The sequence below is a fragment of the Crinia signifera genome, chromosome 2 (genome assembly GCF_055691185.1).
Source record: "Crinia signifera chromosome 2, ASM5569118v1, whole genome shotgun sequence".
Taxonomy (NCBI): Eukaryota; Metazoa; Chordata; class Amphibia; order Anura; family Myobatrachidae; genus Crinia; species Crinia signifera.
Genome location: NC_139218.1, coordinates 389,327,132 through 389,471,310, shown reverse-complemented (window position 1 = coordinate 389,471,310; position 144,179 = coordinate 389,327,132). Strand labels below are relative to the sequence as shown.

The 144,179-nt window shown below is 47.6% G+C and overlaps 1 protein-coding gene and 1 long non-coding RNA gene across 3 annotated transcripts; both read right to left on the bottom strand.

Moving 5' to 3' along the window:
* Nucleotides 1-25,882: 25,882 nt before the first annotated feature.
* On the bottom strand, nt 25,883-30,339 carry LOC146058201 (uncharacterized). Its single transcript, XR_014469833.1, has 2 exons — nt 27,702-30,339; nt 25,883-27,597 (listed from the first exon to the last, which is right to left on the bottom strand). It is a non-coding gene; the product is annotated as an uncharacterized LOC146058201 (long non-coding RNA).
* Nucleotides 30,340-30,567: 228 nt separating this feature from the next.
* Nucleotides 30,568-98,836, bottom strand: RAB30 (RAB30, member RAS oncogene family). Of its 2 annotated transcripts, XM_083170321.1 has the most exons (5): nt 98,672-98,836; nt 41,522-41,622; nt 40,016-40,099; nt 34,053-34,236; nt 30,569-33,186 (listed from the first exon to the last, which is right to left on the bottom strand). In XM_083170321.1, the coding sequence occupies exons 2-5, from the start codon at nt 41,612-41,614 to the stop codon at nt 32,936-32,938; spliced, it is 612 nt and encodes a 203-aa protein (XP_083026447.1). In that variant the 5' UTR covers nt 41,615-41,622; nt 98,672-98,836; the 3' UTR covers nt 30,569-32,935. The 2 variants fall into 2 exon arrangements, with proteins under 2 accessions (XP_083026449.1, XP_083026447.1); XM_083170323.1 differs by lacking the exon at nt 98,672-98,836 and having other exon boundaries at nt 30,568-33,186; nt 41,522-41,693.
* Nucleotides 98,837-144,179: the final 45,343 nt, after the last annotated feature.

Sequence of the window (144,179 nt, the reverse complement as noted above, 5' to 3'; positions counted from 1 at the left end):
TTTCTGATGACACCATTTGCGGCACAGTAAGTAGACGTATTTTATTTTAAATTTTTTTTTTTAAACCAGATAAATATAACAGCAAGTACAGTATAAAAATTGTGAACATGTAAAATGAAAAGGGGGGGTATCGCCCCCTGCAACTGACCTCTCTGTTGGGCACAACAGAGAGGTCAGTTGCAGGGGGCGATACCCCCCCTTTTGGTTATACATCGTCAATTTGACCTTCTCTGTGGCCCTAATTCTGGTTCTTCTCAGTGGTGGAGGTATACTGTTATCCGCCTGAGAACACAGTGATCAATATTCAGACATCGCAAGTGCATTTACCACATTTTTTGTATTTGGAACTTTTGGTTGGCATTGGTAATCCCTGGTATCTACACTGTTGTAGTCTTTCTGGCGCGGATTATTGTAATATTTTTTTGTTGTCTAAAATTAACGAAATAATAGCATTCTGCCAATCCACAGCGCCAACACCAATAAAATACTGCATGTATTCATCCCTGGTTAATTTAGCACGCATAGATGCATTTCTGGTATTTAAATTAGTATTTGGTATGTCTGGTATCTAAATAATTAATTTCCAGAGATGCCAGTCATAACGCCTCTTCAACTAGCTCACTTTCATCCATGGCAGCAACATGGTGGTGTGTGGGCTGCGTTCTTCTGCGTAGATATAAAAATATATGGAAGTCTTAAAAATCGATAGTGATACATCATTGTCATCTTGTTTTGTTACAGCCATCGCTATTTGCCGAGGAGGAATCTTCGGCATCGCTGGAGGTGGCATCACAGCTGCCTTCACCGGCCCTCTGCTCCACCCCCACACCAACCGCCACGACCAGCGCTGAACCGCAAACAAGCGCTCAACCTCCAGCAGAAGCGCCATCAAGAAGAGGGCGCAAAAGGCCGAGGCAGACTCCAGATGCTGCGGACGTGGCAACCACCAAGATCCTGGAGTCTGCCAACAGATTGATGACCATGGAGGAGGATGATGCGGACCGGGTGGGGAGTGTATTGGCTGACAATTTAAGAAAGTTAGACCCGGCTACAAGGGTGGAGGTAGAGCGCATATTTTATGAAACGCTGTACCGGGCCCGTGTGGGGACTCTGTCCCGGCACACACGGCTCACCGATGAGACCCCTCTGCCTAGGGTTGAATTTCAACCCATCAGCCCTGCCCCTATACCCCAACAAGCGGTATTTCACCCGGTGCAATATCCGCACTACCAACATTTCCAGCCACCAACTGGGCAAAGGCAGCACCAACCGGCAACGTTGACTAATACACTCCCACCAGGTCCACCTGGTGGCCCCTTCCAGAGTTTAGTGGAAAGTCCATCTCCCTCCCAACCACCGATGGATACAGGGGATTATGGGGTGGGACAAGTTTACCACCAGATGTAAATATTTTATATAGTTTATTTAATTGCATTATTGTTTTAATAATATAGTTTAAATATTTTTATGTTTAAGTATTTCTTTATTATTTATTTCCTTGTTATTTATGTTATATTTGTTATAAGTTTATAAGTTAATAATTTATATAAAAATTAAAAATTCTCTAATCTAGTTGGTGTCCGTGTGAAAATATCATTTACCATGCAGGTTGACTATAGGGCAAAGATATACATATGGGGTACATGCATGTTGTTTCAATATTTACCTTCATGTATTGCTCCTGGAGACTGTACAAAAGTACCAGGAGAAATTGGCATAGAAATAGGTGTGGTGGAGCAACTACTTGCTAGTACATAAACACCAGTACTGGGTACAGTCTGCACTTCAGGTGTCGTGGCATTGTGCCCTCCAGGAATGCCTGGCACCTGAGTACTACCACTCACTTGCCGTGATTCGGCCTCCACCTCCCCCTCCTTGCTGCAAGAAGACGCAGAGGACAACTTGTGTAGAACTGTGAGTATACAAATTTTATTGGCAAAATATTGATTAGTACACACCAAAAAACAATATATTTACAATGACAAAAATGTATATTTTCAAGCAATCATGTCATTCTGCCACTCCACAGCCCCAACACCATTGAAATAATTCAAGTACTCGTCTCTTGACAACTTTGCTTGCGTTGATGCATTTCTGGTGTTTAAATTATTTGCCAAAGCTGTCAGACCAATAGGCTCGTCAACAACTTGGCTGTCGTCCACTGTAGCCCCCAGTTGTTGTGTGTGCACCGCTTTTCTGCGCATGTAGTTGTGCAGCACACACCAGGCCAGCACCACTTTGTCAATCTTATCTAGGCGCAGATTGATGGCACTGTGAAAAATTCTGAATTTATTACTCAGAATCCCAAACGCATTTTCAACCACTCGCCTGGCACGTGACAGGCGATAGTTAAAAATGCGCCGTTCCCTGTTCAGTGCCCTTTGTGGGTAGGGTTTAAGGACATTAGGGTGCAATGCAAAGGCCTCATCCGCCACAAAAACAAAGTTCAAACCGTGCTCATTTTCAGTCCGCTCTGGCAGATTCAGTTCATTTTTTTTCAGTTGGTCGTGGAAAAAGGTATTCTCCAGGGCTCCTCCATCTGAAACTCTACCATTTTTCCCAATGTCCACAAATATAAACTCGTATCGAGCATTAGCGATGGCCATTAGAACAATGCTGAAGAACCCCTTATAGTTATAATAAAAAGAGCCACTCTTTGCAGGGGGCATGATTCTGACGTGTTTGCCATCGATAGCTCCACCACAATTAGGGAAATTCCAAAGATCACGGAAATCACGTGCAATATTTTGCCACTCCTCCTTGGTCGATGGAAACTGCAATATAAAAGTATATGCGTATTAATAATCTGTTGGGTTGATTTTAGACCCATCAGCCCTCCCCCATTGCAGCCTCAAAGCTATTACCCGCCTTATCAAAATGACCCCCCACCCACTGGTGTAAAAGTTTAAATTAACAGGCATTGTAAAGATATACATATAGGGTACAGGTATGTGCACAGCTATACATATGGGGGACATGTATGTAATTTCCATATTTACCTTCATGTATTTGTCCTGTAGAACTTGGACGATGGCATCACAGGTGTCTGGTATTATCAACCCCAGCGCTTGAGATGATATTGCGGTGGTGAATCTCAGGTCGGCAAGGGTCCTGCCTGTTGCCAGGTAACGCAGCGTTGCCACCAGTCTCTGCTCTGCAGAAATAGGCCTCCTGAAATAGGTGTCCTCTCTCTCTATTAAAGGGGTAACCAGTGTCAGCAGCTCCATGAAGGTAGCGTCATCCATACGGAGATAATTTCTGAAATCATCAGGATTGTTCTCCCGTATCTCCTGTAGCAATGGCATGTGGGAGAAGGTGTCTCTCCTCAGAAGCCAGTCTCTGGTCCAGCAGCTCCGATTCTTGGTCCTTTTTCTTTTTTTAATAGCCTGCAATCTAATGGCCATAGCAGCCAAAATGCACGCACGAGCCTTCCTTCTCCTCAAGCTCATAATTAAAAAGGCCCAAATGCACCGATAGACGAACGAACGTACGTATATCCTGCACAGCTAGCAATGGATCTGAATAGTCACGGCTCTATTCACTGTACTACACGAACGATTCTTTGTTCCGTGATCACGCCTCGTTTTGGTATGCTCTTTTAATCCAGCCCATTATGATAATGTTGTGTACATTTTTATCGTGCGAATAGCCAGAACGGGAGAGTGTGTACGGTGGTACAATCTTTTTCTTGCGATTGTTTGGACGGGAGTACATCGGACGTCGCAAGTAAAATTGTACATATGTGTACGCGCAGATCGTCGTATGTTTCGGACGGCCGAACGTGTATTCGGTCGATCGAACGGTCGCAAGAAAAATGAAATTGTACATATGTGTACCCAGCTTTACATTTATAATTGCTGTTACACTGACACTTGCATCTTTAAATACACATGTATGCGAGCTTTATTACATTCAGTATTGTCTATTTTATGCTCCTTGTGCGCTTCTCCTATATTTTCCTGCATGTACTCTATCTATGGGCATAGATTGGAGATCTAGCTGCACTACACATGGACAAATTACATTTGGACAGATCTACAAGTTTACAGTGGACTTTTGCGCATTTATTGGACATTCTGTATGTATATATATAATTTTAATATATAATTTTTATTATTTATTTACAGTTCCTTATATAGTGCAGCATATTTCATTGCGCTTTGCAATTGGAAACAGTGATAAAACAAAGTGGGTGGTAACAATCTGAAGCTTTACCCATTTTTAAGCTGATGTGTGATGGCATGCAGTCAGTGGAGGCGTAAGCTGTGTGATGGCATGCAGTCAGTGGAGGTGTAAGCTGTGTGATGGCATGCAGTCAGTGGAGGTGTAAGCTGTGTGATGGCATGCAGTCAGTGGAGGTGTAAGCTGTGTGATGGCATGCAGTCAGTGGAGGTGTAAGCTGTGTGATGGCATCCAGTCAGTTGAGGTGTAAGCTGTGTGATGGCATGCAGTCAGTGGAGGTGTAAGCTGTGTGATGGCATGCAGTCAGTGGAGGTGTAAGCTGTGTGATGGTATGCAGTCAGTGGAGGTGTAAGCTGTGTGATGGCTTGCAGTCAGTGGAGGTGTAAGCTGTGTGATGGCATGCAGTCAGTGGAGGTGTAAGCTGTGTGATGGCATGCAGTCGGTGGAGGTGTAAGCTGTGAGATGGCATGCAGTCGGTGGAGGTGTAAGCTGTGTGATGGCATGCAGTCGGTGGAGGTGTAAGCTGTGTGATGGCATGCAGTCGGTGGAGGTGTAAGCTGTGTGATGGCATGCAGTCCGTGGAGGTGTAAGCTGTGTGATGGCATGTAGTCAGTGGAGGTGTAAGCTGTGTGATGGCATCCAGTCAGTGGAAGCGTAAGCTGTGTGATGGCATGCAGTCAGTGGAGGTGTAAGCTGTGTGATGGCATCCAGTCAGTGGAGGTGTAAGCTGTGTGATGGCATGCAGTCTGTGGAGGTGTAAGCTGTGTGATGGCATGCAGTCTGTGGAGGTGTAAGCTGTGTGATGGCATGCAGTCAGTGGAGGTGTAAGCTGTGTGATGGCATCCAGTCAGTGGAGGTGTAAGCTGTGTGATGGCATGCAGTCAGTGGAGGTGTAAGCTGTGTGATGGCATGCAGTCAGTGGAGGTCTAAGCTGTGTGATGGTATGCAGTCGGTGGAGGTGTAAGCTGTGAGATGGCATGCTGTCCATGGAGGTGTAAGCTGTGAGATGGCATGCTGTCCGTGGAGGTGTAAGCTGTGTGATGGCGTGCAGTCAGTGGAGGTGTAAGCTGTGTGATGGCGTGCAGTCAGTGGAGGTGTAAGCTGTGTGATGGCGTGCAGTCAGTGGAGGTGTAAGCTGTGTGATGGCGTCCAGTCAGTGGAGGTGTAAGCTGTGTGATGGCATGTAGTCAGTGGAGGTGTAAGCTGTGTGATGGCATCCAGTCAGTGGAAGCGTAAGCTGTGTGATGGCATGCAGTCAGTGGAGGTGTAAGCTGTGTGATGGCATCCAGTCAGTGGAGGTGTAAGCTGTGTGATGGCATGCAGTCTGTGGAGGTGTAAGCTGTGTGATGTCATGCAGTCGGTGGAGGTGTAAGCTGTGTGATGGCATGCAGTCGGTGGAGGTGTAAGCTGTGTGATGGCATGCAGTCTGTAGAGGTGTAAGCTGTGTGATGGCATGCAGTCAGTGGAGGTGTAAGCTGTGTGATGGCATGCAGTCTGTGGAGGTGTAAGCTGTGTGATGGCATGCAGTCTGTGGAGGTGTAAGCTGTGTGATGGCATGCAGACAGTGGAGGTGTAAGCTGTGTGATGGCATGCAGTCGGTGGAGGTGTAAGCTGTGTGATGGCATGCAGTCTGTGGAGGTGTAAGCTGTGTGATGGCATGCAGTCAGTGGAGGCGTAAGCTGTGTGATGGCATGCAGTCGGTGGAGGCGTAAGCTGTGTGATGGCATGCAGTCGGTGGAGGTGTAAGCTGTGTGATGGCATGCAGTCGGTGGAGGTGTAAGCTGTGTGATGGCATGCAGTCGGTGGAGTTGTAAGCTGTGTGATGGCATGCAGTCGGTGGAGGTGTAAGCTGTGTGATGGCATGCAGTCGGTGGAGGTGTAAGCTGTGTGATGGCGTGCAGTCAGTGGAGGTGTAAGCTGTGTGATGGCGTGCAGTCAGTGGAGGTGTAAGCTGTGTGATGGCATGCAGTCGGTGGAGGTGTGAGCTGTGTGATGGCTTCCAGTCGGTGGAGGTGTGAGCTGTGTGATGGTTACCAGTCGGTTGAGGTGTGAGCTGTGTGATGGCATGCAGTCAGTGGAGGTGTAAGCTGTGTGATGGCATGCAGTCAGTGGAGGCGTAAGCTGTGTGATGGCATGCAGTCAGTGGAGGTGTAAGCTGTGTGATGGTGTCCAGTCAGTGGAGGTGTAAGCTATGTGATGGCATGTAGTCAGTGGAGGTGTAAGCTGTGTGATGGCATCCAGTCGGTGGAAGCGTAAGCTGTGTGATGGCATGCAGTCAGTGGAGGTGGAAGCTGTGTGATGGCATCCAGTCAGTGGAGGTGTAAGCTGTGTGATGGCATGCAGTCTGTGGAGGTGTAAGCTGTGTGATGGCATGCAGTCAGTGGAGGTGTAAGCTGTGTGATGGCATGCAGTCGGTGGAGGTGTAAGCTGTGTGATGGCATGCAGTCAGTGGAGGTGTAAGCTGTGTGATGGCATGCTGTCTGTGGAGGTGTAAGCTGTGTGATGGCATGCAGTCAGTGGAGGCGTAAGCTGTGTGATGGCGTGCAGTCGGTGGAGGTGTAAGCTGTGTGATGGCATGCAGTCAGTGGAGGTGTAAACTGTGTGATGGCATGCAGTCGGTGGAGGTGTAAGCTGTGTGATGGCATGCAGTCGGTGGAGGTGTAAGCTGTGTGATGGCATGCAGTCAGTGGAGGTGTGAGCTGTGTGATGGCATGCAGTCTGTGGAGGTGTAAGCTGTGTGATGGCTTCCAGTCGGTGGAGGTGTAAGCTGTGTGATGGCATGCAGTCAGTGGAGGTGTAAGCTGTGTGATGGCATGCAGTCAGTGGAGGTGTAAGCTGTGTGATGGCATGCAGTCTGTAGAGGTGTAAGCTGTGTGATGGCGTGCATTCAGTGGAGGTGTAAGCTGTGTGATGGCATGCAGTCGGTGGAGGTGTAAGCTGTGTGGTGGCATGCAGTCAGTGGAGGTGTAAACTGTGTGATGGCATGCAGTCAGTGGAGGTGTAAGCTGTGTGATGGCATGCAGTCGGTGGAGGTGTAAGCTGTGTGGTGGCATGCAGTCAGTGGAGGTGTAAACTGTGTGATGGCATGCAGTCAGTGGAGGTGTAAGCTGTGTGATGGCATGCAGTCTGTAGAGGTGTAAGCTGTGTGATGGCGTGCAGTCAGTGGAGGTGTAAGCTGTGTGGTGGCATGCAGTCAGTGGAGGTGTAAACTGTGTGATGGCATGCAGTCGGTGGAGGTGTAAGCTGTGTGATGGCATGCAGTCGGTGGAGGTGTAAGCTGTGTGATGGCATGCAGTCGGTGGAGGTGTAAGCTGTGTGATGGCATGCAGTCGGTGGAGGTGTAAGCTGTGTGATGGCATGCAGTCGGTGGAGGTGTAAGCTGTGTGATGGCATGCAGTCGGTGGAGGTGTAAGCTGTGTGATGGCATGCAGTCGGTGGAGGTGTAAGCTGTGTGATGGCATGCAGTCAGTGGAGGTGTAAGCTGTGTGATGGCATGTAGTCAGTGGAGGTGTAAGCTGTGTGATGGCATGCAGTCAGTGGAGGTGTAAGCTGTGTGATGGCATCCAGTCTGTGGAGGTGTAAGCTGTGTGGTGGCTTCCAGTCGGTGGAGGTGTAAGCTGTGTGATGGCATGCAGTCAGTGGAGGTGTAAGCTGGTGATGGCATGCAGTCAGTGGAGGTGTAAGCTGTGTGATGGCATCCAGTCTGTGGAGGTGTAAGCTGTGAGATGGCATGCAGTCAGTGGAGGTGTAAGCTGTGTGATGGCATCCAGTCTGTGGAGGTGTAAGCTGTGTGATGGCATGCAGTCGGTGGAGGTGTAAGCTGTGTGATGGCATCCAGTCTGTGGAGGTGTAAGCTGTGTGATGGCATGCAGTCAGTGGAGATGTAAGCTGTGTGATGGCATGCAGTCGGTGGAGGTGTAAGCTGTGTGATGGCATGCAGTCAGTGGAGGTGGAAGCTGTGTGATGGCATGCAGTCGGTGGAGGTGTAAGCTGTGTGATGGCATGCAGTCAGTGGAGGCGTAAGCTGTGTGATGGCATGCAGTCAGTGGAGGTGTAAGCTGTGAGATGGCATGCAGTCAGTGGAGGTGGAAGCTGTGTGATGGCATGCAGTCAGTGGAGGTGGAAGCTGTGTGATGGCATGCAGTCAGTGGAGGTGTAAGCTGTGTGATGGCATGCAGTCAGTGGAGGTGTAAGCTGTGTGATGGCATGCAGTCAGTGGAGGTGGAAGCTGTGTGATGGCATCCAGTCGGTGGAGGCGTAAGCTGTGTGATGGCATGCAGTCGGTGGAGGTGTAAGCTGTGTGATGGCATGCAGTCAGTGGAGGTGTAAGCTGTGTGATGGCATCCAGTCAGTGGAGGTGTAAGCTGTGTGATGGCATCCAGTCAGTGGAGGTGTAAGCTGTGTGATGGCATGCAGTCAGTGGAGGTGTAAGCTGTGTGATGGCATGCAGTCAGTGGAGGTGTAAGCTGTGTGATGGCATGCAGTCTGTAGAGGTGTAAGCTGTGTGATGGCATGCAGTCAGTGGAGGTGGAAGCTGTGTGATGGCATCCAGTCAGTGGAGGCGTAAGCTGTGTGATGGCATGCAGTCGGTGGAGGTGTAAGCTGTGTGATGGCATGCAGTCGGTGGAGGTGTAAGCTGTGTGATGGCATCCAGTCAGTGGAGGTGTAAGCTGTGTGATGGCATCCAGTCAGTGGAGGTGTAAGCTGTGTGATGGCATGCAGTCAGTGGAGGTGTAAGCTGTGTGATGGCATGCAGTCTGTAGAGGTGTAAGCTGTGTGATGGCATGCAGTCAGTGGAGGTGGAAGCTGTGTGATGGCATCCAGTCAGTGGAGGCGTAAGCTGTGTGATGGCATGCAGTCAGTGGAGGTGTAAGCTGTGTGATGGCATGCAGTCAGTGGAGGTGTAAGCTGTGTGATGGCATCCAGTCAGTGGAGGTGTAAGCTGTGTGGTGGCATGCAGTCAGTGGAGGTGTAAGCTGTGTGATGGCATGCAGTCGGTGGAGGTGTAAGCTGTGTGATGGCATGCAGTCAGTGGAGGTGTAAGCTGTGTGATGGCATCCAGTCAGTGGAGGTGTAAGCTGTGTGATGGCATCCAGTCAGTGGAGGTGTAAGCTGTGTGATGGCATGCAGTCAGTGGAGGTGTAAGCTGTGTGATGGCATGCAGTCAGTGGAGGTGTAAGCTGTGTGATGGCATGCAGTCTGTAGAGGTGTAAGCTGTGTGATGGCATGCAGTCAGAGGAGGTGGAAGCTGTGTGATGGCATCCAGTCAGTGGAGGCGTAAGCTGTGTGATGGCATGCAGTCGGTGGAGGTGTAAGCTGTGTGATGGCATGCAGTCGGTGGAGGTGTAAGCTGTGTGATGGCATCCAGTCAGTGGAGGTGTAAGCTGTGTGATGGCATCCAGTCAGTGGAGGTGTAAGCTGTGTGATGGCATGCAGTCAGTGGAGGTGTAAGCTGTGTGATGGCATGCAGTCTGTAGAGGTGTAAGCTGTGTGATGGCATGCAGTCAGTGGAGGTGGAAGCTGTGTGATGGCATCCAGTCAGTGGAGGCGTAAGCTGTGTGATGGCATGCAGTCAGTGGAGGTGTAAGCTGTGTGATGGCATGCAGTCAGTGGAGGTGTAAGCTGTGTGATGGCATCCAGTCAGTGGAGGTGTAAGCTGTGTGGTGGCATGCAGTCAGTGGAGGTGTAAGCTGTGTGATGGCATGCAGTCGGTGGAGGTGTAAGCTGTGTGATGGCATGCAGTCAGTGGAGGTGTAAGCTGTGTGATGGCATCCAGTCAGTGGAGGTGTAAGCTGTGTGATGGCATCCAGTCAGTGGAGGTGTAAGCTGTGTGATGGCATGCAGTCAGTGGAGGTGTAAGCTGTGTGATGGCATGCAGTCAGTGGAGGTGTAAGCTGTGTGATGGCATGCAGTCTGTAGAGGTGTAAGCTGTGTGATGGCATGCAGTCAGTGGAGGTGGAAGCTGTGTGATGGCATGCAGTCAGTGGAGGTGTAAGCTGTGTGATGGCATGCAGTCGGTGGAGGTGTAAGCTGTGTGATGGCATGCAGTCGGTGGAGGTGTAAGCTGTGTGATGGCATCCAGTCAGTGGAGGTGTAAGCTGTGTGATGGCATCCAGTCAGTGGAGGTGTAAGCTGTGTGATGGCATGCAGTCGGTGGAGGTGTAAGCGCCAGGCTATAGGTAACGGCTGTTGAAAGGCTTTGTTCATGGTTTGGTATCATAGCTTTTTTCCCCGTTTTGGCTGCTTTGTCGGGATACACCGTCATTAAAAACCTCCAGAAGCTGTTATGCCTGAGGTGAAGACCACATCGGACAGGAAAGAGGGGACTTCCAGCCAAAATTCAGCTAACACATTCAGGCACCAAAACCTGTAGAATCCAAGTGGCCCAGGGGAGGCTTTGGGCACATAGGGCCTGATTCTTTCTTTCACTGCTTTGCGATTGGGAAAACGCAGCCCGCGGGACGAGTGATTGCCCGCCCCCTGCTGCACGAATATCCGCACCTGCATGCGAATGGATGAATTTATATAACATGTAATTGACGCCGGCATTGTTAACTGATAATTTCCATATCTCTCACAGAGATGTTGGCACTCAAAGGGTTAAGACACGGTCAGTGTTATCTGGTCAATCAAAATGGTCTCCTAGGTCCAAATGGAAGTCAGGTTGGGTACACACTGGCCAATAGGTACTCAAGCTCAGCCACCCGCCCCCCGAAAGGAAGGTGCAGGCCTGCGTTCCCATGGGGATGGCCAGCGTTTTTCTGGGGGCACCGATTTGTGGGTCTGCCCAGGAAAACGCCCCCTGCCTACCTCCATCAATTCGTGTCCAAGCACCAATCCCCCCCCCCCACGGCATAAGGACTCAGCGTTGACTGTGCAAGTCGACAAATTTGTCTGCCCATGCGCAGAGCTCAAACATCAGTCCCCGGTGCGAATACGCAGGGGACCGAACATACCAGAATTGGGCCCATTGTCCAATGTGATGTGTGGTCGCATGCTATGTCATTAGATGTGCATAAACCTCAGTGGTCCGCGATCCGTGTCATCCTGGGGTGTATCTGACCTAACAAGGAAAAGAAGAGCGGTAATGAATGGGGCTGTAGCTTAAGATAGATGTGCAAATTAAACCGTTAAGTTTATAAACATTTATTACACATATAAGGCAGAGGAAAAACAGACATATAGGGGGAAATTTACGAAGCTGAATTCGGGAAAAAAAAATCGTATTTGCATACGAAAATACGATTTTTTTTTTTTGGTGTATTCTTATATGCCAAAAATACGAATTTTTGTATTGATGGGACATTCGTATTTGTATTTACAAATACGAATGATTACACCATCGTTAGAATACGACAGAAATCACTATTCCAAAGAATGGTGGTTCCTGATTTACTAAGTGGCCATATTAAAAATATGGCCGCTAATTGGTGTGAAACGGACGCGAATGGCCGGCCAAATACGGCAGGAAAATACACTTTATTTTCCAGTCGTATTTGGCTTTAGCCTGCATGGATCAGTCAGGTCCGTGCAGGCTTCAGTGTTTAAAAAATAGAAAAATAAATGAAAAAAATGGCGTGGGGTCCCCCCCACAGCCGTAACCAGCACCAGGCTGAAAGAGCCGGGCTGGTAATAAAAAATCAAATAGGGCAAATAGGGGTTCCCCGATTTTTTAAAACCAGCCCTAGGCTCCAGGTCCGGGGCTGGTTCCCAAAATACGGGAGACAAAATGACAAGGGGACCCCCGTATTTTAAGAACCAGCCCCACGCCAAACTAGCCAGCAGGGTAATGTCACAGCCGGGGGACAGTTATTATATAAGGTCCCGCGGCCAAAACATCACCCTACCGACCAGTCAGCCTGGCCAGGGGCCCTGGATTTCCTTCCACAGGTCCCCATATGGATTTCTTTGGATCCAGGACCCCAGACTCTTCAGCCCCGGACCAAGGCCCCGGACCCCGGACTCTACAGCCCCGGACCCAGGAGCACCGGACCCAGGGACCTACCGACGGGATCAAGATAGGTAATACCCCTTTTACACCGCCGAAAAATCCGGGTCAGCGGCGGGTCAGACCCGGATCTTCGGCGGTGTAAATCCCTAACGCCGTGTCCCATTACACGGGACTTCTACCCAGGTCCTGACCTGGGTAGAACATGGCTAGGACCTGGGTAGAGGGCGGTGTAAATGGGAACGCCGGGTCGGATGACCCGGCTCCCATTTACATGAATGGGGAACGTCCAACCTGCGGACCGCAGCGTCCACAGGTTGGCTGGGTTGTCAGCCTGACACTGACAGCCGGCGCTGCTGTCTGCTATACCCTGCAGACAGCAGCGGGGGAGGGAGGTGAAGGGATGCCTGTGTGCGGCATCCATTCACCTCCTGTGCGACGGCGGGGGGAGTGTGCGCGGGGACTGAGGGCAGCCCAGCAGCTTACCTTAGTGCTGGGCTGCCCCCAGCAGCGTTCCGGTCCGGCGGCGGCACGCGGCGGTGATTGGCGCTTGGAGATGACATCGCGCTGTCATCTCCAAGCTCCGGGGGCGCGGGTGCGGGTCGGGCTGTCCACCCGGTGTAAATAGCACTAAACGCCGGGTCGCACCCGGCTTGAACCTGGGTCTAAAAAAGCCGGGTGCGACCCGGCGTTTTGGTGTAAAAGGGGTATAAGTATCAGTATGTGTGGGCTTTGGATGTATTAAAGTTTTATTTTTCTTGTGTCAGTGTGTGTTTATTTGACTATTGTTCATACTGTGGAACTACAAGTGCCAGTGGGCCCTTTAATGCCCCGCATGCTGGGACTTGTGGGTCTCCAAGTCCCAGCTTGCGGGGGAGGCTTGCTGGGACTCATAGTTCCACAGTATTAAACAATAGTTACATTTTTTTTTTACACCAAGATCAGCCTGGTGGCCACCGCTCCAGGGCCACCAGGGACAGCACCAGGCTTCAGCCTGGTCAGGTAAGTCTCCACTCCCTCAGGGCCCCTGGACAGGCTGACTGACTAGGGTGATGTTATGGCCGCGGGACCTTATATAATAAGTGTCCCCGGCTTTGACATTACCCTGCTGGCTGGTTTGGCCTGGGGCTGGTTCTTAAAATACGGGGGACCCCTAGTCATTTTGTCCCATGTATTTTGGGAACCAGCCCCGGACCTGGAGCCTGTGGCTGGTTTTAAAAAATCGTGAACCCCACGCCGTTTTTTTTATTTATTTATTTATTTTTCTATATTTTTTTTTACACTGATCCGTGCAGACTGCCTGTACGAATTCGTATTCGTGATCGCGTCATTACGCTAATACGAATCATTACGCCATCGGAGGGTTACAAAGCAGTCGTATTTGTCTGCTTTGTAAATTCCCCTCCGGAACACGACTTTGCATACCGCTGAAATAGCCATATGCCGTCGTAGTCATTCGTATTAAGAAAACAAATAGGAAATTTTGTATTCGTATTTTTAGTAAATTTCCCCCATAACATCCAGCTGGGCAGGGGCTGACACAGTACCATCCAGCTGGGAAGGGACTGACGCAGTAACATCCAGCTGGGCAGGGGCTGACACAGTACCATCCAGCTGGGAAGGGACTGACACAGTAACATCCAGCTGGGCAGGGGCTGACAAAGTAACATCCAGCTTGGCAGGGGCTGACACAGTAACATCCAGCTGGGCAGGGGCTGACACAGTAACATCAAGCTGGGCTGAGGCTGACACACTAGCATCCAGCTGGGCAGGGGCTGACACAGTAACATCTAGCTGGACAGGGGCTGACACAATAACTTCCAGCTCGGGAGGGGCTGACGCAGTAACATCCAGCTGGGCAGGGGCTGACGCAGTAACATCCAGCTGGGGAGGGGCTGACGCAGTAACATCCAGCTGGGCAGGGGCTGACGCAGTAACTTCCAGCTCGGGAGGGGCTGACGCAGTAACATCCAGCTGGGCAGGGGCTATCGCAGTAACATCCAGCTGGGGAGGGTCTGACGCAGTAACATCCCGCTGGGCAGGGTCTGACACAGTAACATCCCGCTGGGCAGGGTCTGACACAGTAACATCCCGCTGGGCAGGGGCTGACGCAGTAACTTCCAGCTCGGGAGGGGCTGACGCAGTAACATCCAGCTGGGCAGGGGCTGACGCAGTAACATCCAGCTGGGGAGGGGCTGACGCAGTAACATCCCGCTGGGCAGGGGCTGACACAGTAACATCCCGCTGGGCAGGGGCTGATGCAGTAACTTCCAGCTCGGGAGGGGCTGACGCAGTAACATCCAGCTGGGCAGGGGCTGACACAGTAACATCCAGCTGGGGAGGGGCTGACGCAGTAACATCCAGCTGGGCAGGGGCTGACACAGTAACATCCCGCTGGGCAGGGGCTGACACAGTAACATTCAGCTGGTCAGGAGCTGACACAGTAACATCTAGCTGGGCAGGGGCTGACACAGTAACATCCAGCTGGGCAGGGGCTGACACAGTAACATCAAGCTGGGCTGAGGCTGACACACTAACATCCAGCTGGGCAGGGGCTGACACAGTAACATCTAGCTGGGCAGGGGCTGACACAGTCACATCCAGCTGGGCAGGGGCTGACACAGTCACATCCAGCTGAGCAGGGTCTGACACAGTAACATCTAGTTGGGCAGGGGCTGACACAGTAACATCCAGATGGGCAGGGACTGACACAGTAACATCCCGATGGGCAGTAGCTGACACAGTAACATCCCGATGGGCAGGGGCTGACACAGTAACATCCAGCTGGGCAGGGGCTGACACAGTAACATCCAGCTGGGCAGGGGCTGACACAGTCACATCCAGCTGGGCAGGGGCTGACACAGTAACATCCCGATGGGCAGTAGCTGACACAGTAACATCCAGCTGGGCAGGGGCTGACACAGTAACATCCAGTTGGGCAGGGGCTGACACAGTAACATCCAGCTGGGCAGGGGCTGACACAGTAACATCCAGCTGGGCAGGGGCTGACACAGTAACATCCAGCTGGGCAGGGACTGACACAGTAACATCCAGCTGGGCAGGGACTGACACAGTAACATCCCGCTGGGCAGGGGCTGACACAGTAACATCCAGCTGGGCAGGGGCTGACACAGTAACATCCAGCTGGGCAGGGGCTGACACAGTCACATCCAGCTGGGCAGTAGCTGACACAGTAACATCCCGATGGGCAGGGGCTGACACAGTAACATCCAGCTGGGCAGGGGCTGACACAGTAACATCCAGCTGGGCAGAGGCTGACACAGTCACATCCAGCTGGGCAGGGGCTGACACAGTAACATCCCGATGGGCAGTGGCTGACACAGTAACATCCAGCTGGGCAGGGGCTGACACAGTAACATCCAGTTGGGCAGGGGCTGACACAGTAACATCCAGCTGGGCAGGGGCTGACACAGTAACATCCAGCTGGGCAGGGGCTGACACAGTCACATCCAGCTGGGCAGGGGCTGACACAGTAACATCCCGATGGGCAGTAGCTGACACAGTAACATCCAGCTGGGCAGGGACTGACACAGTAACATCCAGCTGGGCAGGGGCTGACACAGTAACATCTAGCTGGGCAGGGGCTGACTGTCACGGCCTGGACTGTCTGTGTTCCCGGCACTGACCTGGGTGCGCCAGTGGAGGGCGCAGGGAACTGGAAGCGAGGAGGCTTGAGATAGCTGGAGCTCATGCACGGAGACAGGAGAGAGCTGAACTGCCGGGGACACAGAGGATTGGCTGAGACCTAAGGTAGAGGCGCGGGGTCTAAGCCGACAGTGGTATTCACCAGGGACCCCCGCAAGGGGATATGGACTTAGCTGCAACTGCCGACCAGGTCGCGGCCCTCTGCCCAGGTTCCCCTGTGACTTTAGCAGAGTTTGGATAACAAGAGTCTTTAATGGGGTACGAAAACCATCGATGGTGATCGATGGCACTGAATGCTATACAGCAACACGGAGGGTTCTTGAGGGTAGTGGGATGCGGCCTGGAAGCCGGGGATGACGTGAAGGTAACACAGGGGGACACTGGAGACAATGAGAAATACCGGAGCGGCTAGGGAGCCGATACTTGAGATCACTGGGGATCGCTGGAGCGGCTAGGGAGCCGGTACTTGAGATCACTGGGGATCGCTGGAGCGGCTAAGGAGCCGGTACTTGAGATCACTGGGGATCGCTGGAGCGGCTAAGGAGCCGGTACTTGAGATCACTGGGGATCGCTGGAATCACTGGGGCGGCTAGGGAGCCGATACTGGGGATCACTGGAGCGGCCTGAGAGCCGAGAGGAGACGGGCACGGAACCCACGGATAACCGGACACTGAGCAAGTAACCTGGGCTGCACGAGAAGACAGGATCACACGGCAGATGGAAACACGTGGAGACTTCTGGCAGGAGTAGAATGACCAGGACGCTGAGAGTAACACAGGTGACAGCGGACTCAGGAAAACCGGACCTCTGGAGCACGTGGGGAGTCTTGACAGGAGCTTAACACTGGAGAACTCACAGGTAAACTGACGAGTTGTTCAAGACAATGAGGAGACTGTGAGCTGGGTATTTATCCCTCCAGGTGATTAGGGAATCAGACGCAGGTGATGGAATTAGCCGCAGCAGCAGCACACAGACCAGGAAGTAAGATGGAGTTTACCTGGATCATGTGACCCGCAGCTTGATCAGGGAATACACCTGGAGCTCACAGTGATGCAGGGGCGACTTGGAAACAAAAGACATCACGCCAGGGATTGCCGACTGTGCCGGCAGCTGACCTACGGAGGACACTACCCCAGCGTGCCGGTAAGGGGCGCATGCGAGCAGTGCGGGAACCGGGGTTCATGACAGTACCCCCCCCCTTTAAGGGTGGGCACCGAACACCCTTTGGGCTTACTTGGATTGTCTTTATGAAAGGCTGCAATCAAACGGGGAGCATGCACATCTGCAGCATTGATCCAGCTTCTTTCTTCCGGGCCATAGCCCTTCCAATCGATGAGGTATTGGATATTTCCATATCTTTTGCGAGAATCCACCACCTTATCGACCTCGAATTCAACCCCTCGATGGGTATAAACTCTGGGGAGCTCAGGAGTAGTACTTTGGAACCGGTTGAGAACAAGAGGTCGCAGTAAGGATATGTGGAAGGAATTTGGGATCTTCAGGTATGGTGGTAGCTTCAGCTTATAAGCTACGGGATTGATCCTTTGGATCACAGGGAATGGCCCAATGAATCGGGGGGCGAACTTCATGGACGGGACTCGGAGGCGGAGATTTCGAGTGGAAAGCCAGACCTTGTCGCCAGGCTTTAACTGAGGAACTGCTCTTCTTTTACGGTCAGCAAAGAACTTGTATCTCTTTGAGGCTTTCTTGAGAGAAACATGTACATTTTTCCAAACTTGCGAAAAATGTTTGAGGGTGGAAGATGCGGCAGGCACTTCCAAAACTGGTAAGGGCTCAAAGATCGGTGGTCGAGGGTGATGACCGTAGACTACGTAGAAAGGAGAGTAGCCAGTAGCTGTGTGGTATCTGAAGTTGTGGGCAAATTCAGCCCAAGGCAGCCACTTGACCCAGTTGTCTTGTGACGAGGACACATACAGGCGCAGAAATGCTTCTAGGTCTTGGTTAACTCTCTCTGTTTGCCCATTAGACTGCGGATGGTACGCTGTGGAAAAGTTCAATTTCACTTTCAGGGCAGAACAGAGAGCTCTCCAAAAGCGGGCTACAAATTGCACTCCACGATCGGAGACAATATCTGTGGGAAGTCCATGAGTTCGAAAGATGTGTTGGATGAAGATCTGGGCGAGCTTGGGAGCAGAGGGCAGGCCAGTCAATGGAATGAAATGTGCCATTTTGGAGAACCGGTCTACCACCACCCAGATGGTATTACATTCTTGAGACTTTGGGAGTTCAGAAATAAAGTCCATGGAAATGTGCGTCCAGGGACGCGTGGGAATGGGCAATGGAAGGAGAGTACCTGCAGGGGACTGACGATGGACTTTATGTTGGGCACAGATAGGACATGAGGCCACGAAATCCTGGACATCCTTTTTCATGTGAGGCCACCAATATGACCGGCGAAGAATTTCCAGGGTTTTGTGAACACCTGGGTGACCGGAGAAGGGCGAGGCGTGAGCCCAAGACAAGATTTTGGGCTGGAGCTCAGGTAAAACTAGCATCTTTCCTCGAGGTGGCACAGGTGACACATGGGTGGCCGCAAAAGCAGTAGGACTGATGATGGGACGTTGTTCTTGTAGCACTGTGTCATCTTCCATAGAGCGGGACAGTGCATCGGCTTTTACATTCTGGGACCCAGGACGATAGAAAATTTTAAAACTAAATCGTGAGAAGAATAAGGACCAGCGAGCTTGGCGGGAATTAAGACACTGGGCGGTCTGGACGTACAGTAAGTTCTTGTGATCTGTGAAGATGGACACGGGAAACTTGGCCCCTTCTAACAGATATCGCCATTCTTCCAGTGCAAGTTTAATTGCCAACAACTCCTGATCGCCAATGGAATAGTTTTTCTCGGCAGGGAGGAATTTCCGGGAGAAAAACCCACAGGGGTGCTGTTTGCCATCGTCTGTGACTTGAGAGAGCACAGCCCCAACACCCACATTAGAGGCGTCGACTTCCAAGAGGAAAGGTTTGTCTGTGTCTGGCTGCCGGAGAATGGGTGCAGAAATGAAGGCTTGTTTTAGCAGGTGGAATGCGGACAAGGCTTCTTCGGACCAGACAGCTGGATTGGCACCTTTTTGGGTGAGGGCTGTGATGGGGGCGATGAGGGTGGAGAATCCTTTGACAAATTTTCTGTAGTAGTTGGCAAAGCCAATAAAACGCTGGACTGCTTTGAGAGTGGTTGGTTGGGACCAACTATCGATGGCTTCAAGTTTTGCGGGATCCATTCGCAACTCTGAGCCGGATACGATATACCCTAGGAAGGGTATCTGGGGAACTTCGAATGTGCACTTGGAGAGTTTACCGTACAATTTATTAGCACGTAAACGGGACAGCACTTCTTTGACTTGAGACCGATGAGACTGGAGATCTGAAGAAAAAATCAAAATATCATCGAGATATACAACAAGATATTTGTATAGGACATCTCTAAAAATTTCATTGACGAATTCTTGAAAGACAGCAGGTGCATTACTGAGACCGAAGGGCATCACTAGATACTCGTAATGCCCATCTCTAGTGTTGAAGGCAGTCTTCCATTCGTCGCCTTGGCGAATTCTGATTAGGTTATACGCCCCTCGGAGGTCAAGCTTGGTAAAAATTTTTGCCCCTTTGATACGATCAAATAGTTCAGTGATCAAGGGAAGAGGATAACTGTTCTTGATGGTTATCTCATTGAGGCCTCTATAATCTATGCATGGGCGTAACCCTCCATCTTTTTTTTTCACGAAAAAGAATCCTGCACCAGCAGGGGAGGTAGAGGGTCGGATGAACCCTTTCTGGAGATTTTCTTGAATGTATTCAGACATCGCTTTGGTCTCAGGGATTGACAGGGGGTAGGTACGCCCCTTAGGAGGGGACTTCCCAGGGAGGAGATCGATGGGACAATCCCATCGACGGTGTGGAGGCAGAACATCAGCGGCTTGTTCACTGAAGACATCACTAAAAGAATGATATGCTGATGGAAGACCTGGAAGGCTTTTGACTGTGGAAGATCGGACTGGAGTTACTTCAGTCAAGCAATGTCTCTGGCAATAATCGCTCCATTCCACAATTTGGAGAGATCTCCAATCGATACGAGGGTTGTGGAGTTGTAGCCATGGTAATCCTAACACAAGATCATAAGAAGATTTAGGAATGACCAGGAAGTCCATACATTCTTGATGAAGTACCCCTACGTGGAATGAGACAGGGACTGTCCGATACACAATATCACTTCCGCGGATCCTGCTTCCATCCACCGCTGTGAGGTAGTGAGGCTGGGGAAGAGGCAGGATTGGGATTTTGCACTTCTTTACCAGCTCGGCTGAGATAAAGTTCCCTGCAGCCCCGGAGTCTGCCAGGGCTGAAACTTTCAGGGTACCCACAGGGGACACAAGGGCAACAGGTAGAATTAAGTCATTGGTGGGAGGAGCTTTACTGAGACAACCTAACCTGACTCCCCCACTGCAGGTTAGGACTTGGCGTTTCCCGGACGCTCGGGACAGGACCCAATGAAGTGACCGGGGGCGGCACAGTAGATACATAATTTTTCTCTTTGTCTCCTGGACCGTTCATCTGTAGATAACCTAGATCTACCTATTTGCATAGGTTCTTCTGTGGAGGTTGTCGCAGGACGGTGCTGAGACGGAGGCGGGACTCGGGGAACTACTTTCTTTAATTTTTCTAAACCTCGCTCTCTTAGGCGCAGGTCTATTTTAACACACAAGGAGATTAAATCTTCCAGCTGCTCGGGGAGATCTCGGGTGGCAAGTTCGTCTTTGATGCGCTCTGAGACGCCCAACCAGAAGGCGGCTGTTAGCGCCTCATTGTTCCATTTGAGCTCGGAGGCAAGGGTCTGAAACTGAACCACGAATTGACCCATGGAACGAGAGCCCTGTTTGATACGGAGAATTTCTGTAGAGGCTGACACAGGCCTTCCTGGCTCATCGAATATCCGTCGGAAGGTAGAGACGAATCTCTCATAATCGGTGAGAATTGGATCAGATCTTTCCCAGAGGGGTGATATCCAATCTAGGGCAGAACCTGACAGCAAGGAGACAATATATGCTATCTTGGTTCTGGCAGTCGGAAAGTTCTGTGGTAAAAGTTCAAAGTGAATGTCACATTGGTTTAGAAAGCCTCTACAGGCCTTGGGATTGCCATCATATTTATTAGGAGTAGGCAGCTGAAGACGAGGGAAATATGTAGAAGCATGAGTGGCAGGCTGATTAGATACTGGTGGCGGAGGTGGCCGGAGGGACTGCTGGAGAGAATCCAGATGAGTGGACACATCCTGGAGGTATGTAATCACCTGCTGCTGCGTCGCTTCTTGCGTCTCTATACGCGAGGTGACATCTTGAAGCGCCGCTGGCCCCACACTATGGTCGCGTGCCGAGTCCATCGGTCTTGAACAATCTGTCACGGCCTGGACTGTCTGTGTTCCCGGCACTGACCTGGGTGCGCCAGTGGAGGGCGCAGGGAACTGGAAGCGAGGAGGCTTGAGATAGCTGGAGCTCATGCACGGAGACAGGAGAGAGCTGAACTGCCGGGGACACAGAGGATTGGCTGAGACCTAAGGTAGAGGCGCGGGGTCTAAGCCGACAGTGGTATTCACCAGGGACCCCCGCAAGGGGATATGGACTTAGCTGCAACTGCCGACCAGGTCGCGGCCCTCTGCCCAGGTTCCCCTGTGACTTTAGCAGAGTTTGGATAACAAGAGTCTTTAATGGGGTACGAAAACCATCGATGGTGATCGATGGCACTGAATGCTATACAGCAACACGGAGGGTTCTTGAGGGTAGTGGGATGCGGCCTGGAAGCCGGGGATGACGTGAAGGTAACACAGGGGGACACGAGACAATGAGAAATACCGGAGCGGCTAGGGAGCCGATACTTGAGATCACTGGGGATCGCTGGAGCGGCTAGGGAGCCGGTACTTGAGATCACTGGGGATCGCTGGAGCGGCTAAGGAGCCGGTACTTGAGATCACTGGGGATCGCTGGAGCGGCTAAGGAGCCGGTACTTGAGATCACTGGGGATCGCTGGAATCACTGGGGCGGCTAGGGAGCCGATACTGGGGATCACTGGAGCGGCCTGAGAGCCGAGAGGAGACGGGCACGGAACCCACGGATAACCGGATCACACGGCAGATGGAAACACGTGGAGACTTCTGGCAGGAGTAGAATGACCAGGACGCTGAGAGTAACACAGGTGACAGCGGACTCAGGAAAACCGGACCTCTGGAGCACGTGGGGAGTCTTGACAGGAGCTTAACACTGGAGAACTCACAGGTAAACTGACGAGTTGTTCAAGACAAGGAGGAGACTGTGAGCTGGGTATTTATCCCTCCAGGTGATTAGGGAATCAGACGCAGGTGATGGAATTAGCCGCAGCAGCAGCACACAGACCAGGAAGTAAGATGGAGTTTACCTGGATCATGTGACCCGCAGCTTGATCAGGGAATACACCTGGAGCTCACAGTGATGCAGGGGCGACTTGGAAACAAAAGACATCACGCCAGGGATTGCCGACTGTGCCGGCAGCTGACCTACGGAGGACACTACCCCAGCGTGCCGGTAAGGGGCGCATGCGAGCAGTGCGGGAACCGGGGTTCATGACACTGACACAGTAACATCCAGCTGGGCAGGGGCTGACACAGTAACATCCAGCTGGGCAGGGGCTGACACAGTAACATCCAGCTGGGCAGGGGCTGACACAGTAACATCCAGCTGGGCAGGGACTGACACAGTAACATCCAGCTGGTCAGGAGCTGACACAGTAACATCCAGATGGGCAGCGGCTGACACAGTCACATCCCGATGGGCAGGGGCTGACACAGTAACATCCAGCTGGGCAGAGGCTGACACAGTCACATCCAGATGGGCAGGGGCTGACACAGGCTTTTCAGGGTAGCCAAACCCCTGTCAGCCAGGCTATATAGGGGAGTGATTCCAGTTTGATCGCTGCCCTGTGCGTTCACACTAGGGAGCAATGGTCCGCGACTGTGCATGCTCATAAACATTTATGCGCATGTGCAGCCGCATTGTGTGAGCAGCCACAACAAATTGATTATTCGCCGGCCGCTAGCACACAGCAGCGGGGCGGAGGGCTGTGGTTGTGTCCATGGGAACGCCCAGCTTTATGTGGGTGTGTTCCCATGAAAACACTGTGATGAGGGCGACTGATGTCAGCTGCCCTCCCGCTTCCTGCACGCCCTGTGCGGGAAGGGGACGGGCAGCTGACATCAGTCGCCCGTTTATGCGCATGCGCAGTTGTGAACCATTGCTCCCCAAGGACTGTTGGGAGGTATTCTTCCATATACTTATATACTGTATGCAGTGATCTCACATTCCTGTAGATGGCAGTAGATCTCTTTATGTTCACATCAATTCATGAAAAGGTTCATTATATTTTGCTCAATTTACACAAACTTCGTTCCAGGTGGAAACTTTGATATTTCATCTCTCAGAACATTTACCACTGCAAACTTAAACAAGAACATAATAATACATTATCTTTTGTAACCTGGTTATTGATAATGTTATATCCATTATGCGTGGAGTTTGTATATTCTCTCCGTGCTTGCGTGGGTTTCCTGCCACATTCCAAAAATATACTGGTAGGCTAATTGGCTCCCAACAAAATTATCCATAGAATGTCTGTGTGTGCATGTACATGTGGTAGGGGATATAGACTGTAAGCTCCACTGGGGCAGGGACTGATGTGACTGTCCAATTATACTCTGTACAGTGCTGCGGAATATGTGTGCGCTATATAAATAACTGGTAATAAATATATATATATATATATATATAGTGATATGAGGACAAATGTAAACAACAGCGATAGATTACCGGGCTGCTGCACATGACGGTACATGGAGGGGAGAGAATCACCGCAGTCACACGGACTCCATAATGAGAAGCCACACAGACAAAGCGTCAAAAGCCGACGTTTCAGATTTTACTCCTTTTTTCAAGACCAACAACCAACTGTCACAGCCCTCCGGACCGCGAGGTGTACTTACTGGGTCCGGAGCGGCAGGTGTCCGGCCGGTCCCTTCTCTGAGGGGAACTCCAGGTGGTGGTGAGCTGCTCTCCTGCAGAGGCGAGGATGCAGCGGGGAGTGCGGCCAGTTTCCGGGTTGGTTCCTAGTGAGGCGCGCGCAGGCCATATAGAGGAATCCTTAAAGTGCTAGCGCACAATTAGGTGAGGCTGTGGCAGGCATACAACCTGCTCCAGTGTCCCTTGTGTTTTGTATTTTCCAGACTTCCAGTGATTGACCTCGGCTTTTCCCTTGACAACTCTCCTGCCTTATCCTTCTGTACTGCTACTAGTGTTTACCTGTGTATGACCCGGCTTGACCTCGACCCAGCTTTTGCCTCACCCTTTCAGTACCTGCTTTGCCCTCTTAATCTCAATCCGGATAGATGACCACGGACTTTCTATACCCTATTGATTATATATATCTCAATGGGGTATAGCATAGCACTAACTATTGCACTTTTCAGCCAACGTCCTGATGAAAAGACTGAACCAGTCTTGAAACATCAACATATGATGCTGTATATATGAAGCACTGCACCTTATAAATATGGTTTAAACACCTAAGCCCAGTGAGTGCCGCCTATTTCTTGTAGACCCAGCCATAGGTCACCTGCATTATATATATATATGGGATGCAGTCACTTTCCCGGCGGTCGGAATCCCGACGCTGGAATCCCGACCGACGAAATCCCGGCACTTTGTCCCTCTGTGGGTGTCCACGACACCCACAGAGGGAGAATAAATGAGTGTGCCGAGCGCGGGGATGATACATCCCGCCGTTACGATCGCATTTTACATTACATTACATTTCGCCCAGATCGCATTGTAAATACGATCATTGATAAATGGGCCCCTGAGGGGGAAATTCTAATTGACTCAGTAAGCTGCAAAGCTCCGAAAAGCCTAAACTGACTTTTGTTTCTGTTGGATTCTGCGGAAGAGGGGGAGGGATCTGACGTCACAGGTATCGGGGACACCGATAAGACTTTGGGTATAACCCAGGTGTCCGCCCCTGCCCGCTCCCTCTGGAGCTAACGGCTCGGCGAGCCCGCTCCCTCTGGAGCTAACGGCTCGGCGAGCCCCACCATTGGAATGGGCCAAATTCGGCCCTGTCCAATCAGTACTGAATCACCCCCAACGCGGCACAAGGTAGTACACTATCTCTCAGTTGTTTTTCTGTTATAACTAATAGACACAGACATATAAATATGCACACATAAATCCTATTTAATTTTAATCTTAGAGGCAGTTTTAAACATAATAGGTGAATCCATCGCAGTTATAATTTGTCACCTCATTTCTCCCGAACAATCGAGTTATATAATGTCCATGGCTTTGTTTAATATTCATGGGCACATATCTGTAATGAATCCATTATGTATTCATGAGTCCGTTGTGTGCGCAGGCAAAAAGAGAAGCGGCCGGAATTAGACAGCAAATTGCATTATGCTGTATCACTGGGAGCGTTTTATCCAGCAGCAGATGGGCAGAACTTGTTCTCTTGTACAAAACAAATTAAACTTTATTGCTATTAATTTTCTGAAAAGCAAAAAAAAAAAAGTGTGGTTGCAGAATAAGTAATCACATTGTGCGTATCTTTATAGAACTGCAGATGGATTCAGCAGAAATCTGTACTGATAGGCAGAACTAGGGGATGCCGGGCAACCAATCGCCCTCCACCCACCCCCAATCCCCTCTCCAGCATACAAGGGGTTGTGTACGCTAACATACCCTTGCATGCGGCCAGGGCCGCCGAGAGGAGGTATGTCGGCCCCGGTAAAATTTGGGCGGCGTGGCCAACTGCCATGGTTAGGCCACGCCCCTCAAAATGATTAAGGGGGGTGAAAAAACACTCTAAAGTCGAGTGGGGAGTGTTATTGGCCTTCAAATGCTGTGCTGGCCCTTCTGGCATTTGCCACATGGCCATTCCAATCGGGTGGAAGTGCCCGGTACAAACCGCAACCACCGTTTAGCTAAAATGTATCACTGGATCTCATGGAGCTGCAGAAAAAAACTTCAACAAACTTTATCAGTCCTTCACAAATGTAATTGGTATTTTTTTATTATTTATATATATAAAAAAAAAAGATTTCATCCAAAGCTCCTAAATAATACAGCATTAAGGAACAGACAAACACATACCAAATACATTCATAATAAATGTGAAATAATATAAAAGGTTTAACAATGTCGCTGCTCCGAGTCCGCTGCGTCCCGGCATGTTACTGTGAAGCAAACTGATATAAGGTTACGTAAACGATCCCAGAATTTGCGCGTCTAAGGAATTTCACTGCGGGTAACATTAAAACCAGTGTATGAGGAATGCTCCACCTGCAGGTGTTGATAATGCCCCGCCCCATTCCACGCCCTCTTGAGTAATATCACATCATTATGTTGATTGAGTGGGCGGGGCTTGCAATATGCACTTATAACCCCACAAATGGGAATCAAATTACATTGTTTATATCCATGTGAGAGTCATATGTAAAAGAATATGAATTGCTGTATATGCCACTCAAAAACAAAATTAAAATGGACCCATCGTTTTCACAGTATACTTTCAATTATTTAATACGGAAAAAAAAAAAAAAAAAAGACAGTCGACTCTTGATGTTACTTTTACATTACTCTTAAAGCTGCAGTGGCAGTAGATCTATTTTTTTTTTTTTCATTTCCTTTTTGAACTGCTGGATTTCCTGCTCAGTCTGTCTCATTCCTCATTTGCATATTGGTGTTAATGACATTTCCCAGGCAACACCAGCAGGAAAGGGGGGAAACACGTAAGAAATAAGTCAATGATACTAAGAAAAATATATTTCTAACACAAATGGCTAGCAATATATACTGTATATATTACAAGTTGCATCAAGGAGAGGAGGCAGCCATTTTCTATCTTGAAGCAATATTCATGACAATGCAGCTTTACTGTATGGGCCCCATTAAAAAACCCATAGGGCCCTAGGCTAGATATGGATTTTGCCCAGCATTCCCTCATACACTTGTAGAATAAAAATGGGTTATAGAGTACGTCGGCCTTCTGGGACATAGGCAGGAGCCTTGGTTGCCTAATGGATGACCTAGATCTGTGACTGACTAATTACATGACTGTAATGGAGTTTTATTCTAACATTAGACTTGCATATGCTTAATAAGTAAATATGGCTTGTTTTTCTGATCCTCTCTATGTTTGGGGATGCATTATCCAAAAGTGATTGTAAAACTAATAAAAGACTAGCTGGAATTCCTTTGGGTGCAGCAATGAGATACAGCCTGTAGGTGGCGCTATGTGCTCTGTTTATTATAATAGTTCCCCTCAAGGACATTTAACGGTGCATGTTTCCAGCTCTCCTCAGAGATTCACAAGTGAAGTAATTAGCTCCACCTGTGGATCTTTTAAAATGTGATCTGAAAATGTATCGAGTAAGGAGTACACCTGTGTGCCTGTTGGGCGACCTGGAAATGTGTCAGTGAGTAATGAGTACACCTGTGAGCCAGCTGGGTGACCTGGAAATGTGTTAGTGAGGAATGTGTACACCTGTGTGCCTACTGGGTAACCTGAAAATGTGTCAGTGAGTAATGAGTACACGTGTGCAGCTGCTGGGTGACCGGGAAATGTGTCGGTGAGTAATGAGTACACCTGTGCGCCTGTTGGGTGACCTGGGAATGTGTCAGTGAGTAATGAGTACACCTGTGCGCCTGTTGGGCGACCTGGAAATGTATCAGTGAGTAATGAGTCCACCTATGCACCTGCTGGGTGACCTGGGAAATGTGTCGGTGAGTAATGAGTCCACCTATGCACCTGCTGGGTGACCTGGGAAATGTGTCGGTGAGTAATGAGTACACCTGTGAGCCAGCTGGGTGACCTGGAAATGTGTCAGTGAGTAATGAGTACACCTGTGTGCCTGTTGGGTGACCTGGAAATGTGTCAGTGAGTAATGAGTACATCTGTGAGCCAGCTGGGTGACCTGGAAATGTGTCAGTGAGTAATGAGTACACCTGTGCGCCGGCTGGGTGACCTGGAAATGTGTCAGTGGGTAATGAGTACATCTGTGAGCCAGCTGGGTGACCTGGAAATGTGTCAGTGAGTAATGAGTACACCTGTCCACCGGCTGGGTGTCCTAGAAATGTGTCAGTGAGTAATTAGTACACCTGTGCACCTGCCGGGTGACCTGGAAATGTGTCAGTGAGTAATGAGTACACATATGCGCCGGCTGGGTGACCTGGAAATGTATCAGTGAGTAATGAGTGCACCTGTGCACCGGCTGGGTGAGCTCGAAATGTGTCGGTAAGTAATGAGTACAAATGTGCACCTGCTTGGTGACCTGGAAATGTGTCGGTAAGTAATGAGTACACCTGTGCAGCTGCTGGGTGACCTGGAAATGTGTCGGTAAGTAATGAGTACACCTGTGCAGCTGCAGGGTGACCTGGGAAATGTGTCAGTGAGTAATGAGTGCACCTGTGCAGCAGCTGGGTGACCTGGAAATGTGTCAGTGAGTAATGAGTGCACCTGTGCAGCAGCTGGGTGACCTGGAAATGTGTCAGTGAGTAATGAGTACACCTGTGCAGCAGCTGGGTGACCTGGAAATGTGTCAGTGAGTAATGAGTGCACCTGTGCACCTGCTGGGTGACCTGGAAATATGTCAGTGAGTAATGAGTGCACCTGTGCAGCAGCTGGGTGACCTGGAAATGTGTCAGTGAGTAATGAGTGCACCTGTGCACCTGATGGGAGACCTGGAAATGTGTCAGTGAGTAATGAGTGCACCTGTGCACCGGCTGGGTGACCTGGAAATGTGTCAGTAATGAGTGCACCTGTGAAGTAACCTGGAAAACATAAACTGTTGGCAGTTTTTGAGGACCAACTTTGGGAACCATTGGTTTAAAGAAAGACATACACATCTTATGAGGCCCACACATCCAGCCTGTACCTGGTAAGTTTCCCGTTCTGCCAGGTTCAGGAGATCAGAGAAATCCAACATGTGTGGGATCAGGCAGTCTGTGATTTTCTCCAATTCCCTGAACTATTGTTGATCATCGATGGCAATGGGCAAATCGGACTGGTGATCAGAGGATTGGCAGAGCGGGAATTGGATCAGTAGATGTATGGCCCGCCTTATCCTACAGGGTGGCGTATACACCAAGCCTCCTGCCTCACTTGTAATCAATTTTACTTCCAATTTTATGATTCATAAATTCCACTTAATGAAACAAGTGAAGTTATTAATTAACAGCAGTGATTAATAAATGTTGCCTTAGGCCTGGTGACCTAGATGTAGGGGAAATATATTCCAGGTGATTTCTTTTACAAAATAAGCCCCAGAAAAGGGAATTACGTGTATGCGGTATAATATCAGATTGTGTGGAAATCACAGAACATCACCGAGTATTTCTGGTGCACAGGGAGAATGCACTGTAACCGTAGCAACCAGATACAAGTTAGGCCACAAGGGACTGTTGAATCGTTGCTACAGGTTACCACTAGGAGACAATTGCTGATAGTCATTTTCTTCCATACATTACCAGATTCTCATTCCAGACAGCCAGCTAGCGGGATGGATGAAAAGATAATCTTAGGCCGGGTACAGACACCTGCACGATATCGGCGCGACTTGTCAAATCGCTACGACAAATCGTATGCACAATTGCGCTCTAATGCATGTTGCACCTGATATCTTCTGATTGGCCGGTCTGCACAGCCAATCAGAAGATATCCTGTTCACTGTGGTGCAGTTACAAAAGGACAAAGGGAATTTGTCATGACCATTGGTAAGATTGCCCTTCGCCCCAATGTGTACCCAGCCTGGCCAGCTTTAGAGAACAAATGTTATCCTATATAATAAAAGGCTATGCAGCTCCTCCCCTCGACAGGGGGAATTCAAGTGTTGTGTGTGCCGACAGCCACTGTTTAGCTCACGATGGAGCAATTAAGTTGGTTCTCCGCTCGGGTACAGACGGGAGCCGATGCTGATATTACCATTATGACAGCTGGTAACTAGTAATTGTATAAATCATTAGGAGATGATCTTTAGCATCTATTGTCTTGCATGTTGTGTGTGTGGCTGAATACTGTATACAACACCCCCCAGATCCCTGCACTGACCTGATCCCAAAAGATTACTCACTATAAGAGCGGCATTCACGAGATCAAGTGGGTCCCCCAACGGCAAGACAACGAGTCAGCATAGCAGCACCCGGCAATAACAAGATTCGGGGAACCAACCTCATCCCTTAAACACTACACAACTGGTAAGTCATCTTTTATTATTATTATTATTATAGTAAAAAGCTCATCAAAATGACAGCTTCTGCAATGTACTTTCACTTTGAGCTGTGACAGTTCTTACTTTCACTAAAGGTGCCCCTACACCAAGCCAATTTGGGCCGGTTGCGACGAATCGGGCCATGAAATCGTCCCAAATCTGCTCAGTTTGATGCGGGGGGGGGGGGGGGGAAGCAACTCATAGTAATTGCGGGCAGAGGGGTCCGTCCAACCGGCGACAGCCACTGGGGGGCTGGAGCTTGTAGCAGCATTTTGCCGGGCAGAGGGATGCGGCTGCTGAATATTTTGAAATGACTGGCCGGCCGTTGATAGGCTGAGACTCTCAGCCAATCAACGCCCTGCCAGTCATTTGAAAATATTCAGCAGCCGCATCCTGCTGCCGGCAAAATGCTGCTACAAGCTCCAGCCTCCCAGCCGCCGCCACTCGGATGGACCCCTCTGCCCGCGATTACTACGATCGGCCCGCCCCCCGCCACCACCACCAGCTGGCCGGACCCCGCTGCCCTCCCCCCGCCACCGCAGCAGCTCTCCGGTAGAACTACATGCAATAAATCGCATGTGATTTATTGCATGTAAAAATGGCACATCAAGTGCCAGATCACATGTGAGCCTCCCGGGAGGGGGGGTAAACTGGTCCTTAGGACAAATCGGGCCAGTGTATGGGGGCCTTTAGAGCTGTGTGTTTTCAGCCCACAAAGTCTCCACCCCACCCCAGTCCCTACCTGCTCCTACCTCCGATCCTTTTCTTCACAGCTCCCTCTCTCCAGTTCCAACAAGTTTGAAACAGATCAGTGTCCCTGCAAAAATTGCTTTCACTTTTACAAAGGAGTCATTTGGCCCATCGAGAGACCTCTAGTGGTCAGTGGTGGTACTTCACCTCATAGAGGCAAGGAGTAGTTAGCCTTTTGCATATATAGATTACTACATTCCAGCAATTATGTCATTTTGGGAGGGAATACGTTTATTTTAGGTGGAATCATGGTTTAGAACGTAGTTAATGGCATTCATCTGGTTTATAAAGTATTTAGTAAGTTACTTAAAACTCTGACATGATTCAGCGTTTCTTCCCAAAAATGCGTTTTGTCCTCTAAGAACTAAAAGCTCCCAGGGTGTCAGGTCCGTTATAGAAACCTTGTCATGCCAGAAGAATATTATCCAAGTTTAGTAGTACACAATACACAGATATATCAGCCATTATGGTTATGAAATAACATGGTGCAAGGGGCCATGCTGTGCCGTAACTGGGACCACTGACAGTACACTAGGACCAGGGGGCATTGGAGGCTACTGGGACCCTCGCCAAGATGGCCGTGAAGACTAAACTGCTGTTGGATTAGAGTAACTCGCATACCAATAGGAAGATATGCTGAACCCCCAAAGGCCAGATGCTCTGTACCCATCCGTCCTCTCTCGGCACCCCTAGTGTAACCACCTATAACAACTAATCCCATACCAGCTGTTAGCTGCTGATATCAGCAGGAAGTAAAACCTCTTTGCATTGGGAACTTCCTCCTGAGTTTTACACCGGCAGCGGATCCAGAGATATCAGGGACAAATGGTTGGGGTGATAACCTCAATCGTACACATGGGAAAGTGAGGTTAAGTGACGAGGTTACACTGACGAGACATACAGTACTGTCTGTATGGTGATAGTTAGATCTGATGTGCGCACTACCACCTTTGGCAAACCGCGCTCCATAGGAACTAAATATTTACATTTTTGCAGTATAGATGAGTGATCCTGTCTTCGGCAACCCCCCCCCCCCATATATCTGGTGAATCACTGTGCACTGTAATGTGCAATAAATAGGTCATTGTTGCTGTAAACCTCCGGTAAGGATCAACGCTCCCGACAACGATTAATCACATTCATTTTGTGCCACGCCCATTTACAGCTTAGCCATTCTCATGGAGATTCCGCATTGTACGGTCCGTATATAATCGGCAGCTAGGTTCAACTATGTTTCTAATTCCTCTATATTATTAAATAAGCCCTAAATGTGATCATCGCGCTTAGTTCAAGTATGTACAATATTTTACCATTCACTGCAAGGCAAGTATTCTAATGTGTCCTCCGGGGTTCCTCCTAGCTCCGGCCTATCCTATTACACAGCACATTTCTCCCCTCGGTAAAACACAAGACATTCTTTCCTCTATTTGGCAAAAGGCTTGATACTGGCATCCAAGTTGTGTGCTGGAGTTTCTTACGGGTTATAAATGCAAAATCAGAATCAAACTTATTTCCCGCAGTATGAAAGTCAATGAAAAAGCTGCTGTTAACGCTTCAAGCAAAGCATTAAAAATTCAGTTTCGTTTAAAATCCAAAAGAAGCATCCCTGGAGAAAGATCACTTTCAGTCTGAAACGTTGAATCCAGCTCTTTAAAAGTGGTGCTAGCATTCCAAATAATAACATTATAAAACTTGTTTCTTGTGTATAAGTTGCCTTTTCTCTTGGTCTGACAGTTATGTCCTGGACTTCATTGAAGACGTTCTATCTACTTAACATAAACAAAAAACAAAAAAGAGAGAGTAACCCTGACTGTTACGCACCGTTACGTCATATATGTATATAGTTTTGTTCTAGTTGTACCCATGACTTGCTGACAGGACTCACAGCTTTTCTGTCCTGCCCTGAGCCGTGTGTCACGCCGGCTTGCGGTGACCTGCGTGTGGTCCTCTATGCTGAGACTCTGAAACTGGCCTGCGATGGGCAGAATCGCTGCAACGTTCTTCAGGGAGAATCCATTTCCTCAAAGACTCTCGGCCCACGCTGAATGTTTTTGTTAGCTTGCTTGCTTGGGAAAACATGAAGCTCTTGACTAATTAAAGTTACAGCAGTTCAAATAGCTGATGTTTTTCCCCTCTCCGGGCAAAGAGGAGTCTACACTGTTTACCAACGCGTTTTGCCTGGCCTCGCTGATCAGGCGGCACGCTAAGTCTAGGAACAGTTTCTCCACGTTGTCGGACTCTTTGGCAGAGGTTTCAAGGTAATACATGTTTTGGGAACCTGCAAACTCTTCGGCCCTTTGCTGGGAGACCTCCCTTCTCTCTGCCAAGTCAATCTTATTTCCTGCAATGAACACAGACAGGAGACAGAAGCAGATAACAGTGTCAGCGACATACTGGGATGATCTGGAACATAGAATCTGGGGACAAAGGCAATCGCCCCCCCATTTTGCAGAATCCTGCGCAATTCAGTTGAAATAGTCACTAGTTTTAAAACTTTCATTTGTTTAAAGACTCCCGCTGAAATGACACATTAGGCACACTCATTTATCTTTGTATTCATGCACCAAGTAGTTAATTAAAATCCCTTTTACACCAAAAATCCCGGATCCAAACTGGCATTTGGAAGAAGGATCCAAGCCGGGTCGGATCCGGGATTTACTTAATTTACTCCTGTAGACGGAGGCAGCGCTTGGAGATGACATCATCTCCAAGCGCCGGGACCACGGTGATCCCTGCTGGATACACCGATCGCCCTGCTGGGGGCAGCCCAGCACCAAGGTAAGCTGCTGGGCTACCCCCAGCGCCCCATGCATCCCCCCCCCAGCCGTCATCCTGGAGGTGAATGGATGCTGCACACAGGCATCTATTCACCTCCTCCCCTGCCGCCGCCGCTGTCTGCAGAGACACACCTGTCCGAGCATCTTGTAGTTTCTATTCTACCATGGCGCCATATTGCCCTGTGTTCCTATATGCAGCCTGGGAGTGATAATCTCATGATAAAGGGGTCTATTCATGACGCAGTGAAAAGAGTGGGGAAGTTACCCATGGCAACCGATCAACTCTGAACATTTATTAATTGCATTCTATAAAATTATGGCTGGCAGCTGATTGGTTGCCATGGGCAACTTTTCCACTTGCTCAATTCTCCATTATTATCCCTGCTTCATGACCGGAGGATCCGGCATTATGTAAAGAACAGCGACTTACCCACAAGCACAGTGATGACTTCATTATTAGCGTACTGCTCTATCTCCCGTAGCCATTCCGGAAGGCAGCGGAAAGACTCCTCGCAGGTGATATCATAGGTTAGGATCAAGGCATTGGCACTGCGGTAATAGCTCTGTGTGATGGAACGGAACCTCTCCTGCCCGGCCGTGTCCCATATCTGCAGCTATATAACACAGGAGAAGAAAAGAGGGGTGGCGTTATTTTTGGGGGGAATTGTCGGGAGCCATACAGGAGCAGTTCTGCCCACTGTCTGTACTGGGATAATACCCTGCACCTCTGCTGCTGTCTGTATTCAACCAACAACCCTTCCACATGTGTGAGGACTATTTTACTGTGAGTATCTGTAGTAACACAGTCCAGCTGCAGGATTTATGTTGTGCAGCTGCGCAAAGCTACTGGCACCTTAAATAATAGTTACCATGTAAAAGTACCATATGTCACACAAACATGGCCGCAATCACTGCAAAAAAAGGCACAATCCAGTGACACTACAGCATGATCGACAGTATGGGTTAAAGCAAGCGGGTGACATTCTATGCTATGCGGTAAAATCCGCATGTTTTTTATCACACCCAATCGCACTTTTGAAAATCGCAAGATTGGCCCGTTTTTTGCATATTTAACGAGATGCGAAAAACGGGCCAAATAGTGCGATTTGGTGCGATTTCTTTAGTCCTGAAAATGTGCGATTTTCAGGTCTGAAAATCGCACGTTTGCAGGAAATCGCAATTTAAAAAAAAAAAAAACAGCGCGGGGTCCCCCGCCAGAGCATAACCAGCCCCGGGCTCATTGAGCCGGTGCTGGTGACATAAAATCAGGGTCCCCGACAAATAGGGGTCCCCTTGATTTAATGAAACCAGCACCAGGCTCAAGGTCCGGCGCTGGTTCCCGAAATACGGGGGACAAAATGACTAGGGGTCCCCCGTATTTTAAGAACCAGCACCAGACCCAACCAGCCAGCAGGGTAATGCCACAGCCGAGGGACACTTATTATATAAGGTCGGCGGCCAAAGCATTATCCCCCTGGCTGGTCAGCATGGGCAGGGGTCCTGGGGAAGTGGGGACCCCCCCAATGAAGGGGTCCCCTCCCTCCAGGACTTACCAGCCCATGCTGAAAGTCCGGGGCTGTCCCCGATGCCCCTGGGCGGTGGGCATCGGGCTGATGCAAAGTGTAAAAAAAAAAAGATTAAAAACTATTGTTTTCTACTGTAGAACTATGAGTCCCAGCAAGCCTACCCCGCATGCTGGGACTTGGAGAACCACAAGTCCCAGCATGCGGGGCATTAAAGGGCCCGCTGGCACTTGTAGTTCTACAGTACAAAAAATAGTTAAATAAAACACACTGACACCCTGAAAAATAAAAGTTTAATACATACATAACACACACACTGATACTTACCTACCTTGAGCCCGTAGGTCGGTCCCTGGATCCTGGGTCCGGTGCTCCTGGACAGAAGAGTCCGGTTCCGGGGCCTTGGTCCTGGTTCCGGGGCTGGTCCGGGGTCCTGGGCTCCAGGGCTGATGTCTCCGGGGTCCAGGATCCGAAGTAGTCCAAAAGGGGTTCCTAAGGAAGGAAATCCTACTCACCTGGTCCCCGGCGACGACCTCGGCATCCTCTCCGGCAGACGCGCTGCCGGAGAAAGTCGGCTCCTGATTGGCCGCTAGGCGGCCAATAGAATCATTCTGAGGGAAGACGCGGAAGATGAAACATCTCTGCGCCTCTCCAGTCCGTGAGCGGGTACCAGCCGGGAGCAGCGCGTCTGCCGGAGAGGATGCCGAGGTCGTCGTCGGGGACCAGGTGAGTAGGATTTCCTTCCTTAGGAACCCCTTTTGGACTACTTCGGATCCTGGACCCCGGAGACATCAGCCCTGGAGCCCAGGACCCCGGACCAGCCCCGGAACCAGGACCAAGGCCCCGGAACCGGACTCTTCTGTCCAGGAGCACCGGACCCCGGACCTAGGATCCAGGGACCGACCTACGGGCTCAAGGTAGGTAAGTATCAGTGTGTGTGTTTTATTTTTCAGGGTGTCAGTGTGTTTTGTTTAACTATTTTTTGTACTGTAGAACTACAAGTGCCAGCGGGCCCTTTAATGCCCCGCATGCTGGGACTTGTGGTTCTCCAAGTCCCAGCATGCGGGGTAGGCTTGCTGGGACTCATAGTTCTACAGTAGAAAACAATAGTTTTTAATCTTTTTTTTACACTTTGCATCAGCCTGATGCCCACCGCCCAGGGGCATCGGGGACAGCCCCGGACTTTCAGCATGGGCTGGTAAGTCCTGGAGGGGTGGGACCCCTTCATTGGGGGGGTCCCCACTTCCCCAGGACCCCTGCCCATGCTGACCAGCCAGGGGGATAATGCTTTGGCCGCGGGACCTTATATAATAAGTGTCCCCCGGCTGTGGCATTACCCTGCTGGCTGGTTGGGTCTGGTGCTGGTTCTTAAAATACGGGGGACCCCTAATCATTTTGTCCCCCGTATTTCGGGAACCAGCGCCAGACCTTGAGCCTGGTGTTGGTTTCATTAAATCAAGGGGACTCCTATTTGTCGGGGACCCTGATTTTATGTCACCAGCACCGACTCAATGAGCCCGGGGCTGGTTATGCTCTGGCGGGGGACCCCGCGCTGTTTTTTTAAAAATTTAACTGTTTAAACTTTTTTTACACCAGAACCCTGCACAGATCGCAATGATCTGTGCAGGGTTCTGGCTAATTCCCCCATCAGAACCTGGTCTGATTTTTGGGCGAATTATAGACACAGTTTATACAAATCGCATACCATTAAATATGCGATTTGTATACTTTTTAATGTGAAAACATCTGGATGCGATGTGCTGCGAAAAGCCAAAATCGCACTTTTTTCACATTTTCTCAGCTCATTAAATATGCGAAAATGGAAAAACATGCGATTTCGGCCGTTTTTGCGAAAAAAATCGCAAAAAAAAAAAAACAAAGACCGCAAATCATAGAATGTCACCCCGCATGTCCAAACTTTGGCCCTCCAGCTGTTGCGAAATTACAAGTCCCATCGGGATCAGTATGAAATCCCGGTGGTCGGAATCCCGGTGGTCGAAATACCAACGCCGGAATCCCTACCGCCACAATGCCGACAAGGGGGGGGGGGCCGTGGATCCCCCCCCTTGCGGGCTCGCCATGCAGCGGGCCCGGTGCCTCGCTACGCTCGGCACACTATTTTATTCTCCCTCTCTGGGTGTCGTGGACACCCATAAAGGGACAAAGTGGCGGCATTGCGTCGGTCGGGATTCCGACCGCATCCCGTCCCATCATGCCTTGCCACAGTTTTGCTATTAGGGGATGCTAAAACTATGGCAAGGCATGCTGGGATGTGTAGTTTCACAACAGCTGGAGGACCACAGTTTGGACATGCCTGGGTTATAGGATCGACAGTATGTAGATCAGGGGTGTCAAACTCAAATTCATCGGGGGCCGCATCAGCACATTGGTCACCCGCAAAGGGCCGGTACACATTCAGAAAGGGGGCGTGGTCATGAACAAATGGGAGTGGCCATGGGCAAAAAGGGCGTTACCACGTCCCCTTTCCGAATGTGTACTACTACAAGTATCATGGTGAGTAGTAGGCTGCCTACCTGTGTCCAACCAGGACGGGGAGAGGGAGAGCTGCTCTTCAAACTGTCTCCTGCACGATTTTTCTTTTTGCTGGTGGTGGCTGCCAGGGGTTAATGTCTGTTGCCAGGGATTCCAGCTCGTTGCCAAGGGGTTAATGTACATTTACTCCTGCATTATGCTTACTGTGTGCTCAGGGGCTTTTGTCTGTGACATGTCTGTTACTGTACCTCCAACATCCTCTGCTTTATGTGCATTGTTTTTTTTTTTTTTTTTTATGTCTGTAAGCGCCTTGAGTCCTGCTGGAGAAAGTGCGCTATATAAATCTTACTTACTTACTTACTTACTAATGTACATTTTCAGGGGTTCTTGCTCTTTGCCTTCGGGGGGGTTAATGTCTGTTGCCAGGGGTTCTTGCTAATTGCCATGGGGTTAATGTCCATTACCAGGGGTTCCAGCTCGTTGCCAAGGGGTTAATGTCCGTTGCCAGGGGTTTCAGCTCGTTGCCCAGGGGTTAATGTCCGTTTTCATGGGTTCTTGCTCGTTGCCAGGGGGTGTTAATGTCCGTTGCCAGGGGTTAATATGTGCTTGCCCACCCACCCCACAGTTACTGCTGCCTTTACCTGCGCACAGAATGTTCAGCGTCTGACAGGAAGAGCAGCTCTGCACGTCACCAGGAAGTCGCAGAGCTGTGCTTCCTGTCAGACACTGAACATTCTGTGTGCAAGGACGGAGAGGCGCGGGGGGCGGGCAGCGGGGGCGGATGGGCAGAGGGGGGGGGGTGGACGGAGGCAGGGGGCCACTTGAAGAGGTCCGGCGGGCCGGATTCGGCCCGCGGGCCTTGAGTTTGACACCCGTGATGTAGATAGTCTCCCTGGTGCATAACCCTAGCTGTCCCCTCCAGCAACCTAACCCTAAACATCCACTCCAGCAGCCCTAACCCTCCCTCTGGTGCCTACCACCTCTCTCCCCCCCCCCCCCCCCAGTGCTCAAGTGTCCCCCCCCCCAGTGCTCAAGTGTTCAATCCTAACCCACTCCCCGCGCTGCCTAACCCTAACAACCCCCTTCCGCAGCCTAATCCTCAGCCTAGTGCCTAACACTCAGTTCCTGTAGCCTCTAGTTCCAAACCCTAATCTCCCCTCCCTTCCCATAGTCGAACCCTGCTCCAGTGCCAAACCATAACCCTCCCCCTTCTGCTTCACCCTAACCCCTCACCCCCGATGCCTACTCCTACCCCTACCTGCCACAGCCTCACCCTCCGCCAAATGTTTAACCCTAAACACCCCCAGTGCCTAAACCTTACCATCCCCTTCTGTAGACTGAGCCCTCCCCCTGGTGCCTACCCCTAACCCTCCCCCAAGAGTACCTTAAAAATCATGAAGTACCATGAGAGACCATGTATCAGGCTTTTCTGTGTGGACAATTTGCATGGTGACCTGTTGACTATTTATTGTCCGTCTTCCATCCAGAGATCATTTACATCATCTGAGCTACAGAATCGATTTATCAGTAGGACCCAGAGTCTGAACCCTAGTCAAATTTAAAGGGACCGATTCAGACCTTCTCGTTGGGCTGCCAGTTTTTGGAGCCCAGCGAGCAGGCATACACCGCCCAGCTCAAGTGAAATCCTGCCCATTTGCGTTCACAGCCTCGCATGCAGGAAAATCCATTCGGAATCACTCGCCGTTTAATGGATCCCCCCTTGTTCGCTCGTAAGTTCAGACGTACTCGGCACTGTAAAGGCCGCGGGGAGAAGGAGGACGCTGATGACCACTAGTGGTCGACCGTAGTATTGTCAACTTAACATGGCCGATCCTCTATCCCGGAACCGACATATGCTGGGGTAAATTTACTGATGGGAGTTCATTTGAAAGATGGGATCAGATGGGTTGCTATGGGCAACATTGAACCTTCAATAGAACTCCCATTTTATTGAATTTACTAAATCCTGGTAATGGATGAGAGCAGATGACAGTTGACCATTTGTTTTGAAATGCTGGAAAGCTGCCAAAAACGGTCATTCAGAAATTACCAGGTTTTTGTTCCAACCGGCCCAATCTGACAATCGATCTGTAGATGTATGGCCAGCTAAAGATAGGAATTCTATTGACGATAGGATTTTGCCATAGAAACCAATCAGATTCTGTCTATTATTTCTCTATTGCAACATATAAAATGATAGACAGAATCAGGTTGCTACGGGCAACACCACTTCTTTTAATTTTTAGAAGTCTGAGTAAATTTACTCCTTCAATTTATCCAGACCTCATCCCTCATATTAAAATTTCTCATGAGCTAGAAAATATTGGTGCTACAAACAAAACAGACTAATAATAATAAAATAATTATAATAACTCACCTTTATTTTTTCTCCTTTAATTTCCACAGTTTTAATCATAAAATCTACCCCGATGGTGGCCCCCTGGCCTGGCGGGAAGAGCCCCTGTACATTGGAAGCAATACAGACAACAATTAGGTGCCGGTGAAATGTTTTTGGGAACCCACTTCTTTTAGTGCCAGTTCCATGTGTAATACTGTACAGCAGGCATGTCCAACCTGAGGCCCTCCAGCTGTTGTGAAACTACACATCCCAGAATGCCTTGCCATAGTTTTGCTATTAGGGAATGCTAAAACTATGGCAAGGCATGCTGGGATGTGTAGTTTCACAACAGCTGGAGGGCCGCAGGTTGGACATGCCTGCTGTACAGGATCGGTGTGTGAATATATGTATGCGTGCGTGTGAAAAACATGTCCTTTTCCTTTACAACCCATGACATCACTGGTAATCAGAGATGACATCATCTATCACAGCTGCCATGTAAGGACGCACCTTGTCCGAGACAGAGGAAGACCGTGAATGTTAATGATATTGGGCTTTCAGTCTGGACGATATTACAAACGATCCAGCTCAGAAGGAAAAAAAATAGCGATATAGTTTGCAATCTCACTACCTAACTGTCACTTTTCAAACACACCAGTAACATGGTAGTAAGGAGTTCATTGGCTGCTACTTTATCTCTTCTACTTTATCTATCTCCGAGTCTTAGTACATAAACCCCATAGTCTGTAAACCCCACAGAGGCCTAGATGGATGTAAGCGGCTCAAATACACTGGACAGCGCCATGGCACATGTGTGCGCTACAGAAATATATGCCCATAAATAATTCATTGTAGGATGGAGTGCTCACCAAAAAGGCGATTTTATTGGCAGATCTATAGCGAGCATTGGGTGTTTTAGGGCGGGGCTTAAATGTTGGACGGTATGAGGAAAACACAGTGTCATACCTCCCAACAGTCCCGATTACAGCGGGACAGTCCCGATTATCAGGGCCTGTCCCGCTGTCCCTCCCGCGGCCGGCAGTGTCCCGCGGTGAGGGGGGGCTGTTGGGAGTCCCCCCTGTAGGCTGCTAAGCAGCGGGGAATAAACGCCCCCGAATTAGGCCACGCCCCCGAAATTTTCAACCCGCCGGCGGCCCGCAGGAGCTGCGTCGCGCTTCCGACTGGTCCAAAGTTGGGAGGTATGCAGTGTATTATCCCTTATCATTTGTATTGTATTCTCTACTTTGGGGGAGATGTACCAAACCGTGGGGACAGATAAAGTATCAATCAGCTTCTGTCCATTTTCAAACACAGCACGTGGCATGGCACGGTTAGAAGCTGCTCTGTACTTTACTTCTCTCCACATTATCTCTCCAAGCTTCGGTACATCTCCCCCTTAGTATATAAGACACTCATGGTGAAAGTGCATTACTTAGCGCACTGCTCACAGATTACCGCTTGGAAATGTTCCGTGTGTCACAGTGAAAGCACAACAAGCTGGAACACACAATAATGTGAAGGGAAAAGCAGCGTAAGGGAACTCACCTGAGTAAACCTCCGTACTAGACAGGTCTTCCCTACTCCAGCATTTCCAATTAGTACAATCTTGAATAGGAAATCATAATCTTCCATACTCATTTACACAGCTGTGGAGACACAAGCGGAGGAGAGAGAGTCAGCGTGGGGGACAGCCGGGGTTACACTAGTCTTGGCATCGCCTGATCAGTCACTGGGGAACTTTATACCTCCATGTAAACAGGACAAAGGTCTCCTGCTCAGCTAATTGTGCAATGTGTCATTGTGGAACTGATAGTGCAGCCAGTGACGGCCTCTGGGAGCTCTGTGGTGTAACATAAGTGCAGCGCTGGTCGTGATAGGTCTGGTAGGGTTGGGATCATTTGGTCTATTGCATTATGGTAGAAAGTCATTAGGTCGAATCCATTAGGTCGACATGCTAAAAGGTCGACATGATTCTAGGTCGACATGGGAAAAGGTCGACATGATTCTAGGTCGAAAGGTCATTAGTTCGACAAGGTCATTAGTTCGACATTGTCTATGTCGACATTCACAAGGTCGACATGGGGTTTTTCACTGTTTTTTTACCTGAATGTCAACACAGTCGACATGGACACAGTTTAAAGTGCACTGCATCCCCTCGCATTGCTCGCTGCGCTCGCTATGCGTCGGGCACGGTGCCTCGCTACGCTCGGCACACTATTTTATTCTCCCACCACGCCCTAGTGGATGGTAGGGCATGAAATACCGCAGTAGACCAAATGACCGCATCCCGTCTGGTATTATTGCTGCAAATAGATATAGACAGTTCCATCCTCGGTATTGTGTCCATAGTCACAGTCCTGCAAGGCTCCATAGTCACAGTCCTGCAAGGCTCCACAGTCACAGTCCTGCAAGGCTCCACAGTCACAGTTCTGCAAGGCTCCACAGTCACAGTCCTGCAAGGCTCCACAGTCACAGTCCTGCAAGGCTCCACAGTCACAGTCCTGCAAGGCTCCACAGTCACAGTCCTGCAAGGCTCCACAGTCACAGTCTTGCAAGGCCCCACAGTCACAGTCCTGCAAGGCTCCACAGTCACAGTCCTGTAAGGCTCCACAGTCACAGTCCTGCAAGGCTCCACAGTCACAGTCCTGCAAGGCTCCACAGTCACAGTCCTGCAAGGCTCCACAGTCACAGTCCTGCAAAGCTCCACAGTCACAGTCCGGCAAAGCTCCACAGTCACAGTCCGGCAAAGCTCCACAGTCACAGTCCGGCAAAGCTCCACAGTCACAGTCCGGCAAAGCTCCACAGTCACAGTCCGGCAAAGCTCCACAGTCACAGTCCTGCAAAGCTCCACAGTCACAGTCCTGCAAAGATCTATAGTCACAGTCCGGCAAAGCTCTATAGTCACAGTCCGGCAAAGCTCCACAGTCACAGTCCTGCAAAGCTCTATAGTCACAGTCCGGCAAAGCTCCACAGTCACAGTCCGGCAAAGCTCCACAGTCACAGTCTGGCAAAGCTGTATAGTCACAGTCCTGCAAGGCTCCACAGTCACAGTCCTGCAAAGCTCCACAGTCACAGTCCTGCAAAGCTCCACAGTCACAGTCCTGCAAGGCTCCACAGTTACAGTCCTGCAAGGCTCCATAGTCACAGTCCTGCAAAGCTGTATAGTCACAGTCCGGCAAAGCTCTATAGTCACAGTCCTGCAAAGCTCTATAGTCACAGTCCTGCAAAGCTCTATAGTCACAGTCTGGCAGAGCTCTATAGTCACAGTCCTGCAAAGCTCTATAGTCACAGTCCGGCAAAGCTCCACAGTCACAGTCCGGCAAAGCTCCACAGTCACAGTCTGGCAAAGCTGTATAGTCACAGTCCTGCAAGGCTCCACAGTCACAGTCCTGCAAAGCTCCACAGTCACAGTCCTGCAAGGCTCCACAGTCACAGTCCTGCAAGGCTCCATAGTCACAGTCCTGCAAAGCTGTATAGTCACAGTCCGGCAAAGCTCTATAGTCACAGTCCTGCAAAGCTCTATAGTCACAGTCTGGCAAAGCTCTATAGTCACAGTCCGGCAGAGCTCTATAGTCACAGTCTGGCAAAGCTCTATAGTCACAGTCTGGCAAAGCTCCACAGTCACAGTCCTGCAAAGATCTATAGTCACAGTCCGGCAAAGCTCTATAGTCACAGTCCGGCAAAGCTCCACAGTCACAGTCCTGCAAAGCTCTATAGTCACAGTCTGGCAAAGCTCCATAGTCACAGTCCGGCAAAGCTCTATAGTCACAGTCCGGCAAAGCTCCACAGTCACAGTCCGGCAAAGCTCTATAGTCACAGTCTGGCAAAGCTCTATAGTCACAGTCCTGCAAAGCTTCAGTGTACAGTAGTTCATTTAGCATTTACTCCCTTGGATGCATATGTCTGTGGATCCCTGTTGCCCTGCCCATGTACAGTATGGAAACGTCTGACTTCTAATGGGTATGGCTGCGAGCAGGTTTCCTATATGTCCCCTATATATCTATTTAGTCTGGTCCATATTCAAACACAAGAGACACTTCTAATTGCCCAGACCTTACCCCTCCTTCACCCCATCTACGTGCCCGGGCAGTGGCTCAAATCATGACCACAATAGCTGTAGTAGTCAATGAATTTACTAGTGCTGCGGCCACACCATGCAGTATAAGGTGCAGAAGGGGTGTGTGTGTGTGTATTATCAACACACTTGAGCAGAGAGACCAGAGAGCAGCTGCCAACAAGAAGAGACAGGCGTTTTAACATGAAGTGGGAGAATGTCAGTTCTGTCTCCTAAAGCTTTTATTTATGTACCATCACCCAGTCACTGCCCAATACACTTTCATACATCCGTGAACTTTTTTTTTTTAATGTTGAAGTGACGGTTATAGCAATATTAGCTTACTATAAAACAATTCATAATTAAAAATCTACGGAGAGCCTCCGCGGTATCGCTGCTTGTTCCTAAAAGGACAGCGGCATTCCAATAAACTATGGCTGCCTCCACCATGTAAGGGAAACTGGTACATTTTATTATTGCTCAATTTACCTAGCCCTGCCGTGCTGATTGCAGATCATTGGTCTAATAAACCAGGTCACGCTCCTCATCTATACCTGTCCTTGCTAGACCCATGCAGTATCTGATTTCAATTAGGCCACTAAACAAATAGCTTGTTTTACTCAGTCCCTCTGATTACTTTAATGGAGAACACAGCGAGCCCGTATCATTTGATAATACGAATGTCGGGTGTCTTCAGGTTGCCATGGCAACAATATCCCCACGACTTTCAGCCAATGACATCACGTGCATCTGGTCAGTGAAAGCACGACGGACTCCTAGAACAATTATTTGTAGTGCAGTTCTAGACACTAGTGGCTTGGTGCCACGTGAGTACTGCACCAGCAGGCATAGCACATCTTTGGCCTCCCCATTTGCCACATGCAGATCTCAGTGATTTATTAATGTATATTAGCAAATATGTGCTGTGTGCGGGCAAAACAAATAGCTAAAACCACAAGTGAAAGTGTATGTGACATATACCTGCCATAACCTGACGCACATTTCAAGATGGTTTTTTTTGTTCATGCATAATTTACATAAATTTTGTGACCGAAGAAGATGCATCAGCCTCTAAATGTCAAGGGGGGGGGGGGGGGGAGATGTAACAAGGCTTGGAGACGCGGCCTGGCTGCTGCTGAACCCTGATAAAACAGAGGTCCTTATGATAAATCCTACCAACAGGACTGGAGGCTCAATGCTAAAATACCCGGAACATGTGCGGAATCTTGGCAATGTTCTGGACAGTGGCTTGTCATGTAATCATCACATATCAGCCACAATCAAATCCTCGTTCTTTCATCTGGGGAACGCAGCCAGAATTAAGCACTTAGGAGGTCATTCTGTTTGACTCGCAAAGCTGTGAATATCGCAGTTTTTCAAGCCAACTAAATGCCACCCGAACCAACACCCGCCACCGCTCGCTGACCATCACATGGTTTGTTATGTGACAACATAGTGGCTGCCTCCTCAGCGCCTGGCTCTCGTTTTCTCTGGAATTTTCATTCCATTATATATTTCTCTGAGCTGGCCATGTATCAGGTGATCAGCCATAGGCTACTAAGGTTTCTAGAGGTGACACTGGATCTAAGACAGACAATATAGTCCTATAGATTGTAAGCTTGCGAGCAGGGCCCTTCTACCTCCATGTCGGTTTGTATCTACCCAGTTTGTTTAATCACTGTTGTTTCCAATTGTAAAGTGCAACGGAATCTGCTGCGCTATATCAGACACTGTAAATAAATAAATATGGCTGGCTGAAGGCCATTAGACGGCATCAAGAGTACACTACTCTGACGGGATGCAGTCAAAATCCCGACGGTCAAAATCCCGAATGGGTCATAATCCCGACGTGGACAAAATCCCGACGTGGACAAAATCCCGACATTTAATATCCCAACAAGGACAAAATCCTGACATTTAAAATCCCGACAAGATCAAAATACCGACATATAGAATGTACAGGTGAAACAGTCAACATGACTTTCCGTCGACGGGTCGCAAGGTCGACATGGGTTTTTTCACTGTTTTTTGACCCGACATGTGCCGACAGGCGGTATTTCATGCCCTACCATCCACTAGGGCGTGGTGGGAGAATAAAATAGCGAGGCAAGGGGCTGCGGTTCACTTCCAACTGTGTCCTTGTCGACTGTATCGACATTTGGGTAAAAAAAACAATGAAAAAACCCATGTCGACCTCGCGACCTGTCGACGGAAAGTCATGTTGACTGTTTCACCTGTACATTCTATATGTCGGTATTTTGACCTTGTCGGGATTTTAAATGTCGGGGTTTTGTCCTTGTCGGTATTATGACCCATTTGGAATTTTGACCCTGTCGGGATTTTGACCGTCCGGATTTCATACCGAATCCATTCAAATATTTTTTTACCTCACAAAAATAGAGCAGTAAGTTTAAAATATATTTCATTGCCGACCTTCCCACACTGCCCCGAAGACTCCCAAGTACTGTATATCACCCTTCCCGATCTTGTTTCCATGACTTGAGGAATGGTTGAGGCCTTGATATATAAGCACATTATGGGCCAGATACACTAAGTTTCAAAAAGTGATAAAATGGAGAGTGATAAACTACCACCCTATCAGCTCCTACCTGACATTTTTCCAACAAAGTTTGTGACAAGATGAGTTGTGATATTGCTTGAAGAGAAGTCGGGAGATGAGTCAAGATGTTACCATCGTGAGTAAGGTTGGCCTTCCAGGGAAGCCCCACACTCGCTAATATTCGCAAGCCGTACTAAACAATTTACCTGATCGTAGGGTTTTCAAAAATATAGCAGCCCAGCGATCAGGTCTGAATTAGGCCCATGGTGGGGTCTCCATGTTCCCAAGGACCTGCGCATGGAGTATACTCACCTGTGCCATCCGCTAGAGGAGGACCTTTCTCTGTTCATCTGCCCCCACCCTCTTGGTTCTCACCCTGCACTGTGCATATCTGTATAGTCATTAGCTCAGAGCGATGGTGTCTGTACTTCCCAGGACACTAGGCCATTGTGTGACTGTTGTTATTATTTCCCACTGTCACTGTTTGCGTTCCCTCCGCTGTATTGTCTGGGTCAATAGAATGCATTATTTGTGTTTTATTGTCCCTGCACAGTACTACAAACACCTTGGATCAATAAATGATCATAATAAATAATAATAAGTCCTAAGCATACAAGTATATGTATGCTATACGCTCCTAGGACAGATATGCGCCTATACCAGCATGCGCACATTGTAGCCACTCACTGCAGGAAGTAGAAGTAGCTTTCTGTGTGACAGGAGAAAGATGGCCGCCTGCTTCCCGCCATCGCTCACCAGAATCCACCCTTCTGTACCGAGCCAGGTGACAGGGATAAAGACATCATCTTATACCTAATAATACATCTCCCTTATCGGTCTCTAATTCCTCTTGTCTTGTTCCCCATATTACAGGCACGGCTGTCACAGGGATGTCACCGGTATTGCTGTAGAAAAATGACACGTTTTATTCCAGCCCAGCAATCTTCCTGCGGGACTCCTCCGAGGAGATGGATGGAGACGAGACGCTTCCTTCAGGCTTGGGCGAAGGCAGACCTGCTTCTGTTTGTCTAAGTACTCGGTGATAGGTAGCCAGACATTATGGGGCCTACACCGGCAGTATAAGGTAACGGAGGCTACCATGGTCAGGGGGAAGGCGTTTGAGGTACCCAGTGCACTTGAATGTGTGGATAGAAGGTCTACAGGTCGACAATCAATTGGTCAACACTGACACAAGGTTGACATGCACTAAATCGACATTGACACAAGCCACACAAATCAGTGTTGAGATGGACCCCCAATTAGTGTCGCTCCCCTACCGCTGGGAATTATCGTTCCCAATCGAAGTCTACGTCGATGTTTACATATAAAAAAGTCCAAAGAATTCAGTAAAAATAAAAACCTATGAAAACTCAATTCGACCTTTTGTCAATGTCATTTTAGCGTTACACAATATTCTGGTGAGGAAATCCAGCAGTAGATTTAACCCTGTCACCTTCAGGCCGTACAGACGGTACACTTCGGGGGGGCGGGGGGGTCTGTAGACTTCTGGCTGCACTTCTCCAGCCCTCATACTGGGAGCAACCAGTAATTCAGGGGCAGATGTATGAAGCAGTGATAAGGGAGACGTGAGTCAGAGGAGAAGTGGCCCGTGGTGACCAATCAGAACTGAAGTAACATCTAATTTGCATAGTATAACATTATACAGAGCAGCTGATTGGTTGCCAGGGGTCACTTCTCCCTTATCACTGCTTCATACATCTACCCCTCCGAGCGGATAATGAAGGAGCAGGAGACGGATATGTCTGGAGAAGAGCACATCCACGTCTTCAGTTGGGATGTGTGGTGCTCTGCGTCCCCAGCTGGGATATGAAGCATCTGATGTCTCCGCTAATGAATCAATGAGGCATTCTGGAGTGCGGAGCGTTTCGGGGCATAAATATCTTCCCGTAATTGCTAAACTGCATCATTTAGCAGCGCACACAGTGCCCAGATTGTGCCGTCAGTGCTGCAGTTTAGTTACCGCTGATGGAAAGCCGCATTAATATTGTTAAAGTGACTGATATGAGCTGTGACATTACCCTGCTCCCGTGCAGGCGGTGTGTGGCTGATAGCGTCTGCTGCTGGCTCAGTACATGAGGAGATATACACTATGGGCGGTATTCAATGTCCTGAATCGTTGGTCACAGTGATTCAGATTTAACATTCGCCTGCCAATCGCCGTTTTTTTGCTGTGAATCGCCATGCATGGGGATTCGTGGGGAGTCGCCGAGTCACCCTATTCAACGTGGCTGAGAATCGCCGCCCCTAACGGCGATTCTCAGCCAAACCGGCGTTTCCCTATACAGCCTCATTAATGTAGTCAGTTGGTTAAAAAATTGCAGAAAAATGCCAGAAAAATGCAAATTACCCTGGACAAACGCTTCCCATACAGCAGACGGCAAACGCTGGGTAATCTGCTCAATGGCCAAACGAAGGAGTGAGGTGGGGAGGAGAATCATGGGTAAGTGAGGTGCACCATGGGTACGAGCAGTGCTTTGTGGGTGAAAAAAAAAATACCTGAAAAAATTAAATATATATTTGTATAGCACTTCTACGACCATGACATCACACAAGGGCAGCAAATAATAATACATAAGACTTGCATAGTTAAATAGAACCCTTAAAACCAATTATTTCACATGTTCCTATAAAAGTTCACCAGAAAAAGATGACGAGGGACACTCGGTGAGGAACGGCGATATGAAACAAGAAAAAGGAATCGCCACCTTCTCATTGAATACACTTTTGGCGATTCCCCTCAACTACCGTCGATTCCCCATGAAAAATCCTAGAGACAAAAAACGGCGATTTGTAGAGAATAACATTTGGCGATTGGTGCTTCATTCACCGGTCGTCATCGGCGATTACAGCTCATTGAATAGGGTGATTCGCATTTGTAGCTCCAAAAATCACCGTCAGACACGAAACAAACACAGAATCGCCATAAAACTTGGCGATTCTGGCTCATTGAATACCGCCCTATGTGTTACACCAGCAGCTGCATCATACATAATACATGGGACTGCCCTTATCGCTTCCTTTACCCCATCACAGCATTTATCATCACTTACCAGCCTGTGCCCCCCGTATCATTTACCAGCCTGTGCCCCCATGTAATTTACCAACCTGTGCCCAATCACCGTTTACCACTCAGTGCTGGAGTGAGGTGACGGGAATACGCACTGAGCATGCTCAGACACTGACATGGATACGCAATGGGAATGCTCAGGCACTGACAGAAATGCGCACTGAGCATGCTCAGACACTGACAGGAATACGCCGTGGGCATGCTCAGACGCGGACAGGAATACGCACTGAGAATGCTCAGACACTGACAGGAATACGCACTGAGAATGCTCAGACACTGACAGAAATGCGCACTGAGCATGCTCAGACACTGACAGGTATACGCACTGAGCATGCTCAGACACTGACAGGAATACGCACTGAGAATGCTCAGACACTGACAGAAATGCGCACTGAGCATGCTCAGACACTGACAGGAATACGCCGTGGGCATGCTCATACACTGGGCGGTATTCAATGACTTTTATCGCCAGTCACGGCGATACTGTTTTTAGATTCGCCATCAATTCGCCGGCTCTTTTGCGGCGATTCGCCATGCATGGGGATTCGCCGGGACTCGCCGAGTCACCCTATTCAACGTGGCTGAGATTCGCCGCCCCTAACGGCGAATCTCAGCCAATCCGGCGTATCCCTAAACAGCTCCATTACTGTAGTCAGTGTTTAAGAAATTGCAGTGAAATGCAAAAAAAAATGCAAATTACCCTGAAAAAACGATTCCAATACAGCAGACTGCAAAAGCTGTGTAATCTCCTCAAAGGCCAAACGAAGGAGTAAGGTGGGGAGGAGATTCATGGGTAATTGAGGTGAATCATGGTTAATAACAATAAATTGTGGGAGAAAAAAAAAATACCAGAAAAAAATGTAATATATATTTATATAGCACTTCTACAACCATAAAATCACACAAGGGCAGCAAATAATATTAGATTACACTTGCAGAGTTAAATTGAACACTTAAAACCAATTATTTCAGAAGTTCATATAAAAGTTCACCATAAAAAGATGACGAGGGAAACTCGGTGAAGAACAGCGATAAGAATCAAGAAATAATTTCGCCAACTTCTCATTGAATACACTATTGGCGAATCATGGCGAATCCCAATGAAAAATCCTATTGACAAAGCCCGGCGATTTGCAGCGAATAACATATGGCGAATTGTCCTTCATTCAACGGTCGCCATCGGCGAATATAGCTCATTGAATAGGGTGATTCGCTTTTGGAGCTCCAAAAATCACCGACACACACGAAAAAATCACAGATTCGCTATAAAACTTGGCGAATCTGCCTCATTGAATACTGCCCACTGACAGGAATACGCACTGAGAATGCTCAGACACTGACAGGAATACACACTGGGCATGCTCAGACACTGACAGGAATACACACTGGGCATGCTCAGACACTGACAGGAATACACCGTGGGCATGCTCAGACACTGACAGGAATACGCACTGAGAATGCTCAGACACTGACAGGAATACACAATGGGCATGCTCAGACACTGACAGGAATACACCGTGGGCTTGCTCAGACACTGACAGGAATACGCACTGGGCATGCTCAGACACTGACAGGAATACGCCATGGGCATGCTCAGACACTGACAGGAATATGCACTGGGCATGCTCAGACACTGACAGGAATACGCACTGAGCATGCTCAGACAGAGACAGAGGAATAACACATGGCCTTGCTATTTAGAATAAGCTGCTGTAGTGTCACTGTCTAGCCATCATTCCTTATCGTTACTGAAAAGAGTAAAGCCTCATACACACTAGAGGATTTGCTCAGGGAGCGATATCGTAATGCCGGAGCTCCCAGGGAAACGATATAGGCCTTACACTGAACGATATATAACTATGTCACACACACCCCCCCCCCCCCCCCCCCACTGCTAGCATGCATTGTCGACGATACAGTCAGCATGCAGCACAGGCGACAGGGAAGGGGTGTCGTTATCGAAGCGCATACACACTAGACGATACAAACAATTATCGTTAATAATATAATTATCATTCATAACATTAATGATATCTATGCCCAATTTAGATATGCGCACCCATGTGGTGACAGGAGGCCATCGGCCACTTCCGCCCAATGGCTTCCCTGTGTCCACCCCCTGTGTGTCATACTTACAGATGCATCTACAGCATCCGGACACAAGGTCCTTATAATACCTGACTGCGTAATGATCATACCTGGTAATTATTCCTCAGCAGAGGATGATGTCACTAGTCAGCTGTTGCCTGGATACACATACTGTATGTTCTACTGTACCATACACAATAACAGCAGCCTCAACGCACTCTTAAAGGGAACAGTCCATTTACAGTAAAAGGCATAAGCGGAACAGAATAGATGACACACATTGATTGGGACGGGGTTGTCCGGATAAGTGATTTGAATGCCTTCAATTTAACCAAATTACAGTTAGAATTTATCCCCGGTCCCCAAGAATAACCTTCCTTATTAAATTGCTATCAGCACTCATTATATAAAATACAAATGTGTCCTCATACACACATCTAGCCTTAATATGGGATGAGATGCCTGGCGCTGGGGAGTCGCCCGGTCCCGTGCACCTCTGCTAACGTCAGGCATTTTTTCTTGCCACAAATACTGCTTAGTTGCAATGACAAGGACACACAAGGACACTGTGCTGATCCATTTGATATACAGATATAGGGGCAAATTTACTAAGATCGAATCGGTGTCCATTCAATCTTAATTACGTCCGGGAACCCTTGATCACAAAATTTATGATCAACCGCATTCTTTTGATTTGCATTTGCATGAATGCAGCTGAAAATACAATGGAAAATGTGACACGTCCATCACCGCCTACTGGGCGTGTCTATCACCACCTACTGGGCGTGTCTATCACCGCCTACTGGGCGTGTCTATCACCGCCTACTGGGCGTGGCTATCACCGCCTACTGGCGTGTCTATCACCGCCTACTGGGCGTGTCCATCACCGCCTACTGGGCGTGTCCATCACCGCCTACTGGGCGTGTCCATCACCGCCTACTGGGCGTGTCCATCACCGCCTGCTGGGCGTGTCTATCACCGCCTGCTGGGCGTGTCTATCACCGCCTGCTGGGCGTGTCTATCACCGCCTGCTGGGCGTGTCTATCACCGCCTGCTGGGCGTGTCTATCACCGCCTGCTGGGCGTGTCTATCACCGTCTAATGGGCGTGTCTATCACCGCCTAATGGGCGTGTCTATCACCGCCTAATGGGCGTGTCTATCACCGCCTAATGGGCGTGTCTATCACCACCGAATTAAGTGGCAGCGAGGGGGTGTGGGTGCTTGGGCAGACCCGGCACCCCCCATACGCACATCTATGGTAACAGCTACAGTTTGTGTAACATTACTGTACTAGGAAATGATCAGTCTATGGGGGGTGATTCTGAGTCGGATTCGTTACTGAGACACCCTCTGGCCTTACGAACCTCGCATCTATCACCCTTTACCAGGCATCCCGCCGCCCTCTGCATGCACATTAGCATCTAGTAACACTGTATGCTCTAGTGGTAAGAACCGTTGATAGCACTTCCGGGTTTAGGACCCATAGTCCTACCTCAGATGTGTACAGTGCGGCGTGTGCTGCTGCGGGCTGCGATAGAATCCCATAGACTTCTATAGGGCAATGCCGATCTAAAAAAGGCGTTTGCCCACTGCATCCAAGCGGCAAAACATATTGCATTCCACGCTTGGGACCTGATTCAGAACCGATCGCACAACTGCGATTTTACAGCACGGGCAATCAGGTCTGAATCGGGCCCTCTGTGCATATGAGGGGGGGGTGACTCTATCAGAAGCCACGGTGTACCAGGACTCATCTGTATACTTGCTTCCAGTTGTGTCCTGTGACCTGAAGGCCTCCAGCATTGTATGAACGGATAAGTATTTATTACATAGATGCGTCCTGCACCTAGAGAACCTTGGCGAGCGCTTCGCTGCATCAGCCTATACTCCAGATGTGACTTCTGGCATCCATAGCTGTTCATTCTGCGAGGCGCACAGCCAATGAGCCGCCCAGCCTTCTATTCTGTAAACACTGCAGCCTATGACACGGGGGGCCCACATATACTAAGCCTTGGAACGTGATAAAGCATCAATCAGCTCCTAACTGGCATTTTTAAAACACAGCCTGTAACATGGCAGCTGATTGTCTGGTACTTTATCTCTCTTCACTTGGTCACTTTTCAAGGCTTAGTACATCTGGGTGCGGTGAGGATTTTTTTGTAAACACGGCATTCGCCCCAACACAATCTCCAGCTGAGACAATGCACATTCCAGGCTGTAGAAGTATTCCACCAGTGGCCAGCGAGCGCAGCGATCCCCCTTATCTGCTGTCCTGTATTCCTGTACAAGCCTGATCACGGAATGGGGATCTCATAGAGATCTTATCGCCCGCTTCCCATATTGTAGGAGCTTTACATGGATGTTTCTGAAAGCAGACGGACACGGTCAGGGTGGAACTCATGGACGTGGTGGACGCCAGGACCTCAGGGCCGACACACAGCCGGCAATGAGAGGAAAACAGATAAACGTGATTACATTAGAAAGAGATTATGGGGGGGATTTATCAAAGTTTGGAGGGAAATAAAGAGGAGAGAGGTAAAGTACCAACCAATCAGCTAGAGTTATGTTAGAGGCTGTGTTTGTGTTTAACAGTAGCTGGTTGGTTGGTACCTCACACTAAGCTTTGATAAATCTCCTCCATATTGCCATCCCATGGGGCAGATGTATTAAGCAGTGATAAGGGAGGAGTGAGTTAGAGGAGAAGTAGGCTATGGCAGCCAATCAGCTGCTCTGTATAATTTGATAGTATGCAAATTATAGATGTTACTCCCGTGCTGATTGGTTGCCATGGACTGCTTCTCCACTTGTTCTCTTCTCCCTTATCTCTGCTTCATACTGTACATTATACATAGAAAGATGCCACGGCAACCAATCAGCCTATAGGTATCATTGCACTTGATAAATGGCAGCTAAAATCTGATTGGGCGCTGTGTGCATTAGCACTTGTTCCCTATATGACGGGAGAATAACGTTTCCCTACACAATGTTATTTTTGCTCCCCACTCACGGCCTAGTCATGAAAAGGGGAATTCTGGCGTCACAAGCGTTAAACTATTTGTACACTGCTGTGATTAGACCGCAATGTGCCAAAGAATCAATAGATTAATCAATAGGAATCTCCATGCACTTATGCCAGTCACGACACGAGCGAGTCTAGAAATTGCAGGTCTCCGATGACTCAAGATGATCTTTGTGGTTGTACAGTAAAGGTCATGTAAACGTGTGAGAAATTCCTCCCCTGCAGCACAACATCACCTGATCCATTCGGAAAAAAAATGCCCCGCTCCTGGACTTCCTTGGCGGTGGCAGTTGCAGAGGCGGGGCTGCAGTGCAGAATTCAAATAGAAGAGTCACGCCCACTTCCACAACAACCACAATCTCATACTGTGCTGCATTTAGTACTAATGACCTATTCTGTCTTTCCCTGCAAGGCAGCCGATACCTCCCCGTCATGCAGCTAAATAATACTGCATGCAGCCTTCTTTACAGGACTGGCTGCCAACACCAGAGAAACCTCCGTAAACACATAATTGGCGGCTGACATAACCAGCGCTGACATTTTAACACATTTGTGATTTTCTTTTCCTGTCGGTCGCCTGCTTTCTGCGCTGTCAGATTAATCACTGCCCAACGTTGCGAGTAATAGGAACACTACGCTGTAACAGCGCTGAGCGCCAGCTCGCCGGTCACGTTCTGCACCTTAAGATAAAAATTGATGGTGTTTACCCAAATCTAATTGGAAGGGTTCCACACTGAATAGTAACAAGGGAATCTTGGCGGTTACCACGATACACTCGGAGTGAGAGGAATTGCTCCCTACTAATGTCACGTATGTTAGCCATTTGTATCCGTCTACAATCTCCAGAATGGAATGTTTGGCCATCCAGCTGCTGTAGAACTACACATCCCAGCATTCCCTACTACAGTTTTTGCACAACCTTACAGCAAAACTGTGACAGGGCATGCTAGGATGTGGTTACATGGCATGCTGGGATGTGTAGTTTAACGGCCAGCACAATGCCGGCACCTGGCCTACTAAAGGCATTAAATATTCATTTTCTGGTTCTGTTTGAATTAGTAACAACAATTATAATATTTATTATGTTATTTGAAGGTAGAATGTTTTCATGATGGTACAGCCAGACTCGCTGGCAGTCACAGGGTGGAAAGGTGAGGTAAAGTGCCAGCCAATCAGCTTCTGTTATTTTTCTAACACAGCCAGTAACATGGCAGTTAGAGACTGATTGGTTGGTAGTTTATCTCTGTCCAAGATTTGATAAATCCCCTGACAGAAGTTCTTTTTCTCTGGAGTGGGGCATTCTTCTCAAAACCAAAAGGTCTCTCAAAGGCACAGCTGGTCCAGTAAACTGGTCTCTTCTTCACCATGTAGCTGAGGTATTCAATTCACCATACGGTTTACCCCGTGTCTATCTGCCAGCTAAAATTCCTATGGCACGGACTAAAGCTATTCAATAAAAAAAGCCTTTTTCCTGCACCTAAATAATCAGCAACGAATCAGGGGGTTTTCCTACACACAAACCCTCAATTGTTCCATTTTTATGCTGACTTTTCCTCGCATCTCTGAACTGCGGGGTTCAGCCCAACTTTGGGAATTCACAAGCAGGGCAATTGGATTGCAATTAGCCTCGTGGCTAATCAAATATCCTCCATGTTAATAGAAGAGAAGAAAACTGCACCGGATTTCAGGGACTGGAACATTAGAGTCTAGGTGGTATAGTAAAAAAAATTGTCAAGATGTCAATCTCCGATAGTGGGGTGCCTGCAATGGTTTGCATACATCTCCGATGTGGAGTGTCTGTACAATGCCCCTTGAACTAGGGATGCCAATCCCGGGGCATTTTTGCGATGAAAGCCTGCTACTTTTTTCCTTCACTAGCCATTTGCAAAGTGATTGACAGGAAGCCGGCATCTGGGGGTGTTAAACGGCCACGTAATGGGCGTGCTTAAAAAAAAAAGCAGGCGTGCCAGAAAAACCGCATGCGTGGCCAAGCGTTTTAGGGGCGGGTGTGTGACATCAGCTCTGGCCACGATCCGGCTGATGTAGGGATGGCCATCAACCAGCGATGACTCAAATTATTCCATTGATGTTGAATACTTTTGCCATCGACGGGGAGAACCAGATGGTTGCCCTCCACTGATGGCACAGCAAAACCGATGTTTTGTTTTTGTTCAAGGTTCCAGGTCATGGAACATAGCCCCGCCCCCGACAACCCTGAAATCCAGTCCCCACGGTCTGATTGGCCAATGGGCCAGTCAGGCAAAGAAAATGGATGACCATCAATAGGTAAAACTATCACCTCGATGGCTGGTTGCAATATCACCATCGATGGCAACCATCAATGGTGACTGCACCGAAGGCATCCCTAGGCTGATTTCATTGCAGCCGCTGAGTAAATCCAGGGTTACCTGGAAAAAAACAAAACAGGGAACCGTTATCCCTCACAATATTTCATGCATACATTGATGTCCAGGGTTAACGTAACGTTCTTCATTAGAACTGTCATTTACCCATGAAGCCGCAGCAACGTTTCGATGACCATCACAGAGGCAGCTGGAACCATCCATTGCCCATTGTGTCACAGTATTCCCGGAGTACAGATAATAACAAGACACGGAACACGCTGCGAGGAAATCTCCCAGCAATCACTGGTAACTGCTATCTACAAGCTGCCAATCTGAGATCAATACAGCCCTGAATTATAGATCATAGATGTGTGACCGCTGCTGCTGATACCTAGCTGCATCCAGGCTCGCCTGCAATTACTGACAGATAGCAATTTACTGACACATCGTTATGCCTGAGAAGAATTTGGATGTGAAACATAAGAGCAGCATCCGTACCAATACTGTATTACCCTAAGATTGCAGGTAAGGGACTCCCAAAACCTAAGCAGACATATCCTGGCCCTGTGATTGGCAATCCTTCTACTTATATAGCTGGCATGGGAATGAGGTGTTGATTGGACGACGTACAAGCTCTGCGGCAGTTGCTATAGATGTTAGGATAATTAACGTCACACGTTTCCTAATAAAATCACAGAAAAATGGCAATGTCCTTGAAAACGTTTCTACGGAGTCAAAGTCAAATACGTTCTAAACATGCACAGATACGGTATAACTGCACACAAACCGCAATAATGGGTAAAACACAAAACCGGTATTGAAAAACTGTCAATCGTGGGATTCCCTGGATTCTCCTGACCGTGGAGTGGGCGTGAGGCACCGGGGAGGGCAGAAAGATGCAGGGGGGGGGGGGGGTACACGCCACGGACAGGGGCCTGGTGGACGCGGTTCAGAGGATGGGAGGTAGTGGAGGGGGCTAATGGGCATGCGGGGATCTGCGGACAGAGCGTGCGGGGCCTGGCAGAAGAGGCAGGCAACGCCTGAGCCGAGCGCTGCTGGTGCTCAGCATTGCCGAATGCGCATCTCAATTGTTAAATCCCAGCCAAACATCCCCGAAATTCTGGGTTCCTGCATTCAGGGGTGGTATAAGAGAGGAGGGGGCCGCAGGTAAATGCCGCCCTGCCGAATGCGCCTGGAGCCTGTAATCAGGCCCTGGACTTGTGTTTCCCATATGCGTCATGGTTTGAGCCTGTGATGTTATAATGATCAATATGGAAGAACGCCCCCAGCATTAGCCTGTCTATAAGACATTTCGTCCAGAGGGGGGGGGGGATGCAGAGGAAGAATCAGGCCCTGTGTACGCAGTTCACCATCACCCTGTCAGATATGTTGTCTTACTGTCTCGCAATAAATCACACAGCACTTACAGATGCGGGAATGAGCACATCCATTAGAGGATGTGATGCTGCAGCCAGCTCGCTGGGCAGAACATGTGCGCAGGAACACGTCTGGCGATGCCGTCTGCGTGCGTTTGGGGAAGTGAGAGTAGTCGCACAGAGGGGACGGTGTCCCTGTGCCGTGGATGCCTGACATTCAGCTCCTGTTGCCCACGTTACATAAACAAAAATACATGTGAATATTCCCAGTGTTTTCTCTAGTATCACCAAATCCCCTTTATATGTAATTGTATAGTGCATGGTCAACTCATAGCCGTGTGGTGCGGAGACCGACCGAGAGCACTCCAGCAAAATGGGTAATATTTGTACGGTTACAGTACTACAGTCAAATGCAAAACATGGGTGTGATATTTAGGGTGCCTGTTCCTGCTTGCAGTGGTATAGAGAAGGGGGTGGGAGCGGGTACTTTTTACCCGGGTACCGCAGAGTAGCCTCTCTCCCCAGCCCAGCACACGCTGCTCAGTTCTGTGTGCTGAGGGGGGGGGGGCTTAGAGAGAGGCAGATACAGTCTGTCCTCTTTCTCCCTGAGTGGGTGTTCCACCCACCGAACGCTCAGCCGCCCGCACCCTCTTTTTTTTTTTTTTTTTACAGGGATGTGGCCACGACTCCCCACTGGCCATACAACACTTTTTACCGGTGCCCAGCGGCGCTGTCGGTGGCCCTGCCTGCTTGTGGGTGGGTGTGATCTCTGCATGGGGGTGACTGGGGCGCTATGATTCAGCACGGATTGAAAAACCAAAATCTCTCTCTAATGGGCAAAACCATGCTGCAGGTGGGGGAGATGTAACATGTTTAGGGAGTTTCTTACTGTACAAAATGACTTTGTAAAAATATCAAACAAACATAATGTTTTATGTAATTAAATTTATTTTCTAAATAGGTCATTAGATGTCCTTACATTATACATTTTCTATTTTACAAAACATCTGTGACTTTACGTAACGCAGTGAGTTTAAGCACCCGATTATCCATGGCTCACAGGCCAAGGCCTCTGATATGTCACGTAGTAAAACGCTTTCTTCTCCGTTACATAAACCTAAGTGAAAGTCATGTGAATTAGAGGAGTGGATGGAATTAGCTCCTGTAAGACTGTATTATATAAACAACAGTAAACACCAGGACTACAGACAGCGGGCACTTATTATAATTATAGCAGTTAATTAACAGCAATCACTGGTAGCATTGTTACCTCCTGGTCTATTTATGTAATGCAGGAGAACGATTAGGATGCTAGATAACTATAAAACGCACAGCAGCGAGGTGGAGGAGCACATGGCCTGCGCTGAAGGATATGGTGACCAAACCGCCGGTCGAATCCCGCGTCGCCAGATATTATGTGCCGCACATAAAAAATATCTGTTGCATGGTTTTTACACAATGCGGTTTCTCACCCCGGCATCACCGGCAGGCAAGCCCTGGGGCACCTCTGTCAGGCGCCTTTCCCTACCTCACTGAGCACCGAGTGCTACATTTCAAAAGATTGGGAGGCTCTCTGGCTGACAGAGCTTTCTCTGCCAATCAGCGGCCGTCCGAATGTGAGGAGCATGGATCATTGGATAGACAGCAACTTGGTCGATAAGCATAAGGTTGACACCACTAGGTCGACATGCAGGAAGGTCAACAGGGTCATTAGGTTCACATTCATTAGGTCGATATAGGGAAGGTAGACAGTCAAAATGTCGACATGGGGTTTTTACCGAATGCCGACACAGTCAACATGTACACTGAAAGGTAGCACCGCACGCATTTTATTCTCCCACCACGCCCTAGTGGATGGTAGGGCATGAAATACCGCCTGTCGGCACATGTCAACTAAAAAAACAAAATCACATGTCGACATTTTGACTGTCGACCTTCCCCACGTCGACCTAATTATTGTCGACATAATGACCTAACCCATGTCGACCTTCAGTTGTGTCAACCTTCCTGCATGTCAACCTTTAGTCATGTCGATCTAGTGGTGTCGATCTAATGCTTGCAGACCAATGTAAGGCCTCTGATCAGAGGGCAGAGAGCTCTCTCAGCCAATCAGAGGGCCACCCAGTCTTAGATAGATAGATAAATAGATAGATAGATAGATAGATAGATAGATAGATAGTGTTGCAGTCAAAATCACTGTCATCATTTTTCAAAGAGCAACTAGACTTTGGTTACAGCATTTCAATTATTCTAGGTAGATGCTTGCTAAAAATACCAACCACATATCCCCAAAGCTCATCTACATAGAACTACCGTCAAACATAACATATTGCGCTTATTGTCTGCAAAACACACTCATTATTTCTACTCATCCATGCAAAACATTGCAAAAATGCTCAAATCAATGTGAGGAGCTGAACGATCCACATAACAGAGGCCCGAAGTGCTGCAACGCCCGCTGTTTGCAAATGAGACAGATCCTTACCGGTGTCAGTGGACGGGAAGGAATCCTGCACAGCAGAATGTGTGTGTGTAAGGGGGGGGATTATCTACAGCGCTGTCCCCGTGATAATGCGACAAATCTTACTGCGCATAGCTGAAAATGCGTCTTTTTGGCGGGATTATTATATTTTTGAAATGTCACTCGTGTGACGAATTTACCAGTAATCACAACCAACGTCCGTGTGTACCAGGCATTCAGAAGACTTGGGACGGGACGAAATGATGGAAGCGGCTAGGACTATCTATAAATGTTGTATAAGGAACGCGACTACTTCTTATAAAGAAATATACTGTCGCCTCATTTGTAAGAGGCGTTCCTAAAAATCCATTGTTACTAGGGTGCCCAGGATAGGGATTGGCCGAATCCCAGTATTTGGCCCCAAAACTGCTGGGATTTCAATCCCGGATTGGAGTTTCTAATCCCAGAATTTGGGGAGTAGACTGCGCAGACTCTGCCTGGCTGTCCCCAACCACAGCGCACAGCGTGACAGTCACGCCGCACAGGCTACACACCGGGTTGCACGCACCTGTCTGCTCTGATGCTGCCCGTCCGCTAGCTTCTGGTGGCAGCGCCGCAACGCCATATGCATTACTACCATCTGCCATGCTCCCGGCCACACCGTAACATTGGCATCCTCTAAGATGCAAAATTCCATTGTACAAGATGGCAGCTAATACAGCTTGCCAAGGTGCAATGCAGTGCCCCCCCCCCCCCCCCAAAAAAAAATACAGACCCCCAAAAGTAATTGGAAAAATTAATGGGAAACCGCAGATTGACTGAGAGCCATGACAGACATCTCTCTCTGCCAATCAGCATCCGTCCACTGATTCAATGGAACTTTTTAAATCTCCTGGCCGCCTGTGCTGCCTGTTCCCAGCCACTGTGCCCACAGCAGTGGGGTAGGAGATAGAGCGGGGAGAGGGACTGTCCAGCCCGGCATCTCCCTGCTCTGCAGACTAGGTGGGTAACTAAGGGCGAGATGTGCTAAGCCTTAAAAAAGTGATAATGTGAAGAGTTCTAAAGTACCAGCCAATCAGCCCCTAACTGCCATGTTACAGTCTGTGTTTAAAAAATTGACAGTTAGGATTTGATTGGTTGGTACTTTATTAATCTCCGGGTGGGCAGGTGACAGTGAAGTGGATGATCCCATCCCGCACTCTAGGTTACTCGGTGACGTATAAATGTTGGTTTCATTAAACTATATGAATCATTTCCCTGTAGCTCGGCCTCAGGGAAATGCTATTACATGACACGGATCTGTCTACAACCTTGTTACGGAATTATTATTGCTGGAGTGATGGCGCACAAAGCATTCGAGCTGCATCTTTCCCAGAAACGGCGCCCCTGTCATCCTGACTCAGAACCCTCTGTGGCAAACAATCCCCCCCTCCTCACAGACAATAGTAACCGCAGCTGCACCGGACTGCGGCTCGTCGCTCTGTGACTTGTTTTGTCAATAAGGGTCGTCCACAAACAGCATAATCTGCTGACCGTCTTCTTAATGTGGTCCGGCATGCCGGCATTTCAGGACGCACCTGTACCACGCAGGGCCATATTATCCATAAACCTAGGGCCCCCGCAGAGTCTCAGGGCAGACAGTAAGTTCTGCTTCCCAAGGGGTAACTGATTGAAGTGCCAGAGGGGGCCCGGAATACATGGAACCCTGGGGGCCTGGCCATGGGTTATTAGGGCCCCGCTGCTACAACACTGCTGGGGGAATATCCGTGTGAAAGTATTCAACGCCCTAACAACCAATTGGAAGCGGTCATCTATTAGAATGAACTTAGGTCTACAGTCATTAGGTCGACCCCACTAGGTCGACTGGCAGGAAGGTCGACCTGACTTAAGGTCGACATGGGCCAAGGTCGACATGACTTAAGGTCGAATTTGCATAAAGGTCGACATGAGGAAGGTCGACTGGTCATAAGGTCGACATGGGGTTTTTCACAGTTTTTTGAGCCGACATGTGCCGACAGGCGGTATTTCATGCCCTACCATCCACTAGGGCGTGGAGGAGGTTATTAAAGCTGTGGCGAGCAAAGCAAGGCACTGTGCCCGAAGCATTGAGAGCGAAGCGAGCTATGTGAGGGTCTGATTCTCATTGCCAACTGTGTCCATGTCGACTGTGTCGACATTCGGATAAAAAAAAACAGTGAAAAACCCATGTCGACCTTATGACCAGTCGACCTTCCTCATGTCGACCTTTATGCAAATTCGACCTTAAGTCATGTCGACCTTGGCCCATGTCAACCTTAAATCAGATCGACCTTCCTGCCAGTCGACCTAGTGGGGTTGACCTAATGACTGTAGACCTAAGTTCATTCTGATAGATGTACCGATTCCCAACCAATGGCCCGTGAGTGATAACCTTGTAATAACATAACTCAATAATAAACCACTAAATATATTCAACACTCTAATAAAAATAAAAAGACACGCTCAGTAGGGGCCCGATTCAGAGTTGACTGCTGATCTGCAAATTCACAATCCAATTGATTATCAAATTAGACAGTGTCTAGTTCCACAGTCAATAGGTCGACATAAATAAAGTCTGCATTGACAAAAGGTTGACACAAGCAAAGGGTTGATGTATTAAAAGGTCAACATGAGTTTTTCAGGGGTTTTTTTTGGATGTCAATGTCAACACCTGAGCAAGCGGACCCTCAATTAGCCCGCGCGCACCCCCGCATGGCTCGCTTCGCATGCCATGCTTCGTGCCAGGTGCCCCTGCTCCCCCAGCACACTTTATTGTTCCCCATAGGAGTCTACATGGAGGAGAAGGGGAAAAAAAAGTAAAAAAATAAAGAAAAACTTGTGTCGACACTTCAACGTGTCAACGATTGTCACGTTGACCTTTTTGCACATTTTGACAATGTCAGCCTTGTGCATGTTGAACTTTTGTCAATGACGACCTTGTATCACTGCACTCGCCATGCTTCGGACGCGGTGTCTCGCTGCGCTCGGCACAACTATTATATTCTCCTTCTATGTCCGCGTGGATTGTTAATTATCATCTTTAAAAAAAAAACATGAAAAACGAATGCCAACTTTTTTTCTGTCAACCTTTTTACCATGTCGACCTACTGCATGTTGACCTTTTTCATGTGTCGACCAATAGTGATTGACCTGTTGACTATGGGCCGCATCCCTCTTGTTCTTGTCTATGAATATTTGATCCCGGATTGTCACTGTTGTATTACTCCCAGGTAATGAATGAAGAGGAGTTTCTGCACCAGGTGGATTATAGCTCGCAGTACGTTTATGTTCTTACGGTCATTGTGTGTGTTATACATATATTACTATGGTTACCTCGCATGTACGCAGCTTCGGGATCACTCTGACGTAATGAGCAGTTGTTGCTACAATGTTTCTCTCCCCTTTGGCCTTGATAAAAGGAAGTGACTGAAACGCTTCCAATTTGTGCTCCCTGTGTATGATAATAACATTACACTAAGCGGGACAACCCCCTGGCCTCTCTCTCTTTATGGTATCCAGGCAGTCAACAGGTCGACCAGTATATGTAGTGTTCACTCTAGGCTGTTTTAGCAGGGTGCCGCGTCCTGCCCGATTTTTAAAGTGCTAGAACAGTCTGCCATTCGACCCCTGCTGGTGCACTTGGAGGAAGCCCTGATGCTGGGCCTGCTCCCCGCACTAGCATCACTGGGCCCAGGCCCGTCCTTCACACTGATGCCGGTGGGACCGGTCCCCCCCCCCCCAACGGTGACGTCAGCAGACCAGTCCCTGTCATGTTGCCCCCATACCCCAGCGCCCTTCCCCGATCCTAGAAGGATCACTAATGTGTCTACATGACCAATAGGTCAATGCAATGGCCGTCATGAGGTTTTTCACAATTTTTCGGGGGACTTTTGCATACTTTACCATCCACATGGACTACGACTTGGACCGATGAAGTGTTCCGATCACAGCAGTAACGGATCAAGGCCACCTGCCTGAAGCATGGCGCATGGTCGCGGTACATTCATTTTGGGTCCATGTGCTACAAGATAAAATGTAACACCCCAAAAAAAACAAAAAATAACTAATGTCAACCTTTTTGATGTATTGACCATTTTTATGTCAACCTTTTTCTCGCGTCTACCTTTTTCACACTTCGACCTAGTGCATGTTCACCTAACAGCTGTCAACCCTTTGAACCAAACCCCTCTATATATCTGATTGTATTGAATAATGTCAGTCTTTGAAAACCTACTATCATTATAATGCTGATGAAACCCTAACAACACAAGTAACCCATGACTGAATAACCATGCTGAACAAAGTGACCTTCACCATTTCTATGGCCCCAACACATGCAGCAATTTCACAGATCAGTTTGGTAGTTAGAGACCACAAGAAAAAAATATGTCACAGATTTTTCAAAAATATCTCCTGGACCTGGCCAAACCAATGGGTGGACATGTTTACTGGACCTGGCGGAGAAAACCTATTTCCTAATGACTGCATCGGTCATCTGGTTTATTGTTTGCAAGACCCACCAGATATCAGTTTATCACCATGTGCAAATTCTATAAAGACATCCTTAAAAAGAGACTGAATCTATCCACAGATGAGGCTTGATATGAACTCACTTGTGCCAAGGTCAACTGAGCAGATTGTTTTGTGGTGAAGCCAAATAACCTAACCACCATGGCGCATACCTAACTTTTAGCAGTACCTAGAATCTCCCGTAATTCGAGCTTTTAGCCATGCAGCTCCGACTCACTTCCCCGCACAGTTCGCGAGGCCCCCACTCTAGAATCCTTCAAAAACAGACTCCAGACGTTCCTGTTTACTCAAGCATTTCCTTCATTCCGTAAAGTATTGTTTATGAAAAGCTTTTCTGTACTTCATTGTTCCTGTACTGTATTACATTCATTCTATCAGTTAAGCGCCTTGAGTCCTATTAGAGAAAGAGCGCTATATAAATACAATTATTATTATTATTATTATTATTATTCATTATTATCCAACTCCCCATCGCTTCTATCCAACTCAACACCTCTACCCAACTCATCGCCTCTATCCAACTTACCATTGTCTCTATCAAACTCACCATCGCCTCTATCCAACACACCATCACCTTTATCCAACACACCATTGCCTCTATCCAACACACCATTGCTTCTATCCAACACACCATCGCTTCTATCCTTCTAACTCAACACCTTCAAGCTATTTAACATATTTTTCCTACTCAATACATTTATCCTACTCAACTCCTCCAACCTCCTGTACAACTCTCTCCTACTCAAAAACTCCAACCTACTCAACACCTCTATTCTACTCAAAACCTATAAGCTACTAAACAACTCAAATATACTGAACACCTCCAACCTGCAAAAAAACACTGTATTCTATTTAACAACTCTAACATACTGAACAATACATACTCTAATCTACTCAACACCTCCAACACCTTCAACCTCCTTGACACCTATAGCCTTCTCAACACCTCCAGCCTCCTGGACACCTATAGCCTTCTCAACAACTCCAACCTCCTGGACACCTATATCCTACTCAACACCTTTAACCTCCTGGATACCTATATCCTACTCAACACCTCCAGCCTCCTGGACACTAATATCCTACTCAACACCTCCAGCCTTCTGGACACCTCCATCCTACTCAACACCTCCAGCCTCCTGGACACCCATATCCTACTCAACACCTCCAGCCTCCTAGACACCCATATCCTACTCAAAACCTCCAGCCTCCTGGACACCTATAGCCTTCTCAACACCTCCAACCTCCTGGACACCTATATCCTACTCAACACCTCCAGCCTCCTGGATGCCTCTATCCTACTCAACACCTCCAGCCTCCTGGACGCCTCTATCCTACGCAACACCTCCAGCCTCCTGGACACCTCTATCCTACGCAACACCTCCAGCCTCCTGGACACCTCTATCCTACGCAACACCTCCAGCCTCCTGGACACCTCTATCCTACTCAACACCTCCTGCCTCCTGGACACCTCTATCCTACTCAACACCTCCAGCCTCCTGGACGCCTCTAACCTACGCAACACCTCCAGCCTCCTGGACACCTATATCCTACGCAACACCTCCAGCCTCCTGGACACCTATATCCTACTCAACACCTCCAGCCTCCTGAATGCCTCTATCCTTCTCAACACCTCCAACCTCCTGGACACCCATATCCTACTCAACACCTCCAGCCTCCAGGACACCTCTATCCTACTCAACACCTCCAACCTCCTGGACACCCATATCCTACTCAACACCTCCAGCCTCCTGGACACCTATAGCCTTCTCAACACCTCCAGCCTCCTGGACACCCATATCCTACTCAACACCTGCAGCTTCCTGGACACCTATATCCTACTCAACACCTCCAGCCTCCTGGACACCTCTATCCTACTCAACACCTCCAGCCTCCTGAATGCCTCTATCCTTCTCAACACCTCCAGCCTCCTGGACACCCATATCCTACTCAACACCTGCAGCTTCCTGGACACCCATATCCTACTCAACACCTCCAACCTCCTGGACACCTATATCCTACTCAACACCTGCAGCTTCCTGGACACCCATATCCTACTCAACACCTCCAACCTACTAAACCATTGACACCTACTAAACACCTTCAGCTTAATTAAGAGACCATTTTGGACAATCCTGACATACAGTAGATTTGAAAAATAAAAGAAAACCCCTCAATGCAGAGCCCATAGGGGATATATAAACACCAGGGCTACAGCTAATTATGAAGGGGTTGTACAAAGTGGACCCTTATAAACTGACAGACTAAACCCACAAATTGAAAGACTTATATTCCTCTCAAATTCCTTATTTTAACACATTATAAGCAGTAAAGCCTGCAACATGAGAAGGAGGTATACTATGGCTTGCAGCTAGCACGTAATAAAATAATACAGTAATGCAGCAAAATCCTTTTGTTGTTTTTTCATTTTTTTAGCAAACAGATGCTCTCCATCTCTCTCTGATCCTGCCCTTAATTCCCCCAAATAAACAGACAACCTTCCACATGGAGGCAATATTACATGTTTTCCTCCAGTTCCCTGCAAACTCTCAGACATCCCTGCTCTGCCTGATCTGGATATACTATATCTACGTGAGCAATGCAGAGCAGCAGGGATGCATTATACAGAGCTATGACCTTCTTCTAGGTCAGTGTAACAGTCCACTCTCACTCACATTACCAGGATGTTCTGAGTGTTTCCTGCTGCTTACTCTCCTCCTGCTGCAACAAATCCCCCTCTTCTGTCCCGAGCAGCCAGATGTACAGGCTGGGTACCTGATCTGCGTCTGCAGAAACATTTCTACGTCCCTTCCTTACGATGCTGAAGATGAGCACCAAACGGTATCACAGCCATTGTAGACACAGGAGTAGGGTCAAGGGTAATCTCTCTGAGCGGAGTCAGAATAACGATTACAGGGGGAGATGTATCAAGCCTTGGAGTCAGAATAACGATTACAGGGGGAGATGTATCAAGCCTTGGAGAGGCATCAATTGGAGACGTTGCCCAATCAGCTTTAACAGTCATTATATAGCATAGTCTTTAAAGTGACCGTTAGAAACTCAGTTGCTTTGGGCAACTCCTCCACTTTATCTCTCTCCAATGCTTGAAACATCTTCCCCATATTCGGGATGCATTAAAAGAAAAATGCGGTGAGAACTCCGTTGTCGGATGCACTACTCCACGAATATCCGGGCTTCTACGTCTCTCATCCACACACATTACTCGCTCCGGTTCCTGATTGCAGGACTTTCTTCTGGCTGCACCCACTCTGTGGAATCCCCTCCCACGCACAGTAAAACTCGCCTCCAATCTCCAATCCTTCAAGCGTTCCCTGATAACTTACCTCTTCAGGCAAGCTTATCAGATTCCAGAACCCCCACATAACCTTCATAAGCTTTCCTATTCAATCACATCCTCACAGTACAGGCCACACATATGCAATAGATACCACCTACCCTTGTGCATCAATCCTTATAGACTTAAGGTGCCCACTCACTAGAACGATTTTTTGTCCGATTGTCCGATTTTCGCTAAATCGGCCGATATATCGTACGATATTTACCGATAATCAGTCGAAAATCGGCCGATATCGGTCCGATGCGCGCTCCTGTGGATCTTTAGCTGAATCTTCTGATCTTACGTGCTGCACAAAAGATCAGAAGATTTAACAAAAGATCCATAGGAACGCACACGGGATCTTAAGAAAAATCTTTGGTAAAGATGTGCGCTTGCCTGAAATATTTGGTCCAGGGCTGACCAAAGATTTGAAGGCTAATTTATGCGCACATCTTAAGATCGCAGATCTTTCTAGTGTGTGGGCACCTTAAGTCAATGAGAGTGAAGGCCTGGCCACTCATTCCGCCCACCATCCGCCCCCCATCTCTCTCTGGCATTTGCCTGTGGGCGTTATCATCACGATAATAGTGAGCCGAGCGCAGCGAGCCATGCGAGGGGACGCGGTGCACTGATACGGTGTCCATGTCGACCATGTTGAAATTCAGCCCCCCCCCCCCAACCAGCCACAGTTGTGGAAATCCCGGCACCGGAACCCTAAACGGTGTCCACAACTGTGGCTGGTTGGGGGGGGGGGGGCTGAATTTCAACATGGTCGACATGGACACCGTATCAGTGCACCGCGTCCCCTCGCATGGCTCGCTGCGCTCGGCTCACTATTATCGTGTAGCGTATGGTATTATATGGTAGCGTATGAAATACCGCCTGATTTGTGGGGAAAAAACATGAAAAACTCATGTCGACCTTTTAACTGTCGACCGTCCCATGGTGGAACTAATGCTTGTGTCGTCCTTCGGACCCTGTTGATCTTAGCCATGTCAACCAAAGCCCTGTCTACCTTTAGTGGTCGACTTAATGTTTGTCAAATGTCATAGCGTCGACCGTATCCCTGATCACTGGAGAGGGCTCTCCAATCAGAGTGTCAGCTCTGGGACCTGAACCACAGCCAAAACTGGGAGTGGAGTAAGGGCTTATTAATCCCTGATACTGTGCTAAAGTGCCCGGCCGATGCTGGAACACTGGGCCGATGCCGGAACACTGGGCCGATGCCGGAACACTGGGACGCTTCCATCACTTACAGATCGATAATGTGATGATGTAAACAGAGCGACTGAGAAAGGATAGCACCAGCAAGAGGAACTCACTGCCGTGGCTTCTGCAATTAAGGGGGAGATTGATGAAACCTTCACTACAGAGGACAGTAGGGAGGTTTCCCGTAGCAACCAATAAGCTTCAATTATAGAATGCTTTCCATAATGCATCCTTTGCATTGCCACGGCAACTGACACGGCAGCTCCCCGGTCGCTGAATCGCATGCGACCCCCTTCAAGGCAAGGGGTATGACAAAGCCGTGTGACAGCCATGACATTCTCTGGATCCGATGCGCACAGGACCGCACCTCAGATCGGAATTAGTAGGGCAGCACGGATGGTGTAGTGGTTAGCATTACTGCCGCATGGCACTGAGGTCATGGTTTCCATTCCCACCATGGCCCTAACTGTGTGGAGTTTGTATATTCTCCCCGTGCTTGCGTGGGTTTCCTCCGGATACTCAGATTTCCTCTCACACTCCAAAAAATATACTGATAGGCTAATTGGCTCCCAACAAATGTCTACAATGTCTGTGTGTGTGTGTTCAAATATTATCTGTACAGCGCTGCGGAATATGTGTGCACTATATAAATAACTGGTAATAACTAAATGTAAAAAATAAATACATCTCATCCAATTTAACACTTTTTATATGATTTATCGTCTTGATGTGTCAAAATTGTGCAAAAAGGGACCAAATCGCACTAGTGTATGGCCACCTTTAAGACCCCCCATACATTAGGCTGACTTGTCCTGAGGACAGGTCAGACCAAATTTCCGTTGAGGTGCCCCGGCAGCTCCCCGAGAGGGCTCACATATGATTTGGCATTGCCATTTTTACATGCGATATATCGCGTGCGATGTACCGCATGTAAAGACCCCTGGGGAGCTGCAGCAGCAGGGGGGGGGGATTTCATTAAAAAAAAAACTATCAAAAGACTTGCTGGCCTTTGATTGGTTGAGAGAACAAAAAAGTGTTGTTGTTTTTTTTTTTCAAAGTCTGCTGCCTTTCACCACTGCCCGCCCCCGGCACCCACCACCACTCTGCTGCAGCTGTCCGCCCTGCCGCCCAGACCTGCACATAGGTGTGTGTGTCAGCGGTGTTAGACCAAATATAATAAAAGCACCCGCGATCTGCCTCGGATGGGTCTGATCCCATAGATCCTATATGCAGGAGATTCAATCTCTAGAGGCCGCGCATCGGGCCGAATGGGATGACAAACACATACGACTTGGCCCGATATGTCGAAATCGGGTCAAATGATAGTGACACTCCAATCAAGGGGTCTACAAAGCAATGCTGAATTTATATGTTACCAGACAATATCGCCCCCACTCCCCCCCCCCCTCCTCCACCACAGTAGTGTTGTTCTGTTTTGTCATCCGCAGCTCAAATAATGCAAATTATATTTATTTAGTCATCACCTGAAGTTGAGGGAAGCATCGGGCCTTTTACAGCTAAGACAACTGTTTACCGTTCTTGCGCTTCCTCAAACATTCTCAGCATAGAAGCCAAGATCCAAGCCTGTAACAACCACTATATCACGGCAGAAACTCATTTCCAAAATGTTTATGCAGAGGCCGGGCAGGAATCCGACATAATTCTCCTGGTAGCTGAGTTACGATCACAATACGCCCAGCGCTATCAATCTTTTTGAAGAAAATAAAATACACAAGCGCTGAAAAGCTCTGCCGGTAAGATAATGGCACCAAACCGTGAGAATATCAACATTAGTCCGAAACCAACCAACTGGAAAGGACTCAAGGAGGGGGTGACATTCAGAGCCCCGAGCGAGCGGGTAACCTGTAAACAAGGCAGCACGTTAGTCTCTGAAATGAAGTGTTCCAGCATAAACGGGGTGTATCAATAAAGTTGTTTGAATGTACTGGACTAAAAACTTTTTTAGTGGCCGGTGCAGAGTGAAACGCATTAGTGTGGTCAGTGTAACTTGCGCGTTTTGCACTGGAAATGCTATCTGAAATAAAGTGTTTTAGCATAAGGGGGATATATCAATAAAGTTGTTTGAATTTGCTTGACTAAAAAACCCTTTTAGTGGTCGGTGCAGAGCGAAACACATCAGTGTGTTAAGTGAACTTGCGCGTTTCGCTCTGAAATAGCTCGAGAGCTCAGAGTACAAAAGAGCAAGAGATGCAACGTCATATCATCACAGGAGCATCTACGCTTACATTTATACACCTTTTGGTGATAGAGCCAAACATCTAGGGCCTTATTCAGAGGTGGACGCAGAGACGGCTGTGGTCTGTGACCAGCGCTTTTGTGCGAGCACCATGTATAACATAGGCGCCATAAAAGTTTCGGGATTTTCACCCGCGCTGCAGCCATTCATTTACTTCTAGATAAAAACCCGTCAAAATGGCAGCTTCTGCAATGTACTTACACTTTGAGCTGTGACAGTTTTGACTTTTACTTTGAGCTGTGACACTTTTTAGCCCACAAACTCTCCACCTCACTCCCTATCTGCTCTGTCTTCAATGCTCCCTCTCTCTATATCCAGAAAATATAAAACAGATCAGTGTCCCTGCAAAAATTGCTTTCACTTTGTTTTGACATAGTTTAGCACACAAAGGAGTGGCCTGACACCGTGGGCAGTTGGAGCCCGATGCTGGTTCCGAAATACAGGGGACCCCCAGTTTTTTTTCTCATATTTTTGGAACCAGGACCAGTCCAAGAGTCCTGGGCTGGTCTCAGAAATACGGGGGACCCCTTCGCTTTTTGTCCACCCGTATTTTTGGAACCAGGTCCGGCACAATGAGCCCGGGGCTGGTTATGCTCAGGAGGGGGGACCCCATGCCATTTTTTAAGACAGAACCATGCACAGATCGCACTACTCTGTGCATGGTTCTGTCAAAATCGCCTATCAGAACCTGGTCTATTGGTAACATCATTCCAAAATCACATCCTATTCAATTTGCGAGTTGTATACTTTATAATGGGAAAACATCTTGATGCGAATTGAAGTGTGTTAAAAAAAATCGACAGTTCAGAATGTGCGATTTTCACGGCAAAAAGGGGCAATTTTTATAGCAATTCACATTCTATTAAGTTGACGATTTTGGAAAACGTGCAATTTCTACCGTTGTTTTTTTTTTTTTTTTTTACAAAACAATTTAAAAAAAAAAAAAAATCGCTAAAACTGAAATATCTCATCCCATTAAATGTCACCGGTCGTGTCACTTGCTGCCAAAAGATGGCAGTGTAAGCCCGCTCGAAGCAAATGCTTCCAAAGCTAGTAGATGTAGTTTCAATTGCTGCCAACAGATGGCAGTGTTTTGAAGTCACAGAGACACTAGACATATATATTATAGATAGATTTGAACCAATTGTCGATATGACTTTTTATACTATTGGCCCTGGGATTTTGCTGAGCGATGCCATGAAGCTTCCTGGAATCGTGGCGGGAGGTGAGGTAATGGCGGCTATGTCTGCATTCAGTTGGAAGGACAGCACAGATGAAGTCGGTCACCACGGTCATAGTAAGGAGAGGAATGATGGGCTCCGTCCTGTTATCAGCAAGCTGTGGGAAGGAATGTGGCTCTGCGAGACGCAGGAAGGTGACTGTCATCAATCTATAGGCACCACTGACGGTTCTTCACCCACTTTGTAAAAACATAGCGGCAGAAATGAATTTCTGGTCATCTTAATTGGAAAAGTCACCAATACCATAAAGATAATTGGCGGTAGGGTGTAAGAAAGTACTGCTTAAACACATATAAAAGATTGACTCAAATATCTCTAGGCGGGACCTCTAATGCTCCTAACAATCATCGGGCAACGCTGGAAAGTGGGCGATCTGATGCTGCCTCTGCAACAGAAAGACATCCGCTGATTCCAGAATTCTATTGCTAGTGAAGGCTTTAGAATTTGGGCAATTTAACTCAAGAATCTAGGCCGCTATTTACAGGTCCAAAAATCGACCTTGCAGCCAAACCATGCTCCACCGACCAGTGACATCACTGAGAATACAGCCTATTCATTCACTAGGAATCAGTGACATCACTGAGAATGCAGCCAATCCATTCATTACCAACCAGTGAGATCACTGAGAATACAGCCAATCCATTCACTACCAACCTGTGACATCACTGAGAATGCAGCCAATCCATTCACTACCAACCTGTGACATCACTGAGAATGCAGCCAATCCATTCACTACCAACCAGTGACATCAGTGAGAATGCAGCTTATCCAGTCACTAGGAATCAGTGACATAATTGAAAATGCAGTTTCTCCATTCATTAGATACCAGTGACATTAGTGAGAAATTAAAACTTTCCATTCACTACGGTCAAATGACATCACTGAGAATGCAGCCTATCAAATCATTAAGGACCAGTGACATTACTAAGAAAGCAGATTATCCATTCGCTTGGACCAAATGACATCACTGAGAATGCAGCCTATCCAATCGTTGGGTCACTAAAATTATCAGTACCATAGTGAGGCGTTTATGTACCGACCCTGTATATGTTATGAAGAGATCATAACGTTCTCACAATGGGGGTTATTTTAGTCCATTCTTTCTGACAAAATCCTTCTTAGATGGACAAAACCATGTGTTTTTGCAGGTGGGGCAGATGTAACTTGTGCAGAGAGAATTAGATTTGGGTGGGGTTTTACTTCAAAGTGAGATCTATATTGAAGTGTACAATCATGCAGTCAGTATTTTCCCTGCACAGAAACAAAATAACTCACCCAAATCTAATTCTCTCTGCACATGTTACATCTGCCCCCCTGCAGTGCACATGAACTAGAATAAACCCCAATGTCACTCTATGGGCCTAATTCAGACCTGAATGCACAGCTATAGAAAATCGGTTAAGCCCCATACACACAGGGCGACGGGAGCCCCGTGCTGAGGGACGTGCTTAAGCACAGATCGCTCAGCACACATCGCTGTGTGCTGAGCAATCTGTGCGGACCAGTGTTCTCTGGTAAAAACGCTGGCGATCGGACTAAATCTAGTCAGGTGATGGCGATGAGTGGGACCGCGCATCGCCGTCGCTATGGCCTGTACATAAGGAGCTTACTTTCTAAGCGATAAAAATAACCCAAAATCGCCATGCGTGTATGGGCCTTTAGAGGGGTATGGGTCATTGGGTGGACCAATATGGCCGACATGCATTGGGTCGACCACAGAATGTTGACATGGCTTAGGTCGACACATGAAATAGTGTACCGCATCCCCTCGGCGCACAGCTTACCATTCTATTCTCCCTCCACGCCCTCGTGGATTATAGGGAATGAAATCTCGCCAGTCGGCACATGTCGGCTAAAAAAAAAACACGAAAAACTCATGTCGACCTTTTGACTGTCGACTTAGCCATTGTCAACTTAATGCTTGTGTCGACTTTCCATTGTCATTATCACAAATGGGGTTTTTCCCGTTCCTCTGCCATCTTGCAAAATGCAAGGAAAGAAAAGTTTTTCAGAAGACCTGCAGAACTCTCTCAGACTTATTAAAATTATTCTCATTTTTTTGTTTTCTTTTTACAGGAAAACCTTCATTTCCTGCCAAGTTCAATGGCCTGAGATTTATTCCCATCCCTGGGGCTTTCAGTGAAAGGGCCAGAGGCTGAAGAATAAAAATCAGATACAATGTGTGAAAGGGCAGGAGAACCCCGGGCCACTCTGTAATAGTTATCACAACTGCTGGTGGGACGTGGCGTTAGTGGCGCCTTTGTGGCCTAAGAGGGGACCAGGCGAGAGTGTCACGTGCTATCACTTACATCTGCCTGCCAAGCATCTAAGGGTGGGATGTGTCACGCTGGGGGGATATGAGCAAAAAAAGGCCCACAGGTTTCTAACGAGTACAAGGTACAGAGCGTTTTGGGCCACGTAATCTAGAGAAGGGATGGGGACTGCACATCCCAGCATGCCCTGCAACAGTTTTAGCATGGCCAAATAGCAAAACTGTAGCAGTATATGCTGGGATGAGTAGTTCAATAACAGCTGGAGTGCTGAAGGTTCCCCATCCCGGATCTAAAGGGTGTATCTAACAGAATACATATGATACCTTCCCCCAAACCTAAAGGCCCCCTTACACTACAGCGGTTTCGCCCGTTTCCAACAGATCGGAGAGAGAAATCGTGTATGACATGCCATCGGGTCCGGTGCGCGGTCCTGTGCATGCAGGTCTGACCACCGACTCCGTGCCCCTCCCGGCGGCGGGGAACAGGGGTCGAATGCGATACGACACAAGTGAAAGGACTGCATATGATGGAAGATCCCGGGCGGCGCGTGAGGATCGGATGGCCATACACTGCTGCGATCCATTGCAATAGTGTATGGCCAGCTTAACCCTCCCTCCCCTCAGCCTGTCTCTCTCTCCCCACCCCGGCAGCCTAATCCTACTCACTTATGCCTAACCCTTGTACCCCGGATCCTAACCTTAACCCCCCCTTCTAAGAGCTTTACCGCTTAACCCTAACCTTCTCCCCCACAGCCTAACCTAAACTTCCCCCACAGCCTAACCCTATGCCCCCCTTATTGCCTAAACCTACGGCTACCCTACCCTGACCTAACAATAACCTGCCAGTCACCCTGGGTGTAACTACAAGTAATCTTGTACTTTAGTTACCAGAATCTGCAGACAGGTGAACAGAACAGTGATATTGAGAGTTACGTATCCGAGAGTCACAAACCACAGCTGTAAGTGCAGCCTGCTGTGATATGATGGACTGTGAAACAGCGCTGCCAATCGTTATGACACAGAGCAAGCACAGAGACGCTAACGACTCCTGACACATCACTAATAGTCGGAACAAGCGACCTTGATAAGAACAGAAACAAACCACAGACAACGGCAATTAAAGAGAATCGATATTTAGAGGGACATTCAAAACAAAATATTAAAGGGGCGATTTCTGCCTTGTATATATTGGTGCGGGGCTTGACCTATGCCTGGTACTACAGTCTATTATACAGTTATTTATTCCATTAATAAAAAGCAGTGAAGTGCGTTGTCTGCTAGAAATCAGACATGAAAGGTGATTCTGGTTATTGAAATGGGGGGGGGGGTGTTTTGGCTGCCACTGCAGCAGGAAAGTGAGGGGCTGCGTGGATTAAGGGGCCGTGTGCTGCTGGGTCACTCCCTCACTAGGCCATTATCCCACCTGACTAATCATTTCCTTCTGCCCACATCTGGTACAAGCATTATAGATGTCAGGACACAGTCTGCTGTCAGTCTGGGGGGAAATCTGCATCCACTTCTTACCGGTACCTAATAATAAAACTGTTTCTGTGGGATGTACTAAGCTAAAAATGTGTTAAAACCCCCGTTTTCGGGTTTTACCGCATTTCCTAATGTATTAATATCCGGCCACTGCGTCATCGCATAGCAGGGTATCACCACCTTTGGGCTTCTTTTTGCTGCCTCCACCGCAAACCCGCCTCCTCCGCCAACCACCCTCTCCCCTTGGTTTACCTTGCTGCAGGTCCTCCTGGACCCGGAAGGTAAACCCCTCCTCCACCTTGCAAGGCAGCCGGACGTCCTTCCAGCTGCAGGGGGGGGGGGGGGGGGAAGGAGGCGCCCAGGGGGGTGAAGGAGACCCCCCACATTATAGGTATCACGGGGGCCTCCGTCACCGCACCGCGATGTCAGCCGCATATGTTAGTACATATGCGCTGGCATCGCAGCAGCTGGGGCGACATCCCGCCCTCTGTGAGCTAGCGACACTCACCAGGGTATGAGCCTGATTCAGCAATCAGGTATACACCGCCCCGACAGAGTGATATTCCGCCCCGTGCAAGCTTGCTATTAGCTGCAAACCCATTCACAATCCGCCAGTGTGTGCAGTCTGTATGTAGCCCAGGACTTACTCATCAGCTGCGATAGAATCAGGCTGATCGGGGGCGGAGCTGATGTCACATGACTTCCCCTCACATACCTGGCCACGCCCCTCACCATATAATGATTCCCCAGTGTGTGCAGTCTGTGTGTAGCCCAGGACTTACGCAGCGGCTGCGATAGAATCAGGCTGATCGGGGGCGGAGCTGATGTCACATGACTTCCCCTCACACACCTGGGCACGCCCCTCACCATATAATGATTCCCCAGTGTGTGCAGTCTGTGTGTAGCCCAGGACTTACTCAGCGGCTGTGATAGAATCAGGCTGATCGGGGGCGGAGCTCATGTCACATGACTTCCCCTCACATACCTGGCCACGCCCCTCACCATGTAATGATTCCCCAGTGTGTGCAGTCTGTGTGTAGCCCAGGACTTACTCAGCGGCTGCGATAGAATCAGGCTGATCGGGGGCGGAGCTGATGTCACATGACTTCCCCTCACACACCTGGCCACGCCCCTCACCATATAATGATTCCCCAGTGTGTGCAGTCTGTGTGTAGCCCAGGACTTACTCAGCGGCTGCCATAGAATCAGGCTGATCGGGGGCGGAGCTGACATCACATGACTTCCCTTCACATGCCTGGGCACACCTGCCTTTGCCCTGACACTCCCAGCAAACGTCCGGTTGCCGCATACAAACGCTGACCTCCTGTCAGTCACCTAGCGTACGGCCAGCAATAAAAAAAAAAGTAGCAGGATTTTATTGCAGGATGACCTCATGCATATGTAGTACAGGCCGTACGAATGCGCAGTCTATCAATAATCGCCCAGCCAGCGAATTCGCAGCTGTGCAATCAGGTCTGAATCAGGCCCTATGCCTGTTGGGCAGGACAGTGATGTGGTCCCACTATAAGTATTATGACCCAGACTTGGGGTGCCCCTAGGCATTTGCCTCGTTTGCCTCTGCTTAGGGCTGGCTCTGCTGCGAGGCATACGGTAATACAGGGATGGTTGGCCTCCCGTCACTACGTGTTACTGCTTGCTCACACATTAAGGCAAGAGATTCAACAAAGCTTGGAGAGAGAGATAAAGTGGAGAGAACTAATGTCCTAACCAATAACATCTGTCATTTTCGGATGTGCCTGACAGTTAGCAGCGGGTTGGTTGGTATATGACAGTGATGGCTACCCTCGACACTCCACCTGTTGTTGAACTACACATCCCAGCATTCAGTTTTACTATTTTTACCCTGATGCAGGGAATGCTGGGATGTGTAGTTCAACAACAGCTGGAGTGTCAAGGTTAGCTGGTATATGATATACTGGGCCAAATGTATTAAGCCTTAACCAGCGAGCGATAAAGAGAGATAAAGTACCAGACAATCAGCCCCTAACTGTCATTTATCAAACACATGGCAGCTAGGAGCTGATTGTCTGTTACTTTATCACTCTCCACATTTGGCCCACTGTCCTCAATGTAACCTGGTAACACTGTAGCAGCCTGCTCTCCTGGAGTTTTTAGGGGGGAGACCTCCCAAGCCGGCAGTACATGTGGTGCGGCAGGAAACAGCAGCGGAGGCGAGAGAGGGGCCTGCAGATCCCTATCAGCCCTCTGTGGTGGTCATGGGAATATGCAGCATTTGTTCCCCTGTAGGAGGCTGGGAGTAATTAGACTTCGGGTTCTTCTCCATTAGGAAAAGCTGCAAAATACTTTTTGTCTCCTTGAGTTTCTAGCACAGCAATGCGTTATATGACCGGCTAACGTATTATGTATATTATTAGAGAGAGATAAAGTATTCGCCAATTTGTCATTTTTCAAACACAGGGGCAGATGTATTAAGCCTGGAGAAGTGATAAAGTGGCACCAGTCAATTAGCCCCCAACTGTCAAGTTACAGGCAGGGGTTTGTAAAATGGCAGTTATGAGCTGATCCGCCGCTACGTTATCACTCTCCACCTTATCACGTGTTAAGGCTTAATGCATGTGGCCCACAATCCTCAGTGCAACACTATCACCTCACCCGGGTTTACAAATCTTCCGCACAGTCTGTAACATGACAGTTAACATTTGGTAGGCTGGAACCGTGCGGGGGTCATTCAGTCTTTCCGGCGGGGGAAATAGCGCATGTTCCCTATTCCATGTTGCCATTTCTGACACCATTGAAGGCAAACTACAACAAAATTGATCTGACTGTAAAACAAATCGGATCCGTTTTGTCAAATTCACGGCCATTTTTACACAATCTGCGGCCGTTTTCACTGGCACGCCCACTTTCTGTCACTCCGGAACACTGAATACTACCTGTCGAGTTGCCGACGAGCCGAGTGAAAATGGCCCGGGATTACGACTGTCGGAATCCCATATTTAATACCCCCATATATCTTTTCCAAAAGCTTAAGGGGCCTACACATGTGGCGATGTTGCAGAGCAATCTGGGCGATGTTAGATCGCTCAGCAAGATCACTCACAGCGCTGTGTCAGCGATGTGTCAGCACTGTCTGCTGAGCGATCTGTCAGGGGCCAGTGTTCTCCGGTGGCCCCTACACATGGAGCGATGTAGGGTCATTATTGAAGCGATCTAGTCAAATGAAGTCAGATCGCTTAGCAAATGACACAAAATCACTGCGTGTCAGCCCCATTAATACATCTGCCCCTTTATCTCTCTCTAAGCCCAGCAGAGTGGCTAAGAACATCTTGTATACACATGTGAATATGTCTCTGTCTGTCATGGCTTCAGGGGGTGGGGAATATATGCCAGGGATGACAGACTGTCAGCAGGTTACTATACTTGTTACCCCCTATGGGGATGGAATGTGAGGGGCCAGGAGGTGAGGACATATACAGTAAATCACTGACTTCTCAGTATATTAAAAGGTACTTGTTTCCTAGCATGGCGCCCATCGCATCGTATACCATAAGCCTTACAATGGTATGCGATGCGATGTTGGCACCCGATGTTATACGATTTAAAATCGTATACCATCACATTGTATGCCATATCATATACAATGGTATACCATTTTAAATTGTATAAGCACCCTAATGGGTGTTTTCAATGTTAAAATGGCCCCCCTATAAGATTATTAATTGTATAAGCACCGTAATGGGTGCTTACAATGTTAAAAGCACCCCCACGCCACCCCCAGTATCAACGCCAACCCGAAGCGTGGCGAACGCAGCGAGCCCACGAGGGGCGGCGGTACGCGCCCTCTGACCTTTTCATACCCACACTATCCACGTCGGCGTGGAGTTGATTCTAAGTAGTGTGGCGAGCGCAGCGAGCCCGCGAGGGGCAGCGGTACGCGTCCTCTGACCTTTTCATACCCCCACTATCCACGTCGGCGTGGAGTTGATTTTAGGTGTGTGGCGAGCGCAGCGAGGCAGTAATGCTAACCATTACACCGTCCGTGTTGCCCAGGTTATTCCACAGTAGGTGCAATTATACAGGTACAGTATGATACGTCGCCATTGATGCACGAAGCTGCAAACGCTGTGTAATTATCACTACGATCTGTCAGACAAGGCATGAAATGTATAGAGAGCTACTTTGTAAAGGAAAAGCCGACCCCAGGATCCTGTCTTACACTTGGGGGTTTTGTTTTACAGTAAGTTAGGAAGGATCCTGACAGTTCACTGCATCCTGGGAGGGAAGGAACTGGGGATGTCATTGTATTAATGTAATATAATCCTGCAGCCATGGCGGACGAGTCTACACGTCAGCAGTGACAGCTACACGTCCGTCGCACACTCGTGTATTTACACGCCTGCAGCATAAACAGTGGTCTCACTGCATTAGCGACCAGCGTCACGACTCCGTAACTGCATTACTCCTAAGCTCTGCAAAGGATTATTTTAAGACTTTCCCAAAGTAAAAATGGTAAGTACGGTATGCATCAAACACAATCGAGACCTTTTAATGCTGCCTGCTACTGTGAGTCACTTCATGGGAGACCTAACGATCAACTACCCCCCCCCACACACACACCCACACACACACACACACCCACACACCCACACACCAAGGTAATCCGCACGTCACAAGCAGTAACCAGCATAAATCCTGCCAGACCATTGGAAACTAGTGACATCGCAGAGAAAGGGGGCATTTGCTAAAATAATATACAGCCACTTGACAAACTTTTACGCCTCACACTTATAGGGCCAGATCCACTAAGCTTCAAAAGTGATAAAATGGAGAGGGATAAAAAAAACAGCCAATCAGCTACTGCCTGACATTTTTTCAAACACAGCCTGTGACATGACAGGTAGGAGCTGATTGGCTGGTTGTTTATCATTCCATTTTATCACTTTTGAAGCTTAGTGCATCTGGCCCCAAGTCTTTGAGGTACATCAAACAAAAGAGAGAGATAAAGTACCAGCCAAATCAGCTCCTATCTCTATTTCCCAGTGAATGCACGGGCTGCAATTTAATGAACTTCGGTTCGCCGGACAAAATGGCCGCCGTCAGGGTATGTGGGCTGACTGGCTAGTATATTTTTACTTCAGGCCGACCAGGACAACACCGTGTAACAGAACGTGTCAGCATGGCAGGGAGTTATTTGGCGATGACAATGTAAAAATGATTCTGTAAAAGCACAGAGCCAAGTCTCTCTGCCAGTCACACACTCCTGCGGCCCTGCTGTGTGTCAGGAAAAACTGGCATGCTACCGTTATTATGAATTCCATGTGAGCCAATCCTCCAATGTGGCAGGACAATGTGTATTGTGTATGGCTGTATAAAGGGGACACTGCGGCCAGAAATGTTTTACAAAATAAAAAAATATCATAATAAAAAAAATCCTGCAATTGAAAGAGCCTTGCTAATGGAATCATGGCCGTTTTACACAGAGGGAGATGTATAAAGCCTTCCAGTGAGTGGAGAAATGTTAGTGTACACATCCCCTCGCATGTTAGAGAGGGGATTTGATCGGCGAGTTAGGGGTGCGGCCATCCGGGGGGGGGGGGGGGGGGGGGGCTAGCCTAGCGAACAACAGGCCTATGGTGAAGTTGCTAGTGAAGCCGGCTGAATGTTGTTCTGATCACCTGCAATTGCGGGGCCACTGGAAGGGGGAGTGGCTAAATGACTGGAACATGCCAGATAGCCCCACCCCCCTCACTGCAGGCTGGTGATTCGCAAGTGTTTCCCTGTGCTGGGGTCGAATGACGAGACAGTTCAACCCCATTTTACCACATATACCTATACACAGAATATGATGGTGGATAAGAACCACATGTCTCATCTACCCTGCCCACTTACATGCACACACTAAAGGCCCCCATACACTATGCGATTTTCGTCCGATTTCATCCGTTTTCGGCCCTTTGGCCCGATAAATCGGGTGAAATCGGACCAAAATCGCATGTGTTTGACATCTGATCTGATGCACGGTCCCGCGCGCATCGGATCGGATCATGGCTTCGGACCTGCAGAACATAAGATATATCGGAATCTGAGCCATCATGGGTGCTTTTTAGCACCCACGATGTTCAGATCCGATATATCTTTATATACAGCCCCCCTGTCTTGCAGCGCCCCCCCCCCGCGCATTGACGGCTCCCGGCGGAGGTAGTGCAGGCGGGGACTGCTCTGCGACACCTGCTGTCCCCGCCTGCACTACCTCCGCAGGGAGCCGTCAATGCGCGGGGGGGGGCGCTGCTAGTAAGACAGGGGGGGCGCTGCGGGGGACACAGAGTTGGCAGTACAAGAGCCGCGCAGGAAAAGCTGTCAGTGCTGGAAAAAAAAGCCCCTACAATGAATGGGCAGCCTGTGATTGGCTGAGCGCTCTCTCAGCCAGTCAGCAATTGGCTGAGAGAGCGCTCAGCCAATCACAGGCTGCCCATTCATTGTATGGGCTTTTTTTTCCAGCACTGACAGCTCCCGGCTCCCCCTGCCCGGCTCTGTCACTGTCCCCCGCAGCGTCCCCTGCAGGCTGCCTTAGCAGCACCCCCCACCAGCAGCCCTGTTCTGCAGCCCCCCCCCCTCTCCCCGGGTTTACATGTGATAAATCGAGACGATTTATCACATGTAAAAAATGTCACATCAAGTGCCAATCTTATCAAGCTCCCCCGGGGAGCTGCCGGGGAATCTCAGGGGGAAGTCGGGGGCGACTTGTCCTCAGGACAAGTCGCCCTAGTGTATGGGGGCCTTTAGGTTCATTTTTGTCAAGAGCCAATTACCTAGCAGTATATTTATGGAGTATGGGAGGAAACAGAAATCCCTGGAGCAATCACACACACAAGCATGGGGAGAATATACAAACTCCACACAGTTGGGTAATTAATCCATGACCTCAGTGCTGCGAGGCAGTAATGCTAACCATTACACCGTCCGTGCTGCCCCACGCTTACTGTGGTAACCACTGGTAACCTAACTGCTGTGTAAGACTTGTAGTGGGAAATTTACTAAGATGGGACTTCTATTTCACATGGGATGTTGCTACGGGCAACCAATCAAATACTAGCTAATATCTTCTAGAAGGTGCTAAATAAATAAGCAGATTCTGATTTGTTGCCCATAGCAATAGTACTCCCATCTTAGTAAGTTACCCCCCTAGAGAGGTAAAACTCGAGCACAAGGATCAGTATCTGTGGTCTCCCACCTTGTACCTAGGTATATTCAATTAAAGTTGGATCCATTCCAACATCTATATTGTCGGAAAGGATCCGATGATACCTATTCAATTGTGCGGCCAAATCCGACTGTCGGATTTGGCTGCTGCTGCAGTATTACCACTGCTGCTGCTGCTGCCCACCCTGCGCCGTCCTCTCCGCCTCATCTCCTCAATCCAACTTTTTTTAAAAGTTGGATTGAGATTGTCGGAAATGGGCCAAAACCTGTCAAATTTGGCCCGGTTTCCGACAAAAGCATACGGATTGGCGGCTATTCTGTGTTTTTCGACCTGTTGTTAAAAAAAAAAATATTTGAATACTGTAGGACAAACCATGGATTTGCCCCCAAAAAAATAAAAGTCGGAAACTCCCGTTTTTCCGACAAACGGCAGTTTCTGACTAATTGAATAGACCCCAATGGCAGTGAAACGATAGGCGCATGAGGAACAGGAAAGCAGTACACTGGAAGGGTGTATAGCTGTACTTATACATTTACCAGTCCTAAATCTCTGTACACACATAATAATTAGGAGACCCCGTTCCCAGGCAGCATCGGCGCAGCCGTCCGTAGTCCATGCTACTAATTTCCCAGACAGACGTTCCACGGCATGTACGGACTAGACAATACAATCATCAGGCTGCAAGGCCGCCATTTACCAGGGATTTACAAACCTCCTTTGATGCAGATGGATAACTGAAATCCATTCTGCGAAATCTGGAATGAATGTTAAAGTTAAAACACTTCTGTGACAGAAGAGAACAAAGGTAATTTCAAGGTGACACCGCTGAGCAGTGCATGTGCTCAAATAACCCAGGTGCCGGCTGAGGAAGGGGACGTCACCAAAAGCGGGATTAGGCTGCAGCCCTTCTATTTTAAAGTAAATCTGCAGGGATTTGAGATGTCCATCCTGGGATTGACGGGATCCCGTGATTTTGGCCTAAAATCAAGGGGGTTTGAATCCAGGTTTGGAGCGCCTATTCTTGGGATTTCACAATTAGACAGAGCAGGTGATGTTTTGCGGGCATCTGTCCCTCAGAAAGACAGATGCAAAGAACAGAGCACATAGGTGGAGACCAGTACTCGGGGGTGTGGGGGATAAGAACGGAGGGATGAGGAGAGATGGGAGAAGGATGCAGTGCAGCCACGGAGTCCTCCTGCTGTATGCCGGTGCCACCACCAAGTCAATCCCGGGATTGAGCGTGTTTCATCCCCACCCTTGTCTATTAAGGGAATCTCCTAGCCTCACCAGAAGAGACAATTTTCACCCCCTTCTGAACTCCGATAAGTTGATCATACCCGCCATTCGCCAATCAGTGTGCAGATGCCCCACTGCTCTGACTGATGAATGGCACCCTTTGGGTCCGCCCAATGCCAGGTAGGTTGTGCTGAAAACTTACAGAACGGGGGGGGGACGGGGGGGGACGACAAGCTCCACCGCAGCACATTTATGTATTAGGTCGATGTTCACTAGGTCCACCACCCCATATGGTGGACATGAACATTGTTGACAGAGTATAAAGAACTACAGGGTCAAAAGGTCAACATGTAAACATTAAACATCTAAAAAATGGCAACCGTTTGAACCTGTCGACTTTAAGCACTTTTTATATGTTGACCCATTGACCATGCCTACTAATCCATGTTGACCATTTGGGTTTGCTCTTTACTGAATCTTCCTCTTAACAAGTGTGGTGACGGCTTAGTCCTTTATAGGGACATCAAAGTCCTTACAGGCAATGGTATCTCCCACTAGGACTACAGAATGCAGTATTGGTCGGGGATTCTCCAGACTTGCTATTTACACTGTCTTCAATGGTCGAAATACCCTAGGAGGTCGACATTGACTGAAGGCCCACACAAGCTTTAGGTCGACACAGAGTTTTTCAGGTTGTTTTTTTGTGTGTGTCTGTGTCGACCAATATCTAGACATGTATTGTAATAATAATAATAATAATAATTCCGAACCCGCCCCCTCGCACGCCGCGCTGCGCTCAGCACACTTATATTCTCACTCTATGCCCACTTGGGTAGTAAAGTATGAAAGAACACCTTTTTAACAAAAAAATGTGAAAAACTCATGTCGACCATGTCTATGACCTTAAGCTTGCGTCGACCTGCCAATGTCGACATAGGGTATGGTGACTATACATAGGTGCCGACCTAGATATTGTTGACCCAGGAACCACATACCGTCTTCACTTGGGAGTTGTACGGTCGGCCATACTTCCCAGCCCACCGCAAAGGAAGATTAAGGACCATTTCCTAAGCTATAATTGCGTTCTGTGGGAGCGCTCAGGAAGTACTGATTACACCACGTTGCCGCGGCGATGTGTGACAATGCTTCTAATCCTTTGTACAATGCAAGGTGTACAAGCCCGGACTCAGATCACACAGCCCACAGTGGGGGCCATAATCCATCCTCAAAGCAAACCTATTTTCCCAACAATACGTTCTAAATTTAGTGGAACAGAACAAACAATAAAACTGAGCGACCAAAGTCTATTCCCGGGAAATGTTCCCTCAAAGACACAGAGAATCTTCAAATTGTTTCAGCTTTGAACATGCCCCAAACATTGCAAAGGGCCCCGGGACGCCTGAGATTTATTCCCAAAACTTGTTTTCCGTCAATGCTGCCTTACACCCTTGTAAGCACGCCAGCGGGCGTTCAGCTACACGCTGGAATGAGACACACGCTACTAGGCATGTATACACAGTATAAAACAGATGGGACACGCCAACAACACCACGGACTACGAGGATCAGGAGGGCAGAAGCAAACAGTTACTTTTGGCCTCATGCAGCATTCTGAGGAAATCCAGGCAGAAGGATTTTGCAACGTGTTAACTCTGTATTGCACTGGTGTTAACTCTGTATTGCACTGTTGTTAACTCTGTATTGCACTGGTGTTAACTCTGTATTGCACTGTTGTTAACTCTGTATTGCACTGGTGTTAACTCTGTATTGCACTGGTGTTAACTCTGTATTGCACTGTTGTTAACTCTGTATTGCACTGGTGTTAACTCTGCATTGCACTGGTGTTAACTCTGCATTGCACTGGTGTTAACTCTGCATTGCACTGGTGTTAACTCTGTATTGCACTGGTGTTAACTCTGTATTGCACTGGTGTTAACTCTGTATTGCACTGGTGTTAACAGGGTTTTTACCGCATTTCTGCTTTAGAGAATCCCACCCCTGGGCCTTCTGCAGGTCTGAACGGTGCAAAATGAGAATGAGGTTGCGTGCTTGGTATTAAATGCCCATAACCAAAGTCACACACACCTGTGCGTCCGCCCCATCCACCGGCTCGCGAAAGTAGCCATAATCATGAACAGCCCCGGCTCCCATACACATCTATCTCTACTTACGTTCAACTCTGTATAGCAGTAATTACGTCTACACGCCCATGACACACCCCCAACGCAGCCTCCTGTACCTACGCCCAGTTGTCGCCCATTTAACCGCCGTCACTGATAAAGCAAGACGGATATGAACGAAGCTCTACGCAGCATTTCAAATCAGGTTCAGATTATATGAAGCAAATGAATCATATTTTTCTTTCTTTCTGACAGTGCAGAGTGTTTCAGAGTCTATTGTTGGTGTTCTGCGTCCTAGGGAGTTCAGTGCTTCATGGCACTCCCACATCACAATGTATTATTCCGTTACGCAGGAAAGTCAGGCGGGTTACTGTGCAAAGTGCCGGGTTGTAACAAGCTTCTACCTCCCCGATACATCCGTGTGTGGGATTCCTGCTGTCACCGTGTCACTCTCACCACACCGGCTGACAAATCCGGCACGCCGGAAAATATCCGACAAGTAAATGCACAAAGTTTTGTCTAATGCAAAAATGTATTACTATTATTATTTGTTTATTGTAATTCACTTAGGGGGTCGTTCTAGCTGATTCGCTCCCCTGCGCGTTCGCACGGGGAGCGATGTTTAATGACCTCCTTATTACGTCACCTAGGCACTGATTCAGACCCGTTCATTAGGATCCCTGTTCACCAGGTCTGAATCAGGCCCCTCGTGTATTTGTTATGAGAAGGCGTCGGAGGAGAGGGGCAGAGTTACAGTTCCTGACCTGGGGCTACATTTACTAAGCGGTGAGTTTTCAAAGCCATAAGTTGTCTGCAAAGCCGGTGCGTGTAATAGGATCAGTCTATCAGATCCCGCGGGCAAAGCTACAGAAAACCATTGACTCTGACGCCCCGCCCCGGCCTGGCTGTGCCCGGCTCGCTGCCATTCCAGTGATTGGCACCACAAAGTCTTCTTAGCTTTTTTTGTAAGGTGACGGCGTAAAAAGTGCAAAATAAAGACAATACTGCAAGCACCGGGGACCCCCTAGAAGGCTGAACGGGGTGTACGCCCCTGGTGCAGGCGGCCTGTATGGAATTCAGACCGTGCACCCAGGGCAGGCGACAGGGGGGGTCTAGGGGGACACCTGTACCGGGGCCCCAAGCTTGTGAGGGGCCCCAAGGTTCTGAGGGGCTGTGCAGTGCCTAGCAATGGTTTATAAAGGCACCGCCTGGATTCCTGTAAGGGTACTTGCCTGGAACGGGGGTTCCCCTCCAGTATTAGTGATGATTAATTATGTTTCTTTTGTAACAATAAAAAAAACACGTTCAATATGCAGTGTACTAAAAATGTTCTGCTCAATGGGGCGGGGTTAGGGGGGCCCGCCAAAAATATCAGTGTACTGGGCCCCAAGATTTCTGTTGCCAGCCCTGCCTGCACCCATTATAAATACACCATAAAGTAGATTATTTAGGACGGACATACCTATAACGATATTACATTACACCGAGGGCAGGACTGGTTTTACACATCTGCGGCAGCAAACCTGTTCAGTGTTTCCGAATGATAAAATCTAGTTTACGACGACGCAGATAGAGGGTGACACTGTCACAACAAGCTGTCGCTGACTTCCGCGGCTGCCCACACATTCCTGTGGTCTGCCTAATGTGGTTTGGGGTTTGCCACACACCAACCCCAACTTCACCCGCTTGCCCTGGAACGCTGGAATCAGAAGATCAGAACTGGGGAATACGACACTCGGGTTTATTTACCTAGATGGGAGTCTATAGGGGTGTACACACACACTTTAATTTTGACAGGTTTTTGATTCGATTTTACTTATAGTATCAAAATTGAATCGAAATGGAATGGTTTTTAAGAAGCTTTCGATCTGCATTCGATTTGATGCGCGCTCCCGTGTTTCTCTAGATCGAAAATAAAAATAGACTGTGCAGGCAAGGAAATATCGAATTCGATCCAGTAAATCGAATTTGTACACCAGGCATGTCCAAACGGTGGCCCTCCAGCTATTGTAAAACTACACAACCCAGCATGCCTTGCCATGGTTTAAGCATTCCCTAATAATAAAACTGTAGCAAGGCCTGATGGGACTTGTAGTTTCACAACAGCTGGAGGACCATAGTTTGGACATGGCTGGTGTACACTGTCCCTTGAATGTAAACCTAATTTGATATCGAAATCTATATTGAATGCAAAAGTGCAGATCGAATGTGAAATCGGATGTGAAAGCAAAGGCCAAATCGAAAGGGGGTGGAATAGGGGAAATCGAAAGCAAACTGAATCGAAAGTAAATCGATATGTGTGTACTGTACACACCTTAATGAACATGGGATGTTGCTATGGGCAACCAATCAGATACTATCTATTATCTTCTAGAACAGGGATGGAGAACCTTTGGCCCTCCAGCTGTTGTTGAACTACACATCCCAGCATGCCCTGCAACAGTTTTAGCATGGCCAAATAGCAAAACTGTAGCAGGGCCTGCTGGGATGTGTAGTTTAACAACAGCCGGGGGGGGGGGGGGGGGGGGGCGAAGGTTCCCCATCCCTGTTCTAGAAGGTGCTAAATAAATAAGTAGTTCCTGACTGGTTGCTATAGGCAACATCCCATCTTCAATAGACTAGAAATGTGTTTTTCTGTAAGAAGACCATGTAGATTATTCCATTATGCTTGTACAGCTGACTCGTACTCCGCGTGTGTGATAATCCGATCTGCTTTTCATTTTTTATTATTATTTATTATGAATTATTACGAATGTATCCAGCTGCGACCTCCTGTGACGCGGTGGCGGCGGCAGCGAGGGAAGCGGCTCCTCTGTCAGGATCGGGAAGTCAGCTGTGCAGTACATAAGATGTGACCTTCCGGTTCCAAGCGAGGCAGGAGCGGTACAAGCCGTTTATCAGCTAACCCTTCTGCATTGGCTCATCATACACACCTAGACAAACGTCGGCCAATCACCTAGCTTTAGGACAGGCCTGTGGTTCTCCAGCTGTTGTGAAACTACAAGTCCCAGCATGCCTTGCCCCAGTTTTGCTATTAGGAAATACTAAAACTGTAGCAAGGCATGCTGGGATGTGTAGTTTCAGAACAGCTGGAGCCACTGGTTGTCAGTCCTGCTTTAGGAGGATCCCTGGTTTACAGACCAATGACTCCAGGGCCTTTACTCCGTGATACAGCAATGCAGGCATGTGTTGTGGGGAAGGGGCAATTGGGGCAGCTATGGGGTTCCAACGCGCTAGATCCGCCCCCTGCGGCACGTTGCCTGAAACATTACAGCCGCTATAATAAATGTCTCCTTCCTTGTTTTCGCATTTCGTTATATAACATCATGAAACATTGATTTGTTCTCACCATCATTCAGCACAAAGAAGTTATCCCCCAGCTACAAATAAAAAGCAGACAATTGATCACATGACGAGGTACCCCGGGATGCGGTAATTGGCTGAAGGACATTAAGCTGCCGTTACAGCTGTGAGCATTTGCAGTATGGCTGTAATCCCCCAAACGCCCCCCTTCTCTGTAACATTGCACAACTTCCAGGGTTAACTGCTGAACAGCAATTTTCTAATCATTCCACAGATTCGGGTGGGGACCGTGGTCTGGCCATTGTCTCTGCACCGCCCTCATTTTTTGTATTTGAGCCATCTCTTGCTGTTTTGGGTTATACAGCCCTCCTAGCAGGGACTAAGTAAAAACTGGAGCCGGACAAGACCTCGAAACGCCGCACTGGACATCAAACTCTGCATTCCGGAGCTTGTAGTGTCCGGTCCGGGAGGTGTGTCCCGTCCGGGGGTCCCTGTGATAGCTTTCACCAAGGACATGGGGAAGGGGAGATTACAGGGCTATGTCAGCAGAAATGTGCTGATTCAGATTACAGCTTCAAGAGGTGAGGATTACTAATCATGTGGGTACAGCAGGAGAGAGGATGATCGCAGTGTGCATCAGTCACTGAGGATATATGGCAGTGGAAACATGTAATGTGTCATATATAACACTTCTCATACACATGTGCTGTGATTTTCTGCTGTTATTGAGGCGCACACGCCTGTCAGTGTCAACTTGCTGGGAGCAGTGCAGGGGACAGATTTCCACGGGGCCCCGCCCACAGCCCCCTGACGACCAATCGTGATGGTACCTGCCCAGGAAAATTACCTACACAATGGTGAAAAACGCATCACAATCTGTTCAGTGGTTTCCGAGTTTATCTCAATCAAACATTCTCATTTATGAATCGATTTCAATCACTTGTTCTTGTGCAGTGGTAGCCAACTCCAGTCCTCGAGGGCTACCAACAGATCACATTTTCCAGACAACCTAGCTGCTGCACAGGTGCACTACTCATTGACACATTTTAAAAGATCCACAGGTGGAGCTAATTACTTCACTTGCGATTCTGTGAGGAGATCTGGAAAACATTAACTGTTGGTAGCTCTCGAGGCCTGGAGTTGGCTATTCTAGTTGTGTATGCCTTGAAAGTTCAGTGCTCTTCATGATGAAGCTTGTGCTTCATCATGAGCTGTGTTCCCTTATTTGTTTGCAAAAATAAACATTTTTCCAAGGAATGCTTATAGGAAAGCTGGCTGAAAGGGCGTAGTGCTACGTAATGAGAAACAGCAGCGCTATCCGACAACAGAAGTCCAATCCTTCTGTGGTAGAGTAATGCCAGGGCTGGCACCGAGGCAGATGGTAAGGAGTGGGTATTATACAAGTTGTTTGGGTGGAGGAGGGGTGAGATAATTTGGGTGAGAGCTGCCTTTCCTTCTAAGGGTGTAATACTCATCTTGTGATGTCTTACCACACAATGCACAAATCAATACGACCATTCAGTCAGCCTGATGAATTGGTTTAATCAATTCAACAATGTCGTTTACCAGTAAGGTCTCTACGGTTTACATGAAACCCTCCATTTCCATCTCAGGTTCTCAAACTCGGTCCTCAGGACCTCACACAGCACATGTTCTGTAGGTCTCACAGAATTACAAGGGAAATAATTAGCACCACCTGTGGATCTTTTAAAATGTGTCAATGAGTAATGAGTGCACCTGTCGGGTGAGCTGGAAACCGTGAACTGTGTGGGGTCCTAAGGACCGAGTTTGAGAACCCCTGCACTATGGATATGCCTCATTCTCTCAGCAGAGGAAGCCATACTGTGGGCTGTGCGATATTCAGCTCATTAAAGCACTAGAAAGTGCCTCACGACTCTGTCATCGATCCAGTTTCTAGTGAATGTATAGGCGAGAGGTGCCTCGTGCCCCAATGAGGTTGCTGGTTCCAGGCGCATAGGAAGTCATGAAGTCTCTCATGCCTCAGTGATATCACTGCTTCCTAGTGAACAGATTGACATGAAGGGGTAAAATGTCTTAGATGGGAGTTGCCCATAGCAACCAATCAGATTGTACTTATTTATTTAGCACCTTGAATCTAGAACATGATAGAATCTGTTTGGTATGGGACCACTCCATCCTCAATACAACACCCATCTTAGTAAATATACCTTCAAGTGCTTAATGCCTCAATGATTATCACTTGAAGATTGACAGGCATAAAGTCACTCCTCAGTGATGACACTCCTCCCCCCCCCCCCCCCCCCCGCCCCTTGCCCCTGTTCGCGGCTTCCTCCACCTCACCTAACCAGATCTGCCAATCTCTGTGGAGGGGCGGGGCTAAAGTGGCATAATCGCAACATTTTAGCCCCGCCCCTCAGAGGAAATCGGCAAACCGGGTCGGTTTCCATCATGGGGCGGGGCTTAATGATGGCACGTTTAAGCCCCACCCCTTGAACTTCTGCTGAGAGTCTCCTCTCCGGGCTTCTCCCAGAGAGATTACAAAAGTCGGCAACCCTGCCTTAGAGATGTCACTGGCACTAAGCAAAAGTGCCTCATGCCTCTGCGAATAGGTTATATGTTCTTACATTGTAAGAAGGGAAGGCCCAAACTTGAGCTAAGATGTATATGACATGGTTTCAGATAATACAACGCAGACTACGTATACACTACTTTGTATCCTATATCATGGGGGCCCAGGGTTCATTAGGCGGAATACCTCCCACCATATGGCCAGACAGAATCCAATTACTCTACAATAGGGCCCTGAGGGGGTTAATTGGTTGCAGATTTTGCAGCCTGTCGCCGGAAATGTGGAGAATTCGGCCAAATCCGTGATATTGTTTATGCAAAGCTTTTCCTGGCGGGAGATATTGTATTTTACTACACACTATAAAGTCTACAACACATTGCGCTGACAAATCCACAGAAATGAGTGTGGAAGCGGCGGCAGAACCGGGTGAGGAGAAATCTAGATCCGGGCGACTGGAATAATCCTTCCACCACTCATGTACACTGATATTTATATAACTACTCACAGGATACGCGATGTAAATAAGTCTGTTGTACGGAGTTCGGCTTATTAAGTACAATCCTATTGTAACGCACAACGGAATTTGCTGCGCTATATAAGAAACTGTAAATAATAATGGTTCAAGTTCTAGATCAATAAATTATTCTCGTGCAACACAACATAGTGAAGATGTGTGTAAATGGGGGGAGACTTATCAAATCTTGGGAGAGATGAGGAAGAGAAGTTGTTAGTGGCAACAGATCGTCTCCTTTTTCCAGCACAGACATGTAACGTGACAAAAGCCAGTTCGTTGCTATGGGCAACTTTTGTACATTATCTCTCTCCAAGATTCGATAAATCTCCCCCTTGGAGTGGTCAATGAGTTATAAACACTTGTTGCCATTCTAGGGGTAACCACAAAGTCTATTCTGCCTCCCCCCCCCCCCCCCCCCCCCAAATGTGCAACTTATTACTCTATGGCCCTTATTCTGGTTCACTCGCAAAGGCAAATTCCAGGGGGCAGATGTGCGGAGAGAATTAGATTTGGCTGAGTTAATTTGTTTCTGTGCAGGGTAAATACTGTCTGCTTTATTTTTACACTGCAATATAGATCTCAGTTTGCAGTAAAACCCCACCCAAATCTAACTCTCTCTGCACAAGTAACATCTGCCCCACCTGCAGTGCACATGGTTTTGTCCATTTGAGAAGGAATTTGTCTTTGTGAGTGAACCAGAATAAGGGCCTATGATCCCTCACTGAGTTGTCGACATATGTCACAGCCTTCTGGCCGACATGCAGCTCTTCAGTTGCTGTTAATCTACACATCCCAGCATGCCGACACAGTTTTACCATTTACTAATAGCCAAACCGTGGCACGGCATACTGGGACTAAAAGGGTGATCTGTCTAAAAGTAAGCACGTGGTATTGGTTAGTGTAAATATAACCACCGCATCAGTAACCGTGCATTCCTCTAAGGCAGGACAGGCCAACCTGTGGCTCTCCAGATGTTGTGAAACTACAAATCCCAGCTTGCCTTGCCACAATTTTAACACTCCCTTATAGCAAAACTGTGGCAACGCATGATGGGATTTGTAGTTTGACAACATCTGGAGAGCCACAGGTTGGTCCGGCCTGCTCTAAGGGCACTGCGCAGCTTGGCCCTTATTCAGATCTGATCGCAGTACAAATTTGTTCTCAAAATGGACAAAACCATGTGCACTGCAGGTGGGGCAGATATAACATGTATAGAGAGAGTTAGATTTGGGTGAGTTATTTTGTTTCTGTGCAGGTTAAATACTGGTTGCTCTATTTTTACACTGCAATTTAGATTTCAGTTTGAACGCACCCCACCCAAATTTAACTCTCTCTGCACATCTGCCCCACCTGCAGTGCACATGGTTTTGCCCATTTTGAGAACAAATATGTACTGCGATCAGATCTAAATAAGGGCCCTTGTACAATATTTGTTTATGAAGTGGAAGACAAACAGATAAAACGCCCCCATTTCTGCCGTCACACACAAACCTTGTCACTTCTTATCTATCTTTTCTCACAGCGATGTATCAAAATTGACCTTCATGTAGTATAAACTATATAATGTATAATCTCCGCTACCACCACAACATCGCACACTCGGGGTACAATCAGTCTAAATAATGCCAACTCCTTTCACACTGCGGAGGTGAATTAATGGTTGACACAGACAAAAAAAGGTCGACACACAAAAAGTTTGACATGAGTTTTGACAGTTTTTGATGCCTATGGCAACATCTGCCAGCCAATCAGCTATGTTTGAAATATGTAAATTAGAAATACTGATACTCTAGGGCAGGATGGATAACCTTTTGACCCTCCAACTGTTGTTGGACTACACATCCCAGCATGCCCTGCTACAGTTTTACTATTTGGCCATGCTAAACCTGTTGCAGGGCATGCTGGGATGTGTAGTTCAATACCAGCCTGCTCTAGGTGTAGGTGGGTGGTGCAGTGTGCTTGGGTCTATATAACGACTAATACAACCCACCCAAAACTAAAGGCCCCCATACACTTGTACAATATGGTCTATTTTCACACGATTTTGGCCCACTGGGACTATAAATGGGGTGATAAGTGCGCATCGTATCCAGAGAGCAATGTGTGCACATGAAAGCTGCGATAACTCTCTCCGTATAGAATTTCACCCTCCAGGCCAGTAAAATATTAGAGCATATTAGAGACGTACATTCCTGGGTAACACTGCCCCTCTCATGTCTCCTCTCACCGGAGCCCTGGGGGCCGATCCACACATTTTTCCCATTAGTCTCTCAGCCACGGGCAGGAGGCTGTGGCCTGTGGTGGGACCACAAATGCTCCTAAAGTACACATAATCCTTTCCTGCATTAGTTCCTATCCAGTGTGGCGAGCAGAAATACGGAACTGGATGTGTCGCATAAAACCTGAGGTGACGGGATAAACAAATAAATGAAGGTACAGCCCCTGTTTACATACAGAGGAGGCAGGTATTTTGTGGGTCGTTCTCCCATTCATAGAAAGCAGCTCATTAATTCCCTGGCTACTAATGGCAAGGCGTTACCCCTAGCAACCAATCATATTCTAGGTATCATTTTATAGAAAATTATACCTGGATTGGTTGCTAGTATGGCCAACGCCTCCACCTGTCCGCTTCGGATGATTTGTTAAATATTCCCCTTAGTGCAGGGCTGGGCAACAGCGGCCCTCCAGATGTTGATGAACTACACATCCCAGCATGCCTTGCATCAGTTTCAGCATGGCCACATAGCAAAACTAATGCAAAGCATCCTGGGATGTGTAGTTTATCAACATCTGGAGGGCCACTGTTGCCCAGCCCTGCCTTAGGGGGTCTATTTATGAAGCTGAGATAAATTCTTTCTCCGACATTTGGACTGGAGAAAGAATTTCTCTCACTGAGGTCTATCGCTTCACCGCCAGGCCGATAGACCTCTATGGCAACCTTACACAATTTCATCATTCGCAGCTAGCTATCAGCTGGGACGGCGTTAGCTATTCCTTGTAATTGGGACCCTGCTGGGTCAAACTCCCCGTTAGGCTGCCGGTTGACAGGAGAAAAATCTTGTTGTGGACTGTGGTAGGGCTCCCAGAGGATGCTGGGATAGTAACATGCACCATAAGAATATTATATAGCTCTGCAATATACAGTATTATATACTGTTTTTTTAAGGCAGAGCCTTGGTAAAAAAAAAAAAAAAGAGCCCTAAGGTGAAGATCTAAAAAAAAACAACCCCAAAAAGTGGAGCGACCAAAAAGATTGTAGCTATCATTTTCTCGAATGCTATAAATGATAGCTAGGATCTTATTGGTTCCATTTTTTTTATTGACCTAATAACCCTGGTGGACCAACCCAGTAATTCGACCCGGGTTATAAGAAGGGTTAAACCTGGGCCGCCCTTTTTATAATATGTGACCTGGGTTTAATGTGAAGGCGCCGGACCTAGGTCGGAGCCAGGTAAAACTCCGTATCGAGATCCCAGGACCGACCCGGCATAGCGATACAAAAGGGGTATTACAGTGGCATGCCATTAATGTTGATTTTATGTTGCACCTTTTTTGCACTGCGTATCCTGGCGTGAATGCCAAGCGTACGCAAGTATGAGTGATGCTGAGCCACAGGCACAAAAGGGGCGGAATGGCGCAATAAAGAGGCGTGCGCACGTATGCTGAGCTCGGTGAGGGCGTGCCGCTGAAACAGCGGTCTGTGCCGAGTTGTGTGTATGCGCAAATCCGTGCCTGTCTTCAGACGAATCCTTTGCACCAGGAATGAAGCTAGTACAAACATGCGCGCCAATTCTAGCAATATGGAATGAAACCAAGAGTGCGTATAGGGGGGAACTTGGCGAACCTAAAAATGTAATTCTGTGCATGCAATTCCAGCATCTATCACAGAACGCTTCCCAGATTCCTGTGACATCACTATCCCCACAAGATAAACATGATTAGTGACATCACTCCTTCAGCAAATTATGACATATGATACAAATGGCAGTCATAGAATACAATGCACGGTTATTGCAGACAATGACAATCTGAAAGTTGGGAATTATGCATTAAATGTATCCAAATATTCTGCAGGCTTCTAAGCAGACCCTAACACGTCAGCATATGATCTGCAAAGGATAACACACAAGCCCTGGTCACAGCATCTATTGGTGTGTGCCACTGCAGAACTGGAGCCTCATCTCTTCCAGCAGTACAGCCTGTTAGGAGATCATCCAGATGCTGTGCCGTCCCTCCTCCAACCTCCCAGCTGCCTGGTGAGGATTCTGCAGCCAGATCTACCTCTGCTAGGGGGGGATGCAAGCCCTACACCCCTATGATCACCTACACCCATGCACAGCACTGCAGAGCCCAGCATCTGTCCAGGGCAAGTTGCTGCCAGCATCTCACAGAACAGCAAAAGGCATATAGAGGATATATAACATGAATGCATGCATTACACAGTGCAGTGCTCACCTGGAGTGGGATGCATACAGGAGAAGAGGGTGTGCAGGTCTGATCACCACCAGGGCATTAGTGATGTGTGGTGGGTGGGTGGATGGATGCAGTCCCCCTTACTAATAATGCTCCATGCACAATGAATGCACAGGAGTTCTCCCCTCTGCTGTCTTATAATGACATCATTCCTCAGGGCAGCAGACCAATCACAGGGCTGAGGGTGAAGCCTGCCGCCGGGAATTCTGGGAGATGTAGTTGAGTCAAAGGAATTTCGCGGTCTAGCTCACTAGGATCTGGGGGCTGGCGGACTACAGCTCCCAGCAGGCGCAGAGGAGAGGCTCTGGCAGCATAGCAGAGGCTGCTTTAGGCATCCTGACAGGAGGAGGCACAGCATTTTGAACTGGGAGGGCTAGCAGAACAAGAAAGGAAAAATAAGTTTCATAATACATATTGGTTACAGAATAATGTTGCAAATAGAGCTAACAGGATGGAATGCGTGTGTATGCAGGATATGGTGCTCATAAGTAGGGATAAATGGGACCAAAACATTATATTAACCATAGGGTCTTATGCAGAAATTGTGTAACGTAAGGATTTACCTCAGATTTTAATCCGGGCCCCATGCAACTAGCCTCCATCTGCCATAGCTGCCGCGGATATGCCGCAAGGTCACATACAACACCACCAGCGCCGGCCACCCGAAAATGTACCTTCATTTGATGTGCGACCATTGTAAATCTGTGTACGACTGCGGTTATGGTGTAGCGGATCGACGCCATCTAGATCAGCCATGTTATGGTCAACCGCCCTTAGTCGAAGCGTCTAGTTAGAAGTCTAAAGATAGTCAAACGCGTTTATATTGGCAGTAATGGAAGTTAGACGCCAGCGTTAGAGCAACGGGAGAGTGGTCGAGAGTGGTTTTTCACTTTTATTTGTGCCGAATGTCACAGGGGTCACCGTGGACACTGTATATGTGAACAGTGTCCCCTCGCATGGCTCACTGCGTTCGTTATTACAAGGGTGGCCAACAAATCAGAGGTAATGAGCCCAAAAATATGTTATGTAAGACAAAGAGATAATACAAAATGGGCGTGGTCTAGCTCCCACAAGGCCATGCCCCATTTTTGCGTCTTTGGAATGACATTTGTACAAGCATGACCTTGTGTCAAACCTCAGATTGGAGTTAGGCTGGGATAAGCACATGGAAAATGCACAATTTACGTAACCTTCACTTTGCGGTCATTTTTTTAATAGTGGGACTTTTGACAATCCGTTTTTTTTTTTACGTGTGGAAAGCACTTTGGGCCCTATTCTAGTCTAGTCCACTCTTTCTGACAAAATCCTTCTTAGATGGACAAAACCATGTGCACTGCAGGTGGGGCAGATGTAACTTGTGCAGAGAGAATTAGATTTGGGTGGGGTTTTACTTCAAATTAAGATCTATATTGCAGTGTAAAAATAAAGCACCCAGTATTTACCCTGCACAGAAACAAAATAACTCACCCAAATCTAATTCTCTCTGCACATTTTACATCTGCCCCACCTGCAGTGCACATGTTTTTGTCCATCTAAGAAGGATTTTGTCAGAAAGAGTGAACTAGAATAAGGCCCATAGGCACAGAGGTTGCCATTTACCATACTAGCCATGCAACTTACTCTTCTATGTGCACTGGGGGCCTGATTCAGAGGTGTAAGCAATGCGGATATTTATGAAGCTGACCGATTATCGTACGACTGCCTGCATCATGGTTGCAGTGTGGATGTGCCAGTGCACCTCAGCGATGCAGCTTGCAGTGGAGTTTCCTTCATTGGCAGTCAGCGGCCGGTACGTGGAGTGGTGACTCGCATGTTGTGGCTGATTTGGGTGCATGTCTCGTCCTATGGACTCCAAACCTGAATGCAGAACAACATGGCGCCAGTTACCACGGCCATTGTAGGATTTGCTGCATATGAGATCACACACACACCCGGAGACCGACCTGGTTGATCCCAATATCGCTGGGCAGCTGCCATAATGGTAATTATTAACTACTAGCGGTAGGAGGTTTTCTATCCCGGCAATAGGCAGTAAGCTGTTCGCCTGTTTTTGGTAAATAGGTCAGACCATGTCTTCATGTGTAGGACTCAGAGGCATTGTCACATCCCAAATGCGGCTGATATGTGGAAATATCGGCTACAGTGTCAAAAGGTAATGTAAATTACTGCTGGCAATTATCTTTTGGGTGCTGAGACAAAAGCCCTTATTCAGATCTGATCGCATTACAAATTTGTTCTCAAGATGGGCAAAACCATGCTGCACTGCAGGTGGGGCAGATGTAACATGTGCAGAAAGAGTTACATTTGGGTGGGTGTGTTGAAACTGAAATCTAAATTGCAGTGTAAAAATTATGCAGCCAGTATTTACCCTGCAGAGAAACAAAATAACTCACACAAATCTAACTCTCTCTGCACATTTTACATCTGCCCCAACTGCAGTGCACATGGTTTTGCCCATTTTGAGAACAAATTTGTACTGCGATCAGATCTGAATAAGGGCCAAAGCTTGTTGCAGCTGCTGTCGGAAAAGGAGGGACCATGGCCAGTGTCAGACTGGGACATGAAGGGCCCATCAGGTAATGCAGTGATTGGGGCCCTTGTTTAGGGGTGTGGCTAATCTACAGAGGGGGTGTGGCCAGCTGCCAAATAGGTTTGCCTTACCCTTAGAGAGCAATATCAATGCATATATAGTAAATACTGTTAGTGCCTGCATGATAATGTACCAGATTATTAATAGCAATGCACTATTGACCCAAGAGGAGGTAGGGCCCCCAGGTGGTGGGGCCCACCGGGGGTTTCCCCTGTGGGCCAGTCCAACCCTGACCATGGCAATTAGGGAAATCTCTGCTGTGTTCCCTCCACCTTACATCCTGGAGTTGCTTAATATTTGGCAGTACCAAACAAACAATGGGCTTTGTCAGGGGATATCCTGCACATATTCTTTAATGAATAGGCCACTTGGGTAGAATCCCAGCCAGACAATAAACAAAAGGTTCCGCACTTGCAGCCGGCCACTACTGGTCACAGGACAAGATACTGCAGATGGCAAGGCATCGGTGCTGCATGGGGCGAGATGTCGGTGCTGCAGGGGGCAAGCGGTCGGTGCTGCAGGGGGCAAGGGGTCAGTGCTGCAGGGACCAAGTCTGCCATCAGAAATTGTGGAGCACGCTCTGGCATGCCTGGTAAAACCTCCGGTATCTGCAGCACTGGCTGCACTACTCTACCTCTACATTGCTTCAAGGGAAATATGAACTTTGATCACGACATATTACAGTTGATAAACTGCAGTCCTGGGCCCCCTTTCTGTCTGGGCCCAGGACTGGAGTCTCTGCAGCGAGGCATTAGTTCTGTAGGTAGAAAAATCTGCTCCGTGTGTGGTGAAACGCGTCAAGAATACTGAGTTTTGCTGCGTAGGTCCCTGATATGTTGAGCTCGTATACCCGCGACATACTTGATAAATGAGCCTCTTTGCCACATCTGCAGCACCTACGGATCACTGCACGACCGGAACTTCCTGCTACAGAATGCTCCTTAGCCTGGCGCACAAGACCACCAGCCTTCTCCAGGTGCCGCTGACCGTCTCCGCCGTGATTATTCCAGCCAACAGCAGCTACCGCCAGCTAAGATCTGAGCCACTCTGCTCCAGGACCTTTACTGACCGCCCCATAGACGTGCAGTCGGTACTGGCCCTCACCTACCACAGATATTGTACCATTGATTGTGCTGATTAGCAACTAGGTGAGACTTGTACTAATATATTAATAAATATTAGTATGTTTTAATTACACTTATACTGTATGTTTTGAAATGAAGCCCCCCTGGATGGATTCATAATTGTATTATCGGGTTGGGATCATTTGGTCTATTGCATTATGGTCGAAAGTCATTAGGTCGAATCCATTAGGTCGACATGCTAAAAGGTCGACATGATTCTAGGTCGACATGGGAAAAGGTCGACATGATTCTAGGTCGAAAGGTCATTAGTTCGACAGGTCATTAGTTCGACAAGGTCATTAGTTCGACATTGTCTATGTCGACATTCACAAGGTCGACATGGGGTTTTTCACTGTTTTTTTACCTGAATGTCAACACAGTCGACATGGACACAGTTTAAAGTGCACTGCATCCCCTCGCATCGCTCGCTGCGCTCGCTATGCGTCGGGCACGGTGCCTCGCTACGCTCGGCACACTATTTTATTCTCCCACCACGCCCTAGTGGATGGTAGGGCATGAAATACCGCCTGTCGGCACATGTTGGCTCAAAAAACAGTGAAAAACTCCATGTCGACCTTGTGAATGTCGACATAGACAATGTCGAACTAATGACTTTGTCGAACTAATGACCTGTCGAACTAATGACCTTTCGAACTAGAATCATGTCGACCTTTTCCCATGTCGACCTAGAGTCATGTCGACCTTTTAGCATGTCGACCTAATGGATTCGACCTAATGACTGTCGACCATAATGCAGTAGACCAAATGACCGCATCCCGTATTATCTGGTGTACTAAATTGTTTTATTTATATATTTTTTAATTATAACTGTGTTTTCTGTGTGATTAGCACCACATGGTGATTTGTGAGCGAGGTGCAGGTGCTGCGGGGAGTGAGGCGCTGGTGCTGCGGGGAGCGAGGCGCTGGTGCTGCGGGGAGCGAGGCGCTGGTGCTGCGGGGAGCGAGGCGCTGGTGCTGCGGGGAGCGAGGCGCTGGTGCTGCGGGGAGCGAGGCATCAGTGCTGCAGACAGGGCCATCTTAATGGTTTGTGGGCATCTGCCTCCTGAGCTTCTTGGGAGGCAGTAGTGAATGCTGTCTGGTCATCATGATTGCTGCTTCCCAGCCTGCAGCCAGACCATGAATGGATGTCAGCATGCTGATAGCCCCAGCCATCCTCCAATCAGAGTGCTGAGAGCCATTCATTGTATGGAAGCACATGGAGAAATGGCACAGAACCATAAAAGGACTTTTTTTTTTTTTTTTTTACATTTTCCCCCATGAATGGGTGTGGTGGGGCCCCAAATGCATTGTTTCGACCAGGGCCTACAATGCTGTTAAGATGACCCTACAGAGCTCCTCTTCTACTGCAGTAATACCTTGATTCTGTTAAATGATCCTTTTGGGAAAATACATAAGTCTCCTTGGTGACAGGTCCTCCTTAGAACTAGCTCTCATACATAATAATATCGGCGGCGGGGGCGCACCCATACATTTTGAGTTTTCTGGAAACATTTTCCCTCGGATTCCCGGCAAGCCAACATCAGCTGAGCTGCTAAAGTCACAGAGGGGGTTAAAAAGTTCTGAGAAATTAGCAGCGATGACAGTAAACACAGTATGAAGTAGGGAAGACGTTTGATCTAATGTCGCTGAAGACAGAAATCAGTGGAAGATGGAAGCGGTTATCTAATGATGTTATTTTAATAGAAATTGCTGATAGGTATCTGTGCATTGTCACTCACATCTGTAGGAAGCAAGATCTAACAAGTAGTGAAATGAATAAAATCCAGATAAAATCCCTGGAGTCACATTTACTGCTCGCTGTAATCACATACTTTTCATGTTGCTTTTTTTGTCTTGAGACGTATACCCATTTTCCACAAAAATCCTGGGTCCCGATTCACGTCGGATCCGGGACAGACCTCTTTCACACTGCAGCTCCGTAACAGGTAATTCCTGGGTTGGCCCCGTTTACACTACACACAGGTGCCGGAGCCAGTGGAGATGACATCATCTGACATCAGGTGACATCATCTCTAAGCACTGGAAAAGCCGGATCTCCACAGGATTGGGTCAAAAACAGAATTTTATATATACAAAAGAGCGCTGCCTGATCCATATAATTGATCTCAGATGAGGAAATTTGAATGAATAAAATTAGTTTTATTTGCCTACTTCAAGTTAGGCAAATAATCATGGCACAAAATAATATACAATCACACACATATAACATGAAATAAAATATCTAAACTAATGTAGGGTACACACCAGAACGATGATTATGACGGTCCCACAATCTGTATGGAGCACACGATCTGTACACATCAGAAGGGATCTTTTACAAATCCTGACTGCAGCAGGTAGGATCTCCAAAACGGCCAAAGAACCGTCGGGAACGTGCATCGGATCGGAATTGGATCTAAAACATGCCAAAACATAACCAATATACATACAATCGCTCAAGATTGTATCGAAATTGAGAGAATTTAGACCAAATCGTTCAGCATTAGAAGCAACAGGGGTTTTTTTTGCAGCTCTTTCCGTTATTAGAACAATTTATCAGCACTTGTGTGGTTTAGTTACTTTACCATATATTGTCCAGTGCGTGAAATATACAGTGTCTTTATACTATGTAATTTTTCCTTTTAGGTTATTTTGGACTGATAGGTAAGAATATTTCTTTAAAAGATTTTTTTTTGCAGAGTATAGTTACCACATGTACCAGGGGCCGCCTCCGACAGGTTCTAATGGACGTCTGTTTGTAAGCATGCCGGGTCTGGCCATCATGTGCTGCAATGCCTTACCGCCAGGAATCGGCTGTTGGCTCTGGAGGATCTGAGCCTATGATGGTACATTATGTGGCTTTGTGTTGTCGTGGCAGGGTCACGTGCGGCTGTCTCTGCGCAGTCGTCCATTCTCCACAGTGGGCAGTCTGGCTGTTGGTCACTTCCGTTAGTGGGCTCACCTCCCGACTGTCTCCTACTCTCCTTCACTCCTTCTCATTAGAGACACAGGAGGTTATTCTGGTCCGTTCGCATGGAGCAGAACATTCCCACGGGGACCGACGGTGGGCGTATGTTCAGGGTAATTTCTGTTACTATACTTTTAAGTTGGAGACCCAGAAAACTGGTACAAAGCCCTTTTTGTCTACTACAGGCCCAAAAAAAGTATGGTGATGGTGTGTGTGTATGGGGCTTTACAGTGGCGTTACTCCCAGAGACACTGGAGGTAGTGGCTGCCAGGCTCCAGCTGTCAAAGGGGCCCCAAGAAAGGATTTGCTACAGTCACTGCTGGCTCATAAACCCCCTTTTGCAGCTCCTTTATTATTAGTATTTTATTTTTAAGGCGCCACAAGTGTTTCGCAGCGCCGTACAAAGGAACAGACAAAACTTGGCATAACATTGAATAAATAACAAAAATAGAGTACAAATAAAGAGTGCCACAGTTCAATACACATTACAGCTTAAATATAAGTAGGGGGGGCACCATCTATTTCCCCTCCGAGTGCTTGGTATGAACTTACTTCACCAGAGCTTTATATAGTCAAAATCGCACATTGTGTATCGTCAATATTGGTGGTTTCTGAGCTCTGGGGAGTTCACGGGAAAACCGTACATAAGATGTATGCACCTTAACTGTCACCACATAAGTTGCTCTTCCGGAAATAACTGTATGACCTTTTTTTTTTTTTTTTTAAATGTTTTTATTAGGAGTCAGCACATTAAACATGGTACATAGGAAACAGAATACTTTGAGACATCAAATATCTGTACAATGATGGTTGTAATAGCTCAACAGTATATAGTACATGTGAAATGATATTAAACGATATTAAAGTTGTGTTGTCTCTATGAGTTTTCCTAGTTATTCCTATGACAGAGAGGTAATACATGGGCAGAGTGTCATGTCAGCCTAATGATTGCTGATATATATTCTACACAACAAACTTTTGTAGAAGAGTACATTGGTTGCCCAAAAGTGCCAAAAAAAATTTTTTTATAGTATAGCATGAAATAAACATTTTTGTATTTATTTTGAACTATAACTCGAATAGTTAACAGAACTAAACAAAATAAAAAGAGAAAGAAATAATATGTCACCTTCAATCTATGTCCGGAAGCCATCGATCCATCCACAAAGAGTCCATCCAGTATAGGTCAGATAAGATATAGGGAGTGGTATAGTAATTGTTTAAAGGGGAATAGGGTCGTTATTAGCTAGTAGTTGGTAAGAATACCATGTAGTGTGTTGGAAACAGTTACGTATTGCTATTTTAGTTTGGGGGGGTAGAGTTTGTATGAATTTTTCCCAGCAACGGAAGAGGGAAGGCGTAAGTTTTTCTTTGTATATAGTTGTCTCAAGCCAGTCCATGGTGAATAGAAATAAAAGTCTCGCCGTGGCCATATCAACAGTGGGTGCAGCAGCGTGAATCCACTGCTGCAGTATAGCCTTTCTACCCACTGCAGACAGGAGCACCACAAGCTTCTTAGTATATTTAGGGATTTGGGGCTGGTCCGCTAAACAGCCAAAGATTGCCCAAGATATGGTGCATTGGAAGGAAATATTTAATGTCGTTGTGCTATAGGAGCAGAGGTCTTTCCAGAATTTCTGGATATGTTGGCATCCCCAGAAGCAATGCATAATATCAGCATTTTCTGTAAAGCATTTTGGGCATTTAGAGTCTGTTGAGATACCCATGATATGTCGTTTTTTAGGCGACAAGTATGCTCTATGGAGCATCTTATATGCCATCTCTTGATATGTACTTGCCGGGATTAGTTTTAGATTGAGTTGAAAAGCTTTCATGATTGCCTCTGGGGAGTGTGAGGGAATTTGGGTTGACCATTTGACTATCTCTGGGATTTCTGTTTCTGGGTCGAGTTCTGTGCGAATACGGGAGTAAATAATAGAAGTAGAATATAGTGTGGTACGGTGTAGGGAGTCAAGGGGATTTGTGAAATCTTGAGTATGTAGTTTAGGTAGTATAGAGCGAAGGTAATGAGATGCTTGGAAGTATGCAAATCTATGTCTAGGTTGTAGATCATACTTCTGTGAGGCCTCTGCAAATTTAAGTGGAGTGTTGGAGCTATCCAATAGATTTCGCAAAACTACAATTCCTGCGCGTTTCCATTCTGTAAAAGGGGATTGAGCTAACCCCCGTTGGAAGTCTAAATTGCCTAGCAAGGGTAGGAATAAGGAATAGTGCTGTTGGAGTTTTAAAGATTTTCGAATCGCCTGCCAAGCCCGCACAGTCGAAAGTATGAGTACGTTATCTTGCGTTAGAGTTTCCAAGAGGGAAGATTTAGCATGTAAGAGATATAGCAAGGTGTAAGGAGGGCATAATTGTGAGTCTAATGTTACATCTGTGTAAATACTGGATGTTCTAATCCAGTCCAAAGCATAGCGCGCGAGACAAGCTAGGTTATATTGTTTGATATCTGGTAGATTAACGCCTCCTCTAGAAGGCGTTTGTGTCATTTTTTTGTAGCTAATTCTCGGGCGTTTCCTATGCCAGATAAAGCGTGAAATAGCAGTTCTTAGAGATGCCAGGTCTGGTTTGGTTATTAAAAGGGGGGTCATTTGTAAGACATATAACGGTACTCTTTACCTAGAACGGCGCCCATCGCGGTGATCGCGACATCGCGGGCAGCACATAAACGGCCGCGACGCGATGCCCGCGATCACCGCGATTTTCCCATAGGGAACAATGTTAAAAAGCCTAATTGACCGCGATTTTGCATTCAATGCCTCAATGCCCGCGATTTTCCCATAGGAATCAATGTTAAATGGGCTACAGAGCCCAAATAGCCCCAATTAACCCTTAAATGTCCCCCAAATTTTTGTACGCCACCCCACGATCCACGCCAACCCGAAGCGTGGCGAGCGCAGCGAGCCCGCGAGGGGCGGCGGTACGCGTCCTCCGACCTTTTCATGCCCTACTATCCACGTCGGCGTGGAGTTGAGAATAGAATAGTGTGGCGAGCGCAGCGAGCCACCGAGCCCGAAGCGTGGCGAGCGCAGCGAGCCCCGCGAGGGGACGCGGATACCTTCACAGTTATACGCGTCCCCTCGCGGACTTCACAGGTGTCCGTGGCGACGCGGACACCTGTGAAGCCCGCGAAGGGACGCGTTTACCTGTGAAGGTATCCGCGTCCCCTCGCGGGGCTCGCTGCGCTCGCCACGCTTCGGGCTCGGTGGCTCGCTGCGCTCGCCACACTATTCTATTCTCAACTCCACGCCGACGTGGATAGTAGGGCATGAAAAGGTCGGAGGACGCGTACCGCCGCCCCTCGCGGGCTCGCTGCGCTCGCCACGCTTCGGGTTGGCGTGGATCGTGGGGTGGCGTACAAAAATTGGGGGGACATTTAAGGGTTAATTGGGGCTATTTGGGCTCTGTAGCCCATTTAACATTGATTCCTATGGGAAAATCGCGGGCATTGAGGCATTTTACAGTAAAATCGCGGTCAATCAGGCTTTTTAACATTGTTCCCTATGGGAAAATCGCGGTAATCGCGGGTACCCGATTTTGATGTACCCGCGATTTACCCGCGATGCCCGCGATTACCGCGATTTTTTACCCCCGACGCCCGCGATTCTGATCGCGGGCGCCGTTCTAGGTAAAGAGTACCCATATAACAGTTTGGGAAAACTTGCCATTTTGACCAAGTTACAGCGGCCCAGCAAATTGAGTGGTAGGTCCTGCCAGAGAGTGAGTTTCGTTTGTATTTTATGTAAAACTGGAGTGATGTTGTGAGAGTATAGGTCACGAGGGCGCGAGGTGAGGTCTATACCAAGAAAGGTAATTTTATTTGTAGCCCATTTGAAAGGGAGAGAGGTATTTATGTGTGTTTTCACTTTGTCAAATATGGCCAAGGCTTCTGATTTATCAAAGTTAATTGTAAATCCGGCAAAAGAGGAAAAGCTATTAATAGTAGATATTAGTGTGGGAATATCATGGCTTGGGTTGGATAGAAAGACCAGCAGGTCATCCGCAAAAGCTATGACTCTCAGTTCTCTGTTGCCCACCAAAATGCCAGCATAGTTCTGCATTTGGGTGATCACTCTAAGAAAGGGTTCCAGTGCCAGATTAAAAAGTAGCGGAGAGAGGGGGCATCCTTGTCTCATACCTCTTTCCAGCTGGAAAGGGGACGAGAGCATATTATTAACCAGTATTTGTGCAGTAGGGGTATTGTATAAGGTTGAAATGAGTCTACAGAATGCGTTTCCAAAGCCTTGGTATTGCAGCACTCTGGTCAGATGAGGCCAGGCTACCTTATCAAACGCTTTTTCTGCGTCTAAATTGACAATAATATTGTCCTCTTCACAGTGGGAGTATGTATGTGAGATTGCCGCAATAGCTGCTCGTACCCCTTGCACTGATTGTCTGCCTTTGATAAAGCCCAGCTGTGCGGGTGAAATCAGGCGTGTCAGGCATTGTTGCAATCTATTAGCCATAAGTTTGGTCAGGATCTTGAGGTCTTGATTTAGGAGCGAGATGGGACGGTAGGAATTTGTTAGTGAGGGGTCTTTGCCGGGTTTTGCAATTACAATGATTTTAGCTTCGTTAAATCTAATAGGTGTTGTCCCCGTAGAGAGGATGTGGTTATATAAATTGGTCAAAGTAGGTACTAATTCTGCACTAAGCATTTTATAGAACTCTGGGCCGTACCCATCAGGGCCGGGGCTTTTGCCATTAGGGAGCGATTTGATGGTAGTTGTGAGTTCCATCTCCGTTATTGGGCTGTCTAAAAGGTCTTTTTCTTCTTGGGTTAGCGTTGGCAAATTAACTTTTTGTAAGAAAGAAGAGCCTTCCAACTCGTTATCAGCATCAGCGGTATATAAATTCTTATAATAATGCATAAATTCTTCGCATATTTCTGTAGGATTAGTAATAATTTTGTTGGAGTTGTTAATGGCATTGACCCAAGTTTTAGACTGTTGTCCTTTAGCGAGATTCGCCAATAATTTGCCTGATTTGTTTCCCCAGCGATGAAATTTGTTTTTTTGGTAATTATATTGCGTTTGGGCCTGTTCTGTGAGAAAGGTGTCATAAAGTCTTTTTGCTGTGATATAAGCTTCTCTATGAGAGGGATCGTCATGCAACTTGTAAGTTCTATAAGCCTCTGTGAGTGAGGAACTTAGAACATTTAATTGTTTTGAAAATTTCTTACGTTTAGAGTTTACATAGGATATTATGTGTCCCCTAAGGACAGCTTTGGAGGCTCCCCAGAACAACGAGGGGTCTGTTTCATGGGCTGAATTGTCGGATGTATATTCACGCCAAGCATGACGCAAGTGTAGAAGAAAATCTTCCGACTGTGCGAGATATGCAGGGAATCTCCAGCTTTTTGAAAAAGATTGGGGTATGGTAAGTTGAAGTGCTGTCAAAATAGGTGCATGGTCGGAAATAACAATATCCTTGATAGAGGTATGAGTGGTCTTTGGGAGGAGGTGTTGAGCCAAAAGTATGTAATCTATTCGTGAGTGAGAGGAATGTGGGTGTGAGAAAAAAGTATATTCCCTGTGGAGGGGATGGTGTATCCTCCAGGGATCCGCTAAGTTAAGCTGTGAGCAAAAGGCCAGAAGAAGGGTGTCATTCATGCCGGGAGCATGTGGGCTTACCTTGGATCTGTCTATGGATGGATCGATGGCCCCGTTAAGATCTCCTCCCACAATCAGATTCGGGTTTCCCCAGGAGAGGATTTTCTGTAAAAGTACTGCATAGAACGTTTTGTTAGAGATGTTTGGAGCATATACATTAACTAACAGGTAATCCACGTCGTCAATAGATATTTCTACCAATATATATCTGCCTTCTGGGTCTATAAGTTTTCTCTTACAAATATAACGCATATTTTTGTTAAATAATATAGCAACGCCTCTGGTTTTGTTAATATAAGGGGCAGAGATACATTCTCCTATCCAAGGAGCCTTAAGAGTATTTCTGGGGTCGTCGGTCCAGTGAGTTTCCTGGAGGAATACAATGTGTGGTTTTAATCGGTTAAGGTGAGAGAGCACCTTTTTCCGTTTCACAGGGGTGTTAAGGCCCTCTACATTCCATGATACAAAGTTATACGCCAGGATTGGGGTGTTCCCTATAGGATTCTGATAAGGATGGGTACAGTTTACATTATCAACCTATACCTGTGGGTGGCATTATAGAGCGGGTGAGGTTTAAGTAAAGTTGGGGTTTCCCTCCATCCCAGCGAGTGGAGAGAAAGCATCCCAGGACAGGTCTAGGCTTCGGATCTAAACAAGTACATAAAACATTAGCAAATACGTGCATAGAAGGTGAGGAAATTGAGAAAAGAAAAGAAAACATAACAAAAGGTAACTTGCATATGACTTGTATAGTATGCAAAAGCATCTATACATCTATACATTGTGGCCCGTGATGTGGGAATAGGATACGTCTCACATTGGCTGGCTTGATATTTTCAAGTGTCAGGGCGAGAGAAGTGAGCTTTTGCTGCGGCTGGATCTTCAAAGAAAATCGGCTTTCCATCTTCGAGGACTCGTAGTCGGGCAGGATACAGCAGTGAGAATTTTATCTTGTCTTCGAACAACTGCTTACAGACAGGGGCAAATTCTCTTCGCTTGGTAGCAACCTGGTTGGAGAAGTCCTGGAATATGAGTAGTCTCTCTCCCTTGTATGTCAAGCTGGCGGTTCTTCGATAGTGGTCTAGGAGTGCTGTTTTGTCGGCATAATTAAGGATTCTCATAATGACAGGTCTTGGGCGCCCTGAGGGGTTTTTGCGCTCGGGGCCAATACGATGCGCTCGTTCAATAGCCAGGGGGGTGCCATTTCGGGTCATGGCTAGTTGCTCGGGAATCCAATTAGACAGGAGATCTAGTAGTTCGTGGCCTTTTACCGCTTCTGGGATGCCAATTATCCGTAAGTTGTTTCTACGGCTGCGGTTTTCAAGATCGTCGATTTTGTCGGCTAGGGTTACAATATCGGAGTGTTGTGATTCTATTGTTTGCTGAGCAGTGTGTAGTTCGTCTTCCAGGCTAGAGACTCTCTGTTCTAGCTCGTCAATACGGCCAGAATGTTGGTTGAGTTGCGTAAGTGTAGATTCAATTGCGTCTTTAATGCCTGCCAGTTTTTCATCAAGTAAGGGGCCTAGTACAGCAGCAATATCTGTAGGTTTCATTTTTGAGGGACGAGCAGGTGCCGTAGATTTGCGTCTGCGTCTCGACCCAGAGCGTGTTGAGGATTCACCTGAATCTGAGGAATGCTCTCTCTGAATCTCTTCTCTTGTATTCGAGCCAGCAGGAGTCATGGAAGGGGAGACTAGAAACTTTTTCATAAAGGGCAGCAAGTATGTGAAGTCACCAGGTAGAAGATGCAGGCCGCAGCTTGTGCAGAAGTGTTAGTGGGCCACAATAGTGAGTTACATCATTAAGTACATTTTAGCAACACGTAATGTGAGCTTCCATCAAGTAAAGTAGCAGGAGACAGTTCCCCCGCGTATTCAGGTATTGAGTATTTAATGTCTGAGGGGATTGCCTCCTGATGACTGGTGCAGTATATGGTGTTTAGCAGGAGTGAGGCAGGCTGTGTGCCGCAAGTGGCGGGCAGCGTGTTTGAGGTAAGTTTGCCTCTTTTCTGTTGTGACAGGGGTAGGTCCCTGTTAGAGGGGATGCTTGAGGAGGCCTTTTGGGAGGCCTATTCGGCCTGGTCGTGCCGCAGCAGGTGTGGTGCCTTTGTTTTGGGCAGACTTGGGGTGTTTGGGCATAAAGGCCTGTGCTGTGGCCTGCTGTGTTCTCCTCTTCTTCAAGGAGGGCTTGCAGCGTGGCCTTAGGCAGCTAGCAGGGAGGGGGGCAGCGTGTGAGGGTGCGTCTGGTCAGTGGGTGCTTATAGCTCACCTCAAAAGGGGGGAGTCCAGGCGGGTTTCTTAAGGGGGAGTGCCTCCTGCAAGATGGCGTCCAGCCAGCAGGGATCTGTTGCAGCTCTGGCTTTCAGGCCTCCTCCTGTGTTCAGCGGGAGTTACCGGGTAGGTGTGGGGCGAGGCTGGGTAGTCTTCAGCCGGTGTACGCTGGGATGGTTCTCTCCCCGGCCTCTTCTTCCGCGCCGCGTTCCCGGAGACGCGAGTGCCTCCTCCAAGATGGCGTCCTCCCGGCAAGGCCTCGCCGCAGCTCGGGCTTTGGAGCTACCCTCTGCGTCTAGCGGGGGCTGCCAGGTTGGTGTGGGGCGAGGCTGGGTGGTTCTCGGCTGATGTACGCCGCCTGGGGTGGTCCTTCTCGCCGTCTCCTCTCCGGCGTCGCGTCGCTGGTCTGTGTCCGGCCGGAAATCTAGTCCGCGGCTTTGGCGCCCGATGTAGGCCGCAACCTGCAGAGGTGACTAAATAACCTCCCGGCTCCGCAGCCTACTTTTGGGGTGTCTGGCCGGTGGGGGCAGGGTGTTTTTGATTCGGGGGGCCTCCGGATGCCGGTGTTAGGGCTTATAACAAGGGTCTGCGGCAGGAGCTCTGCTAAGATGCGTCCTGCTGCCTCTCCGCTCAGGCCACGCCCCCACTGTCTGACCTTTTAAAAGAAAGCAATTAGCGTTGGGTCTGGGTTTCACTTAGATCATGCAGATACTAGATTAGCCCTGGAACCAGCATAACATTAAACCTCTCTCCCTAATTATTTTATTTACATTGAGTCGATTGGTGATTGACTACGCTCTGGAGCGCCGCTGCCTTGTCTCTTAGCTTGTAGAAAGGCCTGACCGTTGCGCAGGAAGTTGGATATGGGAGCATGAGCGAAGGAGGGGGGTGATGCCGAACAGGCTGTCTTTTCTATGGCAGAGAACGCTGGCAGCCATACTACCAGCGCCGGATGTACAAGTTTATCGGTCGGTTTATTCTGCAAGAAAAGAAAAGATGTCTTCTTGTAGATGTGAACAAAGTGTATCTTTAAGCTGACTTTCTTTTGGGTACGAAATGTACAAATATCTTTGCATGAGTCCTCTGTGTGTGACTGGAGAGATTAGCTGCGGTTATACAATAAATGAGTGCATGGTTCTTGTGAGTTTTCAATAGGTGTAATTATAGCCTCAACGGAGCACCTCGCACCATGTGATCTAATACACGTGACATGTTCAATGCAAGCTAGAACAAAGGGAAATTCGCTAAAATATCTTTCGCATCTTGGTAAGCAATACTCAGCCTGGATGGGGATAGCTAGAGAACAAAGATGATGGATTACACAAGTCTATGGATTCACTAACCAACCCGGCACCCAGGGGCCCATCAGGAACCTCAGGAGTTCAGTGCATGTGTCCCCCTTACCTAGAGGCGTAACTCTGGGAGACAATGGAGTCATCTGCCACCGGGCTCCTGCTTCCAAGGGGGCACCTCTCCTCCTCTGTGAGTTTGAATCAGTTAATTGAAAGCTGTCAATATAATTTCTGTGGCTGTCTCCCCCTTCTAACATCATTTTGTCAATTGTCACACCTTGTAATCAAACCTATGACCTGTCTTACTGGAGACAGATACCTGACTGATTAAGCTATTTGAGGGGCACCAATATTTATCTTGCCTCCGGGCAACTGGGACGAACTTACGCCACTGCCCTTACCTGTGCCGCTGCTGCATTCAGCAGGATGCAGAAACATAAAAAGAGAGAGTCCAGTACAATAAAATTCTGAGCTAGTTCAGCTTGAATGATGTCATGACGTTGCAAAGCTGGGTCAGAGAGGAGGAGGTAGATGGGGGAAGAAGGGATGGCTGGAGATGGAAAAGCATAGAGGGGATGAGGTTGGATACACATTGATGATGCTGGAGAAACCCAGGTGAGGATGGAGCTGGAGAAACACACAGGGGTAAGGCTGAGAGACAGACTGGGATGTGTCTCTCCAGCCTTAGCCCAGGGGGGGTGAGGCTGGAGAAACATAGGCTGGGAAGGGGCTGAATAGACACAGGCTGGGATGAAGCTGGAGAGACACAGGGTGGGATGGGGCTGGAGAGACACAGGCTGGGATGAGGCTGGAGAGACACAGGGTGGGATGGGGCTGGAGAGACACAGGCTGGGATGAGGCTGGAAAGACACAGGCTGGGATGAGGCTGGAGAGACACAGGCTGGGATGAGGCTGGAGAGACACAGGCTGGGATGAAGCTGGAGAGACACGGGCTGGGATGAGGCTGGAGAGACACAGGCTGGAATGGGGTTGGTGAGACACAGTGGGATAAGTGGAAGAGACACAGGCTGGAATGAGGCTCGAAAGACACCGTGGGATACGGCTGAGAGACACCGGTATGTACCTACTGGGAAGGGATAGGGGGCTAAAACAAATTAATGGGCCAGGCCCAAAGATTTCTGTTGATGGTCTTGTTCAGTAATAATGGTACAATGATAAAGTGATGAAAGTCCAGAACATATTATATGGACTAAATGTATTGCGGCAGTTCCCCTACTTGGACCTTTGCTTTCTTCGGTCCCTCTTAATTACAATCGCTCTGTTTGCACTAATGTATTGTGCACTATTTGAGTGTACGCTTACACTATATCATTACTTTTTCCTTCCACATGCTTTGTGCTTTGAAGTTTCAGCTTTCCTACCGCACATTGAAAGACCATGGATAACAAGAAATCTACCTAAGGCATAGATTGTGGGCTGGTAACATGGCACGTGAGTATTTGCTGACGTCTCGCTGACTGATCACACTAGGGGGCGCCATTGCCTTTATGTATTTCAGAACCCTTCTCTACACATGTAGGTTCCTGCTCAAAGGCTGCCAGCTGAGGTTCAGGGAGAGCACTTCAAAAGAGGGAATTAACCCTGGTTACGAGACTTTTTGAGCCTGATTCACGTTGGCTCGTAATGAGCCAAATTGGCAATGGGGTCCGATGTTGCGGGTCTGCGCATGCGTATTGGCCACCACTTATGGCTAGCTCAGAGTAGCCCTGCACTTAATCAGAGGCTGCGATGAATACAGACACACCCGGGATGGGGTGGACTTCACACACCCTCTCCTAAACCACTTTGGTACGCCTGCACTTTCCCTGACTCTCCCTGCCTTTTTTATGGCGTGCCTAGTGTTTTTCCGGACACTCCCAGCGGTTTCTTAGGCACGTCTGCATTTTTCTTGGCACTCCCACTACACGGCCGGTTACCACCCGCAGACGACGCCCACTTCCTGTGAACCATTGCCGGACAGCGTCGCTTGTGCGCATTGCGGCCCATATGCATTCGCAGGCCATCGATAATCCACCAATGTGGGAATTCACAGCCAGAAGGCTCCCAAAAATGTGGTCTGCATCTCGGTCCCCCCCGGAAACGGGGCCAAGTCGCCCGCATTGCTGCCAGTCTACCGGGACCCTGCCATGGTGGAGCGGGGGTGGGGGGGGGGCGTGACCACGGTGGTGTGATTGTGCTGGTCATGCCCAAAACACAGCATTGCCCTCCTAACTCCACCCCTGCCCCTTTCATGACATGTCAATGGGTAAATGGCTAAAGACTGGGAATAATCAGAGAAAATGAGATTTGGAAGTAAGGGCTGGCAGCACTCCCCTGTTTTAGTATAAAAAATAAACGGGGATTAATTCTATTTAAAATGTTAACGTTTCTTTTTCTTTTGGGAGTAGAAAAGGTCTCCAATTAGTGGAGAGGCTGGTAGCGGTGTTTGTGCTGCGAAGCGAGCTGTGAGATCTCTGGAGCGGCGGAACACTTGTTTTCATGAATCCGAAACACTTCCTGAGGATTAAATGTACAGTGTATTCGTACACAGCTGACTCATCCTTAGCTGATAGATAGAGACTGAGTAATTACGGTTCTAGGATGCTGTAAGGCACTATGAAAGCTGCATTGCATTGTGGTTCTTCCTCAGAGTAACCACGGCTAGAACTGTTGTAATATTTCAGAGAAACCTTATCGACCCAGTGATGATATATCTACTGTGCATACATTGCTGTGAGTGTGTTACCATGTGTCCCGTATATACACCTCTGTCTCCGTGTCCCAGATCAGCTCCTTCCACACCCTCAAAGGCAACCTAATCTCTTTGTCGTGCCCTTGTCATTTTCCACCTTGACTACTGTAACGTCTACATCATATCTGGCTGCTGCACATGGTCTACTCTTTTTCCACTCATTCTCTGGTCCTCAGTGGGCAGTAACATAAATGACCACCTTCCTTGGGGGAGGCCTACTGTGCATGTCCAACCGCAGCAGCTCCTCCTCCTCCTCCCATAAGCCTTTGCGGAGTTCAGCAAAATGAGCTTGCACTGAATGACTCTCTAGCCAGCCCAGGGTTCGATATCAGCGAGTCCAGACTGGGTGAACACTATGCAGGGGGAGGGATTGACTTGTAAGAATGTGTGGCATCTGTGTTAGTGGCATTACTGTGTGGCAATATATGTATAAGGACATTACTAATGTGTGACACAATGTGTAGGCAGCATTTCTATGTGGTATTAGGTGTATAAGGGCATTACTAATGTGTAAGGGACATTACTGTGTGGCATTGTGTGTATAAGGGTCCCAATTACTGTGTGGTATGTGTATAAGGTGCACTACTCTGTAGCATAACGTGTACAATGACACAACTGCGTGGTGCAGTGTGAATAAGGAGCAAAACAGAGTGGTGTAATGTGAATAAGGAGTAATTATTTATTTATGTCTCTTATATAGCACAGCATATTCCGTTGCGCTTTACAGGCTCGCAAGTTTATAATCTATAGATCAGGGGTGTCAAACTCAAATTCATCGGGGGCCGCATCGGCAGTTTGGTAACCCTCAAAGGGCCGGTTGTATCTTTAGGACTATGGCCCTTATTCTGGTTGGTGCGGTAATGTCCGCGTGTGGTCGGACCGCCGATGTTTTATGTCTGCGCATGTGCAGAGGCATATCTGCGCATGTGCGAGCGGATCGTACGGCCAAATCCCGCATGAAATGTGAACACTCCGAACAGGGGGTGGAGAAGGGCGTGAAGGGCTATTTGGGCTCATTACCATATGCATACGCCCCGCGTTTCATGGGCGTTCCCATGCAAACGCTGGGCGTACGTATGGTAATGCGGTTGTGACGCACGTGTAGGGGGCGGACATATGACATTGCCGGATGTCAGCTGCCCGCCCAGATCCCTGCTTTTACACGGAAAAATGTCCGTGTGGTCTGAGGTTGCGGGAGCTGGTGGACCACTCGGTCTGCGACCATCGAATGATGGGGGAGGTTCCCTGAGATGGAGGAGGCGTATTCCATGAAAAATACACTTGCGGTCCGTTTGGCCAGCTTCTTACCGCGTACGGACAGAGTTGGCGATCCGTATGGAAGGCGGGGTTTCGCACGCACGGTCCTGGCCGCATATTCGGATCTGGCCGCACCAATCAGAATAAGGCCCTATGTGTCCACTCTTTATTAGCATGCCACCTCTATTAGATAATAATCGTCACTCTCGGACTCCAACAAAGTTAAATTAGTGACTGTAATAAGTAATTTATTTCTATATACACAAAATGTCCTGGTACTCCCCTTAGGAAAAAAAAACTTCCCTGGTTCCCTGGGCTGGCCATTTATTTACTAATATAAATATATTTTTGTGCCCCCTCATTCTTTTTTTTACTTTTCAGCCCCCTCCTATTTAATTTGACATTTGGGCTCCCTTTTTTTTTTTTTACTTTTTTTGCTCCAGCCTCCCCCCTTATATTTAATTGTGCTGTGCGGCCCCCAGCCCCTGTTGTAGTTGAGGATGTTTTGTCCGTGGCTCCCCTCCCCTTAAATTTACTTACCTCGAGTCTGGCTGCCTGTGCCTGGTGCTCCAGTGACGAGTCGCTCCTCTGCTCCTCCTGCCGCGTGCTCAGCCTGACAGCCTCAGAGCAAAATCACTTCCTGTCGGTCTCATAGCAGCAACAGGCAGCCTTGCGATTGGCTGTCTGTTGCTAGGCTACCCGAGACCAGTCCCGGGCCGGAATGGATGCAGACGTGCAGGGCGCTGCTGCCGCTGCATACATTACATTTCTGACACATGCCATTGCTGCCTACCAGTGCAGCCACCGCTACCCGCCGCGTACCCCCCGCACGGCGCACATTGAAAAAAAAAAAGAGGAATTCCTTATGCCGGGCAGATGGCGGCGGCTGTGCGGGCCACATTAGCAGGTCTGGCGGGCCGGATTCGGCCCGCGGGCCTTGTGCTTTACACCTAATGCTATAGAGAAATAGGCATTGATACATAAGGATAGATACTGTGGGTGACATTCTATGCTTTGCGCTAAATGCGCATGTTTTATTCGCGCACCACATCGCCGCAAATCGCACTTTTACAAATCGCACTTTTCAGTCAAAATGCGCATATTTAATGTGATGCGCATTGGAGGCTGAAAAGTGCGAAGAGGGGCGATTTGCGGCGAAGTGGTGCGCTGTATTTAGTCCTGAAAATGTGCGATTTTCATGTCTGAAAATCGCACATTTGCAGGACAGCGCAAAGTTTTTTAAAAAAACTTTCTCGGCTCCTGATTGGCCAAGAAATCATTCTGTGCAGAGACGCCGAAGAGGAAACATCTCTGCGCCTGTCAAAGTCCTGCGAGCCGGGTACGAGATGAGAGCAGCGCTGTCACCGGAGAGGATTCCGAGGTCGTCGCCGGGGACCAGGTGAGTTGGATTTGCTTCCTTAGGTACCCCTGGGGACTACCTCGGATCCCGGACCCCGGATTCTGCAGCCCAGGAGCCCCGGAACCCCAGGACCAGCCCCGGAACCAGGACCAAGGCCCCGGAACCGGACTCTTCTGCCCTGGAGCCCCGGAGGACGGACCCAGGATCCAGGGACCGACCTACGGGCTCAAGGTAGGTAAGTATCAGTGTGTGTGTGTGTTTTGTGTGTATTAAACTTTTATTTTACAGTGTGTCAGTGTGATTTTGTTAACTATTTTTTGTACTGCAGAACTACAAGTGCCAGCGGGCCCTTTAATGCCCCGCATGCTGGGACTTGTGGTTCTCCAAGTCCCAGCATGCGGGGTAGGCTTGCTGGGACTCATAGTTCGCCAGTATAAAACAATAGTTGTACTTCTTTTTTTTACACAAGCCATCAGCCCGATGCTCACCGCCCAGGGGCATCGGGGACAGCCCCGGACTATCAGCATGGGCTGGTAAGTCCTGGAGGGGGGGGGACCCCTTCATTGGGGGGGTCCCCACTTCCCCAGGACCCCTGCCCATGCTGACCAGCCAGGGGGTTAATGCTTTGGCCGCGGGAGCTTATATAATAAGTTTCCCCCGGCTGTGGCATTACCCTGCTGGCTGGTTGTGTCCGGTGCTGGTTCTTAAAATACGGGGGACCCCTAGTCATTTTGTCCCCCGTATTTTGGGAACCAGCGCCGGACCTTGAGCCTGGTGCTGGTTTCATGAAATCAAGGGGACCCCTATTTGTCGGGGACCCTGATTTTATGTCACCAGCACCGGCTCAGTGAGCCCGGGGCTGGTTATACTCGTAGGAAACAGCAAAAAACGTACCAACCACAAGTGCGCAATTAAAACAAAAGTCAGCTAGTGTATATCACCTAGGGTATAACATCCAAGAAAATACCACCAAATAGATACAATAGACAAAAAAAGGTGTTAACACACAGCGCTCAATGTATAACCTTAAAAGCACAATACAGATATCACCATTTTTTTCCAAATAGATTTTGCGTTGGAGATTTCTCAGATGGGTGATAGTATCTGAAAAGATAACCACCAGTTCTCACATAATATGTGAGTTGGTGGAATAGAGGACAATCATAGTGCAGGTTATCTTTGGTTAAAAAGAGGTTTTAATACAAGTCTGCACTTACAACAAGTAGACTTTTTCACAGCATGTATGATAAGACCCTCAGGCAAAGCTGCTAACAATCAGATGGAACAGGAACAAAACAGCATTGATAGGTCCATATACCAGTCCGGAACCAGATGATGGAAAATCTCTGCTGTACCGCCTTGTGGATCGCCAGACAGCTTCTTCTTCCTGGGGGGTCGTCACATCAACACTCAACGCGTTTCGATAATCTTCTTCAGGAGTGTATGCCTTCTGCAGGTCCTACCTGGGTATTTATACCCTGGAGATCCCCGCTATCACCTGAATCAGGTGCGTTGCACTCGGCAAAAAGCCGGATGTCCGGGTCCGGAGAAACCGGAAATAGTCATAGGCAGTGGGTCAGCATCATATAGAAGATGGCTGTGCGTTTCAAAGTTCCGTCCTTTGGAACGCAAACAACCAGATCACTGTCTTAAAGTAGCTGCCTCTACACTACAGCAAAAAAACATCATCTGCAGTATTACATTTTGCACATTGTATTAGGGAAGCGGGCTAATATACATATTATTAAAAATACCAATAGGTAAGCTATATAAAATTTTCATTTTAATGTTACGAAAAATATATATAAAAAATATTTCATTTTATATACTCTAAAAATATATATAATATCTTCATAAAAATATTTTATTTTATTTTGCTTATAAAAAAGAAATTTATATTTAGCCATCTTCCCAAATACTTACAATAAAAAAAAAATTTCATAGATGAAGAAAATATGGATAGTGATTTCTTTATATTGATCTAGAGGAAAAATAAAAATATATGAGTCCACAAATCAACATGATAATATACAATAAATGAAAAAAGGGACCAGAAAGGATGAAAAAAGGGGGGACAAGTATCAAAAAGGGGGATAGATTAGATGAGAAACGGTTTTAGTTCAAATTCACTATTGAGTCCTTGTGGGACCAAGGTCCTCAAGCGGTGAATCCATCTCATCTCGGTTTGGGAGAGTTTTAAATCTACCCCACAAGATCTCCAATTGGCTGAGATCTGTTCAATTCCCCAAAAATTCACTATTTTACATGGATTTGAGTTATGATGGGTCTTAAAATGAGCAGGTACAGTATGGGTTACAAGGCCTTTTTTGATATTGTATGTGTGCTCTGCGAGCCGGACCTTCAACTGTCTAGATGTCTTCCCGACATATGAAAGTCCGCACTCGCATTGCAACACATAAATTACATTTTTGGAATGACAAGTGATAAACTGTTTGATTTGATATATTTTACCATTAACAGTGAATTCAGTAAACTTTCTGCTAGATGTTTTGACAGTTTTACATATAGTACACGAACCACACCGGTGAAAACCGATGGTTCTTATGCTTTTTCTTGTCATTAATTCCGACGAACTCTTTACAAGGTGATTACGAAGAGAAGGGGCCCTTCTATAGATAAATTTGGGCTCTTTGGGAATTAAAGTGCCAATTACTGGATCTTTTACCAAAAGTTTCCAGTTTGATCTAAAAACCCTTTCAATTTCTTTATGTTTCGAATTATATTGGCTTATAAAGGCCCATTTAAGTTCTTCCTTTTCAGGTTTTTCAACTGTTTTTATTTTGAGAAGGTCAGTTCTCTCGATTTCCTTAATGCGAGATCTTGATCTACCAAGTGTATTTTGTGAATAGCCTTTGGCGCTAAGACGTTCTGTTAGTTCGTCTAACTGGGCCTCACATACCTCATTATCGGTACAATTCCGCTTGATACGGGAGAATTGCCCAAACGGAATTGTACTTAACCAGTTATGATGGTGTTCACTTGTAACTTCAATGAAGCTATTAGAGTCCGTTAGTTTACGGTAGGTTTTGGTTTTCAAATTATTATTCTCAACATAAATTAATAAATCTAAGAAGGAAACTGATGTTGAACTAAAACAAAAACTCAAATTAATAGAACTCAAATTAATATTTAAATCAGTGGTAAATGAAATTAAATCCAATTCATTCCCACGCCAAATAAAGAAAATATTGTCGATAAAACGATGCCAGGACACCAGGCTCGCCGCCAGCCGCCCCCCTGGCCTAATTTTCCGCTCTTCCCAGTAGGCCATGAAGAGGTTGGCGTAGCTGGGGGCGAACCTGGTGCCCATAGCAGTACCGACACATTGTAAATAATAATCACCTTCGTGATAGAAAAAATTATTGGTCAAAATAAATGAAATACTGGATAAAATGAAATCTTTGACCTGTTCTTTTAGATCACTTTTGTTTAGAAAGTAAGAAACTGCTTCAAGTCCATTTTCTTTTGTGATAATCGTGTACAGCGTACTTACGTCTGCTGTACATAATATATCTGTGGTTTGCCATGTTGCTTCAGACAATTTCCTCAACATGTCCCCCGTGTCCTTTAGGTATGCTCTGGTTTGGCAGACTAAAGGTTGCAAAAAATGGTCTACCATAGCAGAGAGGTTACTGGTAATACTGTTGCAACCCGAAATAATCGGGCGCCCTGGGGGATTTAATGGGTCCTTGTGGACCTTTGGGAGGACATATATACATGGAGTGGAGGGGTTTTGGATATTTAAGAAGCTATGTTCTTTTTCAGTGATCACTTTATTATTTAACGCCTCAGTGGTCAAATTTAACAAAGCTTTTTTAATTTTTGTGGAGGGGTCAGATTTTAGTTTTTTATATGTCTTACCACTATTAAGCTGTTTGTTAATTTCTCCTAAATATGCCTCTCTAGTCATAACCACAACCCCCCCCCCTTTATCCGCCGGTTTAATAACTAGCGAACTGTCTTCTTTCAATGTCTTTAGAGCTAAAAACTCTTTTTTACTCAAGTTCAATCTTTTTTTGTTTGTACCACTTTTATCCACAATTTTTTGAATTTTTCTAAATAGGGGCCTCTGCAGTGCGTTGGGTTAAAGGTAGAGGGAGGCTTAAATTTAGTCCTCTCGTTTGTGGGGGCTCATTATCCATTTGTTGGTTTTGATTTTCTTCAGAAGTTTTTGCAAAAAATCGTTTTAATGATAATTTCCTGATGTGCTGTGAAAAAGTCTACTTGTTGTAAGTGCAGACTTGTATTAAAACCTCTTTTTAACCAAAGATAACCTGCACTATGATTGTCCTCTATTCCACCAACTCACATATTATGTGAGAACTGGTGGTTATCTTTTCAGATACTATCACCCATCTGAGAAATCTCCAACGCAAAATCTATTTGGAAAAAAATGGTGATATCTGTATTGTGCTTTTAAGGTTATACATTGAGCGCTGTGTGTTAACACCTTTTTTTGTCTATTGTATCTATTTGGTGGTATTTTCTTGGATGTTATACCCTAGGTGATATACACTAGCTGCACTTTGTTTTAATTGCGCACTTGTGGTTGGTACGTTTTTTGCTGTTTCCTATCTGTTGTTGTACATCCTTGTCCCAACCTTGTGCTGCAACCATGTTCTCATATAGGGAGAGCAGAGACCAGGTCATCAAAAATACATTTTCACCGACAGGTGAAATTATCGATATTATCGATGATGATTTGGGATCTGTTTTCTCCAAACTGGAAAACCTTATATTAAAGGAAAATAAAATTAGCTGGGAAATTGCCACTTTAGAGCATTATTTGACCACTAAAATAATTCCCAAGGGTTTACAAATTGTAAAGACACCATCATTTGACTCTGCAGATTTGGAGTTCAAAAAAGAATGGAGTCATATTTTGCAAAACTGTTCAAATTCTTTAATGTCCTTGATTATTAAAAATCGTACACAAACTTTAAAAAATTGAATGAAGACATTTCAGCTTTACATACTATGTTACGACCTTTCCAACCATCAGAGGATTTTGGCCAATATGAGAAAAACTTATTACAGAAAATTTCAAAAAAGTAACAAAGAACTAAAAGAGAAAAAACATAAGAAATATCAAAGAGATGTTTTAGCCTCTACTGCTCCAACACCAGATTGTCTGGAAAAGGAAAATATAGCCAAAACCCCAAAACGAAAAGACCCCTTTTGGAGGCAAAATATTGGTCAAACAAATTATAACCATAACATCCAAAATGGGAACTATACAAATAAACAATTTGATAGTAATCGTATAAATAGATCAAAAGATTTCAATAGGAGGAATAGATCTAATAATGTTGGTAATTTTAGACCCTATGAAAATCAACATCTTCCTAGGAGACCAAATTGGTCCAAAAATAGACAGAATAGCAGGTATCAAAATGAAAATTCATACACAGATCCCTCTCTAATTGTTCTGTCAAACAGATACAGCAATCTAGAAGGACACAATACTGAGGATATTTGGTCTAGAGATAACCCCTCAGCTCCTCCCACTCCTTTTTTATCCCAGGCCCAAACAAATTCTCGTTGGGACCGATACTAATTATCAATAAAAATAAAACTAGGAGGGGAAAAAGAGGAGGGAAACCAAAAACAAATAAAAGAAAAGCAAAAAAGAAACCTGCCCCCAAAAATCTAGAAAATGATGAGACTAACAAGAGCAAAGTTTTCAATCTGACCGATCGAGAACTTACAACAGAGGAATTAAATATCCTCATGAAGGGTCTAAAATTTGCTCCATCCTACCAGCCTAATTCATTTAATATTTTTCTTGATGTACAGAAGTACATCAGGAAATTATCATTAAAACGATTTTTTGCAAAAACTTCTGAAGAAAATCAAAACCAACAAATGGATAATGAGCCCCCCACAAACGAGAGGACTAAATTTAAGCCTCCCTCTACCTTTAACCCAACGCACTGCAGAGGCCCCTATTTAGATGTTTTTAATAAAGTTGTTTGTGAAGAAATTCAAAAAATTGTGGATAAAAGTGGTACAAACAAAAAAAGATTGAACTTGAGTAAAAAAGAGTTTTTAGCTCTAAAAACATTGAAAGAAGACAGTTCGCTAGTTATTAAACCGGCGGATAAAGGGGGGGGGGGGGTTGTGGTTATGACTAGAGAGGCATATTTAGGAGAAATTAACAAACAGCTTAATAGTGGTAACACATATAAAAAACTAAAATCTGACCCCTCCACAAAAATTAAAAAAGCTTTGTTAAATTTGACCACTGAGGCGTTAAATAATAAAGTGATCACTGAAAAAGAACATAGCTTCTTACATATCCAAAACCCCTCCACTCCATGTATATATGTCCTCCCAAAGGTCCACAAGGACCCATTAAATCCCCCAGGGCGCCCGATTATTTCGGGTTGCAACAGTATTACCAGTAACCTCTCTGCTATGGTAGACCATTTTTTGCAACCTTTAGTCTGCCAAACCAGAGCATACCTAAAGGACACGGGGGACATGTTGAGGAAATTGTCTGAAGCAACATGGCAAACCACAGATATATTATGTACAGCAGACGTAAGTACACTGTACACGATTATCACAAAAGAAAATGGACTTGAAGCAGTTTCTTACTTTCTAAACAAAAGTGATCTAAAAGAACAGGTCAAAGATTTCATTTTATCCAGTATTTCATTTATTTTGACCAATAATTTTTTCTATCACGAAGGTGATTATTATTTACAATGTGTCGGTACTGCTATGGGCACCAGGTTCGCCCCCAGCTACGCCAACCTCTTCATGGCCTACTGGGAAGAGCGGAAAATTTGGCCAGGGGGGCGGCTGGCGGCGAGCCTGGTGTCCTGGCATCGTTTTATCTACAATATTTTCTTTATTTGGCGTGGGAATGAATTGGATTTAATTTCATTTACCACTGATTTAAATATTAATTTGAGTTCTATTAATTTGAGTTTTTGTTTTAGTTCAACATCAGTTTCCTTCTTAGATTTATTAATTTATGTTGAGAATAATAATTTGAAAACCAAAACCTACCGTAAACTAACGGACTCTAATAGCTTCATTGAAGTTACAAGTGAACACCATCATAACTGGTTAAGTACAATTCCGTTTGGGCAATTCTCCCGTATCAAGCGGAATTGTACCGATAATGAGGTTTGTGAGGCCCAGTTAGACGAACTAACAGAACGTCTTAGCGCCAAAGGCTATTCACAAAATACACTTGGTAGATCAAGATCTCGCATTAAGGAAATCGAGAGAACTGACCTTCTCAAAATAAAAACAGTTGAAAAACCTGAAAAGGAAGAACTTAAATGGGCCTTTATAAGCCAATATAATTCGAAACATAAAGAAATTGAAAGGGTTTTTAGATCAAACTGGAAACTTTTGGTAAAAGATCCAGTAATTGGCACTTTAATTCCCAAAGAGCCCAAATTTATCTATAGAAGGGCCCCTTCTCTTCGTAATCACCTTGTAAAGAGTTCGTCGGAATTAATGACAAGAAAAAGCATAAGAACCATCGGTTTTCACCGGTGTGGTTCGTGTACTATATGTAAAACTGTCAAAACATCTAGCAGAAAGTTTACTGAATTCACTGTTAATGGTAAAATATATCAAATCAAACAGTTTATCACTTGTCATTCCAAAAATGTAATTTATGTGTTGCAATGCGAGTGCGGACTTTCATATGTCGGGAAGACATCTAGACAGTTGAAGGTCCGGCTCGCAGAGCACACATACAATATCAAAAAAGGCCTTGTAACCCATACTGTACCTGCTCATTTTAAGACCCATCATAACTCAAATCCATGTAAAATAGTGAATTTTTGGGGAATTGAACAGATCTCAGCCAATTGGAGATCTTGTGGGGTAGATTTAAAACTCTCCCAAACCGAGATGAGATGGATTCACCGCTTGAGGACCTTGGTCCCACAAGGACTCAATAGTGAATTCGAACTAAAACCGTTTCTTATCTAATCTATCCCCCTTTTTGATTCTTGTCCCCCCTTTTTTCATCCTTTCTGGTCCCTTTTTTCATTTATTGTATATTATCATGTTGATTTGTGGACTCATATATTTTTATTTTTCCTCTAGATCAATATAAAGAAATCACTATCCATATTTTCTTCATCTATGAAATTTTTTTTTATTGTAAGTATTTGGGAAGATGGCTAAATATAAATTTCTTTTTTATAAGCAAAATAAAATAAAATATTTTTATGAAGATATTATATATATTTTTAGAGTATATAAAATGAAATATTTTTTATATATATATTTCGTAACATTAAAATGAAAATTTTATATAGCTTACCTATTGGTATTTTTAATAATATGTATATTAGCCCGCTTCCCTAATACAATGTGCAAAATGTAATACTGCAGATGATGTTTTTTTGCTGTAGTGTAGAGGCAGCTACTTTAAGACAGTGATCTGGTTGTTTGCGTTCCAAAGGACGGAACTTTGAAACGCACAGCCATCTTCTATATGACGCTGACCCACTGCCTATGACTATTTCCGGTTTCTCCGGACCCGGACATCCGGCTTTTTGCCGAGTGCAACGCACCTGATTCAGGTGATAGCGGGGATCTCCAGGGTATAAATACCCAGGTAGGACCTGCAGAAGGCATACACTCCTGAAGAAGATTATCGAAACGCGTTGACTGTTGATGTGACGACCCCCCAGGAAGAAGAAGCTGTCTGGCGATCCACAAGGCGGTACAGCAGAGATTTTCCATCATCTGGTTCCGGACTGGTATATGGACTTATCGATGCTGTTTTGTTCCTGTTCCATCTGATTGTTAGCAGCTTTGCCTGAGGGTCTTATCATACATGCTGTGAAAAAGTCTACTTGTTGTAAGTGCAGACTTGTATTAAAACCTCTTTTTAACCAAAGATAACCTGCACTATGATTGTCCTCTATTCCACCAACTCACATATTATGTGAGAACTGGTGGTTATCTTTTCAGATACTATCACCCATCTGAGAAATCTCCAACGCAAAATCTATTTGGAAAAAAATGGTGATATCTGTATTGTGCTTTTAAGGTTATACATTGAGCGCTGTGTGTTAACACCTTTTTTTGTCTATTGTATCTAGCTGGTTATACTCGGGCAGGGGACCCCGCGCTCGTTTTTTTTTTTATTTTAACCCTTTCTTTTATTTTTTACAGCAGAACCCTGCACAGAACATTGCGATCTGTGCAGGGTTCTGGCTAATTCGCCAAACAGACCCTGGTCTGAAATAAGTGCGAAAATTAGGCACCTAAATAATGCGATGTGCAAATGCGCATTGCATTAAATAAGCGACTTGTATACTTTTCTATACGAAAACATCTGGATGCGATAAAAATGCGAATTAATCTCGCAATTTTAATCAGCATACCTTAACGCACATAATATGCGATTTCAGTCCCTTAGCGCATCCCATTAAATTAACGATTTAATGGGAAAATGCGATATCGCCATTTTGTGGTCTAATTACCGCAAAAAAACGGAAATCGCAGAGCATAGAATGTCACCCTGTATTCTTTATTGCATCGATTCCATCAGAATGCAAGGTTCTGTGACTGGTTATGGAATTTGATAAGCTTGCCTGTAGAGATGAGTTTTCAGGGGACGCTAGGTTTGGAAACTGGATGAGAGACTTATTGTGCTTGGGAGGGCATTCCACAGAGTGGGTGCAGCCCGTAGAAAGTCCTGCAGTCGGGAATGGGAGCGAGTAATGAGTGTGGATGAGAGACGCAGATCTTGGGAGGAGCGTAAAGGTCGTGTTGGATGATATTTTGAGATAAGAGAAGATATGTATGTTGGTGTAGTTTGCAGGGCCGTAACTAGGGGGGGGGCTGGGGGGTCACGCGCACCGGGCGCTGGAGGGGGGGGGGGGCGCTGTCAGGTCCGGGAGACAGCCAGCGGGGTTTCGGGGACTGATGTAGCCCGAGTCCCGCTGCTGGGCCGCCGTATTGTAACTGTTTCTGTTAGCTAACCCGTCGCTTGCGAGCGACGGGTAGCTCGCCGGGTGCTCAGTGGCTCGGCGCTTACTTTACGGTAAAGTTTACCTCCTGCCGGGCTGCCGCTGTGTAGCAGTTCCTCGCTTGGCGGCAGGAGGTCAAATAGTGACCTCCTGCCGCCAAGCGATGACTCGCTTCCCGATGGCGGAGAGGCAGGAGGTCACTATCTGACCTCCTGCCGCCAAGTGAGGGAACAGCACACAGCAGCACTTGCCTTCCCATCCCCAGCGCTAGAAATCGCGCTTTATTCCTCCTCCTTCCCTCATGCCTCATGACATGCCGTCAACGCCGCTGCTCCTCCCAATCATCTCCCTGCATCTGGTAATCGATGTTTCATTTTTAAACTGTGTCTGACTCCAGCCTGCATAGTACCTACTGATGTATAATGGATATCATGTGTGCACTGTGGCAAATGTTTAATGACTCATTAAAGTTTAATGAGTCATTAAACATGTCATATGCCACACACATGATGCCCATTATACATATGCCGCACACCGTGATGCTCCATTATACATATGCCACACACATGATGCCCATTATACATATGCCCCACACCTTGATGCTCATTAATAAGGAGCATCGAGGTGTGTGGCATATGTATAATGGGCATCACGGTGTGTGGCATATGTATAATGGAGCATCACGGTGTGTGTCATGTATAATGGGCATCACAGTGTGCGTCATATGTATAATGGGCATCACAGTGTGCGGCATATGTATAATGGGCATCACGGTGTGGGGCATATGTATAATGGGCATCACGTTGTGGGGCATATGTATAATGGACATCATGTGTGTGGCATATGTATAATGGAGCATCACGTTGTGGGGCATATGTATAATGGGCATCACGGTGTGCGGCATATGTATAATGGACATCATGTGTGTGGCATATGTATAATGAGCATCCAGGTGTGTGGCATATGTATAATGGAGCATGCATAGTACCTACTGATGTATAATGGATATCATGTGTGCACTGTGGCAAATGTTTAATGACTCATTAAAGTTGAATGAGTCATTAAACATGTCATATGCCACACACATGATGCCCATTATACATATGCCCCACACCTTGATGCTCATTAATAAGGAGCATCAAGGTGTGTGGCATATGTATAATGGGCATCACGGTGTGTGGCATATGTATAATGGAGCATCACGGTGTGTGTCATGTATAATGGGCATCACAGTGTGCGTCATATGTATAATGGGCATCACAGTGTGCGGCATATGTATAATGGGCATCACGGTGTGGGGCATATGTATAATGGGCATCACGTTGTGGGGCATATGTATAATGGACATCATGTGTGTGGTATATGTATAATGGAGCATCACGTTGTGGGGCATATGTATAATGGGCATCACGGTGTGCGGCATATGTATAATGGACATCATGTGTGTGGCATATGTATAATGAGCATCCAGGTGTGTGGCATATGTATATTGAGCATCCAGGTGTGTGGCATATGTATAATGGAGCATCACGGTGTGTGTCATGTATAATGGGCATCACGGTGTGTGGCATATGTATAATGGGCATCACGGTGTGCGGCATATGTATAATGAGCATCCAGGTGTGGGGCATATGTATAATGGAGCATCACGGTGTGTGTCATGTATAATGGGCATCACGGTGTGTGGCATATGTATAATGGGCATCACGGTGTGCGGCATATGTATAATGGGCATCACGGTGTGTGGCATATGTATAATGAGCATCCAGGTGTGCGGCATATGTATAATGGGCATCACGGTGTGCGGCATATGTATAATGGCATCAGGATGTGTGGCATATGTATAATGAGCATCCAGGTGTGCGGCATATGTATAATGGGCATCACGGTGTGCGGCATATGTATAATGAGCATCCAGGTGTGGGGCATATGTATAATGGAGCATCACGGTGTGTGTCATGTATAATGGGCATCACGGTGTGTGGCATATGTATAATGGGCATCACGGTGTGCGGCATATGTATAATGGGCATCACGGTGTGTGGCATATGTATAATGAGCATCCAGGTGTGCGGCATATGTATAATGGGCATCACGATGTGGGGCATATGTATAATGGGCATCACGTTGTGGGGCATATGTATAATGGACATCATGTGTGTGGCATATGTATAATGGAGCATCACGTTGTGGGGCATATGTATAATGGGCATCACTGTGTGCGGCATATGTATAATGGACATCATGTGTGTGGCATATGTATAATGAGCATCCAGGTGTGTGGCATATGTATAATGGAGCATGCATAGTACCTACTGATGTATAATGGATATCATGTGTGCACTGTGGCAAATGTTTAATGACTCATTAAAGTTTAATGAGTCATTAAACATGTCATATGCCACACACATGATGCCCATTATACATATGCCCCACACCTTGATGCTCATTAATAAGGAGCATCAAGGTGTGTGGCATATGTATAATGGGCATCACGGTGTGTGGCATATGTATAATGGAGCATCACGGTGTGTGTCATGTATAATGGGCATCACAGTGTGCGTCATATGTATAATGGGCATCACAGTGTGCGGCATATGTATAATGGGCATCACGGTGTGGGGCATATGTATAATGGGCATCACGGTGTGGGGCATATGTATAATGGGCATCACGTTGTGGGGCATATGTATAATGGACATCATGTGTGTGGCATATGTATAATGGAGCATCACGTTGTGGGGCATATGTATAATGGGCATCACGGTGTGCGGCATATGTATAATGGACATCATGTGTGTGGCATATGTATAATGAGCATCCAGGTGTGTGGCATATGTATAATGGAGCATCACGGTGTGTGTCATGTATAATGGGCATCACGGTGTGTGGCATATGTATAATGGGCATCACGGTGTGCGGCATATGTATAATGGGCATCACGGTGTGTGGCATATGTATAATGAGCATCCAGGTGTGCGGCATATGTATAATGGGCATCACGGTGTGCGGCATACGTATAATGGCATCAGGATGTGTGGCATATGTATAATGAGCATCCAGGTGTGCGGCATATGTATAATGGGCATCACGGTGTGCGGCATATGTATAATGAGCATCCAGGTGTGGGGCATATGTATAATGGAGCATCACGGTGTGTGTCATGTATAATGGGCATCACGGTGTGTGGCATATGTATAATGGGCATCACGGTGTGCGGCATATGTATAATGGGCATCACGGTGTGTGGCATATGTATAATGAGCATCCAGGTGTGCGGCATGTGTATAATGGGCATCACGGTGTGCGGCATATGTATAATGGCATCACGGTGTGTGGCATATGTATAATGGGCATCACAGTGTGAGGCATATGTATAATGGGCATCACAGTGTTTGGCATATGTATAATGGGCATCACGGTGTGCGGCATATGTATAATGGGCATCACAGTGTGTGACATATGTATAATGAGCATCGCGGTCTGCGGCATATGTATAATGGGCATCACAGTGTGAGGCATATATATTATGGACATCATGTGTGGGGCATATGTATAATGGGCATCATGTGTGTGGCATATGTATAATGGACATCATGTGTGGGGCATATGTATAATGGAGCATCACGGTGTGGGGCATATGTATAATGGACATCATGTGTGGGGCATATGTATAATGGACATCATGTGTGGGGCATATGTATAATGGGCATCATGTGTGTGGCATATGTATAATGGACATCATGTGTGTGGCATATGTATAATGAGCATCCAGGTGTGGGGCATATGTATAATGGACATCACGGTGTGCGGCATATGTATAATGGACATCATGTGTGTGGCATATGTATAATGAGCATCCAGGTGTGGGGCATATGTATAATGGGCATCACGGTGTGCGGCATATGTATAATGGAGCATCACGGTGTGTGACATATGTATAATGAGCATCCAGGTGTGTGGCATATGTATAATGGACATCATGTGTGTGGCATATGTATAATGTAGCATCACGGTGCGGATCATATTTATAATGGGCATCTCAGTATGCGGCATAGGTATATTGGGCATCATGGACTGCACTTTTGGGGTCATGTGTATCTGGCACTGCACTTTTGTGGGCATATGTGTATCACACCTCCATTTTCCATGGCCGCACCCCATGTGGCTACAGCTCTTAGAGAGCTGACCATGCCCTCATAGCGGAAAAAATGGGGGATGTAGCCTCGCAGGAGTTCCACGGTAGTAGGTGAACCCTCTAATTTCGGCACGCGCAGATGTCTCCTCTCCTCTGCCTCCAGTGTTGGGAGGTATGTTTGTGACATATTGGACATTGTAGTGTGTGGCACATTGTGTATCATTCAGGGACAGTGTTCTATCCAGTGGCAGCAGCAATTAACCATTGCTTATAATGTGTACTGGGGGGGCATTACGGTTTGTGGTGTAATGTGCTCTGGGCATTACGGTGTGTGATGGAATGTGTACTGGGCATAACGGTGTGTGCTGTAATGTGTACTGGGCATTACGGTGTGTGCTATAATGTGAATTGATACTACTATGTGACCACACCACTTCTCCCCCCCCCCCAAAAAAAAATGCCCTAAATTTTTAGCGCGCACCCTCGGCGCGCACTGTCCCTGTTTTCAGGTTCGTATAGTTTCTAGAGGGATCATTTATAAAAATATATTTCATTTCAGAATACAGTGTATCTCTTATATATTTGGCTACATCTGTCACTCAAAGTGTGCCTGAAGCTGTAACGCTGGGTGGAGCCTCTGACTCACATGACTGACTCACACGACAGAGAACCAGCCCAGTGAGCCCACAGTGCCAGACTGCCAGGGTCTGCCTCTCCATGTTACACAGCAAAGACACAGCTACTCACCAGACACACCAGGTGAGCGCCCCACACCTCCATACCTCCCAACATGACCCTCTCCAGGAGGGACAGAATGCTCTGTTTGTGGACTTCCATCTTAATTTATGATTGTCATCACCTGTTTTAAACAGGGTAATTGATAAGAAAGGTGTTTAAGCACAGGTGATGGTAATCCATAAATTAAGAAGAAAGTCCAGAAACAGACTAATGTGTCCCCCCCCCCCCCATTCACGGCAACCCCACGATTAAATGGCACATGCAAAACACTGACATGGCTATGGTCGACAATGAAAAAGGTTGACATGAGTTTTTGAAGATTTATTTTTCACTTTTTCAATGTTTTCTTATATTAATTCTCATGTGTCGACATGGACACCAATGAAGTGCCACACTTATGTCAACATTTACATGTGTTGACCTTTCTGTGTTGATTTTTTCTTGTGGCGATTCGCGGCACCCCCCAGCGACCCCCCTCCCGCGATTCACAGCACACACCCCCAATTCGCGGCGACTCCCGCGATTTGCGGCCCCACCCCGTGACACACCCCCTCCTGTGATTCGTGGCACCCCGTGACCCCCCCTCCCACGATTTGTGCCAACCCCCTAGGCCCCCCCTTCCTCGCGGTACCCCTTACCCCCCGCGACCCCCCCTACCGCGATCCCCCCCCCCTGTCATTGCGGCAACCCCCCGCCCCTGCGACCCACCCTCCTACGATTCACTGCAACCCACCGCGTCCCCCCCCTCCCACGATTCGCGGCAACCACACCCCCCGCGACCCCCCCTCATGCAATTCACGGCATCCACCCACGACCCCTCCTCCCGTGATTCGCGGACACACCTCACCTCCTCCCCCCCCACCCCCGCTCGTGATTCACGGCAACCCCAGGATTAAATGGCACATGCAAAACACTGACACGGCTATGGTCGACAATGAAAAAGGTTGACATGAGTTTTTGAAGATTTATTTTTCTTTTTTGAATGTTTTCATATTCACGCCTCCCGCAATTCACGCCCCCTCCCACGCTTTGCGGACCCCCGCCCTCTCCCGCGGACACCTGCGCCCCCTCCCTCCCTTGATTCACGGCACCCCCCACGCCCCTCCCACAATTCACGGCACCCCTAAGCCCCTCTTTAGTCCCCCGTATACTCACACACCCCTATCACTACCCAGCTTCCTGCTCTCCTGAACCGTAACTTCCACCACTGGGGAGTCGCTGACGCTGTTTTGCCCACATGCCCCTATCATGCCTCATAGCCCAGCCTCCTGCTCTCATGTACCCTAACTCCCACCCAGTAGGAGGAGACACTGACTCAGGGCCACCATCCTGTACTCCTGTACTGCCACACTGGACCCTCACCCACTGGCAGAAACTGCACAGTATCTCCCACCCTCCTCTTTAGTCCCCCTTATGCCCACACACCCCTATCACTACCCAGCCTCCTGTTTTCCTGTGTCGTGACCTCCGCCAGTGGGGAGCCGCTGACTCAAAAACACCCTACTATACTATTGCACACACACACACACCTAAACAACATGCACACACAGCCCCCCCCCCCACACCCACAAATGTCACTGTACCATCCACACTATCAATGTATATCTTACTCTGTAACCGCTTTTTAACTAAACAAAACAATACACACCCCCTTCCACATCATTTGCTCTCTATTTAACACATTTCACCTATAACTCAAGTTGCAATACAGGCATCTGTCATACAATTCTAACCATCTTTCTCATATACAAATGTTCACAAATTAAGGGGGCGCAGCCCCTTACGACGGTGTGAAGAGCGCCCGTAGGGCGCGATGAATCACCTAGTATATAATATATGATATATTGTCTTGTTTGTTGGTTTAATATCACCCTTCTGTTGTCTGTAAGCATATATATATATATATATATATATATATATATATATATATATATATATATATATATAAAAAGTGGGGGGGGGATTCACTAAATGAATGTCTTGCCCCGGGCACCAGAAACCCTAGTTTCGGCCCTGTAGTTTGGTTTATGGCTTTGTGTGTAAGTAAAATAATTTTATATTGAATACGGTAGAATACATGGGTAATGTACTGTATAATGTAAGAGTAATGGGTCAGTGCTAGGGGGCACCAGCCAAAATCTTGCCTAGGGCATGACATTAGCTAGGAATAGCTCCGGGTGGAGTGATAGAGAGAGAGAGAGAGAGAGAAGTGTGGGAGGAAAGAGAGTCGTAAGAGAGGGCTAAGAGAGAGAGGGCAGGAGTGAGCTTGATATAAAGGGGTGAGGTGAATGGGAGGAGAGAGAGGGCAGTGGCGTAGATTGCGTACGGCAACCACCACTTGGGGGAGCGGGGGCCGCGTGGGCGCCTGCTCCCGCCCGGCGCAATGAGCTCTTACAGTTACATTATGTGATGCTGCCTGTCGCGCCCCTGCCGCTACCGCACAGGCGAGTCGACAGCAGCATGGGCGCAGCCATGACAGTCTGACAGACTCACTGTCAGACTGTCACATTGCTTTTTGATGGGTGGGCGGCTGACCAATGGGTGGGAGGTTTGGCGGGCGGGCTACGGCTGCCGTCGAATGAGAGGGCGGGCGTGGCCTGGCACGTGCCTGTGACGTCATCACGTCAGACGTCACACGCTGGGGACAGAGGCCACGCTGGAGGGGAACCGGGATTGGGAAACTGAGCAGAGAGTACGCAGGCATTAGTTCCAGAATAATCCAGATAGAATAAAGGTACACTGCGCTCACTCCATATAGTCAGTTTATAACAAGCGGATTTGTGCTTGTTATTTTTGTGAGTTGCTTTTTTTTTAGGGTTGCTTGTTTTTGGGATTATTCTAATATTTTCCAGTAGCTTGTTTTGGGCTTGGTGGGTTTTTTTTTCTTGTAATTCACTCATTTAGCATAGAACTAAGTAGAGGCTTAAAGAAGTGCTAATGAATCTATGGCTGCCCATACACATCCCGATCCCAGCGCCGCGATGTGTGCTTTGAGGTGCGCGCTCCTGCTGCATCTCATCGCACAGTACAAAAAGTATGTGCTGCACATACTTTTTGTACTTGCTTTTTTATCGCATCGCATGCACATGGCATGCAATACGATGCTATGCTATTTTAGCCCAGAACGCATGCCGGGATCGGGATGTGTATAGGCATTGTGGGGGCGGGGGGGGGCGCAATAAATTTTTTGGCAGGGGGGAGTAAAATTTATAGTTACGCCACTGAGAGAGAGGGCTGAGAGAGTAGAGAGAATGGGGAGATTGAGTGTGAGAGACTTGAGAGGGATAAGAGAGGTGAATGGGGTGAGAGGAGGGAGTGAGTTAGAGGAAGAGCAGAGAGTGTGTTTGACTGAGTGTGAGAAAGATGGAGAGAATAGAGAGGGGGAGAGGTTGAAAGAGGGAAGCGAGAGTGAGGCTAGAGAGTGCTTAGAGAGAAGGGGGTGAGAGAGCGGACAGAGTGAGTTTAAGAGAGTGGAGGAAGAGATAGAGGGGGGGTGAAAGAGGGAGGGGGAGAGTAAGTGTTGGAGAGAGAAGAGAGGGAGGGGGAGTCAGTATGAGAGAGAGGGAAAGGAGAGAGAGGGTTGAAGTTGGAAGAGAGAGAGAGCGAAGGAGGAGGGGATTATGAGAGGGAGAGAAATGGAGGATGAGAGAGAGGGATTAGGGAGAGTGAGTATAATAGAGAGAGGGAGAGAAGACAGAGAGAGGGGTCAGAGAGAGGGGGGAGAGTAAGAAAGATGGAGAGGAGAGAGAGAGAGAGAGAGAGAGAGAGAGAGTTGGTACAAGTGTGCAGCATCCAGATCCACAATACCTTGTCTGTGTCATTGGATCCCCATGGATGCTCATGGGGGGGGGGGTGCCCAATGTCGTGGATCACCCTACTGCGGTGGGGTCCCGGGCACTGTATCCACTACCCAGGGGGCACCTGGTATATTTGCTGATTTTATGGAGGACCAAGGGCCTGATTCAGGGTTAATCGGTCAGGTTCGAATTCGGATCCGTTTCCAATTGTGCATGCGGATCCGTTTCCAATTGTGCATGGGCAAATATCTGCGGACCCCTTGTACGAACGCCTTCGACGAGTATCGCCCTCGCTGAGGTGTTCACACGGGTAGGGAAGGGGGCTGGGTATTCCCCTGGGAACGCGACTGAGGTCACATGACATATTTGCGAACGGTCGGCTTCTGAATCCGGTCCTCAGATTCTCTGCCGCTGCTTTAAGCCAATACATTTTAAAAAATGACGGAAAAAGCATCTTTGCAAATTAATAAAACAGAGTCATCCAAATCTGGCGGACACTCTGCCTTGCTGCTGCCGGCGCGGTTATCGGGCAGCCGTCATTGAAATGTTTATCCCGGCTGGACGGATGCCCAGCATAGGCCATTCCAGATAAAGTATGCAATTGGCTGTGGCTATTAGCATATCTCTAAATCTGGATCCAGAATAATACCTCCAGAGAGACAGAGGCAAAATGATCCCGCCATCGCCCGAGGACGCGGATTTGGTTTTCATGTAATGAAGAGAAATTGTTTGTGCTTTTGTGGACAATGCAAGTGGAACATGAAGGGGTGTACTCCCAGTAGAGTCTGGAGAGTACCCTCATTACACAGCTGTGTTACTGTTGTGCTTATAGAAGCCACATGAAATTGTTATTTCTGCTCATAAATATATGCAGCTGTTAATACGGGAGCTGTACGCGCGGGCGGTTGTGATGCAGGTGGGGCATCTGGGAGCCGGGCCGGAGAGTGTTGATTCGCTGCTGTAGGCACGTCTGGGTGCTGGGCAGGCTGCTGGTGCCTGGACCAAGAAGGAGTGGAATGAAAACATTGATGAAATCGGTGAACGAGAATGAAAGAACAAGTAGACAAGAGGAGAGGTAGTTCATCATCCCAACCAATCAGCAAACAGCTAGCATCAGGGATTCAGGACCATAGCTGCCTCTGCAGCTGTGGACGAGTGTAGAACTCTATATAAATGTCTTCAACAAAATGGCTTCAACCATGGAGGAGACAAAGCAAATGTACTATGGACTAACAAATACATAGGAACACAAGGAAGCAAGACATTTAATGGTAGTCTTAGATAAGGTAATGTGACAGAGCTCACATACACTAGATCAGGCCTGGCCAACCTGTAGCTCTCCAGATGTTGTCAAACTACAAATCCCATCATGCCTTGCCACAGTTTTGCTATAAGGGAGTGTTAAAACTGTAGCAAGGCATGCTGGGATTTGTAGTTTCACAACATCTGGAGAGCCACAGATTGGCCTGTCCTGCACTAGATAAACAGAAGTTGTTTTCTTTATTTGTAGCAGGTACATACAGGCTTGACAACTTGGCAACTCATAAGTCACAGCATAACAGGTTTTCCAGCAGGCAATACATAGGCTTCGCAATGTGGGTACAACATCCAGAGGTCCCTATTGTAGTTCACACACCCTAAAACTTATTGCCCAGCCACTAACTGGCATTGGGAACCCTGACCTCTGCTATGAATAAACATTTAACAGGAAACCACAGGTGCTGTTAAGTAGCCAAACCAGATCTTAGGAAAACCTGGACTGGATCTAATCAGTCCTGCTGCTTTTGCTGCCTTAAATCCTGATCCTGCTGTTCCACATTAACTTCCTGTGAAACTCTGCTGTTCCAGCCACAGTTACATTATCACACTGGAAAACTCTATATGACAGCTGTGAGGCGGGGCTTATCTGTGAGAGGCAGGTTGCCAGTGCAGGTGGGCGGTTTCTTTGCACTCTAGACAAAACTCCAGCCCGATGTCGTCCCTCCCAATCCACGCACCTATACCCTCTTACCAGCCTCAGGTGAGAGTGTGGAAGTAGCATCTTAGAAGTTCCACAGTCCGTCTGCATTAAGTTTAACAAGGATGCATCTCTCAGAGTTATCATTTATTTTGTTATAAGTCACCTCGGGGCAACCCCACGGAGATCCTGGTACCCTAGGCAGCTGGCTAATGGTAGATCTGGCCCTGGAGGTGCTGGGGCAGGGCTGGGTATATATGTGTGTGTGTGAGAGGGAGGTGGTTGGGGTATATGTATACCCCCAAACATGGCCCATTCCAGGAGGGACACAATGCCCCATTTCTGGACTTCCCTCTTAATGTGTATGCACTGGACGTGCCCCCGCCCCCTTCCTTACCTTTGTGGACGCCTCAGCGAGTGTGATCATCTCCGAAGGCGTTCACATAGAGGGTCTGTACATGGGCGTATTCGCCACAATCAGAAATGGGGCCTAATTCAGCCCTGTCTGATTGAACCTGAATCAGGCCCCTAAGGTGCTGAACCTAGTATAACTATAAATATATATATATATATATATATATATATATATATATCTCCTATATATTTGGCTACATCTGTCACTCAAAGTGGGTGTCTGTGTCTATAACGCTCTGTTCCTGGACTTTCCTCTTAATGTGTGATTGCCTTCATCTGTGCTGAACACCTTTCTGAGAAATTAACCTGTTTAAAACAGGTGATGGCAATCATACATTAAGGGGAAGTCTAGAAACAGAGCATTGTGTCCCTCCTGGAGAGGGTCATGTTGGGAGGTATGTGACAGAGAACCAGCCCAGTGAGCCCACAGACAGTGCCAGACACCCACTGCCTTCCCATGTTGCCCAGCACTGCTACTCCACGGCCACCAGGTGAGTGCCCCCCTCCCTGCGACCCCCCTCCCGCGATTCGCGGCACCCCCCCCCCCCCGCAATTCGCAGCAGCCCCAGGATTAAATGGCACATGCACAACACTGACATGGCGACATGGCTATGGTCGACAATGAAAAAGGTTGACATGAGTTTTTGAAGATTTATTTTTAATTTTTTAAATTTTTTCATATTCATTGTCATGTGTCGACATGGACACCAATAAAGTGGCACACTTATGTCAACATTTACATGTGTTGACCTTTCTGTGTTGATTTTTTCTTGTGGCGATTCGCGTCACACCCCCCGCAACCCCCCCTCCCGCGATTCGCGGTGACCCCCCACCTCCCGCAATTCGCGGCAAAACCTCCCCCCCCTCCCGCGATTCGCGGCAAAAACACCCGCTCCCCCGCGACCCCCCCACCGCGATTCGCAGCAAAAATACACCCGCGACCCCCCCTCCCGCGATTCGCTGCAAAAAGAACCCCCCCACGACCCCTCCCGCAATTCGCTGCATAACCACCACCCCGCGACCCCCCCTCCCGCGAATCGCGGCAAACCCTCCCCCGTGACCCCCCCCCCCCCGATTCGCGGAAAAAACACCTCCCCCCGCGACCTCCCTCCCGCGATTCGCGGCAAAAAGAACCCCCCCGCGACCCCCCCTTGCACGATTGGCGGCACCCCCCCTGCGACCCCCCTCCCGCGATTCGCGGCACCCCCCCCCCCCGCAATTCGCAGCAGCCCCAGGATTAAATGGCACATGCAAAACACTGACATGGCTATGGTCGACAATGAAAAAGGTTGACATGAGTTTTTGAAGATTTATTTTTAATTTTTTTAATTTTTTCATATTCATTGTCATGTGTCGACATGGACACCAATGAAGTGGCACACTTATGTCAACATTTACATGTGTTGACCTTTCTGTGTTGATTTTTTCTTGTGGCGATTCGCGTCACACCCCCCCGCAACCCCCCCTCCCGCGATTCGCGGCACCCCCCCGTGATTCGCGGCAGCTCCAGAATTAAATTGCACATGGAAAACACTGACATGGCTATGGTCGACAATGAAAAAGGTTGACATGAGTTTTTGAAGTTTTTTTGTCATTTTTTTAATATTTTCATATTCATTCTCATGTGTCGACATGGACACCAATGAAGTGCCACACTTATGTCAACATTTACATGTGTTGACCTTTCTGTGTTGATTTTTTTCTTGTGGCGATTTGCGTCACACCCCCCCCCCCCCCACAACCCCCACTCCCGCGATTCACGGCACACACACACACCTCCCCCGCGATTCTCGGCACCCCACCCCGTGACCCCCCCTCCCGTGATTCACGGCACACCCCCGCGACCCCCCCCTCCCATGATTCGCCGCAACCCCCGCCCCGTAAACCCCCCCTCCCGCGATTCGCGGCACCCACCCCCGCGACCCCCCCTCCCGCAATTCGCGGCACCCCCCCGCGATTCGCGGCAGCTCCAGAATTAAATTGCACATGGAAAACACTGACATGGCTATGGTCGACAATGAAAAAGGTTGACATGAGTTTTTGAAGTTTTTTTTTTCATTTTTTGAATGTTTTCATATTCATTCTCATGTGTCGACATGGACACCAATGAAGTGCCACACTTATGTCAACATTTACATGTGTTGACCTTTCTGTGTTGATTTTTTCTTGTGGCGATTCGCGTCACACCCCCCCACCCCCCCCGCAACCCCCACTCCCGCGATTCACGGCACACACACACCCCCCCGCGATTCGCGGCACCCCACCCCGTGACCCCCCCCTCCCGTGATTCACGGCACACCCCCCGCGACCCCCCCTACCATGATTCGCCGCAACCCCCGCCCCCGTAACCCCCCTCCCGCGATTTGCGGCAACCCACCCCGCGACCCCCCTCCCGCGATTCTCTGCAATCCCTCCCCTCCCGCGATTCGCAGCATCCACCCCCCCACAACCCCCCCTCCTGCAATTCGCGGCACCCCCCGCGACCCCCCCTCCTGCAATTCGCAGCACCCTCCGCGACCCCCCCTCCCGCGATTCGCGGACACCTAAGTTGCAATACAGGGCATCTTTCATACAATTCTAACCATATTTCTCATATACAAACGTTCACAAATTAAGGGGGCGCAGCCCCTTACGACGGTGTGAAGAGCGCCCGTAGGGCGCGATGAATCACCTAGTATATATATATATATATATAGATATACACCACAAATGGAGCGTTGTCTTTAACAAAATGGCATAATATACCAATATTTTAGTTGTATTATACTTTTATAAAATTAGACACATAAAGAACACTGAAAGGCAATTGTGTTCAAACCACATCTGCTCCTATCCGATAATTGGTGGCGATAATGAAAAATTATAAAGTGCTTAGACCCGTACTAGACAATGCGAAAATATCGGGTGGAATCTCCAGCTGGCTGAAACATTTTCCTACTTTAACAATGCCTGACTTGGAAAAGGCAATGGTATTTTCCAGGGGGGCGTTATCTTCCACCATGTATATAGAAATGTTTTTAAATACATTTCATTACACATATCTCTCCCCATTGCGGCGTTATCAAATGGGAGCCATTAACAACCCCACATGCTTGAGATGCCACCAGAAAAATGCCGATATTTTCCATTGCCTATGGTCTTGCCCTTTTGTCCAATACTTCTGGCTCCTAATTCGCAGATACGCGGAGGCCAAATTAATTAATCAGGTTCCATTCATACCGGAGTG

Excerpts from the sequence above, each read along its gene's own strand:
- RAB30 (XM_083170321.1), bottom strand. The coding sequence starts at position 41,614 with ATGAGTATGGAAGATTATGATTTCCTATTCAAGATTGTACTAATTGGA. Across the intron at positions 40,100-41,521 it reads TAGTACGGAGGTTTACTCAG|GGGCTCTTCCCGCCAGGCCA; the intron begins GTGAGTTCCCTT and ends TCCAATGTACAG. Across the intron at positions 33,187-34,052 it reads AGTCATCACTGTGCTTGTGG|GAAATAAGATTGACTTGGCA; the intron begins GTAAGTCGCTGT and ends TGTTCATTGCAG.